The sequence below is a fragment of the Coccinella septempunctata genome, chromosome 1 (assembly GCF_907165205.1).
Source record: "Coccinella septempunctata chromosome 1, icCocSept1.1, whole genome shotgun sequence".
NCBI classification, from domain to species: Eukaryota; Metazoa; Arthropoda; class Insecta; order Coleoptera; family Coccinellidae; genus Coccinella; species Coccinella septempunctata.
The window spans coordinates 50,550,531-50,694,709 of NC_058189.1; the positions used below are offsets into that span (position 1 = coordinate 50,550,531).

The 144,179-nt window shown below is 35.3% G+C and overlaps 3 protein-coding genes across 4 annotated transcripts in view; 2 read left to right on the forward strand and 1 right to left on the reverse strand.

Moving 5' to 3' along the window:
- LOC123323010 (glutamate receptor ionotropic, kainate 2) overlaps positions 1 to 21,853 on the forward strand; it is a 540,373-nt gene extending 518,520 nt beyond the window's left edge. The window contains exons 15-16 of the mRNA XM_044911184.1: positions 9,468 to 9,721; positions 21,175 to 21,853. Coding sequence (XP_044767119.1) covers positions 9,468 to 9,721; positions 21,175 to 21,240 — 320 coding nt within the window. The 3' untranslated portion in view covers positions 21,241 to 21,853. The remainder of the gene's footprint in view (positions 1 to 9,467; positions 9,722 to 21,174) is intronic.
- On the forward strand, positions 4,269 to 6,363 carry LOC123323008 (angiotensin-converting enzyme-like). The gene has a single exon (XM_044911182.1). It carries the CDS (start codon positions 4,362 to 4,364, stop codon positions 6,213 to 6,215), a length of 1,854 nt encoding a protein of 617 aa, XP_044767117.1. The 5' UTR covers positions 4,269 to 4,361; the 3' UTR covers positions 6,216 to 6,363.
- A 9,762-nt stretch (positions 21,854 to 31,615) lies between the features above and the next one.
- Positions 31,616 to 116,142, reverse strand: LOC123314445 (CCN family member 1). 2 transcript variants are annotated; one of them, XM_044899746.1, is made up of 6 exons: positions 115,899 to 116,142; positions 90,633 to 90,801; positions 73,703 to 73,794; positions 72,609 to 72,738; positions 49,268 to 49,461; positions 31,616 to 32,200 (listed from the first exon to the last, which is right to left on the reverse strand). In XM_044899746.1, exons 1-6 carry the CDS (start codon positions 116,016 to 116,018, stop codon positions 31,802 to 31,804), a joined length of 1,104 nt encoding a protein of 367 aa, XP_044755681.1. In that variant the 5' UTR covers positions 116,019 to 116,142; the 3' UTR covers positions 31,616 to 31,801. The 2 variants fall into 2 exon arrangements, with proteins under 2 accessions (XP_044755681.1, XP_044755676.1); XM_044899741.1 differs by having other exon boundaries at positions 49,268 to 49,464; positions 115,899 to 116,140.
- Between the last annotated feature and the right edge of the window lie 28,037 nt (positions 116,143 to 144,179).

Here is a 144,179-nt window from a genome sequence, read left to right on the forward strand (position 1 = left end):
TAGCATTGAAGTTTGTAGGTGACAGGCGGTCGGATCTCGAGATATCGACCTAAAATAATGTCGTTGCCTTTCTTCGCCATCGTGCTAATCGGTTTTTATACATTCGTATAAATTCTTCTATTCATGAGAGATTAAAATTTGATGTAGGATGCTTTTATCTCTCTTTAGTCAGATTTTCATGACTTTTTTCTGAAAAATATAAAATATAACCTATATTGGTCAATTAAATACGTATACACTACTAAACCAAGTGTGCAAAATATATCTAGGACAGACATTGGACGCTGCACGGGCATGCCAACATTTTTTCGGTTCTGGAATTTATTTCCTTTTATCACTTCCCATACAAAATTCAATGCTCTTCATTCAGCTTCTGAGGAGCTGGAATTCCTAAGTTAAATGAAAGAAGAGAAGAATCAATAATGAATCGGAAGAAGGGGAGCTAAATAATAATTCAGCGTTGGAAATAACTTGGAATTGAACAAGAACATGGACTTGGATTAAAACACGTATGAGTAGGGCAAGACAATACTCATGGTTTAGATGGAAGCAAAAGCAGCAAAAGATGCTACATTCGAAATAGTTCGTAATTTCCTATAAGGACGTAATGGAATATGGAGGAAATTCTTGTTTAATTAGAAACGTTTGGCTACAAACGAAATACTCGAACATTTACGAATTCCGAAGCGCATTCTAGCAGAAACAAAAACAGTTGGACAGACACGTATTAAACAAAAAACACATATTTATGGAATTGGTCTATGATTTGTGGAGATAATTAATCGTCAAGCAAGCTATGGACTTTTGTAGGTTGATGTTATGTGTCCAAAAGTGGATCTTAGCTTGTACCACCATAGTTCGCAAAGTAAAGATATCTGAACATGTCCCTAACATTGTTCTCTAGCGTAATTTCCGATATAAATGAGCTATGGAAAAATACAATCAGATTCTCTCGAAATCAGAAATGCCAACTTGATATATATTTTATTTGTTTCTCATTTGTAAACGTCAGTTTCCAAAAACACAATATTAATCAAAAAAGTTTATTTTATCAAGTCACTAACTTGTAAAACTGACAGTTAACTTGCAAAATTTTTACATGTTAGTAGTATTATTTACATTAGAAAATTTTGTTTTATCGTCATATATGTTGAAAATCATGGTACAATTGTTATTTCCAGTAACACAGATTTTTGATGATGAAAGAGTTGATACTGATGATGATGAACCATCTGTTGACTCAGAAACTGCTGAACTCGAGGACTGCAGAACATTTGTACTCTCCTTACTATCAAATAATTTGCTATACTTCATTCGAATTTATTTTAGCAGTCGGTTGGCCATGGAATAATTTTCTGATGTTTTCGTAACTAGAACGGAGTAAGGTTGGCACTCATGAAATGTCGTTAATGTCATAACGCCGTTGCCACAACTAATATCAATTTTTATTACGAAAATGCCGAAAGTGATTGAAAAAAGAGAAGACAGGGTTTCAGGAAGTGCTGTTTAGAATTCAGGTCCGCTCCTTCAAATAGCTATACCCTGATATTCTGAAATCCACAATACATCAGGCGGTAGCGAACATATTCAATGTAAGAGAATTTATATAATGTTTCATCTGAATCTAAACGACTCATATTTCAGCTGATTATTTCCACAATCAGAAAAATTGTGAATGAAGGGGATGACAAAGAATTTCCTTCTATTTGGAGACCCAAAAAAGTGGTGGCATTTGAGAATTTTATGTTTGAGTGAATTAATGCGAAAAGTTTACTACAGGATTTTGGATGAATGTCATCGGAGAATGAATAAGTTCCCTAAAATGGATTTTTCTATTTTCATTTGGCTTGTCCTATACAATTTAAATGTCTTAAGGTATACTAATAAATACCTAACTATTATTATTACATCAATGTATTAAGATGAATAGCCACAAATACGCGCAAGTTGCCCTGTTACTTGTTTATTCATGTGAAATTTTTGTTCAAAGGTGAAGTTCATCTTAACTTGAAATTTCCTTCAATTCCTTTCACTTATATTGATGCAAGATGATTTTTGTTGAAGAATTTAACATTCTTGTAATTATCTGTTTATTCCTTCGGGACATACCCATTCCCAACTACTGCATCATATGCATTTCATCTTCAGGTTAATCTTTTTGAAATCTACAAATGATGTAAGCCAAAGAAGATAACGAACATTAACTCTCCTCAAGCTAGTGCATATTATGATATTATACTGATCTCTTGTATTTTCCATGCTAATAACTGGATTTGGTATGCCTTCAATCAGTTTGTATGAACTTCAATTATGTTCGTCATATTTTCCGAAGAGATTCGACATTGTGATAAAATACGTAATAACAGAAACTTTTACGTAGAACGGGCAACATAGCGTTGATTTAAAACCCAAAAATGTTTTGACAAGCTTCATAACCCCACATTTTCGTACTATACAGAGTGAAATGTGTCAAATTTCCATGGCCAACCGACTTCTAAAATAAAAGTGAATGAAGTATAGACATTTCGATTTTTTTGTTGACCGAATCATCGACATAACTCATCGCAATTTCGGTGCTCTTCCACCCTCCTGCACGCTTTAGTGCTAAAATATCTCCACCCGAATCCGCAACCATAGTGGCTCCAGGTCTGCGAAAAGAGTGGCCGGTGTATAAATCTGGGTCTTTTAAACCTAAATATTTCGCTATTTGCTTTGGGACACCATCAATAGTGTGCTGGCCAGCATTAAGGGAAATGCACTTTCCATGTCGGTATGTCAAAAAAAATCTTAGGCTTTCTGTTCCAGGAGGCCGAAGATTTACATATTTTCTGTATAACGGGGCTTGAAGCTGCAGCCATCATCGGTTATGGTGAATCTTCTTGTTTTTAAATTTTTTGTTTGCCGCAATGTCACAATAACGTATTTTCCCATATCTTCTACATCATTTATGTTTAAGGAGAGAATTTCGTCACATCGACAACATCCAAAAATCCCAAATATTGTTACAATTTTCGCCAGCAACCACTGGTCATCAGGAGCATGTAAAAGAAATTGTTCAGCCTGTTCTTTACTCAATACCTTGGCCTTTTTTGGCGTATAACGCTCATTTTTTCGTTTCAGAAACGCTATTACCTATTGAAATCTGCAAATGACAACTAAACGTCATATTTTTCAATAAATTTTTTAAGGAAAACAAACCTGCGAACAGGGGCATTTTCTTTCATTTCCAAGCAGCTTTTCAGCATACACCATTTTGCCCAAAAGTATTAGGGCTGAATCTAGCTGATAGTTGATTCAAGTAGACCAACAAAACATCTTCAGTTACCCCAATCACACTATTTTTGTTTTGCCACTTTTTGAAGTCGTCGTATTCTCGCTCGTACCTTGAAGCTGATTTTGCAGGTAATAAACTTGAAGCTACACTTCTGGCTGCCTCAATAATTTCTTGTAGTATATTCATTTTCGCTTTCGCCAAAACAAATGTAAAGAAAAATAAACAGACATGTTCATGGCAACACTTCCATAGCTTACGAGATTTGCGACAAATTATTGAGATTTTTTTGGAATTTATCTTACCTTTTTACAAATGAGAAACAAATAAAATATAAAACAATACACGCGAGGTAACGGGTTTTACTGGCTCAGGGAGGTATCCTCCATTCGCCAGTAAAAACCCTCTTATCATGCTAGTAATGTTATATACTATATCAAATGTGACAAAAATAATCAGAAGGTAGAAGCAGATTGCATAGAAATACCAAAAGAAAAGATTGGCACTACGATCCTTGAAACATCGTTGCCGACAAACCTGGAAATGTCACACCCTCAAACTCTATGAAAAAGAAGGTTTGGAGTTGGTCATTTCATCTTCGAAAAAACTTTCGTATGGCCTCTGCATCTTTTGGGAGATATCTAAAATTATTCATTTCTCCCAATATATACAATTCTTTCATGAAATGAAAAAGCTCTGAGGGATTGCAAAATTCATTGTTTAATGTATGAATTGCTGCGCTTAAACCGAGGCGTAAACAGTACCGTTGATAAATGGGAATTTTTATATTTATCGATAGGTATATTATGTAATTGTTGACATTTGAAATGAGAGCTTTCCTATCCCGATTGTTCATATGAATTGCTTTTTCATACCATATATGCGGGTAAAATTGATTCATTTTATGAAATGAATCGAATTTCAATGGAGCATTCTATGGAATATTCCATATTTCCATTGAAATTTGGGAATATCGATTTTTTCTCTGTGACTTTTATCGACTTCTCAAATTTCTTGTCATTTCTTGAAAAGTATTTTGTCATTTTTTCCCAAACCTTTTTTACCTGCATATATTTATATTATCACGTGGATGTGGAAAATCCCATGTCTTTTAGTTCTCGCATCAATTTTACAACAAACAGAAGTTTCCCGAAGGAGATTTTCAAAATACAATGCCTATTACTTATTCGAAGAAAGGAAAGGAAGAAGATTCATAGAGATAATAAACGAAGCGTCGGCCAAAGATGAAAACAAACTACAAATAGCCGAATGGAATTACGCGTCGAATCTGACCGACGAAAACTTGAAGAAAAAATTATGTGTTATTGCCGAGGTTGCGGATAGAACCAAAAGGAGATGGACGAAATTGATGAGGATCAGATGGAAGACCTTCTGGGACATAGATCTGAAAAGGCAATTCAAGTTATATTCAGTGCTTGGCGCTTTCGCTCTACCGAAACCTTGTCTATCCAAATACAACGAAATCGTAGGAAAAATGGAAAAGATTTATTCCACCAACACCATCTGCGACTACCAGGACCCATCGCACTGCAATCTGACTCTGGAGAACGAAATAGTCGAGATCTTGAGGACGTCTAGGAACGAGCCAGAACTACGACACGTGTGGGTGAGCTGGAGGAATGGCATAGGACCGAAAGTGAAGAACTTATACGCGCAGTATGTACGTTTGGCGAACAAAGCAGCCCATTTGAATAATTTCGATAACAATGCGGAGATGTGGTTAGATAGATATGAGGATAGGAACATCAAAGGGAAATTTCAGATGTTGTGGAACGTTATTAAGCCGCTATACCTACAAATTCACGCCTACACTCGGTTCCATCTGAAGCGAATTTACGGCGAGGCAGTGGACGAGAAGGGGGCAATACCTGCGCATTTGCTCGGCAACATGTGGGCCCAGTCCTGGGAGAATATCGCCAGAGATATCCTGCCATATCCGGAAAAACCGGTCGAAGATATTACGGAGAAATTACTCGAACAAGATTACACACCCCTTCGAATGTTCAAGACTGCAGAGAACTTTTTCATCTCGATTAATATGTCCGCAATGCCCGATCTTTTCTGGAAGAATTCCATAATAGAGAAACCTCCGGATCGCGATATAATATGCCACGGCTCGGCTTGGGATTTCGCGAACGGCAAAGATTTCCGAATAAAGATGTGGGCCAGGGTAACGGAGGAGAATTTCATAGTTGTGCATCACGAGATGGGACACGTGGAATACTACATCCAATATAGGAATCAACCGTTTCCATTTAGATCGGGAGCGAATCCTGGATTTCACGAGGCAATAGGAGACCTGATAGCTTTATCCGTCAAGTCCCCCACGCATCTGCATAAATTAAATCTTTCGCGCGTGGACTTGGACGATTCGGAAGACATTTTGAACAATTTGTTTCTGATGGGAATGGCGAAAATTGTGCTGCTACCGTTCGCCTACATCGTGGACCAATGGAGATGGGACGTTTTCGCCGGTAGAGTCACGCCAGATTGTTACAACAAGAGATGGTGGGAGCTTCGCAGGGAGATTCAGGGTGTCTCTCCGCCGGTCCATCGGTCCGAATGCGATTTTGATCCCGCTGCCAAGTATCACGTGATGGCAGATACGCCATACATAAGGTATTTCGTCAGTTTTGTCATCCAGTTCCAATTTCATAAAGCCCTTTGCGAAGCTGCTGGTGAGTACAGACCGGGAGACCCCTTGAAACCTTTGCATATGTGCGACATATATCAAAAACCGGCGGCTGGAAATCTTCTGAAAAGAATGTTGCAGATGGGCGCCTCTAGGCCATGGCCGGAAGCGATGGAGATTCTCACGGGACAGAAAGATATGGATGCGAGCGCGCTGTTGGAGTATTTCAGACCTCTTTATATATGGTTGGAAAGACACAATATAGATAATTGTGCTTTTGTTGGGTGGTGAAGAAGAAATTCCAACAGGGAAGTAGAAATTCATTTCCATCAGCTCCCAATAGCATGGGACTGTAGATTTTTATTCTTAATTCTAAGCCTCATTTATTGCACCTGTTTGTTCAATACTGATTATGAATTAATAAAGAATTTATGTATAATATTCTTTGTGTATAATTACACAATCTGAATCGACCATCATAATACTAGTTTTATGGGGGTACCCAGCAAGAAGGAATACATATGCTTAACTTTAACAAAAAATCCAAAACTGTGAAAAATTGAGCGATTATTCTGAAACAATAACGAAAATTGTCAATATATTTGTGTTATTCGTTTTGCATTAAGTTTCGTCTTCAAAGAAAGTCAATATCAAGAAGAAAGTTTTTCTGTGATGAATTTAAATAACCTAAAATTGGCATACAGACAATTATCTTGATTGCCGCTCAAGTTCTTCACCACTGAGCTACCACAGGACAGGTTACATTTGCCTAAGAGAACGATGCACTTCCCACATAATTCAGCGTTAGTATATTAACACCTATGAACAGCGGCGTTCATTGATTGTTTTTTAAGCCCGTTTGCAACAGCCGAGAATTCTCTGGAGAATTCTCTACAAAATTTTCGCAAGAAAACGGCAGAGATTATTTTGTATGCAACTGAACAGAGAATTCTACCGAAAGTGCGTATGCAACGGTAAATAATTCACGGCGCATGATATTTTCGAGTAAATTCTCTAGAGAATTCTCGGCTGTTGCAAACGGGCTTTAGACTGGAGAGGAAAAACATTCTTTCTAAAACGAAATCACTGAAACCTTTTCATTTCTGAATATTTTAAAGCAGAATCAATTGAAAATCATTGAATGGAAGGATGAACATCATAATTTGATGTGATAATGATATCCTGAATTCTCATGAGTGAATTATCGATTGAAAACAAATTGACGTCTATTCGTCAATCGAGCGTTGATTCCCTGATCAAGCTTTATGAAACCCGAGGTTAGAGTCCAAGAGGAGGTTTTATAAAGCTTGATCGGGGAATCAACTCTTGATTGACGAATAGACGTCAATTTGTTTTCAATCGATAATCCAGTTATGATCATTCAGAATATCATTCTCGCGTCAAATTATGATGTTCATACGTCCATTCAATTATTCTCAATTGCTATTTCCTCAGTATATTCAGAAATGAAAAGGTTTCAGTTATTTCGTTTTAGAAATCGAAATACTGTCAAATCGTTAATAAGACAATCAAAGTTTTATGAAACCCGCTCTATATCCGTTTCACCTACCTATAGTTGGGGAGCCGACGATACTAAATCCGGATTTACTCGAGCGTCGTGGAGTCCTAGTGGATTTTGAAGATTAGATGGTAGAAATAAAAAAAGGTTCTATGATGTATGCACTTTCAGAGGTAGGGAAAGTGTCTACAGGTTTTCAAAGATGTAAAAAAAATTGTGAGGTGTACATACTCGAGCGTGCCCGATTAAAATACTGTATATGCCCTGCGTGTCTCTGATAAAAAATTCATGTTAATCTGACAGTTGGCGTGGTGGGGCTGGCAGTACGGAAGAATTGAAAATGGTAAAAAAAATGGTGTCAGATTTTAGAGGATATGTTAATTGGACCCAAAGGAACCTACTTTCCAAGGGACTGACAATTTGGACGTGACGCAAGGTCACAGCAGTCCTTTGAGAATGCAAAACAAAATCGTTACTTGTACATACCTACTCGAGGGTGTCAGATTTTCATGGAGATGGTTGATTTCGGTGTTGCTGACGTATTGACTCATTAATCTGACACTAATCAAGGGGGTTTTCCAAATCTAACAGTTTGAAGATGATAACAAGGCTTTTTCTTAATATCTCCCTTCCTATTCCTCTAATCGTTTTTGTATTCATCAAGAAAGTTGTAGGTAGTAAAATTCTATACAACTTTTGTCTGAAGCAATTTTTCATACCCCTAACCGTTTTCGAGCTGGAGGGTGATAAGGGCGAGGAGCTTAGCCACAGATGCGAAAGGCCAAGGCCAATGTAGAAACCCAGTCTATGGTACACGCATCGCCATATACCTCGAAAACGGTCAGACGTAGAAAAAATTGCTTCGAACAAAATTTGTAGAAAATGATATGCTCTACAACTTTTATAATAAATGCGAAAACAATTTGAAGCCTAGGACGGGAGATAATTCAAAAAAACTGATTTTGTGACCTTAATTGCCAATTTTTATTGTTTCGGCTTGCTAAAACTGTCAGATTATATTATTTCCGTTATAATTGAATTATTTGCTTGAAATTAAAACCACCGCGCTCGAGAATTTACACGTGTCATTTTTTTTGCAAGTTTGGTGCCCTCCCACACATTTTCGTCATGCTCAAATTGTCAGATTAAGAGAAGGTACACATATGTATATCTTGATCTAAAACGCTCGAGTATGTACAAGATCGTTTTTCTTTACTTTTCTGACAGGCTGTCTCAGACAATTTTTCCCCTATATATTGGTCTAATTTTGGGTAGAGGAACTCTACAGGGTCCAGAAGCTATCTACAGTTATTTTTATCTGACACGCTCGAGTAAATCCCGAATTTCCCTCTCGGGCTCCCTAACTACTACTACCGTAGTAGTTAGTCAAAATCTCCTGTTTGCCCGGATATCTCTAGAATTAATCGACATATTTGAACTTTCGAAAGGTTATTAATGGGATTGAAAACAACTTTACTTTCAGTTCACCCGACCCTGTATCCTCAGTTTGGACACACTGTGACGGCGAAACCTTCAGCGAATCATTATTTTTCAAAACCATAAATTCAAAATGGAGTTTCAATACCTCAACCAATATAGCAAATATTTTGATAAATAACAATGAAATTATCTAAAAAATAATGTTGATTGATGAAGACTGCTTATAATAGCTTTGGGTTTTCAACACCATCCATCATATGCCTTTTGAATACCGCAATAAATTACAGAAAGTGAACAAATCCGTGGTTTTCCAGCCAAAGACTCCTACTCCTACTAGACCTAGAGCCTCATACCCGTATTTTCTTTGATTTTTCTGACACACATTCTTCATACAAAAACACTAGACCTCTAGATATTACCTGCTAGACTAGTAGGAAAATGTTTAGTTAAATCTCAATACATTACAAAATCAATTGTGCGATTGGGAAATAAAATAATCAAAAAATGTTTTGTTGAATTACCTTCGGGATCAGAAAGATATGTAGGTTTGCTTGCAAGTGATAATAAAAAAAATGTGTTTATAGGTGGAGTTTTCGTTGTTCTCCTCTGCGGATTAGCTTTAGCAATCTTCGTAGCCGTTCTGGAATTTTGTTGGAACAGTAGGAAGAACGCTCAAAATGATAGACAATCTTTATGTTCGGAAATGGCCGAGGAGTTAAGATTTGCATTGCGATGTCATGGATCGAGGCAGAGGCCTGCTTTGAGGAGATCCTGTGCGAGGTGCAGTCCTGCGAGTACCTACGTACCAGCAGCTTTAGATTTGCCCCATCTGAACGGGGTGAGTAAAAATTCTTGTTAAATTTGAGGTAAAAATATACTTTTTGAGCGTGTGTTTTCCAGACTGAACCTATACCAATTACGAAAATAATTGTATAACAAAATCATAAAACTTGTTCTTCATCTTGGAGCAGCTATCTTGAATTCATGGGATTTCGAGTGTTGTGTTGCTCGGTAATAATACTTTCAATAGGTACTTTCCCACACTCTCAATTTGTAATCCTGACTTTTTTCTACCTCGTTCATAAACGTATTGAAAACACCCACTATACAGGCAATAGCTCTATGAAAGCACCTCTGAAAAAATATCAATTCATTGTTTTTTCAACAAAAGTCAGTACGAACAAAATATTCTTATATGGGTGTGAGTTTGTAAGCAGACGTATGTTTTTCTGAAATAAAAAATATAAGTATAATAGATTTTATCTAACTTTTTATGTTTTTTTTTAATTATTATTCATACTATCCAGATTCTCTATGGGTACCGAAGTACCCCTCAGAATGTGTTCTCGAAATATCTTGTTCTTTGAAGAAGAATTGAGTTTTTTGAACAAACACACCCGAAAAACAAAAGGAAGTTGATTACCATCGTCTGTTTCAATATATCATGGAATATCTTTTTTCTAGACAGGGGAAAATCTGTATGAATACAATTCACGCAATGAAGATTCATTTTGCCTCACATTGTACAATGAATATTTCTTATTTCAGAACTCCAGCTTGAATAGTTTCAGAACTTCATCGTTGACGGTAATAACCTAAAATCAATCAAGTTTCAATATTCAACTGACATCAATTAAACTCAATATAATTCGAACTTGCTTGCAGCAAGAACACTTCGGAACAAAATACTAATTATTGCTTGTAGTTGGAGATTTGAACGTAGCAATGCAGAACCAGTATTCCAACAATGTCCCACAACCTCAATTAGATTATTGTATCGCATTGATCTATCATCCATATAATAAATTTTGAGCAGATCGGTATCATTTCAAATTCGAATAAGGTCGTGATACATTTAGTTAGTATTTGGAGGCACAGGACATACGCCAATGAAATTTAGTAATCCTAAACAGGTCGCCTTGGAAAAAATGAACAAATAAAAAAAATGGTTTACTAACTAAAAATCTTAGTAAATTGCAAAATTCGGCACATTAGCTGGAAGTTGAGGATTTCCGGGGTTTTCTGATGTTTTAACAGAAAGGTTGGACCTTGTTTCTGCACCTGGAGATGAGGTGTTGATTGACCGAGTGCACTGAATGTGTAGTCACTACTCGTGACACTTTACACCGTGAAACTCATCGAGGTTTGAGCCGGAAGTGTAGTCAGAGAGTACTGGCAGCTGACTACTCAAAAAGAGGGTGGCTTGAGAGTGCCAGGCCGAACTGTAGGTCGATTACAAATCCCCGAATATTTGACCAGGGTGAGAAAACAGGGTTGGTAACAATCCGCAAAGGAAGCAAGTTGATAATAGAAAAAATAACAAGTGCGTGAATTTCTTATCAATTCAATGTCAAACAGTATTAATCCTAATAAAAAAAGAGAAATTTCCTCTTTTGTTGTTTTCAATAATAAAACCTTCAATTAGAGCTAGTATCACTACAATTATAATTACAGTTACAAACAAACTTTTCGTTGATTAAATTGAAAGGAAAGAAATATTTCGTTAAAATTATGATTACATCTGTAAATAGTCCTTCATAATTCTATGCAAAAATAGCTTATATCAATATCAATGTAGCTGGAACATATACATAGAGACATGGACTGTGGCTTCCCATTCTATCTGTGCATGAAATACGGTCAAAAAAGTGACAGAGAGAAACTGAACATCGGGCCTGCTGGTTGTCTTTTTCTAGAATTTTGATTGGTCTGCACTCACCTCTATGTCAACAGAAAAAAGACAGGTAATGGCCCGACGATCATTTGTCTCTTTCTACAAACTAGAAAATTTCATGCTAGTATTGCTCAGTACATGTCTCTAGGTTTATGAGCTGGAACAAAAATATAGCCTACTACACTACTACTATGAACATATGTCAACAATGTCGAGGAAAGCGTCAGTTTTCTATTCATTCAGGCCGTTTTTCTTCAAGAAAATTGGGTTGAGAGCATTTGACAGTATCTTTTGTTTTTAGCAGCACTCCAAGGTTTCAGATAATAAAATTTTTAGCTACGAATTGATATCTTGTGAGGAGTTAGGATGGCGAATTTTATAAAATAGAGATAATCGGGAATAACTCAAAAATTACTAATGATATGAAACTCACTCCAAAAAAATGAATTGGGTCCTAATTAATGGCCTGAAAAAAGTTTGAAATTTCAAACGTTTCCACGTTAGCTTCATCAAGCTTCATCAAATACTTGTCTAAGCAATTCTACGAAGGCGTAAAAGCGTCACATATGATATTTCAAAAACACATAATCATCAATTTATCCTGAATATGCGAACACCCGGTTTTATATGAATATGAATGTAAAAACCAACCTATATTTCAGGAAATAGTTCATGCCGTCATCTAACGTCCTGCGAAAGTTAGGAACTAAATGAAATTCGGAATCAGGCGAAAAATATTTTTGAAATATTATGTGGCCCTCTCCTAGGCCTTCGGAGAATTCATATTTCCATTCGTGAAAAATTTTTTTTTCTATACATACTCGTGAAATCGTGAAACAATAAATCTTATTTCCAACAGTTTTTCAGAAAAGTGCTTGAAGCACTTTTTTCAGAGCTCGGCACAGCTCTGTCCCTCTACGTTTTACAGTTTGCAATAAACCTATCTATCCATCGTTTCACTTACTGACAATTGGAAAACATTCTAAAATATATCTACATATATACCTTTTCAAGTTCAAATTGGCGCTAATCAGAATCAAAATGACATTAGTCAAAATCAAATTGGCCACATCAATTTCAAACTGGCATGAATCAAAAGCAAATTGAAAAAAATTGAAAATCACTCTGCTAGGCTAGAACTTCCTATACTCCATTCACATTTATTTTAGCAGTCGCTTGGCCATGAAATAATTTTCTCAAGTTTTTGTAACTAGAACGAAGTTAGGTTGGCAGTCATGAAATGTCGTTATGTCACTACGCCGTTGCCACAACTAATATGAATTTTTATTACGAAAATGTTGAAAGTGATTGAAAAAGGAGACAGGGTTTCAGGAAGTGCTATTTAGAATTCAGGTCCGCTCATTCAAATAGTTATATCCTGATGTTCGAAAATCCACAATACGTCAGACGGTAGCGAACATATTCAATGTAAGGGAATTTATATAATGTTTCATCTGAATCTAAACGACTTATATTTCAGCTGAATATTTCCACAATCAGAAAGATTGTGAATGAAGAGGATGACAAAGAATTTTCTTCTATTGGAAGACCCAAAAAAGTGGTGGCATTTGATAATTTTATGTTTAAGTGAATTAATGCGAAAAGTTTACTACAGGATTTTCGATGAATGTCATCGTAGAATAAGTTCCCGAAAATTGATTTTTCTATTTTTCATTTGACTTGTCCTATACATTGTAAATGTCTAAAGGTAGCAATAAATACCTAATTATTATTATATTATATAAATGAGATGAATAGCCACACATACGCACAAGTTGTCCTGTTAATTGGGGGGTTCAGAACTGAAGTGAACCAAGTCCATTCAGCCTAAATTTGAAATGAATGGCTTAGAAGTTGTTTATCACCTATTAATTCAAAAGTGACTTCTTTATTTATTATTATTCTTATGTAAGCATATGCTTACATTCTAACCTTTTAAAATCTAAAGAAGTGACTTTTGAATTAATGGCTGATAAACAACTTCTAAGCCATTCATCTCAAACCTAGGCTGAATGGACTTGGTTCACTTCAGCTCTGAACCCCTCAATTGTTTATTCATGCGAAATGTTTGTTCGAAGGTGAAGTTCATCTTGACTGGAAACTTCCTTCAATTCCTTTCACTCATATTGATGCAAGATGATTTTTGTTGAAAAATTTAACATTCTTGTAATTATCTGTTAATTCCTTCGGGAGATACCCATTCCCAATCCCTGCATTATATGCATTTAATCTTCGGGTTAATATTTTTGAAATCTACAACTGATGTAACGTATTCAAACGTTAGCCAAAGAAGATAACGAACATTAACTCTCCTCAAGTTAGTGCATATTATGATATTAGACTGATATATTGTATTTTCCATGGAAATATCTGCCTTCAATCAGTTTGTATAAACTTCAATTATGTTCGTCACATATTTTCCGCAGAGATGTTCGACATTGTGATAAAATACGTAATAACAGAAACTTTTACGTAGAACGGGCAACTTAGCGTTGATTTAAAACCCAAAAATGTTTCGACAATACACACATTTTCGTACTATACAGAGTGAAATATGTCGAGTTTCCATGGCCAACCGAGTGCTAAAATAAAAGTGAATGGAGTATAGATAGGTTTATCGAAAACGGCCTTATGTTATTCTCATCATTCCGAAGAAAGATTAGGGAACAACAATCGCGAAACATGTCTACAGTCTCGATTAACAATTTCGCGTATTTTGGATTGGCCTAAATTGAAACATGACTAGTTTGCTGGTGGGCACGATAATTCTTCCCTTCACCCGCCGTCCAGACATTTCCGTCAAAACAGTAGGTAAGTGATAAATCAATACATTCGCCCATTCGATTATGATTTTCCTAGCTTGAGGATAAATGAGCCAATTCTGAAGTTTGAAACTTATACATAAACAAAATGAACGTTCATTAACCAGTCGGACAATATAGATATCCACCTTATGTCGCCATGGGGTCCCCATAATAGGGAATCATTTTCACGGCCAAGTAATCCTATTCACGTAATCGCTTCCCTACAATTGACCATTCAGCCAATAACTCGGCCAATATGCCTCCATTAATGAGACCACGAAAACGAGATTATAACCCAATCTCTCCCACTCAAAGCAACGACCGGAAACAATCGTTTAATTCGATTGCGGCAGCTTTTTTGGGTCAGCAGAAAACCCACTTATAATTTCCTATAACTTAGCTTTCGAATCGGTCGTTTTCTTTGATGATGGATGCTCCAACTCACTGAGGGCAATGGAACATTTCGAGTACATATTGAGTTTTCTCAATGTTCTCATGTTTCTTACATGCCCGTTTCAAAAGCGGGGATAGCATTTTCTTTCAACTTAAATTTTTGCTATTTGCGTCAATCCCAGAAATATCAGACCTCGACCCATTTTTCATCATTGCACGATCATATGAATGGAATCACTCGAACCTTGTTGTTATGGACCATATGGGTGAGGTTAGGCGGAAATTTTGAATCGGGATCCATCCGTAGATTTGTATTTATTGGCCTATAAATGTCTCGTATTTCTTGCCTGTTTGGATATTTCAGCAAATTTCTTAAGATTTATTTTTGTTGGAATGTGTTCTATATGAATCATTCTTAAGGGAAAGTACCTCAAGAATCTCCATTCAAAAACGGCATTCACTAGTTCTTATTTTAGGCAATTTTGTACGTAAAGCCTTAATTTTTTCTTAAATTTAAGTTAAAGGACGTCTTGATGTCATCCCCGCCTCTTTTTTTCCCAATTTAGTTGGTTTTGTATGAGAAAAGAAAGTTGAACTTTAGCGTCTATAAAACTTGCTTTCACAATCATTTTTCGGCGGTTTTTCCACACATTTCGATAAAAATAGCGACAGGGTGACATCGGCGATTCAATTCTTTATATATTGCAAAATTTTTTATTGTGATACATACCAAAATTACGCTGAAATTCAGGAATAACTGAAAACTATTCAGTATTCCTAATATTACCTGTCGCGTGGTTATTTGTATTTTTAACTGTATCAGTTGGTAATTCAGGCTATTGCTCAAAGATGTGGCACATTTCCGTATTCGGGATAGCATCCGTAAAGCAACCAATGCCGATTGTCTTGATCCCGAATCGTATGTACTACTTACCCTTAACAAGCTCAAAACAAAATTTCGTAATAAAATGGTATATTTCATATACTGGTATACATAATTCATTAATATAAAATTAGTCGGCAAGATCCATGGAAATTTGTCTTAGCTTCCTTCCGGTTCTAACCTCCAAAGCTGACTTACTACAATTACAAATGTGACAATCCGTCTGTTTGTTTCTTCATTGGTTTTTCTTTGTATGCTGATTCATTTTTGTTTGTTCATTTCTTTGTCTTGCCGTATTCTGTCTTTGTGTCTGTTCTTTTATTTGTTGTTCGTTATGTTTATTTTGGTTGTTTGTTTATCGTTTGTGCTCACATAACTCCCAAACGAGGTGACCGATTTCAATGGGATTTCACTAAAGTCTAGAGAAGGTCTTCGTGTGAACAAGTAAGGCGTCAACACTGTCAATAGCAATGGACAGAATGCAGCATCCATGTAAAATATTCATGGAATAGTTTATATGTTGTGGAAATGTAAGTAGTATTCGAATATCCAACAAACAGAATTCTACTTTCAATATTTATTTGATATAACTATATCAAAATCCTGGTTAGTCTGCCAGAAATCCTTCTGATAGATATCAGCCTGGAGGATGAAACTCTGGAACAGGTCGAGCAGTTCAAATACTTGAAAGCTTCATAACTACTAGGGCCATAGACATAGAGACATGGACTGTGCCTTCCCTTTCTATCTAAGAATGAAATACGGTCAAAAGAAGTGACAGAGAGAAACTGAACATCGGGTATGCTAGTTGTCTTTTTCTAGAATTTTGGTTGGTCCTCACTCACCTCTATGTGAACAGAAAAGAGACAGGTATCGGCCCGACGATCATTTCTCCCTTTCTATAAAATAGCCAATTTCATGCTGGCATTGCTCCAGTTCATGTCTCTATGCCCATGACTAGGGCTACCTGATTACGGAAATACACAACCGTATCAATTCGGCATCACGGGCATTCTGGAAGCTAAGGGACAGAGTGTTTCAAAATCACGACCTCAATCTGAAGACCAAGACAGCACTTTACAAAGCAGTGGTCCTCCCAACGCTTCTTTACGGAAGCGAAAGCTGGACGCCCTACAGGCGACACATTAAACAGATTGAACAAACGCAACAACGTCATCTAAGACAAATAATGCATATCAGATGGTTCCGCAAAGTTTCAAATGCAGAAGTCTTGCAACGCGCGAGTTGTATAACAATTGAGACTAAAGTAACGAGGGCCCGACTCAGATGGAGTGGCCACATTCTGAGGATGCAAGACATAAGCCTCCCCAAAATGGCTTTGTATGGCGAATTCATAGAGTGAGCTCCGAAACCAAGAGGCCAGTATAAGCGGTTCAAGGATATACTGCGGCGGCGGCCAGATCTGGTTGGTGGTATCCATGCCCAGAGTGTGGAAGGATCTTTAGGTCACGGTTGGGTCTCTTCAGTCACAGGAGGGCACGCAAGTCGCAAGTAGCCCTAGGAAATTAGGGTTTGATAGCACCTATTTTTTTAAATCTTTTTGTAGATTTATTCTCGGTAATGGGATACAGCGATGAATGAATGATATAACTAACGAGTTGATTTATATTTTCGTAGTAATTTGACGGACAAATGAAAAATTTTGCCCTCGTCTCGTCACCTAGCAACCCTTTAAACAGAGATTCTGAACGCTTTTTATTCAATAGAAGAAGGATTCTGATACAGGTATGATTAACTAATGCTTCAGAGTGGCACAAATTTGGGCTCCATACTTCAGGTAAATTCCACATGAGCATAATAATCATTTCAGGAAGCACTTCATTATTTTCATGATTACTATATAAGTGGATCTCATAACCTGTGCCGCAAACTGGTGTTTCTTCATAGACCCCAGCTAAGTGTATTCTAAACTAAGTTCGCAGCAGATGCTAATTTTCGCTTTGATCAATCTCAGGTGGTGATGAATATATTGTAGACCTCTTCGGATCCTAATTATTCAGCATTCCTAGATAATACATAAAAGCAACTAATATTAGTCACCCGCGAAATCTCGGAAGTTTCCCCTTCTGAAATTTACTATTTGAGACATCTGAACTATTCTACAGATTCATACTTAAATTATGAATTATTGTAGGCCAAGATTCCAAACACAACTGCCACTGGGCACCAACCACTGATAATTGGGATTATGATATTGTTCGAAATTCTCTAGTGAGCTAAAAATTTTTGAAGTCTAAACCTTCCGGTTATAGAAGGAATGAAAATTAATTTGTAAAAAAATTTTTTTTTCCATTTTTTCGTTTTCAATTCTGTTAAAACCATTGTATTGATTAAAATAGTTTTATAAATATTGGAAACAAACTGGAAAAAAAGGAGATATGATATTCAGTATTGCGTTTGTTATTACTATTCTAAATATCTTAACACAAACCGTTTTCACATTTTTGAAGTCGAAGAATTTGAAAATATCGAATATATCCTGAATTTTGAAAAACTTTCACAGCCTGTTCCAAATGTCGTGTCAAAAAGTGGGATCAAAATTTGCCCATAAATTTCATTTTTCAAATTAGAACCCTAATTTTTTACCATTGCGTTGGAGTCTGCGAAGACAAATAATGTTAGTGTTCTAATATATCAACGTTCTTAAAATGAATAATTCCTGAGATATTTAGGATTTTCTGAATTCATGTCGTACGTAGAATGCAACTGATGAAATCTGTTTCATATCAATAATCTATGTTCATAGAAGATAAATTTTCCCCTTGTGGACTAGTCCACAAGTGACAGACCTCTTTTCTGAATTCATTTATTTCATAGATATAGAGGCATGGACTATCGTTGTAACGATACTTGATTGTTCTATATAAAAATCAAGCCGAGTTTTAAATGTCCTGAATTTTCCAGTTGAAGCAATGCAACAACGTCTGATGGAGATTTCAGTTTTAATATAGATATTCCGTTTCATTTTTCAGAATCCTGATTAATAAATTCCGTAAAATTTAAATTTCCATCAGTAATCCGCCGTAATAATCCAAAACAAAGAAAAAGTGTCTTTCTGCATTCGGCGTTGTTTTTCCGTCCACAAAAACACACCGAATTCAGCATAAAACAACGTGGACTGCAGATAATGCAAGTTTCTTTTACCGATAAGGAGATAAACGCCACCGAGAATATTTCTTCTGGGGAGAATATTCGAGAATACCGAATTTTTGGATGCAATTTTGATCACATGACCGTCCTGGATAGTTGATAAATAGGGCCGCACCACCAGACGAACGTCATTCATGATTCATTATTCTTGATACATGATTGATTGTTCGACAGTTATTCATTCGTTATTTATTCGGCATTCGTCATTCATTTCCCTATTAACTATTAAGAAAGTTGCATTCTTTTATTTGCCTAATAACCCCCTGTTTAACGCAGACTTCTGTCGCCTGGCTCTCTAGTGAACCAAGATCAATCGACGGAAGTCTCGAAGTCGTTCCGCTGGTAATGCTTGGCGTGTACACCCAAGGTTGCACCGGCAAGACCACAGTAACCTATCCCATCCTACCCCTGTCGTGTTCCGTTTTCGTTTTCCTGTTTACCGCAGACTTGTGTCTGGTGAACCAAGACCAACCGACGGAAGTCTCGAAGTCGTTTCTCTGGTAATGCTTGGCGTGTACACCCAAGGTTGCCCCGGAAAGACCACAGTAGCCTATCCCGTCCTACCCCTGTCGTGTTCCGTTTTCGTTTTCCTGTTTACCGCAGACTTCTGTCGCATGGCTCTCTGGTGACCAATCGGCAGAGGTCTCGAAGTCTTTCTGCTGGTAATGCTTGGCGTGTACACCCAAGGTTGCACCGGCAAGACCACAGTAACCTATCCCATCCTACCCCTGTCGTGTTCCGTTTTCGTTTTCCTGTTTACCGCAGACTTGTGTCTGGTGAACCAAGACCAACCGACGGAAGTCTCGAAGTCGTTTCTCTGGTAATGCTTGGCGTGTACACCCAAGGTTGCCCCGGAAAGACCACAGTAGCCTATCCCGTCCTACCCCTGTCGTGTTCCGTTTTCGTTTTCCTGTTTACCGCAGACTTCTGTCGCATGGCTCTCTGGTGACCAATCGGCAGAGGTCTCGAAGTCTTTCTGCTGGTAATGCTTGGCGTGTACACCCAAGGTTGCACCGGCAAGACCACAGTAACCTATCCCATCCTACCCCTGTCGTGTTCCGTTTTCGTTTTCCTGTTTACCGCAGACTTGTGTCTGGTGAACCAAGACCAACCGACGGAAGTCTCGAAGTCGTTTCTCTGGTAATGCTTGGCGTGTACACCCAAGGTTGCCCCGGAAAGACCACAGTAGCCTATCCCGTCCTACCCCTGTTGTGTTCCGTTTAGATTTCCCGTTTACCGCAGACTTCTGTCGCATGGCTCTCTGGTGACCAATCGGCAGAGGTCCCGAAGTCTTTCTGCTGGTAATGGTAGGGACTTGGATCTTTCTGAGACAACCGGTTACTGTGAATTTTGTGTAAACCCCGTACATCCCTCATTGTCTCAGAAGGAATCAAATTGACCGCTATTGATTTCTTTCTTTCTTTAATACCTGTTATTTTGACTGAATATAATTAATTTCGATATTGTTTAATTCATTAATTTCACTGTGTTGAGTTTGAATTTCTGATCACCGTGACAGATAAATTGTTGCATTTCTGTTTTCCTCATTTTGAACTGGGTCATCAGCTGTATATATTTCTTGACTTGGAAATCATTGTATGGTTCACTGTAATTCAGATTATTGTAATAAATTCGGTTTTAAAGAACTTGTTATCGCTTAGATAACCCCGAACTCGGTCTCCGACTAGTAGGTACCTGGGTGGGGTTGCTATTTCTCCCTATTGAGAGAATAGCTGGCGCTCGAGATTAAACCCTTGAAAACTAAACTAGTTACTCGGTTTGTGCTCAAGATTTTAGAATAGGAGTAAAAAAATACGATACTGGATACGCAAATCTCTTTTTTTTTACAATATTCTGAAAACTATTTGAATGAATGAAAACAATGGTTTTAACAGAAAAGTATTCAGCATTGAATACTCAATCATATCAGAAACGAAAAAATAAAAAAAAATTATCTTCACTCTTTGTTTAACTTGTAAAGTGTTCAAGCTCCAGAAATATCTTAACTCAGTAGAGAATTTCGAACAATATAATAATCTCAATTTTCAGATTTCAAATGGGTCCAGTTCTCCAGAAAAGTCTAAAAGGCATTCGAACTTGAGACAGCCATTATATCATTTATATAATGAACTTTTGCGTTAAATTGCAGATTACAGATTGATCATCCCCAAATCCCATCATTAAAAAAATATGTCCAGTCATGAAAAAATATTTCAACGAAAAAGGCGCCAAAATTTTACTTTGTAACGAGGCCCTGTATACACTGAAGCCAGCCCTGTAATTGCAGATTGAAACAAAGATATTACATGTGTCATATCTTTGGTTTGAAATCAGACATGATAAATAATATTAAAAAATATTTCCAGGACGGCGTAGTGCTACCTATGAGCGAAATGAAGAAACCCCCGATAACCTACGATGACGACACCTAGCGCTTTCTGCCGGTGGGCGGAGGCACCACCACGTTCACCTCGAATCCCATCAGGAATTGCTGCGGCGGAGGTCCTTCGAATCTGCAGCAGCGTCCTGGGAACAAATCTGCCACCCTTAATTACAGAACAGTTCCCTCCTGTCCCAACTTGGCAAAATCGGCGTCGCTGGGCAGGGACAGTGTTTATTTCGAGAGCAGAGACATTCCAGAACACGACAGTGGATACCGGGAGGCTGTCGAAGGTAGGTGTCTGTACCTGAAAGTGGGCGCCTGCGACATCGTGAAAAGCGGGATGACTTGTAACGTCCCGGATAATATCCTGTGGAAGTTTGATGCCACGGACGAGAGTTCTAATAGCCCAGATGTAATAGCTAGGACATTGCCGGACGCTATAATGAGCACGACCACATTGTGATATATTTAGTTATTTCACTAGTGTTTATATATGATTTAGGTAGTTAATCTGATGTAAAACGAAATGAAAGACAAAGAACTGAAATTTATACAAGATCATTATTTGAATTATTTCGAATGTTCAGGGCATTCCGATTCGAAAATGTAAATTAAAATGAGTAATAAATCAATTAAAATCAAAATTTATGTCTTTGGAATAACTCATAGGAGGAATTGTAAATTGAGCCTTTTCAATTGAAAAAGAAAAATTTGGAACACAATTGTACCGAACCTGTAAAACAAGATTATGTAGTTTTTGCACCTCTGTATATGACGTATCAGCATAATTATTGTAGTTTCATCTCAGCAATTGCACTATATGAATTTCTTCTAGTATTTTGGGGCACCTTGCATTCATGTGTGTTCCACTTCCAGATCAACAATTTATTGTACCTACAAGAATTCATTGCAACATCTCATAAAATCGAAAAGTACTAGAAGTACTTTTGTGTGAAGTCATGTTCACCACTGTCATGACCTATTAGCTGGGGAGCCGACGATGCTAAATCGGGATGTACTCGAGCTTCGTGGAGACCTAGTGGATTTTGAAAATTAGATGGTAGAAAGAAAAAAAGGTTCTATTATGAATGCACTTTCAGCGATGGGGAAAGCGTCTGCAGATGTAAAAAAATCGCAAGGTATACATACTAGAGCGTGTCAGATATTAAGATACTGTATATGCACTACGTGTCTCTGATAATAAATCCATGTTAATCTGACAGTTTGCGTGGTGCGGCTGGCCGTACGGAAGAGTTGAATATGGTAAAAAAAAGTTGTGTCAGATTTTCAGAGGATATGTTAATTGGACCCAAAAGAAGCTACATTTCAAGAGACTGACAATTCGGACTTGACGCAAGGTCACAGTGGTCCTTTGAAAATTAAAAAAGAAATCGTTACTTGTACATACTCGAGCATGTCAGATTTTCATACAGATGGTCTCAGTGTTCCAGACGTGTTCACCCATTAATCTGACACTAATCAGGGGGCTTCTATTACAGCCGTTTTCAATAAACCTATCTATCCATCGTTTCACTTACTGACGAAACTATTCTAAAATATATCTGCAGATAGATCATAGAAACGAAATCGCATGGTTTTTCTATCTTGGATAACAATGGATAGATAGATAGATAGATAGATAGATTGAAAACGGCCGTTAATCTGACAGTTTGGAGATGATAACAAGGCATTTTTTTTAATATCTCTTTTCCTGTACCTCTAATCGTTTCTGAATCCATTATGAAAGTTGTGGATAATAAAATTCTATACAACTTTTGTCTCAAGCAATTCTATATACTCTCAACCATTTTCGACTTAGAGGGCGATAAGGGCGAGGAGCTTAGCCACACATGCGAAAGGCCAAGGTCAATTTAGAAACCCAGTCTAATGTAAATTCATCGTTGTATATCTCAAAAATTTTAAAACGTAGAAAAAATTGCTTCGGACAAAATTTGTAGAAAATGTTATGCTCTACAACTTTCATAATGAATTCGAAAACAATTTGAATCCCAGGAGAGGAGATATTCGAAAAAAGAAGGTTTTTGTGACCTTTATGACCAATTTTTATTGTTTCGGCTTACTGAAACTGTCGGATTATATTTTTTGAATCATTAGCTTCAAATAAGTAAAAAGGCACCGTGCTCGTTAATGCATGTACACGTAACGTTTTTTTTCTGCAAGTTTGGCGCCCTCTCACACATTTTCGTCAAGCTTAAATTGTCAGATTAAGATAATATATATTTTTCAACATGTAATTAACCGCATATTATATCATATCTTAATCTGACACGCTCTAGTATGTACAATGATCGTTTTTTTTACTATTCTGATAGGCTGTCCTAGACAATAGGGAATACTCCTTCTGACGAAAATGATGTATTTTTTATGAAATATCTTTCAAACGTCACATTTGGAAATAACCATTTCAACCGTTTCCGAACAAAAATTATTTCAAGTACTTAAGAATGAAAATGGGTATTTAAAATTTAAAGCATTTCGTTTCTATTGCACAAGTTGACAACATCGACTGAAATATGCCTTGATAATAAAGGACAGCAAATACACTATTTCGATGAGATAGACTAAGATGGCTGTCTATGAAGTCTGCGACGAACAAGGAAGGTCGTAAAATTTTATGGGATTTTTATGAGTACGCGCCTTATGATGGCTGTAAATCAACAACTTTATTTTATAATCAAGTCATTGTTTTTTTTATTTTCTAGTAGGCCCTGTTGCTAAATCGTTAACTAGAAACGAAGCGTGAGGTTTTAAAATTAAAACCTCATATTTGAAGAATGATTTTGAAGAGTTTCCGCGGTGCATTAGAAAAATTCATGAGTGAAACTCATAATTATTCATTTTAAACATGCATATGCACCCAAATTGAGGAGAATGCCCCATTCCCCCTATATACAGGTCTAATTTTTGGTAGAGGTACTCTACAGGGTCCTCTTAGGTATATTAATCTGACACGCTCGAGTAAAACTCGAATTTCTCTCTTAGGATCCCCAACTTTATGTAAGCCTTGTCGATTATTGACTGATTTTGGATATTATGATTACCCAATATATTTTTGCCACAAATGCCATCGTGATAATTAGTACCATAATGCGATCCTCTTTTCAGTATCCATAAATATTGCAATTCAAAACGAATTCTGAGCTAATCGCCAAGCAAGATGATGTGGTCATATTTTGCATAACTCTGCAAAGGGTTATGCGGTGAAAAGAAATAGGTAATGAATAGTAATTATAAATTCAAAAGCTAGAAAATTATTTGAAAGAATGTATCGGAGAAAGGATATCTAGAAAATGAATTCCAGTCGATAAGATGACGTCGAAAACTTCGACGATCTATCGACGAGTTCATTAACTCTTTATAAATGGTTTTCGAGTAAACTGTAAACTACATGCAGGCTGCTCGCATACCCTTATCCTCAACTTCCAACTATATTTTCACTCACCGTTCAAAAGACTTTTCATTGAACATCAAGCTTATGGAATGAAGAGTGCAGGCACTTCATTATTGGTCTTGACAAGAAGTGAATTCACTTTATTTATCACTTTATTTTATTATTTATTACTTACTAAACATATTGAATATACATAGGGGAGACTAGGGAGCATTGATACATGGGGAGGCTTGATACAGGCTTATATCCGCGGTCTGTAGCCGTTTTCAAAAGTATTACACTAGTGAACACTATTCTTTGGCAGAGGGCATTGCGTGACGTTAATATGTAAGGCTAACAGTAGTTTGTTTGTGGAATATTAAACAAAGAGTGTTTCGAGGTGAGAAATTGTAAGTTTTAACTCAAGTTACCTAAGGGTTTTATGATCATGCATTAATTCTTCGACATAAACAAACATTTCACTGGGAAATATGCATAAAACTACTCAATTTACAGTTTTATTCGGTTTTCAAAATATATGAGTATAAGATGATAACATAAATCACTTTAAAAATTGCTTTCAGGGAGGCTTGATACATGTATCATCTTCAAAAAATATTCCGTAGCTAGTTGGATAGGCCTACATGAAGGCGTTTTCACCATCCAACATATCAAGGGGATTTTTAACAACTGAAATTTATCCGTACAATCCCCATGTATTTAACGAGGCCGACTTTTCTTGTGCGGAAGTGACTAACCGACCATTTCCTGATTTTTCTACACCTATGGGTCCAAAGCAAGCCAGTATCATTGCTGACCTACCTACTGAGCTAAATATTCATCCAGCAGCATACATAGCCGAGGCAGAACAAGAACCAAGAAAATCAATCAAAAGAGGTATACGAAGGAAAGAGTATGTAGACCGGGGTATTTCGGACAATGAGGATGACACAGTTGAAGAATATGACTGAGTGGGCGAAGATGTAGCCTATATATATTGCAATGGTTCATTTTCATCCTCTAGATCAAACGAATTCTGGATCAGGTGTCAGGTGTGCTCGCAATGGCGCGCCGAAGAATTTGCCGGTGTTAGAAAAGGCACAAAAATGTTTATATGTGACATTTGCAAGTGATGCCAATGGAACTTATATTTTCAATTTGTGTCTCATACCTCCCAGTACATCGTATCAATCCTCCCATATGTGGGGAGGCTTGAGACAGTTTGCATGTTTTTGTGTTCAACGTTCTGTACAGAATGAGATGTTTATGTTTTGAGACTTCTATATTTATTTTGTTGAACGATTAATTGAAGAATTATATAATATAAGAAATTTCCTGTTACTTCATATAATTCAGTTTCCAAAATAAAAATTCCAAAAAACGTATCAACCCTCCCCAGTCTCCCCTAGTAATTTTTTCTGCTCATTCAGTTTTGCGGATTGAAACTGGCTAAAATATGAACGTATTCATTCAACCTACGAGTATTCGTTTCAACCAATTCGAGCTCAACTCTTCATCATTAAACACGTTTTATGTAAATGTAAGCCTAATTGAATGACCACATGCAGGTTATTGATTCAACGTTGTATAACTTTGAAAATGTATCCATGAATTCAGTTCTTATATACCTTCCATGAGTCTCATATCTACATTTAGGTACTTGAATTTTCCAGAAATCATAAAATATTATCGTACTCGTATGTGGTCATTGGAGAAATTTGTTGGATTTATATTTCGAAAATATCAGTATGTAAGAATAAAGCTCTTTGAATGTAACCATTATTTTTAGCAAATAATGGAGAACGGAATGCCCTCAAGAACGTTCTTGTTAATGTCTCATTAGCCTAGTATTAAGGTTGAAAATGTTGTAATTTAAATGAATGTTGGTGTAGTTGTACAGATGTATTACACTATTGTGGAGAATACTTCAAGATATACTAAACCACTTGTTGAATTTACTATATTTTTTTTCGGGAACAATGGGATAAATGAATATCCTATAATTATCCATAATCTGAGACAAATAATACGAACATTTTGGCGCCTCTATCACCATTCCTGATATTCTACGGCTCAAAAGGTAAGAATTGGTCAGTATTTTAATTTTGAATTCCAAAAATTTGAATTTGTGTGATACTTTTAATGAATCTTCTTATTTATATCGAGTTCAATTTGAATAATTCATTCAATATGATTTAACATATTCGTTATCCAAAGTTTCGAAGAGGGCCTAAAAACATTAAAAAAATTGAACTCGATTATTTTCGCCTTTCAAAATTTAACTTATGTAAAATTTATATATTTAAGTGTTATATTCTTCAGTAATTTGTTATTCATATGTAGGTTAACGAAATACTAACTTCTCAACTTGCTGGAATCAGTTTGTTAAGCGATTTGTTTATGATGAATAATGTTCATATAATTTTGTTGAGTTTGATTGATGATTATTGTTAAAATTGAAAAGTTGTAAATGATAATATATAATAAGTAATTTTCAAATTTTCTTCCTTCATTTTCCTATACCTTGTTTAAAAGATTTTTGATTTATTAAAAAAAATTGATATTTTTGAACCAAGGGTGAACAGTGTTGAGAATATATAAGTATATGGGTCATTAATAGAAGTAATTTTCAAATTTTCTTCCTTCATTTTTCCATACCTTGTTTACAAGATTTTTTATTTATTAAAAAAATTGATATTTTTGAACCAAGGGTGAACAGTGTTGAGAATATATAAGTATATGGGTCATTAATAGAAGTAATTTTCAAATTTTCTTCCTTCATTTTTCTATACCTTGTTTACAAGATTTTTTATTTATCAAAAAAATTGATATTTTTGAACCAAGGGTGAACAGTGTTGAGAATATATAAGTATATGGGTCATTAATAGAAGTAATTTTCAAATTTTCTTCCTTCATTTTTCTATACCTTGTTTACAAGATTTTTTATTTATTAAAAAAATTATCGAGTGTCGAGGAAATATAAGTAGATGGGTCGTTAATAGAAAATATATTCAAAATTAATAATAGGATTTTTCACAGTAGATGATGAGGAGTGGCATACTACTCAATAATATAATAAAATATAACAGTGCTCGATCGGTCGATAACTCTTAGAAATTTTGGAGAGTGATTTAAACTTTGGTGAAATCTGATATACTTATCGCAAAAGATAAACAATTTTTTATTTTATAAGGTGGTCAGAAAGTGGTGCACCCCGCTTTTCTTTCCTAATGAGAATACCCAATTTATATATCATATTCTGAATCTACACGAAATTCTTATTTCGAAATAATTCACTTATTGTTAAAATTTATCTGTGTGATTTTCTGACATATGCAACTTAATCTGACAAATTTCATGGTTATGATGAGATCATATCTGGAAAACCCTTCGAAAATGATACAGGATGTATCATATTTCAACAGTAACAGTAGATTCTTGAGGTCAAAAGAAACACTTTTGTACAATTTTTCCGAATCGGCTCGCAGTTTAAAAAATACTGGCTGTTGAAAAACCATAAAAAATTCTATTTTCAGGTCTATTTCACAAACGATTTTATCAAATGGAATTTTTGAATATAGATTTTCATTTATTGGATAAATCTTTTTCAAGTCAAAGACACACCCTGTATATACAGGGGAGTTTCGCAAGGTGTTTCTGAGCAAATTTCCCCTTCACATGAAGATAGTTGGTATTACACATTGAACTCTAAAAGAAGAAGAAGAAGAAAGATTCTTTAAGAGTTCAATGGTATTATATTGTCTGTGAGAGGTGACAGGGATGAAAAAAGATAGGAACATGTGCATATGTTATACGCAAAGATATTACATAATATCTTTGGTTTTACGTAAAACATCCCTAACAACTCAAGTACATTCTATGGACATCCAGGGACGTCTCTCACAAAATAGGAGCATGTACCATACGGCACCACGAGGATTTTGTTCGTGTTGAACATAATGAAAGGTGATTTAGTATGCCCAAACTTCGAAGCATCGAATAATCGTGTTCAAATAGTGGGCCACATAAAACGACGAGTGGCTTATTATGGACCATATCCAAAATTTTGTTTTTTTGGGATATAATTTCAAGGAATATTTTTTTCTTTATATTTCGATTATTAAAATTTCATTTGCTGTAAAATTATGTTTAGAGATAAGATAGAGTTGGCCATATATGCCTCCACTATCTTACTTAATTTGCATTCCGCTCAGTTTAAAATCTTCAGCATAATAAATTTTATAAATCAAATAAGCCGAGACCGAATATGAGAGTATCTGTCATCGATAACAACGTTTGTAATTCCGATTCGGTTTCATTGTTTTTATTTCATTGACTGTCACACGTCGGACTGTTTATTAATTTATTCTTAACTTCCCATGACCAATTTTAAAATATTAGTTGTATGATTAGGTATAATTTGTTTTGTGTATGATTAATAAATGTCTTCTTTTTCGCCTTGAGAAAGGAACAAAATATGTAGTTAGAAACGTTGGCGAATTCATAAGTGATTGTTTTTCAACCTGTCCAAATTCCTGCGATATTTTACTTATTTCAAACATGGTCGTGAATACTGCAGAATAAATTTTATCTTTTTAAGTGACTCAGTTCGTAATTCAGGTATTACTTCCCTTGAGCATTAAGGGTAAGCTGGGTTAGCACAAGTTAGCTGACAATTTTCAGAGTTTATCATTTAGTGACGGCCTTGTGGAATAGGAATTATGGAAAACAGGAAAATTGAAAAATTATTCCAATGCATAAAGATCTCTTAAATAGAAATTTTATTTCAAAAGGACAATCATTCTCTAAATTACACCAAATTCTTCACAATTCATCATATAGCTTCACAACCATTAGATGGCTAAATTAGAGATTACTCCTTTAGAAGGTGCACTTAGGGTGGTTTTGAATTTATTATCGATTATTAGAATTCATCGAACTCCGTGATGTTTCGTGTGAATATGAAGGAAAAATAGCTCCACTAATCACCTTCGGCGAGACTGAAGCTTCTGCCAGAGTAATTATCACCAATTTTTCGCAGTTTCATAATTATATCCTCTTGTCGAGGACCAGAAACAGTTTTACCTCCTCCTGGTATTTTTCTACATTTACCGAAAAATTCTGTAATAGAGAGAGGTACCTAAAAGTATGCGAAGAAAAATAAAACATAACTATTTGTGTCTTCTTGAATTTCGCGAAAGAAAAATCATATGGACCCTTTCAATTTTCAGTTTATTCTTCTCAATTTATAAAAATTGGTCCTCGGAATTGAAAAAAATATTATGATAAAGTGCCTTTATATGCAAATATCAGTTCTCGGTGACTACAAAATTTCCTCAAATTCGATGTTAAATCCATCATTCAGTCGATTATATAATTCAAGATATTTTTTCTAAATAAATTATTCAACAACTGTTTTGATTAATTTTAGGCAAATTCAAGCCAAAAAAAAGTATTTTTCCACACTATGCAGGGTGAGTCTTTGACTCGTACAAATATTTGAACAGTAGATTTTTGAGGTCAAATGAAACACTTTTTTCCTTTACCATTTTTTCTGAATCTGCATGGTTTGATAGATGCAGGCTGTTGAAAAGCCATAAAAACGGTTTTATCGAATGAAATGAATTTCGGGATGAAGTTTTTTATTTATTTGATTAATCCTTTTCGAACACAAAATATCACCCACGTGCTCCAGTTTTCTCATTATAACTACCATGAAAATACCTAAAATTCAAAGAACCCAACTCTAGAAACTAAGTTGGTCGCTAAATAATGAATATTTGAACGTTTTGTAAAATAAAAGTATTCCTCATATTTTCTCGTATAATGCGCCGTTTTCGAGTACTTTGATATTCAAAAAAGTATCTGTGAAATTTGAAAATTGGATGCTTTTACTGATTACTACTCAGATTAAGCTAGTTATTCTGATAGTAATTTTGTTTTTCCAGAGGTGGCATAGCTCTTTATGAAAACTTAAAATGGCTACAGCTTTTTATCAGGGCCGAATCGAGAAAATTGGTATTGAAAAAAAGTGTTTCTTTGGACCTCAACAATCTACTATATTTGTATGAGTCAAAGACTTACCCTGTTTCAGTTAACGAGCATAGAATCACATGAATATCCCACTAATAATAAATGTTTAGCTTATAGCTATTTCAATATCCGACAACCATTTGCGGAACACGATCAGCGATCTGCGTTATGAAATCAGGAGCATGAAATACAGTTATTTTCCTAACAAATGCGGAAAGTTATACTTTTTCGCACGAAACTGTTGCCAATGTTCGGGCAAGTCTCTATGCGACTTGAAATGACTGTAGGAAAAGGGTTGAACGCGTGCCTTTGTAGGAAAAACCTTGAATCACAAACAGTTAAAGAAAAATAGCCGTAAAATAATCTATTCCACCAACCAATATTACACAATTTTTAAATTGATTTTGTTACAGGTATTGGGAGTGAAAACCCTAAAAATTTCAGGATATAAAATTTATAATGAATTAATTATTATTATTAATAGTTTCGATTTCACGCGAAAAGATCATAAATTGTCTAATCTTTATCCGGTCAAAATATTAGTTGAGCCGAGCATTCGCTAGAAGAATAAATCATAATGTTAAACAACAACAGTAAACTGAGAATTATAAATACTTAAATAACTGCTAGGTCAAAATCAAAGCAACAGGTGAACGAGTTCATATAAGTATTCACTATTTATACTGATTAAAAAAGTTTCCGGCTAGCGGGATAGCTTTCCAATATAAACGAGAAACCAGAGATTGGTTTTTCGCTTTAGAGAATTCAATATCGTATGTCACTTCATCGATCGGAGTAGGAATTCTCTTATTGTTACTTTTTATCTGCTAGGAACAAACAAAGTGTTCTCTGATTGAAATAAGAACTATGAAATATTTTAAATTTCTCTAATGATTATGCCTTATGAAGTTGACACTTCAACCATATTTTATTATAATTAGAATTCTGACTGATTTATTGAAAATTTCTCCTAAAATATGAAAAACAATACTGAAGAGATTTTCACCTATACAAAATATACCAATACTATAATAAATTCTTTTCAGAACCAGAATAATTCATATTTGGATATGAAGGCACAATATTCACACAAAAAAAAATGTCAATCAACCCTAGTTTCAGAATCGATCGCTTGAACATCTCAGATTCTACATTTCATCATTCTGATATGAATATTCTTCGATATTTAAGGCGCGGCTGTCCTGTGCACCCTGTGTAAGATAACTTCTCCAGTGGTCAAAGTTGGAATTAGGGTCTCGGTCTCGCAACTACATTTCAACACCCACTGAAATAAAACAGTCAACTTCTTCAGCTCATTTGTTCCAGCGAACCCATCTTCTGACCATAGATCTTCTTCAGCTTCCAGATACTCAGGCAGATATTCACTGATGTCTTCAGATGGGGGAATACCATCGCACATGAATTCTACCTTAACTGTGGTGCTCAGGCTGGGTTTACACGTGGTGTTTGGGGTGGGGCAGCTGCCACAGAATTTCGGACGAAACTTCTTCTTGCTTCTGCATGGGCCGAATCGGATGAAAACTGATGTACTCAACCGGTGTGTTGCTTTGCATTCATGTCCCCTCTGAAACAATGAATTGTTATTCTATTCAAATAAATATCGTTATTGAACAATACAAGAAATGAGCCATTCATTCATTAACGACCATATGCATATATGGATATATCAATATCCAAAACACTTAACAAGTGTTGAATACGAAATTTAGAGATTGATTTTCTTGGAATACTCCTTCTGACAAAAATGATATATCTTTGAAACATCACATTATTAAAAATGAAAAATAAAAATGGGTATTAAAAGTCTAAAGCGTTTTATGAGAATTGCACAAGTTGACAACATCGACTGAAATATGCCTTGATAATAAAGGACAACAAATGCATTCTCTTGATGAGATAGACAAGGATGGCTGTCTATGAAGTCTGTGACGATCGAGGAAGGTCGTAAAATTTTATGGGATTTTTATGGCCGGTTGCAGTTGAAGCTCGCAAGTAAGTACGCGCCTGTAGATCAACAGCTGTTATTTTATAAACAAGCTGATCGGACATTGTTCTTTTCATTGTCTTGTATGCGCTGTTGCCAAATCGTAAACTCCGCACAAAGCGATTTAAATTTTAAAACCCCATATTTGAAGGATGATTTTGAATAGTTTCCGCAGTGAATTTGAAAAAATCATGAATGAAACTAATAATTATTCAGTTTAAACTTGGATATGCAGTGATAACCCAAATTGAGGATAATTCCCCATTCACTAAAACTCTAACTTATTCAGGCATTGTCACTTGTACATTTATAGTGGTATTTCATTACGAATTCTTCTATTAAGAACCAATAAGATAGGTATATATCACACAACAATTATTAGATTGAAGAATTGATTTTTTTTCATTCACAACTCCATTTCGTAGAGAATTCTCTTGTGGATTTTTCATCTGTATTCTATTGCTATTATGCTATGCTTAGTTTGGTGAAAATAATATTGCACCTTTGTCTAAAATTTGCGACGTTCTTTATGATGAATAGTTTTGATCTTGTGGTACGTAAGTTTTGATATCTCGCTTTTCCATCGCTGTTCAAAATTGACCAAATTTTGAAATTTTTATATTTTTTTTTTAAATGGGTACCATCATATGGGATGATATTGAATTTCGAGTTTGAATTGAAGTAGAGGGGTGACCCAAATTCGATGCATCTCGAGACCTATAAGACTTAGAGAAAAAATCTTCGGCCGTTATCAATAAACCTATCTATCCATTGTTTCAGTCACTGAAGATAGAAAAATCATCTGATTTCGTTTCTATGATCTATCTGTAGATATATTTTAGAATGGTTTCCAATCGTCAGTAAGTGAAACGATGGATAGATAGGTTTATTGAAAACGGCTGATAGAAAGCAAATCATAGATATCTTGATTCGTTCTCGAGTTACAGGGCGTTTCTGAAAAATAACTGTTTCAAATATTTCCCTACATATTGGTTTATGTTCGTTTATGCTTATGTTATTCAGTAATTTGTATAATATATTATTATATTTTATGTGATACTCGTAACAGTCGTGATGGATCATAGAATTTAATTACCATTTCAGAGATATAGAGGAGATTCGGTGTTTCTTAATGATACACCATATATTTTTCAACTCGGGTTTTTAGTCGTAGATTTGTCGAAAAGCATCCCATTGACGGTTTTTCAAAAGTGTCATCTGTTTCAAAATTATTCAGTTTTCCGACTTCGGTCTTGACATGGGACTTACAAAGCTTTATCGGAGAATCAACGCTTGATTGAAGAATACACGTCAATTCGTATTCAATCGATAATTCAATCATGAACATTCAGAATATCATTCTCGCATCAAACTATGATCCATATAGGTACATCCATTCAAAGATTCAGCGACTTATTCAATCTACAGTGCGAACCTAAATCATGGAACAATAAATTCATTTTCTCAGACGAAAAATATTTGGCAACAAAATCCTGAAACAGGTCACTTTTTGGTTCACTTTGACTAAATTTGTATGCATTTTTGAAGGATTTTTGTTGCACTCTGTGCCATCCCCATCAACCGTCTAAATTTTTTGAATAGGGAAAGTGAGTCATGTGGCACTTTTTTGGCAATGTCTTTGTATCTTCTTTACAGGTCTGCAGAGATTTTCAAGAAAAAAAATTGTTAGTTCAAAGAGGTTTTCAGTATGTGCACTTTGTCATGGCTCATTTACTTTGAGACGATGGTTACTGATGGTACCGAATGGAAGTCGACCATTACAGTTTTGTTCATGCACAACTTTCAAACGCTTTCAACCCCCCCACGTGAAAAATTAGAATGTGTGAAGCACTGCGCTTCAGTTATGATCTTAAGTACCTAGGTATGTATTAGTACGTTTCTAATGAAGTTGAAACTTGAATTGAAACGATAAAATGTTTCAATTCAAAGAAAGATTTCTGGCAACGCAATTTCATCAATGTTATGCAGTGTTTCACACTGTACGTGTTATCGTCTGTTCTCACAAAGAAAGTGAGTACGCGGTATTTTTCTGAGATATGAGGTGTCCAATATAAAAACTTTTCTCACGTTTTCTTCGATAACATTGAAAGAGTTGGAGTCAGTGTTCAGAATAATGAAGGACTACAATCATTTCAATGAAATATCTCTGACAATTTTAACAACAAAAGCATGGGAAAACTTTCCATTTTTGACAAAGGAGTGGTGCATATTTGGCCTCATGTGTCTTCACGAAATATTTTTGGACAAGGAATCACCTTCTGCATTTTTGCCGCATCTTTAGCAAATACCCTTTGTTTAGTAGTGAAAATTTGTAAATATGTCAAACTGCTGAATGGAGTTTTATTCACAGCGATAAAATTACTCTTTTCTCTTTTATTTCTAATAGACAAGGATTAGAACGCAAGATATATGTGCATGGGTAGGTAAACCTTTTAGCTTTTAGTCGTATTCTTCTCAATATGAATATCAGGGAATTTAATTCTTGCGTTAATTTCATTGTAGTTTTCGGAGTCCCATCTCAAATTCCGCCTATTGAAATTTATTGATTTGTCTATGCGAGTAACCGGTCTCTTTTGAATAGTGATCGACAGGTTTGGCCGCCCCTCCTCAAAAAGTTGGAGGGTAGAGAATTCAATTGCCTGATTGATGCTGAAGGTCCTTCATTTCTGATATTGAATTTTCTACCCGAATAAGTTTCAGAAGCAGGCACGAACGCTACTAATTCTGTTAACTTTTGGGATTTGATCAGTTCGTACAGAACTTATTTGACCGAAGAATTATTCAAGAACCCAGCTTCACTTTTCGAATGAGATTCAAGAATGATTTATATCATTTATTTGTTGGAAGATACTTATATATTCGAGCTTTTCCAACCAACAATTTGGGGACCAATAAATTTTTTCGCAAAAAAAAATTCTCTACTGTCCAATAATTTTTCAGTCCAAAAATTATCGAAATATTTTATTACTCAATAACTCTCTTCTTAGTTAAAAACAATGCTTCTAGATCTTAACAAAGATTCATTTTCATCTTATTCTGCAAACCATAATTTAGCAACTCCTATCGTCACCTTCCACAGTTGGAAGAAAATTTACAAACTCTAACTTCTCTCCAGTTGAGAAAATATATGATAGTCAGGGCTCTGAAGACAAGGTGAATAATAAGGATTTTCTTTCGCATTAGAAATCCATTAATCGCCAAGGGCTACAATATTGTCATTGTCTCAATGAATCTGATGATGAACCAATACTAAAATTTTTATTTCAACAATATTTCCATCGACAGCATCTTTTTCAAAATAAATTGCGCAGTTCTGGTTTGACATCGAAAGGCAGATTACCATATTTTTTTGTTTAGAATAGGTAGTGGAAAGCCCTAAACATATCGAAAGATATAACGGAATATATCATGCCCTGTATGATCAACGATAAATCTTGCGGCCTTTTTCGAATAAGAGGTGTTTGCAACCCTTGTTGGTGCCATTTTGTGAATTTGTCTTTTTGTGAGGGACAATTTTATAAAATACAATAAACTATTCATATTTCATTTCAGACATAACATTCATAACAATGATGTATAATAGGACATGTCAAGAGGGTTGTGATATAAACATAAGAGAAAAAGAAAGAAATGCAATGAAATTGCAAAAACGAAATAAGATGAAAAGTGAATTTGAACCAAGTGAATACAGAGCGAGTATTTGACTCGTACAAATATTTTAATAGTAGATTCTTGAGGTCAAAAGAAACACTTTTTTCCCTTACCATTTTTTCCGATTCGGCCATGATAAAAAGATATAGCCATTTTAATTTTTCATAATGAGCTATGCCACCCCTATAGAAACAAATTTCCCTTCAGAATAACGAATCTATGACACTACACGTCTATGTAAAACAGCGTTGCATTAATCCAAAGTACACAATTTTCCAAATATCACAGATATTTTTTATTTTTGAACATCAAATTACTCGAAAATGGCGCATTATACGAGAAAATATAAGAAACGTTCAAATATGTATTAGATAGCGTCCAACTTAGTTTCAAGAGTTTGGTTATTTGAATTTTTGGTATTTTTATGGTTCGTAAGGGTCATAATGATGAAACTGGGAGACGTGGGTGATATATTGTGTTCGGAAAAGATTCATCAAATAAATGAAAGACTATATTCCGAAATTCATTTCATTCGATAAAACCATAGACTTATAATACATGGACTCACTGTCACGTGACTTTTCAGTAGATCGAGAGGTTGTGTGCATTAAAGAGAGAAGAGCTTATGCGTTCTAATCGAATAAGAAAGAGATGAACTGATTCCGTGTGGGCAATGTCAAAATCATATGATGGATATAAACGCAGACGTTGCCCACAAGGTGTTCATACGTTGAGTATTATTCACATTATATTTATTCTTGAATGAAACTCACATAATTTTTATATTTTCCATTTCGAAGGAATGTTAAGGAATTCCTGTTTGCCTTCTCGGAAGCTTGTTGAACATTTATTATGGAAAATTTTTACAATTTTCGCAGACTTTGCCCACAAGGTGTTGATACGTTGATTATTATTCTCATTACATCTATTTTTGACTAAAACTCACATATTTTTTGACATAATTGATTTCGAAGGAATGCTATGGAATTCCTGTGTGTCTTCTCGGAAGCTTGTTTAAAATTTATTGAAGAAAATTTTCGCATAAACTTGTGTTCTATAACCTTTTGACAGCTTGCCCACAAACTCTCCATCTTATTCAACCTAACGACTTCTCTCTCACAGGCGGAGTCCATGTTATTTTAAGTCTATGGATAAAACCGTTTGAGAGAACTAAAAATAACATTTTTCATGGTTTTTTAACAGCCTGTATCTTTTAAACCGAGCCGATTCAGAAAAAAAGGTATAGAAAAAAGTGTTTCTTTTGACCTCACGAAATTACTGTTAAAATATGTGTACGAGTCGAGAACTCACCCTGTATACCAACTTGGAGCTTGGATGGAATTCATTATTACTATAAAAACATTTCTGAATAAACAGAGTGTTTATTTCTCCTTTAAACTGTCTATCGTTTACTAATTTGTATCACAAAATAATTGTATAACATTATACCAGCCATTCTTGGTGACCTCATTTGTTCGGGTGCACAAACTTGATGTTCGGTATTATAATTTTGGGAACCTGAGCACTTCATAAAGTTATCCGGGATATTTCTTAGAAACAACGAACAATTTAACATATAAATACAAGGAAGCGTCAAGATACCGAACTTTCTGAATATTTCCCTACAAGATTCCCGAGGCTTCAAACCAAAAGCATAATCTTTTTCTGCGCGTTGAACACCCGACCACTCTCCGATAACGAGATTCAAGCAACGACGTTTCGAGAATATATTGAAAAATTCTTAGCCTACCCACTATAGAACCAAACAAAATTTCAAAGTCAAAATTTTTTACTCAACATATTCACCTCTTAATTGGATATATTTATTACAGCGAACCTGCAACTTCTGTAGACCTTTCAAAAAAAATGTTTCTTCTTGTTCTGTAAACCAGACCTCCACCTCTTTTATTACCTCCTCGTTGGAAGAAAATTTACGACCCTTTGAACTTTTTTTCAGTTGAGGAAAGAGATGATAGTCGGATGGAGCCAAATCTGGTGAATAAGGGGGTGTTCTAGTAATTCAAACCCTAAATCACGAATTTTATGACAACATGAGATTTGTGTGCAGGGGCGTTTTCCTGCGAAAACAAAACAACTTTGGATAGCTTTCCGCGTCTTTTCTCTTCAATTTTTTCCCGTAGAGTGGTCAGTAATGTCGAATAGTAATCTCCGGGTATTGTTCTACCCTTATCCAAAAAATCAATCATGATTACTCCATGGTAATCCCAAAAAACTGAAATAAGAACTTTTCCAGCAGATTTTTGGGCATGAAAATTCTTAGGTCTTGGAGAACCAGAGTGTCGCCATTCCATCGATTGTTGCTTTGTTTCTGGATCGTAGAAATGTACCCAAGTCTCATCCATAGTAACAATTCGGTTTAAGAAGTCTACATCGTTTTCAAATCGAGCACAGATCGAACGCGATGCTTCTATCCTTGCACGCTGTTGGTCAACATTCAAACATTTGGGGATCCATTTTGCAGCAATTTTTCTTATGACCAAATTGACGTGAACTATATGATGAACGCGTTCGTATGAAATATTCAGAGCTTCAGATATCCGTTTTTGCCCAATTCGACGGTCTGATAAAATCATGTCATGAACTGCATCGATATTTTCGGGGACTGACACAGAAACTGGCCTTACCGATCGGTCATCATCTGCAATGGAAAATTTACCTCTTGCTTGCAGTCCAATTTTTCACGGTCGCATACGAAGGACATTGATCATCAAGGGTATTAAGCATATCTTCGTTAACCTGCTTACCTCTTAACCCTTTTAAATACGGGCACTTGATGATGGCTCGATACTCCAATTTTTCGATTTTTACAATTTCGTTGGACATCTTCTTTCTTTTAATTTTTTGCGTAGTTCTGTTTTACTTTTTTGACCTCAAAATTCACACTGACACTTCTAATGAGTAATTGTTCGTTGCTATGGTAACGCAATTTTTTTTTTCATGCATGGAACTGGTCTAGGCCTTAGAACATATATACATGGAATGGAAAATAAACATTCCAAAGCCTGGAGTGAGATAGTTGCTTAGTGTCGCCAATCACATTTGAGACAGTTGATTTGGACATCAGAGTCACATCAATTTCCAGTACGAATAAATAGGAAATATGTGAATTTTTCAATTTAAAGCCACTGCCTTAGTGTCGCGCTAGACAGAGAAACATCGAATGTTTGTACTACGAAACATTCAATTGTAGCACTGAATGGCCATTCCATGTATCTATGTTCTAAGGTCTAGGCTAACCAGGTATCAATACATCCTCGTATAACAGAGATGACAGTAGGCAAGGCCATAGTAGATGTTGACCAATGCATCAAGGGGACGAGAGTCCTTCGATCTGTGCAAGGATCTGTAAATTGTATGCAATTTTTTGCATACATTGTCAATCTGACAGAGCCATCTCAAATTTTTGTCAATGCTTAGCACTCCCATTGATGACAAATCGGAAAGTCGAATTGAACATTGATATCGACGATCGGTGAATTAGTCTCACAGTGAATTTTCAACTCCTGGTGAACACCTTTTATAGCAGACTTAAAATAAATGAATTATTCCTATTCACTGATGCTTGGGGCAGTCGGCATGAGGGGGGAATTAAAGACCGGACTTGATATATTAAAAAACAATATAATGAAAATAAATTAAAATATCCCAACATGTAGATATAATATAACAGATGTTCCAGATAACTCAAAAAAGCCACTACTAAAGAGACAGTTATACGTAATCCTTCTCATCAAGAATCCGTTTAGAATTCCCTGGACGAAATCAGCAAAATGTTTTATATGGTTGATTCCAGGACTGCAACATGGGATTCTCTTAACGAACCATCTTTTGCGGTGGGCGTGTTTCTAGTTACTTCTTACTGCAGAGAGATGTTTGGAAGCGTACCAGAATGATTTATCGTCCAATTATTCATACGGTAGCCCGTTTTTTGCGACGATATCTAAGATACTGCTGAGTTCGTTCCCTCGTGCGAACCGAGACCATTAGCGAATTCATGCCGAGGCACAAGTTCGATCAGTTTTAATTATATTTATTCAATTATCATGCAGAATATAGCCACGTTTTCCCCTGTGCGACTATCAAGATTGTTCAGCGACTGTTGAACGATATTCAGGCGTGAAATTTTTGCTCGAATCCTCTTTGATGTTGAGGATTTTTCATCAAATGAAGGTAATTTACATTTTAATATAATTCATGATAAATTCACATCTTAGGCACCATTGCAAAGTTGACATACTTGAAATGAAACAATTAAAGTAATTTGTTGTTAATTCAACAGATCAATTAGGATAAATTCAGACCTGCTATCATAAATATAAAAAGTGCTAGAGTCTGAACAGATCTAGTCAATTTTGACATCGCTCGACTCCGTCAAGAAGCACGTCCCATCGAATAAGAGTAGATGCTGACCATGGTTTCGGTCTCATTTGACCTAGTCAGAGCAACACAACTCCTTTTCCGATGGAATCCCACAGATTTTCTGTTTCGTAATTGTTTTCACACAAATTTGTCAAGATAGCCTGAAATCGTTAAAAATGTTTCATGCTTGTCATTTAAATTGTTACAAGTTGGTAGGTATTACACAGCCTTCTTAATCTGAAGAATTTATTTGCTATGATGAGTAGTTTTGATCTTGTGGTACGTGAGTTTTGATATTTTTAATAATCACAGGTCACTTTTCCATCGATGTATATAATTGACCAAACATTGAAATTCACTTTTATTTAATGGATACCGTCAAACGGGGTGATATTGATAGCTTTTCCGAGTTTGAATACATCTAAACTATCTTTATTTTCGATGTTAAAAAAATACGCCCAATTCCAAATAATCCTCATGCATGAAGACGTTCATCGGGATAATCAGATTATTATAAAATGACTTTTACAAATATTTTTAAGGTGAAAACAAACGCTTTTTTTTACCAATTTTTCCGAATCGGCTCGGTTTAAAAGACACAGGCTTTTGAAAAACCATAAGAAAATGTTATTTGTAATTATTGTGACAAACGGTTTTATCGAATGAAATGAATTTCGGAATTTATTTTTTTATTTATTCGATGAATCTTTTTCGAACACAAGATATCACCCACGTCTTCCAGTGTTCCCATTATGACCATTACGTATCATAAAAATACCAAAAGTTCAGGGAACCCAATTCTTCAAACTAAGTTGGACGCTTGGATATTTGAATGTTTGGTAAAATAAAAGTACTCTTCATAGTTTCTCGTATAATGCGCCGTTTTCGAGTACCTAATTAAAAATTAAAAGTATCTGTGCAATTTGAAAAATTGGATACTTTGGCTGAATACAACTCTGTTTAAAAGATCCGCAGATGTGTAGTGTCACAGATTCAGCTAGTTATTCTGAAGGTAATTTTGTATTTCCGGGGGTGGCACAGCTCATTATGAAAACTCAAAATGGCTACCTATATCTTTTTACCAGGGCCGAATCGGAGAAAATGGTATAGGAAATAAGCCTATCTTTAGAACTTAAGAATCTACTGCTAAAATATTCGTACGAGTCAAAGACCCTGTATATTTCGTCATAAAAAATGAAAACCTTATTCTCGGAGTCATACTCAGATTGGGGTGACATTGATGAATGCCACTGTTTTGCATTTAATCAAGTGGTTTATATTTGAAATTCATCACAGTTAGCCAGACCATATTCTTCTCTGTTTCTTTTTTTTAGAATGTTGCATGTTGTTGAGAGTCTTCGACAATCCTTCACATTTTACATGGGTTCTCATAGTCACCCTTCAAAATCTAGATTAAAAATCAAATTTTGTTTCATTATTTTTGCCAAAGCGCGAAAGCATTGATTTATAACAAAAAAAACTATAAAAAAATAAATGGTGAAAGGTTACCTTTTCGACTAACTATGGCGAGGATGTCGACCGATTACAATTAAGGTAAATTCAAACTGATTCCACCTGCTTAACATCGGGTATCAAAGTCTCCCCATATAATCAATTTCACCCTTCTGACCAGTAGTTCGAAAAACGTTCCTTTACCACTTCGTCGAATTAAATGCTCAAAAACTTTTGTAGACTTCACTTTTATCATAAATAGGTTATTTTGAAGAATATTTTCAAAAAACTTGTGTTAGTACGTGTGGTGACAAATGTGTCAACTAAAATTCTGAAGTTTTTAAAAATTCGTCTGATATTAACTCCAGAAAATTACGAAGTTTTACCAAAAGGCTCCATTTTTCATTCACTGTCAGGCAACAATTTTTTCCATCTGATTTGCTCCTGACAAATTAGTGCTAGATTTTACGATTATTTCAATTTTTTAATTGATTTTATTTCAGAGACTGGAAGTGAAAACCCTGAAGAATTTCAGAAGCCGGATGTTTTTTTTTCTGAAACATTGGTCAAACTTTGAGGACCTGTAAGACGTAAAGGGCATGCTCTACAACTTTCATATCGACAGTTTTCAGTCCCACAGGAGATATGATCACAAAACCGAGGCACATTTTTGCCCCCTTCTCTCGTCGTGCGGAAAAACCTAGGATATTCATATTCGGACATACATACGTGACGCATTACCAGTAACAAATTACGATGATATATTGAAAAATTCTTGCCTACTATAGAACCAAACAAAATTTCAATGTCAAGATATTTATTACTCAACATATTCTCCTCTTAATTGGATACATTTATTACAGTGAACCTGCAACGCCTCTAGACCTTTAAAAAAAAATGTTTCTTCTTGCTCTGCAAACCAGACCTCCGCAGCTTTTATTACCTCGTTGGAAGAAAATTAACGACCTTCTAAACCTTTTTTCAGTTGAGGAAAGAGAGGATAGTCGGATGGAACCAAATCTGGTGAATAAGGGTGGTGTTCTAGTAATTCAAAACCTAAATCAGGAATTTTTTGCATGGCAACACGAGATTTGTGTCCAAAGGCGTTGTCCTGCAAAAACAAAACACCTTTGGATAGCTTTCCGCGCCTTTTCTCTTTAATTTTTTTCCGTAGAGTGGTCATTAATGTCAAATAGTAATCTCCGGTTATTTTTCTACCCTTCTCCAAAAATCAATCATAATTACTTCATGGCAATCCCAAAAAACTGAAGCAAGAACTTGTCCAGCAGATTTCTGGACACGAAACTTCTTGGGTCTTGGAGAACCAGAGTATCGCCATTACATCGATTGTTGCTTTGCTTCTGGATCATAGAGAGGTACCCAAGTCTCATTCATTGTAAAAATTCGGTTGAAGAAGTCTATATCGTTTTCAAATCGAGCACAGATCGAAAATGATGCTTCTACCCTTGCACGCTTTTGGTCAACATTCAACCATTTGATGATCCATTTTGCACCAATTTTTCTCATGTCCAAATTGACTTGAACTATGTATATGACGAACGCATTCGTATGAAATATTCAGTGCTTCAGATATCCGTTTTAGCCCAATTCGAGGGTCTGATAAAATCATCGTCGTGAACTGCATCGATATTTTCGAGGACTGACACAGAAACTGGCCTTCCCGATCGGTCATCATCTTCAATGGAAAATTTACCTCTTTTGAAGCTTGCAGAGTCCAATTTTGCACGGTCGTATTCGAAGGACATTGATCACCAAGGGTATTAAGCATATCTTCGTAAATCTGCTCACCACTTAACCCTTTTAAATACAGGTACTTGATGATGGCTCTATACTCCAAGTTTTCGTTTTTCACAATTTCGGTGGACATCTTCTTTCTTCTAATTTATTGCGTAATTCTGGTTTTCTTTTTGACCTCAAACTTCACACCGACACTTCTAAAGAGTTATTGTTCGTTGCTATGGTAACGCAATATTTTTTATGAAACTGGTCTAGGCTATCTAGATATCACTACATACTCGTATTGTAATTTTTTCATAATTGGTCGATTTTAGAGTCTAACGCTACTGGTCTATAGGTACAGAAATAAAAGCAGCTATCCGCAACGTATTGTACGAAGTTCAAATGAGTGTAACTAGGGAACACATCACCTGCAAACTTTTTGTGAAAATAGACGATAACACAAAAACCACTCTGTAAAAATGGTTGAAAAACTAATCGTTTCTCTTCCTGACTTAACTAATGTATTCCCAGACATTCTTTCTAATATTCTAATAAATTTATCAATTCTGGGTGTTCTATTTTCCATGTCACTTAGTATAGATAATAAAACTAAGGTTATTTAATTTTTCATTGAAGAGTTGAAATAGTCTCTATTTTTTATATGGGTTGGCTCATAGACCGAAGTGATTTTGGTCAATCAGCATATCTGAACATTCCCTGAATCATAAATCCACAAAAAACCAAATACCAAACTCTGATGATTTAAAATTAACGTTAGCTGTTCCAATTCTTCAAAGTTCCGAATATGAGATACGCTGAGAGTGAAAAAACATGAAGAATTATTATAGCCCCCGAATTAAATCGGAAATTTTAACGAACGCTGCGTGTGCAAATTTCGTGACGTTGATGAGAGATGCCCAGGGGAGGTGGAAAAAATCACTTCCGCGTCTCCCATCCAGCATCCAGATGCGGAGCGGACACTCATTATATTCTGCTTCTTGTGTGATAGATGAATCTGAATAATATTATGCAAATTTTGCTTACTCGAACATGAATAATGTGACGTGAAAATCTCTCTCCAAAACGCCCAGTTCATTATTCCGAAACAGAATGAATAATTCACGGATTCGAATCTCTCCTGGGTTTTTCACAGATGCGGTTCATATTAGAGAAGTATGAACGAAGCTTCTAGTCCTCAGACGTCGCATTCCTTCTGCTCTGGCGGGCAAACACAGCTTTCATTAAAATTATACACTGTGAGTCTGCGACTCGGAAAAATATTTTAATAGTGGATAGTGATTTCCTATACCATTTTTTTCGATTCGGCCTTTATAAGAAGATATAGCCATTTTGAGTTTTTATAATGGGCCTCTGTAGAGACAGAATTCCCTGCTATCTTGCTATATCTATGACACTACACATCTGTGAATCTTTTAAATAGTGTTCTATTCAGCCAAAATACCCAGTTTTCCGAATATCACAGATATTTTTTATTTTTGAACATCAAATTACTCGAAAACGGCGGATTACACGAGAAAATATGAAGAATACTTTTATTTTACAAAACGTTAAATAGTTACAATAGTTGGGATCTTCGAATTTTTGGTATTTTTATGGTACGTAATGGTCATAAAGAGAAAACTGTGTAAAGGAGAAATTACATTCCGAAATTAATTCCATTCGATAAAACCGTTTGTGAGACAATTTTTATGGTTTTTCAACAATCAGTATCTTTTAAACCGGGCCGATTTTTGAAAGATGGTAAAGGAAAAAAGTGTTTCTTTTGACATCAAAAATCTAGTATTGAAATATTTGTACAAGTAGAAGACTCACCCTGTATTGATAGTGATAAACAGGAAATGAGCTTTATTTTCTAATAGATCAGTTATAGTTGGGGAGCCGAAGAGGGAAATTCCGGATTTACTCAAGCGTGTCAGATTAATATAAATGAACATACCTTGGACCCTCTAGAGTACCTCTACCAAAAATTAGACCTGTATATAGGGGTAATTGTCTGAGACAGCCTGTCAGAATAGTAAAAAAAAAAGATCATTGTATATACTCGAGCGTGTCAGATTAACATATATGTGGTTAATTACATGTTGAAAAGTATATATTCTCTTAATCTGACATCTGCTTGTCGAAAATGTGTGGGAGGGCGCCAAAGGTACAAAAAAAAAACGTCACGTATACATTCTCGAGCGCGGTGGCGTTTTTTCTTATTTTGAAGCTAATGATTCAAGAATAACGGAAAAAATATAATCTAACAGTTTTAGCAAGCCAATAATTATTGGCCATAAAGGTCACAAAAATAAGTTTTTTTGAATTATCTCCTCCCCTGGGCATCAAATCTTATTCGCATTCAATATAAAAGTTTTAGAGCATAACATTTTCTACAAAAAACAACTTTTTCTACGTTCAAACGTTTTTGAGATATATGGCGATTAATGCGAGGTGTTCAGCGATACATCCTGAAGCTAAAATTCACTCTTTGGAAAATAGTACATTCTAATGTTCAGACAGAGACTGATTTCGAAATTGTCGTCATATTATAGAAATACCTTCTCCTTTTGACAATTGGATGAATGAAGTTTAGACTGGGATTCTACATTGACCTTGCCCTTTCGCATGTGTGGCTAAGCTCCTCGCCCTTATCGCCCTCTGACTCGAGAATGGTTAAGAGTATGTAAAATTGCTTCAGACAAAAGTTGCGTAGAATTTTATTATCTACAACTTTCATGATGAATACAAAAGCGATTAGAGGTACAGGCAGGAGAATATTCGAAAAAAAGCATTCATCATCTTCAAAGTGTCAGATTGAAAAAACCCCCCCTGATTAGTGTCAGATTAATGGTTCAACACGTCTACAACACCGAGATTAACCATCTGTATGAAAATCTGACACGCTCGAGTATGTACGGATAACGATAATAGAAATTGACCTGTTTCGGCATTTTCTCTGAAATCATCCTTGTCGTAGCATAATTGGACTGGCAAATTTTCAAATTGTCACCCTGTATACATGATGGCATTATACAGAGTATGCAGTAGTATAGGTATATGGCAATAAACAGTTAATTTTATTAAACCATTCAACGAGCAATGGTTGTTATTCATGTGGATGAATACAAAATGAGACGAAGTCAGTTTGGATAAGGTGTTCTGGTTGATGTTGCTTTTTAAGTCGCTATTTTAGTATTAAATTGATGTGGCCGATAGGTACTTCATTTAGAAAAGAACACATTTTTTTTCAAATCATCAGTCCAAAATTTTTTATGTAAAATTTCTTCATGAAATGTTTTTGTATTATACGTACCTAAATCTCACAAAAATAATATACTGTTATGGTTCGAGTTTTCCCAATATAATATTGTTTCGTTTAGTTTGTCCAATGAGTATTAGGAATTAAAAGAAATTTATTCATCATGGATGCTATACTGCATTCACATTTATTTTAGCAGTCGGTTGGCCATGAAATAATTTTCTCAAGTTTTTGTAACTAGAACGGAGTAAGGTTGGCACTCATGAAATGTGGTTAATGTCATAACGCCGTTGCCACAACTTATATAAATTGATATTACGAAAGTGCCGAAAGTGATTGAAAAAAGAGACAGGGTTTCAGGCAGTGCTATTTAGAATTCAGGTCCGCTCATTCAAATAGTTATACCCTGATATTCTAAAATCCACAATACGTCAGACGCTACCGAACATATTCAATGTAAGAGAATTTATATAATGTTTCATCTGAATGTAAACGACTTATATTTCAGCTGAATATTTCCACAATCAGAAAGATTGTGAATGAAGAGGATGACAAAGAATTTCCTTCTATTGGGAGATCCAAAAAAGTGGTGGCATTTAAGAATTTTATGTTTGAGTGAATTAATGCGAAAAGTTTACTACAGGATTTTTGATGAATGTCATCGTAGAATAAGTTCCCGAAAATTGATTTTTCTATTTTTCATTTGACTTGTCCTATACATTGTAAATGTCTTGAGTTACCAATAAATACCTAATTATTATTATTATATCAATGCATTAAGATGAACAGCCACAAATACGCACCAGTTGTCCTGCTAATTGTTTATTCATGTGAAATTTTTGTTCAAAGGTGAAGTTCATCTTGATTGAAACTTCCTTTTATTCCTTTTACTTATATTGATGCAAGATGATTTTTTTCGAAGAATTTAACATTATTGTAATTATTTGTTAATTCCTTCGGAAGATACCCATTCCCAACCACTGCATCATATGCATTTCATCTTCGGGTAAATATTTTTGAAATCTACAACTGATGTAACGTATTCAAACTTTAGCCAAAGAAGGTAACGACCATTAACTATCTCAAGCTAGTGCATATTATGATATTATACTGATCTCTTCTATTTTCCATGCAAATAACTGGATTTGGTATGCCTTCAATCAGTTTGTATAAACTTCAATTATATTCGTCACATATTTTCCGAAGAGATTCGACATTGTGATAAAATACGTAATAACAGAAACTTTTATGTAGAACGGGCAACATAGCGTTGATTTAAAACCCAAAAATGTTTTGACAAGCGTCATAACCCCACATTTTCGTACTCTACAGAGTGAAATGTGTCAAATTTCCATGGCCAACCGACTGCTAAAGTAAAAGTGAATGGAGTATATGTTAGGAAATTTTGGAATGGCATGGAAACATAAAAAAAATAGAGAATTGTCAGTCAGAATAAATTTGAAAAAAGTCACTTATTTTAGAATTGAATGAATTGTTTTCTGTTTCATAAGTTACGATTTCGTTGATTGTGATAACAAAATAATTTATAATATAAAATAAAAGTATAAAACGGATCGTAACAATACATATGTATGTTCTTCCTTTCTCATTATTTATGTTCAGTTCCGTAAGTATCACTGTATTTTTGGTATAAAACATACACTCACCGGCAAAACTTCATCAATTTATTGATGATTGATATATAGTGGATCGGTTATTTTGCCGGTGAGTATAATTTTGTTGCTCCTGAAGAGTTTTTGAGGCTGGACTCTGGCCCCTTTCAAAATTACACGTTCACTTAAAATAAGAATTAAATAACATGATCTTCACTTACATGCTTTAGCTATTTAGCCAAGACACGCGTTTTGCTTTCACAGGTGGGTGAAGGTAAAATGAATTATTTGGTACAGAACGAAAAAGCATTAATTCTATTTCTAATTATCTAGACGGGTCATGATAGTTTCTCGAATAATCAAAGCAATTACAGATTAGGTACGAATCGGGTGGAAAACTAAAGTTGTACCATTGCATATTGAAGAGATAAATGTTGATAGCATTAATTTCAAAAGGGGTCTTGAAGAAAATGCATGAAACATTGTGTTACCATTTTACCGTACTTGTGGATGTTCTTGATGACTTACTCTTAGATGATGTTGTCTTTTCTGCTTCAGTATCATTGGCGGATCTTGACATCTTCGCACTTGACACAGCCTTGTCTCCAGTTCGGGTGAGCATCTAGGGTTTATGTTAGACCTTCGAGTAGATAAACCTGCACCACAACTACTACTGCACTCACTCCATGACGTGAAGAACGGTCTACAGGAAGATGGCTGCTCTGCTGATAGAAATTCCAAGATATTATTGCAAATAGAGTGTCATTAAATGGGGTATAGGGTATAGTGTATTCTTCTTCAAAGTGAATTCCTCAAAAAATACCAAATTTCGTTATTTCTTCTTAAGCTAAACGAATCCTTCAATCAATTTTTGCCTTTTTGCACAGTTTCATAACGAAAAATCTGGTCATTTCTTCACATCTTTTATTAAATTAATGTTTCAAAAAATCCAGCTTCAGTACATATTAGAGGAAATTTCTTTTTTTTCAGGGTGGGGGAGATGATTTTTGTCGTGGTCGAAAGATGTTTTGTCGCGGCGTCTAAAATTATTTTTCTCGGAGTCGAAAACTAATTTTTGCGGAATCGAAAAAAAATATTGTTTTCAAGAATAACATATTTTTTTATGGTTTTTCAACAGGAAAAAGAAAAAAGTGATTCTTTTGACCTCAAGAATCTACTGTTAAAATATTTGTAAGAGTCAAAGACTCACCCTGAAGAGCCACATTTTCCATTAAGCAGTCCATTATAACGATTGTAAATATAAATTTGATCCAAAGGTTGATATACAGATAATTATGAATTTCAAAATGTTCAGAAAAATACAATATTTCATTCGGGGGAGAAGTGACTTTTCATGGCTCACCTTCAATTACCACAACAAATAGGCTCCGCCATGAAAATGTACACTTCTCCTCCTTATGGAATAAATATACTATTTTTTCAAGTTCGAAAAAAAAATTTTATTTTGGGAGAAAATAACCCAAGAAAAATATTTTTCGACCAGAAAAACATTATTTAGGTACCTTCGAAAGATCCTAGGAAAATATATATTTTCACGGGGTGTCATTCACCCGGAGTTCAAAATAATTGTTCATTTTTCCTAAGAATATTTATTTTAGGTCGAAACTCCATTTATGAGTGAGGAATGCAGAACAGAAAGATGATGACTTGTCAGCAGAAGAATTTCTGCTGTATTTCAGGCCATGAACCAACAAAAATGTCGATTGGGTAAAGGTGAATTTGCTGTGGATAAACGAAATATTTACCAACAATTTTGAAATTTCAGCGAAGAATTTCGAACAAAATTCAATTTTTATTCCCCTTTTGTGAATAGGCACCAAGCAAATGGACAAATATCAACCTTCGATAGACAAACGCTACTTTTTTGAAATTTGGGGTTGCTGCTCATAAAATGCACTAAAAAAACTCCTTTTTCCATATCTCCTGGACGTTGCCTGGACAAATGAAGAAATGCATTACTCCACCCATGGGTGGACAAACATGGACCTACGATGGACAAACAATCCTAATTTAGGGTGACAACTTCTCTCGACAAAATTTCTCACCACTTTTCGGATAGATGCTGGCCATAGGAACATAACTCCCACTCTGCTGCGATTTGAATTGGCTGACCCTAATTACATACTAGTAGAAGCTTCTGAGTATTATTGAGTACTCTAGCGTCATCAAGTTAGCAACGAGAACCAACTAAATTCAACCCAGATCAGAACCCAAACGAAGACAATGGCATATTCATTCCTATTATTGCATTCATGCCAGTGGCTGCCCGTCAGGGACGGCAGGGTCGGCAGTGCCGACCCAAAATTTCGCGAGCAGCAAAAATGTGAATTCTCACTTGTGTAAAATAATAATGTATTAGAAATTCTCCATTACATAGCTCTCAATAAATTTTATGAAAATATTAGGTATATGATATCTGATATCAATGGAATATGGAAATCTTTGAAATACGCTGTTTCAATTTAAATCCTACTCGCTCCGTAGACAAAATACGCTCATCTCCAATCGAGCTATGAAGACAGCGCCGCAGATGCCTTCTCTAGCGACCGAGTGACCGACCGTTCGTTCTGTTCATTCTAGTACGGCATGCCGGATTGTAAACATATCGAAGGAGCGCTAATATCAATGAGTCAAATTGCTTCAAACTTGAATAATTTTTGTTGGAATTTCATTCGGATAACAATTAAAATTAGATAAGCCTCTTATTTAATGTTTTTTCCGTCAATATCCGATAGTTTCAGTTTCACATTACAAATTACAAGAGATCGCTGTTATTTAAAACGAATTTTTAATGTATTTGTTAATTTTTATAAACGTGAGTGCTGAATATATAATACTAATGAAATTTCGACAATTTTTCAAGACCTTTTCAAAGAATAAAGACCAAAACTATGATGAAAGTTGATATTGTTGGCTCAATACTTCGAACGGTGTAGGACATATAGGTCCGGCAGGCAGCGACCCTGCCGACCCTAGAATGCCTCTCTTCGGTAACTCGAAGAATGATCGTTCGGGATATCTCGATTCTATCGTTTGCGCTCGAGGTGATGTTAATTTCTCGCAATTCTCAATTTCGTTAGAATGCACTTTTGTTTGTTTTTCCAATTTTATTTTATGGATAAGCATTTTTAGAGTATTTTTATTTGTTATACATATATATTTTCGGTTCTTATTTTCATATTTGTTCCGAAATTATGTTTATTTTTCAAGTGGTATGCAGGGCTAAAATAGTTATTTCTCAATCATTTTTTATTTTCCGGATAATCTCCAGAGATTATTGAAACAGAAACAAAAATTTTGGCGAAACTCCACTATGAAAAACTAACGCACCCAGTGCAGTACCCCATGGTGATGTGGAAACCTGCATAATACATAGGTATAGAAATATTTGAAAAAAAATATATATATATCTGCCGACCCAGGATAAATATGCTCGAGCCGCCACTGATTCATGCCTCAGTGCTATGGGCGTTAGCTCATTTTCATTATCTGTATAATTTCAAAATTTTATCTCGGGCAATAATGGAAGTTATGATAAATTCGAATTCATTGAAGATATTTTCATGTCCGTCCAAAGCAATTTTGATCAGAATGCAATAAAGAGTTCTCCTTCTCCACAGGAATCTCATCCTATAAAATGTGAAGTGGATGACGCAGTTCGAAAATAATATCCTCTGCTAATAGAACCGGATAAATCATTAAATATGCACAGAACACATTTTCCCTCTTATACCTCAACGAAACGAAGAGGAACTTTCAGTATGATTTCTCATTTTAAATGAGAGTAATTTTCCACCTTCCTGTCTATATAATGTTAAGATGAATTCCCTAGTATTACCAAAAGTCCTTTGTCATCTCTTAGAGGAAAATAATTGCAAAAAACTTCATTGGAATGGGAGGGTTTGAACAATATCTATTGAAGAGACTTACTTTGCCGATGAATGAAGATTAGAAAAATTCGTATTTTCTGTGAGGTTGCTTTCAATCCCAGCAAAAGGATGTGAATAACACTGCAATATCCTCCAGCTCCTACTTCGTTATTATGTACCCAGATAAATTTCTACCTAAATTAAATATAAAGCCAAACCTCAAGATATTATAAGAAATGAACGTTGAATTTTTCTCGTTCGCCTTTTTGGTCTTCATGGTGCAATTTATACAAGCGGATAAAATTGAGTTCAATTTCAACAATCCTCATATGTTTTTATTGGACGTTTTCGAGATGATTTCATTTCAGATTCCTTACAAGTTATCAACAATTTGTAAGAAAAGTAGAAAATATTTGCAAAGTAAGATCTTTTCTGTCATAATGTGAAAAATATCTATTTATTATGGAGTCCTTCAGGTAAAGACAAAAATTTGGGATCGTTCATAACATTCTGAAGATTAATGTTAAAAATTCAAGGACTGGGACATGAACGTTTAAGTGGAATACCGATATTTTGAAACCAAATACTCAATCTTCATCATCAAGAATTTCATGCTCACAGTTTTCAAAATACTTTCGCATACGTTTAGTGTTTTTGTAATACAGAGTTGACCAAAAAACTGTGGTCGCTCATAAAAGAACTTGATGATGACGTTTCCAGAAACTCCTGCGAGCCCTGTTATTTTTTATTTATATTCCTATAGTACACCTCCAAATAGTTCTAACCCTGTATAAGCTGCTAAAAAATGGTCTAGTTTAGACTAGCTATAAGGAGCTAAAAAATGCCGCAATTTTGACTAACTATAACTTGATTTTTCTATTTTTCATTTGACTTGTCCTATACATTGTAAATGTCTTAAGGTACCAATAAATATATTTTTATAATTATTACGTTGAAGTATTAAAAGTAAATAGCCATAAATACAAGCCAGTTGTACTGTCAATTGTTAATTCATGTGAAATTTTTGTTTAAACGTTAAGTTTCTCTTGCCTTGAAACTTCCTATAATTCTTTTGACGTCTATTGAATCAACATGATTTTTGTTTAAGAATTTAACATTCTTGTAATTATACGTTAATTCCTTGGAGAGTTACCCATTTCCAACCACTGCATCATATGCATTTCATCTTCGGGTTAATATTTTTGAAATCTAAAACGTATTCGAACTTTAGCCAGAGAAGATAACGAACATTAACTCTCCTCAAGCTAGTGCATATTATGATATTATACTGATCTCTTGTATTTTCCATGCGAATAACTGGATTTGGTATGCCTTCAATCAGTTTGTATAAACTTCAATTATGTTCGTCACATATTTCCCGAAGAGATTCGACATTGTGATAAAAACGTAATAACAGAAACTTTTACGTAGAACGGGCAACATAGCGTTGATTTAAAACCCAAAAATGTTTTGACAAGCTTCGTAACCCCACATTTTCGTACTATACAGAGTGAAATGTGTCAAATTTCCATGGCCAACCGACTGCTAAAATAAAAGTGAATGGAGTATAACTATAACTTCGATATCACTTCGTCGATTTTGAATTTTTGCCATTTTGCCGATTTATTGCGTTGCTATAGAAATATCACTGGATATTCATGGAAGTCTGGCTTTTTCTCGAAATTTCAGATAAAACTTTCATGTTTCTTCACCTTTTGGATTCTCTAGGGTTTTTCTTTATTTTGGGTGTATGATATACAAGGTGAGTCTTTGACTGGTACAAATATTTTAACAGTAGATTTTTGAGGTAAAAAGAAACACTTTTCTCCTATACCATTTTTTCCGATACGGCCCTGATGAAAATATATAGCCATTTTAAGTTTTTAGAATGAGCTGTGTCACCCCTAGAGAAACAAAATTCTCTTCAGAATAACAAGCTACATCGGTGACACTACACATTTGTGGCTCTTTTAAAAAGAGTTATATTCGGTCGAAGTACCCAATTTTTCGAATTTCACAGATACTTTCGAATTTTTGAACATCAAATCACTCGAAAACGGCGCATTATACGAGAAAATATGATGAATATTTCTATTTTACAGAACGTTCAAATATTCATTCTTCAAATTTTTTGTGTTTATATGGTACGTAATGGTAATAATGAGAAAACTGAAAGACGTGGGTGATACCTTGTGTTCGAAAAAGTTTCATCTAATAAATGGAAAATTATATTCCGAAATAAATCTGATTCGAAAAACCGTTTGAGATAGAACTGAAAATAATATTTTTTATGGTTTTCCAACAGCATGTATTTTTAAAACCGAGCCGAATCGGAAAAAATGGTGAAGGAAAAAAGTGTTTCTTTTGACTTCAAGAATCTACTGTTTGAATATTTGTACGAGTCAAAGACTACCCTTATAGTAGAAATGAATCCTCGATTTTTTTTTTAACAATTTGTTCAACGTAACGGGCGTTACAGCGGATTAGATATACAATAATTGTAATCATTATGGTTCTATTGAATTAAATGGAGTTCGAGTTGCATTTCAGTAAAAAATTTGAGTTTTTTTTTTATGTTACCATTCGAAAGATGCTTTATCTCTAATGTGTAATGAATTCAATTTTTACGGATTGCAGAAGCGCTAGTTGTACATACCTATCACTGTCTCATGATAGTGTCAGTGATGAAAGGTATCAATTTCAACTTCAAGCTAATAATGTTACAAAGAGGATGATAATGATTTTTGCAATTTTATTACTAGAAATAATAAAAATTAATGAAAAGAATGAGTTAGATGAGTGAGTTTGAAACACTCCCAAAATTTGTGAGCATCCTTAACTTTTGTAAAGCAGTATATTTGCCATGAAAAATTCCAACGAGAATTTCGATACACGACCGATAGAAAGCCATCGGAAAATTGAATTTTATAGGATATCTGCATTCAAGTTCAAAACGTACCGGGTACGGAGCGTTACGTAATAACCGAATGTAGCAGAAATTCCGCTATTATCAAACCCGCTGCATGCGGAGCAAGGAATGATTTGTGCAACTACGTTTAACGAGCTGGAATACGATGAGCTAGACTGAAAACGTTGGGAGATGTTATCTCGGAAGGTCGGGGACATATGCTACTTTTAATATATGGAAATTGAAATGAGGTACGAGACACCGATTATTTCTTGTTGCAGACTCCCCTTTTATATAATTGAAAAAAATGCAAGGTTTTTCATACCTTATTGGAATGCAAGTTTTTTCATATCTTGTTAGAATATTGAGGTCATATTTTCCAGTGTCTTCATTTTGACCATTACATCTAATATATAAAATTCTCGTGTCATAGTTTTCGTTACCATACTCCTCCGAAACGGCTTGACCGATTTTGATGAAATTTTTTGTGCTTATCCGGTATCTATGAGAATCGGCCAACATCTATTTTTCATCCCCCTAAATGTAAGGAGTAGTCCACCCCAAAATTTTTTTTTTTATTTTTTAGACAAAATTTTTAATTTCTATTTTTTTATGATACAACATACAAAAATACATACAATCCTCAATTTTCACCCTTCTACGATCAACCCTTATTTTTTAATAGCCTTTTTAGTAATTTAATCATTAGGAAATTATTTATATGGCAAAACAACGTTTGCCGGGTCAGCTATCTATGAGAATCGGCCAACATCTATTGTTCATCCCCCTAAATGTTAGGGGTAGTCCACCCCTAAATTTTTTTTTTGTATTTTTTAGACAAAATTTTTAATTTCTATTTTTTTATGATACAACATTCAAAAATACATACAATCCTCAATTTTCACCCTTCTACGATCAACCCTTATTTTTTAATAGCCATTTTAGTAATTTAATCATTAGGAAATTATTTATATGGCAAAACAACGTTTGCCGGGTCAGCTATCTATGAGAATCGGCCAACATCTATTTTTCATCCCCCTAAATGTTAGGGGTAGTCCACCCCTAAATTTTTTTTTATTTTTTAGACAAAATTTTTAATTTCTATTTTTTTATGATACAACATGGAAATTATTTATATGGCAAAACAACGTTTGCCGGGACAGCTAGTATCATATAATATAAATATGGGAAATTCGAAGATAACCAACGTTAAAAGTTGAATGATCACTAACGAGGTATTGAATTAAACACTGTCGTATTCGTTATTTTCAAATATATGTACAAGTTTTCGAGGGACTGGAATAAATTTTAAAAAACAGAAGTTAAGTCATTCCTTCAACACCATGCTTCTAGATATGTGACAAACGGCACCAGTTATACAGTACATCATAATTCGAATGTCGTTGGGCATCTTTATATCTTGTTCATCCACAATAAAATTTGAGTGTACCACACCTGAACTTGAAACTTCGGACTGTTTTGATTTGCTGCTCCCCATTTTCTCTTCAAAGTCAAAGCTCTACAAAGAACACACAATAAGGGAAAACAGTGCTGCTTTCGATCTCAAGAATCTACTGTCAAACTATACAGGCTGTTTTCAAGGTTGGAGCGTTTTCTTGACAGAAGTTAGAACTTCAAAACAAGTCGTTTAACCAAAAATTATCCACATAAAATATCCAAGATGGCTCAGATACAACCCCTAGGGCCTAGAAGGTCGACAAAATTTGATTGAATTTCAAGTACGGGACTGTGGAAGGTGATTTCGGCATTGCAAAAACGAAACAAAACATAAACATATGGCTGGACAATGAATGGTTCAGTACCAAGTTATTCGCGTTAGACGCATCAGGTCACTTTTGAGAGAATCATAAATGTTGTATCGTGCAATTGAGGGTGAAAAAAAATGTAGAGAATCGAGGCAGTTTCTTGAGAGTGTTTATGTCAGTTATGTTGAAAAAGTGCTATGATATTTCCCCATTTCATCCCATTTTTACGACGATTGTTGGAATGTTCGAATAGGACCATTGTGATGCCCATTGTGAAAAAATCCGTGAATAATTTAGACGAATTTTATTTGTGAGATTTTGAAGAATTATTCTATTTTTTACACCTATGTCCTAACTCTATTCTGTCAGTTGGAATCAAAATGAGTTATTTCATAAAATCGTGTTAGTTCCTAAAAAATAATGAGAACAATTCGGCAATCCTAAGTTTCCATTTTCATTACCACGTGAATATCGAACGAGCCAATATCCTAAACGAAACCACATGGTCGAATCAGGAGATGATTTTTTTCCCACTGCTTTGCCATAATGGGGAATTCTCCTCAATTTTGGTTATTACTGCATATGCAAGTTTGAGCTGAATAATTAGGAGTTTCATTCATGATTTTATCAAATCACCGCGAAAACTATTCAAAATCATCCTTCAAATATGGGGTTTTAAAATTTAAATCGCTTTGTGTGGATTTTACGATTTGGCAACAGCGCATACAAGACAATGAAAAGAACAATGTACGATCAGCTTGTTTATAAAATAACAGCTGTTGATCAACAGGCGCCTATTTACTGGCGAGCTTCAACTGCAACTGGCCATAAAAATCCCATAAAATTTTACGACCTTCCTCGTTCGTCGCAGACTTCATAGACAGCCATCTTTGTCTATCTCATCAAGATAATGTATTTGTTGTGATTTATTATCAAGGCATATTTCAGTCGATGTTATCAACTTGTGAAATCCATATGAAACGCTTTAAATTTTAAATACCCATTTTTATTTTTCATTTTCAAGTGCTTAAAATATTTTTTTTTGGGAAACGGTTGAAATGGTTGTTTCAAAATATGACGTTTCAAAGATATTTCATAAAAAATACATCATTCTCGTCAGAAGGAGTATTCCCTATTCAGCGAATAAACTGTCGTATGAGGATCTATTTCAGTAATCATTTTCAATTTTTTTTTCAACTTTGACATTTTGAAAGTTTTGTATAGGTGATTTTTGGTGAAATGCTTCATTTTGACCAGTTCTACCTTCTGTTGGAAATAAAGCATCACCTTCAAATACACCCTGTATAAATGAGCTTTCATCTCTAGGTAGAACTAAAAGCAATATAAGGGGGTTGTTGAAATTAATCCTATAATATTATAAGTCGGAGACATTACATTCGATTATGAATGTATTTTTATTGAATTTTTGCGCAGTTAATAGTTCAAGTAGTTAAAGTTATAGTTCGGCAGTCAAGTGTCAGAAGTGTTTTTGAATTTCTTTCGAGTTTTTTTCTATTCTATAATAAATATATCTATGGAAGATGATTCCCCAATATAAGGGCCCTGACATAACTATACCACTCAAGGGGGGACAGTTTGTTGTAATGAGGTTTTTTCCTAAGCTCTTGGTATCATACGCCGAATTGTATGGTACCCTAAATTCTTCTTAATCTAAAAATGTCAGCATGACATTCAAAAGAATATTAAGGTGGGTATTTGGTAAAAAATTCTTAGAAGAATCTCCAACCCGGAAAACTGCAGAAAATTGTTTTTCTTTTTTAATTTCCATGTATACTAAGCTAAAGACACGAATCTTGGTAAATATTTATCATAAAAACAATAATACCGATACCAGAATTGTGCACTGACATTTTTTGTCACACAGATTTTGTCTTTAGCTTGGAAAATGAAAAAGAAAAACATTTTTTTGTTGTTAATCTTCGGAGGGGTATAATTTCTGGGGTTGGTTTGTGATTTTCAAAAAATGTTATACCTTCTAAATACATATTACAATTTTTCTCCAAGAATCACCCCTTTTCATTTTTTCGGTATATATATATTCTTTTGAATGTCAGCAATACATTATTAGGTATCAAACAATATAGCATATGTCATGAGTTTTAGAAAAGGTTAGTGTAATGGGGTATCATACAATTTGGAGTATGATACAAAAGTTTAGGAAGAAACCTCAGTAAAAAAACCCTTTCTCCCCGTGAGTAGTGTAGTGATGACAAATTTCTTTACAGAATAAGCTTCTAATACTGAAGGGCTTCGTTTCCATTGACATAAAAATTTCTTTATTCTCTTTCCATTTCGAAATAATATCTGAAACAAAGAAACAGAGCAGAAAACGAAAAAAAAAAGTGAATAATAAGGATCCAAACTTATTTTAAGACTTGAGGATGACTGAAGAAAAAAATAAATAATCAAAGGTACATAACTTAATTTTCCATTGCACTGGGAGAAATATCATCTTTGCGTCAAAAAACTTATGCTGATCTTGGTGGAAGACCACCCTCGTCGTTAGAAATGCCTTCAGAACTCAAATTAATAATAGCCAAATCTTGCTTTTGACTGGGAGGATCTTTAGACCTGGTCCAATCTTCCAAGTGATGATTCTTCTATTCTTCAGTTCAAGGAACGCTACAGGACCCTTATATTTGGGAATCATCTACCATAGATATATCAGTGGTTATTCAGTAGAAAATTGAAAAAACGGGAAAGAAATTCAAAAAACTTCTGACACTTTATTGAAAATATATATTTTTTTTCGGTGTCATTCAGATCCAGCAGGTATAGTGGATAAATTTTTAAAATTTCGAACTATTCCTCAATACAACGCCGATTCCGCATAATGAAAAACTTTCGGTGTAAATTCCGTATGAATTTCTATTTATGTCGAGAATTTCAATCCTTTTACATTCCTAGCATTCATTGCATTCATCTGTCGAATTTGAGGTACTCGAAAATCCCCTGCAGGCCGATATCCTACGTGATAGGAGCAAATCGTTCAACAGATTCCATCTTTTCTGCTCGCCGGAGTACATTAAATCCAATTCTGAATACTCTCGAAGCTCCCATCCATCACGACAATTCGCGATTCAATATGGTCTTCTGGAATATCGTAGATACATCTTGTCACTCCCAGGTAAAGGCAAACTTCCCTAGGCACACACGGATGCAATTCGAGTTCATTAGGATTCAGGTCGTCTGGGAAATGCAGATCTGTTATTACATCACATTAGAGGTACCTTGTAATCTTAGTGAGAGCACTGGTACGTGAAAATTATTATAAATGCCCGCGTAAACGTATCCAGGCTGGTTTTAGAGCTATGTTCTCTGTAACCTTCGGTAAACAGACAGGGGCAACACGAATTTTGTGGCGGTGTTTGTAACAAGAAATTGCCTAGAGGAAGTTCGGCGCTAAGCGAGAAGTGGATTAAGTGGTTCAGTTTGCAGAATGTATGAAATGGGGGAATTATTTCTTTCGTCGTTAAGCCGTTCCGAACGTAAAACTTCGGATTCCCAACTCTTGCGATCTACACGAAATGCAGTCTTTTGACGTCAGGGACAAGAAGGCTCTAACAAGGAGTTACAAACTTCCAAGTAAACCGGGTGGGGCAATGTGCCTCCTCATATCATATCGATATAAAAAAACATGATTTTGAAACGAATGCTAGTAACGTAACGGTAAAGAAGAAAATTTCTTTATCGAGTAATGTTCACTAGTATTGTTGTAAAAAAAATATCATTAACAAAAGACACAGACATGATTTTCATTGATTGAGGGTTAGCCACCCTTAGAGTCATTCGGGGCAACTGTGCGCACTTTTGTATTTCAAGCCATACCCTGTTTCAAATGTTGAAGCTAGGAAAATTAAATCATATTCATAAGATAGAGAATTTTCTAATCTATAAAAAAACATCAAAAAGCCAACAAACAAAAACGTTTTCTTTCCGCAAAAAGAAATTTAATGGTGAAAGTGTGCGTTCACATGCCCCGCATTGCGGGTAAGTGTGCGCACCCTCACGGAGTAAGTGAACGCAGTGCTTAGTGAAACACCCAATCAAAACAAATTACAAAATAATGTCATCAAAATGTTACAATATTAGAGAAATGCTGTTTATTGTCAATACAGAAGCGCCTTTTTATAAGCACTGCATTATTGTTCGTGCCACAATTCCTGGTCAACAAAACACTTGATACATTAGGGGAATGTATGCCCCTGTTGGTGGCTCTTCATATTTTTCCGAACAAATAGGACAATATTGATCGAGTTCCAACCAAGAAAATCAACAATGTCATAATTTATTCCTCACTGAACTAATGCCCATATAATGAATCTATATGCGCACACTTACTCGCGCACACTTTTCCCAGTAAGCCAAAATTTGAATTGACGTTCTTATAGAGTTGAGCAGCTAAGAGAACCTAAAATTTTTTATTATATATTTAGATTAATATGCCCATGATCGAATAAAATATTGTTTAACACTGTCGGACTCGGAACTTGGACCTGGCAGAATTTGCAGAGATGCTAAAAATTAACAAGAAAACTAGTGAATTTGATTGATTGCAAATAAAAAGTTAACGAAACGTCGCACGGCGCACTCCTATGAAAAACTAATTTGGGGATTCTGCGCCCTTGCTTCACCCAAATGAACCCCCCTTTCATACATTACATAGTCGAGATATACGCACTGCGCACACTTACCCACTGCGCTCAGTTACCCCGAATGACTCTATTGATAATGGAACGGATCATTCAGAAAATTTATGTGCTAATATTATTCAGGAATTTTCAATGAATTTTCTAAAGAATAATTTTCTCATAATCGGATCAAAAGTAGATTCGTGACGTCTTGTTAATAAAAATAAGATTTGGCATCGTTGTACAGGGTGATTCATAACTATTGGGACATAGGCTAAGGGCAGATTGTTTGGACCAAAATATACCCAAATAAAATATTGCTGTGGAAAAAAAGATAGAGGGCGTTAAAGTTGAATTTTTATAAGGGGCCATTGAGTTATGACTCATGTATAAGATTCATATAATTCCACATTTTATAGTTCCGATGACCACTTTCCATCAAAACTTTGCATTCAAATATTGCAAATATGGGAAGCAGTTGCTTCAACGTGGAATTTTTTAGATGAGTCGACAGAATCGACTATAGGCTCAAGTCTTCTCCCTTTTCAAGGACATTATATATTTCACAATAATCAAAAATTGGCTCTACTTCAATAAATTAATAATAAATGAGGAAAAAACTGCAGAATTAATTTTCAGTACTGATAAATCGCGCCGAGATCTGAATGCTCGGAAAAAAGTATACTATTAGAAAATTCAACAAAGTTTTCGGGTCTATATATTGATATATTTTTGAGATGGTACCACCACAATGAGTACTTATCAATTAATGTAAGTAAAATCCGTTTTGGCATAAGAAAATTGTCAAAGTATACTGTCACTGGAAAAGAATTGAGGATAATTTATTTCGCGAATGCTGAGTCAATTATGAGGTATGGTATAATTTGCTGGGGAAGTAGTTCAGCGGTAGATGTAATTTTCAGAGTTCAAAAGAAATAGTACGAATTATGTATCATATGTCATTTAGAGAGTCTTATAGAGGAGTGTTCAAGTAAAATAGAATTTTAACTCTTTATATACAGGGTGAATCTTTCACTCGTACAAATATTTTAACAGTAGATTCTTGAGGTCGAAAGAAACACTTTTTTTCTGATTCGGCAGTGATAAAATGATATAGCCATTTCAAGTTTTCATAATAGCTGTGCCAATCCAGGAAAAAGAAAATTACCTTCAGAATAACCAGCTAAATCTTTGACACTACACATCTGTGGATCTTTCATATAGATTTGCATTCAGCCAAAGTACCCAATTTTCCGAATATCACAGATATTTTTTTATTTTTGAACAACAGATTACTCGAAAACGGCGCATTTTACGAGAAAATAATGAAGAATACTTTTAGTTTAAAAAACGTTCAAATATTCATTAGATAAGCATCCAACTCAGTTTCAAGAGTTGGGTTCTTTGAATTTTTGGTTTTTTTATGGTATATAGTCGAAATGAGAAATTTATATTTATATTTATAAACTGGAAGACGTGGGTGATATCTTGTGTTTGAAATAAGATGATTTTTCGTTACTCCCAATGATTTTTATAAAACCTTTCAATTAGAATAATTCAATTGATGAGATACGTTTCAAAACAGATTTTGTGACAAACTATCAACAAAACAATAAGAACTAAACAGGGTGAGCCTTTGACTTGTACAGGGTGGGCAAATTTCGATGTTTTAACACTACAGCTTTTAAACCAGTGGAGATAAACAAAATCTGATACCCCATTCTCGGTCTCTTTTTCTGAGAAACTAATAAGAGTAGTAGTCATTTTTGGCCACCTTCTTTTGTTTTCGAGTTATAAGCGAGAATTGGAAAAATAGCGATTTCGAAATAAATTTATCAGTATTATCTCCGCTAATACTGATGATGGAGCTATGAAATTGAAACATTATACAGGCACTTTTTTAAGTAGAATCCAGTGGCGTGCTTGCCTTTTTAGCATGTTTTTAGGATGTTTAATTACGGAGCTATGACCCAAAGTTATGTTTTTTTAAATGGGAACACTAGATTTTTGTGCAATTTTTTGAATGCTTAATTTTTACTGATTTCAAATATGTATAACATCATATGGTTAGTATTAATATAAATAATAAAAAATGGTCCAAAACATTTTTTTCTCAATATTTCTATGGTTTCAACTTTTGATGAGAATAGAAAAATGTAGCATCTTATCATTACCACAGTCTCCTTCTATTGGTCCTTTCATTTCTATGCTTCTTACTCAATTTCTCCAAGATTCAAATTTTGTGAAAAGTGGTAAAAAGTATAGGAAGAATGACATTGCCGGAAGGAGACTGCTCTTGTTATAGGAAGCTCTATTTTTCTGTGCTCGTCAAAAGTTGAAACCATAGAAATATTGAGAAAAAAGGTTTTTGACCATTTTTTATTGTTTATATTGATACAAATTATATGATGTTATAAATTTTTGAAATCAGTAAGAATTAAGCTTTCAGAAAATTGCACAGAAATCTGGTGTTCCCATTTAAAAAAACATAACTTTGGGTCATAGCTTCGTAATTAAAAATCCTGCTAAAAAGGCAAGCACGCCACTGGATTCTACTTAAAAAAGTGCCTCTATAATGTTTCAATTCCAGAGCTCTATCATCAGTATTAGCGGAGATATAAATTTATTTCGAAATCGCCATTTTTCCAATTTTCGCTTATAACTCGAAATCAAAAGATGGTGGACAAAAATGACTACTACTCTTGTTAGTTGCTCAGAAAAAGAGACCGAGAATGGGGTATCAGATTTTGTCTATCTCCACTGGTTTAAAAGCTGTAGTGCTAAAACATCGAAATTTGCCCACCCTGTACATACATTTATTTTAACAGAAGATTCGGAAGTCGGAAGAAACAGTCTGTTCAAAAGATTCCCAGATTTTTCTCCTTCCAGGGGTGGCATATTGCTCTTTATGAATAATGCAATGGTAAAGGAAAGAAATGTTTCTTTCGACCTCAAAAATCTACTAATGTAGTCGTCAAGACACAAGAAACGAAGCCACTCTACAGATAATCGTCTGGCATGAAAATTAAGCGGTTACTCGGGAGTGAAAGCGAGTCGTCTCAATTGTCAAAGAACTGGAATGAATAGAACTACCCTGTAGAGGGAATCAGCAAAGGCAGGAAACGCAAGAATTATATGAAACAACTGAAGGAAGATCGGAAATATGGTGATATGATAAAGATGAATTTGAAATTTATATCTTTGTAACGAATAATATCGTTTATTTTTGGAACTGAAACGAAGATCAGTTCCTATGATATCGTATAACGGTCGTTTTCAATCATCCTATCTATCCATTGTGTCAGTTACTGAAGATAGAAAATGCATGTGAATTCGGTTCTATGATCTATCTGTAGATATATTTTAGAATGGTTACCAGTTACCAATGGTTACTAATCGATGGATAGATAGATTCATTGAAAACGGCCGTAATACAATGTCATTGTCGCAGCTTATTGACGTGCAACGAATTGGCGAATGCACTGGTTCAATTTGAACTATATATGGTAAAGAATTTCGCAGTGTTTTTCGATTTTTGGGAATATCTGAATGACGGGTACATATATGGTAAAAGTAGATTTTTGAGGTCGAATGAAATACTTCTTTCCTTTACCATTGCATTACCCATAATGAGCAAAGCCACCCCTGGCAACAGAAAAATTTGGGAATCTTTTGAACAGACTGTTTCTTCCGACTTCCGAATCTTCTGTTAAAATAAATGTATGTACTCGTCAAAGATTCACCCTGTATTCAGATATTCCCAAAGAATCGAAAAAAACTGCGAAATTCTTTACCATATAGTTGAAATTGAACCAGTGCATTCGCCAATTTGTTGCACGTCAATAAGCTGCTACAATGACATTGTATACTCCATTCACATTTATTTCAGCAGTCGGTTGGCCATAGAAATAATTTTCTCAAGTTTTTGAACGGAATAAGGTTGGCACTCATGAACTGTCGCCAATGTCATAACGCCGTTGCCACAACTAAGATGTCTAAAACACTGGTGTGTGCACTTGTCACTTTTTGCAAGCATCAACATTTCAGAAAATCGGGGATATGGGATCAGTTTCGTGACGGCGCCACCATGTCATTTGCTTCGTTCTATCCTTGTTCTACCAAAGGAAGTCCAATGATACTCTCTCGTTTTATTTTGTTTCGAATGTTGATCAACGTCCAACGAGTTCAAAATATGAACTTGAACTGGTGCATTTTGTTAGCTGTTAAGGAATATTTGTGCTTTACAGTTCAATTTTCGTTATAAAAACAAATCTGTCAATATTTCAACACTATCGAATAAGAGTTCGAATGAGGATTTACTGTTCTTCAAGATAATTTCCGTTTGACAACTTGAATTCGTGAGGGGAGTAATTCAATATGATTTTAATAAAACACAGTTAATTGGTCAAATATCCAATATATTCAGTTGACGGAAACGAAATTTTCACTATATCTACTCAGGAAGAATATTTGAAGTAACAGACTGGAATATATTTATGTATTTCTGATTCTCAATACATGCTCACAATTCACATTACATATTTCCAATACAGTTTCTTTGAAATATTGCTGGAGTTTCCATAAAACTTAGCTATATCGGTCCCGAATGTTCGTTCATCTGATTTGGTTTTGCTTCAAATTCCAACAACACCGAATTCTCAGCTGTAGCTCTTGATTGTCCATATGGAAAACTGAACTTACTGAACGACATGTTGAATAAATGAATATTCTACACCACTTTCTCGAAACTAATACATTTTCACACACCAATAATCGCTTATAAATACAACATATTCGTACGTCGTAGGAAATTATTTTAAAATATCAAATGACAATGCTCTGTCAAATTCTAAACAGCGCTACCTACAGTGGAAAAAACGAAACTGATCCCATATCCCCACGAAATTAAAACCAAAATCGAATCAGTGAATACACCAGAGTTTTAGATATCTTAGCCACAACTAATATCAATTTTTTAGTAAGAAACTGCCGAAAGTGATTGAAAGAAAGAAAAGACAGGTTTTCAGGAAATGCTATTTAGAATTCTGGTCCACTCATTCAAATCGAATAGTTACCCTGATATTTTGAAATCCACAATTCGTCAGATGGCAGCGAACATATTCGATGTAAGAGAATTTATATGTTTCATCTGAATCTAAACGACTTATATTTCAGCTGAATATTTCCACAATCAGAAAGATTGTGAATGAGGAGGATGACAAAGAATTTCTTTCTATTGGGAGACCCAAAAAAGTGGTGGCATTTGAGAATTTTATGTTTGAGTGAATTAATGCGAATAGTTTACTACAGGATTTTCGATGAATGTCATCGTAGAATAAGTTCCCGAAAATTGATTTTTCTATTTTTCATTTGACTTGTCCTATACATTGTAAATGTCTTAAGGTACCAATAAATACCTAATTATTATTATTATATCAATGTATTAAGATGAATAGCCAGTTAGGACAGTTAGTCCTGTTAATTATTTATTCATGTGAAATTTTTGTTGATGAAGTTCATCTTGACTTGAAACTTCCTTTAATTCCTTTTGCTTATATTGATGAAAGATGACTTTTGTTGAAGAATTTAACATTCTTGTAATTATCTGTTAATTCCTTCGGTAGATACCCATTCCCACCCACTGCATCATATGCATTTCATCCCCGGGTTAATATTTTTCAAATCTACAACTGATGTAACGTATTCAAACTTTAGCCAAGGAGGATAACGAACATCAACTCTCCTCAAGCTAGTGCATATTATGATATTATACTGATCTCTTGTATTTTCCATGCAGATTACTGGATTTGGTATGCCTTCAGTAAGTTTGTGAACACTTCAATTATATTCGTCACATATTTTCCGAACAGATTCGACATTGTGATAAAATACGTAATAACAGAAACTTTCACATAGAACGAGCAATATAGCGTTGATTTAAAACCCATAAATGTTTTGACAAGCGTCATAACCCCACATTTTCGTACTATACAGAGTGAAATGTGTCAAATTTCCATGGCCAACCGACTGCTAAAATAAAAGTGAATGGAGTATATTATACGATATCATAGGAACTGATTTTCGTTTCAGTTCCAAAAATAAACGATATCATTCGTTACAAAGATATGAATTTCAAATTCACCTTCATCATATCACCATATTTCCGATCTTCTTTCAGTGGTTTCATATAATTCTTGCATTCCCTGCCTTTGCTGATTCCCTCTACAAGGTAGTTCTATTTATTCCAGTCTTGACAATTGAGACAACTCGTTTTCACTCCCGAGTAACCGCTTAATTTTCATGCCAGACGATTATCTGTATATTGGCTTCGTTTCCTGTTTCGTAACGACTACAGTAGTAGATTTTTGAGGTCGAAAGAAACACTTCTTTCCTATACCATTGCATTATTTATAATGAGCAATGCCACCCCTAGAAACAGAAAAATCTGGGAATCTTTTGAACAGACTGTTTCTTCCGACTTCCGAATCTTCTATTAAAATAAATGTATGTACTCGTCAAAGATTCACCCTGTATTCAGATATTCCCAAAAAATCGAAAAATACTGCGAAATTCTTTACCATATGTTTCAAATTGAACCAGTGCATTCGCCAATTTGTTGCACGTCAATAAGCTGCGACAATGACATTGTATTATACGATATCATAGGAACTGATTTTCGTTTCAGTTCCAAAAATAAACGATATTATTCGTTACAAAGATATGAATTTCAAATTCATCTTTATCATATCACCATATTTCCGATCTTCTTACAGTTGTTTCATATAATTCTTGAGTTTCCTGCCTTTGCTGATTCCCTCTACAGGGTAGTTCTATTCATTCCAGTTCTTTGACAATTGAGACGACTCGTTTTCACTCCCGAGTAACCGCTTAATTTTCATGCCAGACGATTATCTGTAGATTGGCTTCGTTTCCTGTTTCGTAACGACTACAGTTCGAAAGGAAAAGAGATTATGAGGTGTCACCTTTCTTTCATTATTCCCACGACCCGCTTGATCTCTTTGACCCCGGCGCCAGGACAGAAGGGAGAAAATGAGGATAACATGTTTGCTTCAAAGGAATGAAATAATTATTCCTTCGCTTTGCCTGATTCAAATTGAGTCCTTCCGGCTTAATGAGGTGCTGTGGAGTGTCGTAGACCTCCAACCTGCAGCAATTGAGATGCCGAGAATGCAATTCGTTCCGAATGTTGGGATTGTTTCGCCGCTTGCAAAGGACGGAGAATGTTGCCTGGTGTACAGGATGTTTTATTCCTTTCAGTGCTCGGGGGAAAAGATGTATGAGGGGATTTTTCCTTTCTTTCAGCGATTTCAAAAGGAAGAGTCGCTTTTACGAGATTTGGACTGGCTTGAGATAAAATAACGATCTTGCTATGAAAACAGCATCGTATACAGGGTGTCCTTCCCTCAATGTATTTTTAAGATAGTTTTCACACTTCAAATGGAATACTTCTTTGAGTTGTTATTTCAATTCGAAATTGAAAATATATAAAATTTCTTAATTTTTCAGTTCTTCTCATAATAAATTAATTCACTTCCTTCCCTGCTCGTCCTAATGAAATGGTATATTATCTCGAAACGAGGTGAGAATGCTGAGATGAGCATGATCATGCATCATTGAATAGCGTATGTGAATGTGGTAGTCTATATCTCCTTGAGCTTGCTTGAGATCAATTCACGTGGTAATTACGAGGATATATTGAAAAATTCTTAGCCTACTATAGAACCCAAGAAAACTTCAATGTTAAAATATTTTATAACTCAACATACTCTCCTCTTATTTGGATATATTTATTACAGCGAACCTGCAACGTCTCTAGACCTTTTAAAAAAAATGTTTCTTCTTGCTCTGCAAACCAGACCTCCACACCTATTATTACTTCCTCGTTGGAACAAAATTTGCAACCTTTTAAACTTTTTTCAGTTGAGGACAGAGATGATAGTCGAAAGGAACCAAATCTGGTGAATATGGGTGGTGTTGTAGTAATTCAAACCCTAAATCACCAATGTTTTGCATGGCAACATGAGATTTGTGTGCAGGGGCGTTGTCCTGCAAAATCAAAACACCTTTGGATAGCTTTCCGCGTCTTTTCTCTTTAATTTTTTTCCGTAGAGTGGTCAGGAATGTCGAATAGTAATATCCGGTTATTGTTCTATAGTTATCCACGAAATCAATCATGATTACTCCATGGTAATCCCAAAAAATTGGAGCAAGAACTTCTCCACCAGATTTTTGGACACGAAATTTTTTAGGTCTTGAAGAACCAAAGTGTCGTCATTCCATCGAATGATTTCTGGAATTTCTGGATCGTAGAAATGTAGCCAAGTCTCATCCATAGTAAAAATTCGGTTTAAGACGTCTACATCGTTTTCAAATCGAGCACAGATCGAACGCAATGCTTCTACCCTTGCACGCTTTTGGTCAACATTCAAACATTTGGGGATCCATTTTGCAGCAATTTTTCTGATGTCCAAATTGAAGCGAACGCGTTCGTATGATTCAGATATCCGTTTCAGCCCAATTCGAGGGTCTGATAAAATCATCGTCGTGAACTGCATCGATATTTTCGGGGACTGACACAGAAACTGGCCTTTCCGATCGGTCATCATCTTCAATGGAAAATTTACCTCTTTTTAAGCTTGCAGTCCAATTTTTCACGGTCGCATACGAAGGACATTGATCACCAAGGGTATCAAGCATATCTTCGTAAATCTGCTCACTTCTTAAATCCACTTACATACATACAGGTCCTTGATGATGGCTCGATTCTGCAATTTTTCGATTTTCACAATTTCTGTGGACATCTTCTTTATTTTAATTTATTGCGTAACTCTGGTTCCCTTTTTTGACCTCAAACTTCACACTGACACTAAAAATGAGTTATTCTTCGTTGCTATGGTAACGCAATATTTTTTGTATGCATGGAACTGGTCTAGGCTAACTAGATATCAATTCATCCTCGTATACTTCGCGATACTCACTGTAAGGAAACAATATTTCTTCGAACAGAATGTAATTTTTGTCCTATTTTCCGGGTCCGGGTTCACTGGATGGTGGAGAATAAACAGAGATGAATGCTTTATTTTTTTGCCCAGCAGAAATTTCAGTTTTTTAGAGTACCAAATTACTCGAAAACGGAGCATCATACGAGAAAATATGAGAAATATATATATTTATTTTACAAATCGTTCAAATAGATATTCATCAGATAGCGTCCAACTCTGTTTCAAGAATTGGGTTCTTTGAATTTTTGGTATTTTTATGGTACGAAATGGTCATAATAGGTCCTTTCGTTTGCATAAAAGTGTAGCACTTTTCTTCACTCGATTTGATTTACACCAGTGTGGAGGAAGTGTAGTTTATATACACATAGTCAAAAGGAGATGTAGGTAAACTACACCTTCTCTACACTAGTGTAAATTCAATCAGCAAACGAATACTAAAATAGAGTGTAGAAATGTCCTACACTTTTTATGCAAACGAAAGGACCTAATGAGAAAACTGGAAGACGTTGGTGATATCTTATGTTCGAAAATAATTCATCAAATAAATGAAACACTATATTCCGAAATTCATTTCATTCGATAAAACCATTTTTCTACAAGCGTGCGCGTTCAACCTTTTTCCCGCACGCATTCCAAGTTGCAAAGAGTCACTTTCCCAAAGGGTGCGGGAAAAACGCCTGCTATTTCTTTCCCGTACGAGCAAATATTATAGATATATAATGATATATAATATCATGTTTCTATGCACAGAACGTCAACGATGAGAAACTCATAGAAACGACATGCAGAATTACGTCTGTCATTATGTATGAATCAATCAAATGAGATATAATCTGTTTCGTGAAATGGATACATTTATATATTTCAAGCACTTGTAGAAAAAATATTGTTTCTAACTCTTGCGGAAAGTGTCTTGCCCGCACTCAACTGCTTACCCGAACTCTGCTTCGCATCGTTCGGGCAACGGCAGTTTCGTGCGGGCAAGTATCACTATCCGCACTTGATAGGAAAATAACTATTTTGAGATAGAAAAAATAGAACATTTTTTTAAGGTTTTTCAACAGCCTCTATTTTTTACACCGAGCTGATTCGGAAAAAAATCGTAAAGGAAGAAAGCGTTTCTTTTGACCTCAAGAGTCTACTGATGAAACATTTGTACGAGTCGAAGACTCGGCCTGTATAATACTCAGGGATTGTATTGATGAGATGATAAAGGAGACCAGAATAGAGAAAACATCCACTACGATGCTAAGTATTAGAATTTCAACTTCGCTTGTGCAGCCTATTGGGTATCAATCTTCTCGTTTCCCAATTTATCTAGCACCGAAGGAAGAAATTTCGAGTGAAAATAAAGGAACAGGTCTTTAGAATCACCTAACGATCCTCCCAGTTCTAAAAGTTTTTCAATCGGAGTTAGCTACGAAGCTCACTTGAAGTGTGAAAACTTGTAACAGAAATTTTCTTGGATAGATGATTTTAATCACATTCATCTAGTAGGTATGAAATCATCTTGCATGAAGTAATATAAATGTTATGATGTCTTTTTTGATGTACAAATGTTGTCTTCGCGTTCTGAGACTATGAATTATGGAAGGCTAGGAAACTCGTTAATATTTTATTAGGTTCTCACCTTTCTGACTATCGCACATCCATTCCCTGCAGCACTGCCCTGGCAACTCGACAAGTCTAGGATGCTGGCAAGAACCTTTAGGGGAAATATGCTCCTGTGGGCAAAGGGACGAGCACCCGTACGTGCCATTCTGAAACATGAAGAAACACTTAGGAAGTGACAAAGGTGAGAGAATCAAGTTCGTTCTTCTTCCTTTTCTTTCTGGAATGATGATTTTAAATTTACCATCGATGAAAAAGACGATACGAATTTCATGAATAAACAAACTATTTTTTTTTCCACTTCATGAATTGCCGATAACTAAATTTGATTTATTCAGTAAATATTCTCAATTTTGTTTACGGGGTCAGTCTTAAGCTTATTGTATATTTATTGAAAAAATGTTTCCTTTCTCATTCCTTGGGAAAACCTTCGTTATAAAGATACAGGCAGTTGCTATAAAAAAATATTTTTTCTTCATATCTCTGGAAAAATTGTCTTTTGATGAAGGTTTTCTCCATATTTTGCGAAGTCTAACAAGTCATACTCATACTGAAGGTTCCGCCTATTTAACCCAAAAATCGTAAATGTGTTGGCCGATTCAGAAAGATTTTGCATATCTAAATTCAGGTTGGTATAAAGAATAACACTGACCTATAGGTCTATCACACCTGTTCCGAAATAAGATATTTTGAAATAGGTTATATTTGTTTATGTTCTTGGTTTAATCGAAAAAATTGATGATCGTATCAATTTTGAAGGTCTATCTATTCGTTCTGAATTCGAGTATTCCTTCAGCAAAATGTTCTTTTACGTTATACTTATATATTTTATTTCTATGACTGAACCTACAGAAATTGTCAGTTAATTTTTGTAACCAGAAAATAGGCTATATCTAGTTTCAAGGCCTTCTTCGATGTCAATAATAGGTACTTCATCCGACTATAGATATATTCCCTTTGAATAAGTTTTAAATTGAATATTTCAAAATTAGGTGCTTCGATACATCTGTGTGGTTACAGAATATCGATGCAATGCAAGGGTGGTTAGTTAAGTTATCTGTACATGCAAAGAACTATTTATAGCCACAAAAATGTTTTTCGGAAAACTTTTACCTGGCAAACACATCTGGTCCTACAATCTAGGTCGAATGTTTCTCCGTGGTCGTATGTTTTGTTGTAAACGACACATGGAACTCCAGTCGTCTCTGAAACAAAGAAAATAATAATCAAAGAGTCATTGGGAACTCCTAGAGATTGTAATCCTACTATCAATATGATTCTTCCAGTAATTGAAACCACTATCACTATTTTGGACTAATGGAAATTATAAAAACTATATATACTCCATTCAAATTTATTTTAGCAGTCGGTTGGCCATGAAATAATTTTCTCAAGTTTTTGTAACTAGAACGGAGTAAGGTTGGCACTCATGAAATGTCATAACGCCGTTGCCACAACAATTTTTATTACGAAAATGCCGAACTGATTGAAGAAAAGAGACAGGTTTCAGGAAGTGCTATTTAGAATTCAGGTCCGCTCATTCAAATAGTTATACCCTGATATTCTAAAATCCACAACACGTCAGACGGTAGCGAACATATTCAATGTAAGAGAATTCATATAATGTTTCATCTGAATCTAAACAACTTATATTTCAGCTGAATATTTCTACAATCAGAAAGATTGTGAATGAAGAGGATGACAAAGAATTTCCTTCTATTGGGAGACCCAAAAAAGTGGTGGCATTTGAGAATTTCAATTTTGGGTGAATTAATGCGAAAAGTTACTACAGGATTTTCGATGAATGACGTCGTAGAATAAGTTTCCAAAAATTGATTTTTCTATTTTTCATTTGACTTGTCCTATACATTGTAAATGTCTTAAGGTACCAATAAATTCCTAATTATTATTATTATATCAATGTATTAAGATGAACAGCCACAAATACGCGCCAGTTGTCCTGCTAATTGTTTATTCATGTGAAATTTCTGTACTTTCAGTCACAGAACTGGAATATATTAATATAACCTAGAAAAGTATATGAAAATGAGAAATATTCAAATTTGCAGCATATTTATCAGCATTCAAAATTGACCCAACTATGTTTCCAATTCGTACGATTGAATTAAGAACATAAACGGCTGTACAAAATTCAAATAACCGTCGGTAAGTGCATAGATTCACATATAATAAGTCTATAGATCAATGTTAATTCACAATACCAACCTGAATTCCGCAACACAAAATCTGAACATATGGATATTACCAACTTAAATTCGATTTTCCACAGCCACCCGAGATGTCAATCATTCTTGAATGGACTATATATCAATGCATTAAGATGAACAGCCACAAATACGCGCCAGTTGTCCTGCTAATTGTTTATACAAATGTGAAATTTTTGTTCAAAGGTGGAGTTCATCTTGATTGAAACTTCCTTTAATTCTTTTTACTTATATTGATGCAAGATATGAGTTTTGTTGAAGAATTTAACATTCTTGTAATTATCTGTTAATTCCTTCGGGAGATACAAATTCCCAACCACTGCAACATATGCATTTCATCTTCGGGTTAATATTTTTGAAATCTACAACTGATGTAACGTATTCAAACTTTAGTCAAAGAAGATAACGAACATTAACTCTCCTCAAGCTAGTGCATATTATGATATTATACTGATCTCTTGTATTTTCCATGCAAATAACTGGATTTGGTATGCCTTCAATCAGTTTGTATAAACTTCAATTATGTTCGTCACATATTTTCCGAAGAGATTCGACATTGTGATAAAATACGTAATAACAGAAACTTTTACGTAGAACGGGCAACATAGCGTTGATTTAAAACCCAAAAATGTTTTGAACAAGCGTCATAACCCCACATTATCGTACTATACAGAGTCAAATGTGTCAAATTTCCATGGCCAACCGAGTGCTAAAATAAAAGTGAATGGAGTATATCTAATATTTGATAGCTCAGATTAGATTAGGGAATAGACCTTTTCACTCCAACGAATTCGTTCTCTCAATCTTCCCGCTGCTAAATGTTCAAAGCCTTGTTTCGTTGTAATTGGCAGTTTGCCGTCATCATCCGCAGCTGCAACTGAGATATTGCATTATCCTCCTAATGTGGAGAAATCAACCGTTTCCACTTATCTGATCGAATCCATTCCAGAACTCAATAATCAATCGGATGCTTCTAGTTCTTCGACGTAGGCACAATTTGGCCTACGGACTCCAGTCGAACGGAAAACACGAGGTATCAGAGAACGAGGTGAAATGAATGAAATTTGCGTCTGTGCTGTGTCCCCAGGGGATTCCCTTCCACGCTGTTTCTATTCAGTGCTCCATGCTTAAAATTTAATCGGGCTGCGAATGCAAGGAAGTAGGGCCTCGTTGTAAGAAACACATTGAAATGAGATTTCGATTGGGCGATATTGGATTTTCTAAACCACCTGCTACCGAAACAAGAGGAATTTTCCGAGCTACAGGAGTACACTCTTCAGTTTTAATTTGGATCACAGAGCATCCGGGTTATTGATGAGGGAGGTGCTATTGAAATAAGCTGTTATACCAATAAGTTATCAACCATCTAGTTAGAGAGGAAGTTTCTGTTTTGAGTACCGTTTTCATCGGGCAATAAGAAACGGAAATCAAATTTGCCCTATTCATTATTGAAGGCCAGCTTTCTAGTATCGAAACTTTTCAAAATTCTTCAGAAAAAGAGGTGGGGAAAATGGATCGGGCATTTGATCGAATGTTGTTTCCAAGCAGTATTATAATGGGTTCACCTCAATCAAAGGGTACAATTTGTATGGAAAATGGCTTCCGGTCAAATTTTCTAAATTCTCAACATGTAGATTTCGACCATCCGGTTCAGAATTTTTGCTATTTAGAGAATTGAAAAAACATATCGCTGAATAAGTACAACTCCTGGAATGATTTAAAAAATTTCACCTTGATATTTTATCAATTATACCTTTTCGTTTTGTTCTCAATAACAGATAGTTGGGGCGCCGCCGATGCTATATCGGAATTAACTCGAGCGTCGTGGAGACCTAGTGGATTTTGAAGATTAGATGGTAGAAAGAAAAAAATGTTCCATGATGTATGCACTTTCAGCGGTGGGGAAAGCGTCTGCAGAGTCTCAAAGATGTAAAAAAAAATCGTCAGGTGTACATACTCGAGCGTGTCAGATTAAGATACTGTATATGCCCTACGTGTCTCTGATAATGAATTCATGCTTATCTGACAGTTTGCGCGGTGGGACTGGCCGTACGGAAGAGTTGAAAATGGTAAAAACAAAATTTCCCAGCGTGTCAGATTTTTGGAGGATATGTTAATTGGACCCAAAGGAAGCTACTTTTCAAGGGACTGTTAATTTGGACGTGACGCAAGGTCACAGCAGTCCTTTGAAAATGTAAAATAAATCGTTACTTCTATATACTCGAGCGTGTCAGATTTTCATACAGATGGTTAATCTGGGTGTTGTAGACGTGTTGACCCATTAATCTTACACTAATCAGGGGGGCTTTTCATAATCTGACACTTTGAAGATGATAAAAATCCCTTTTTTTCGAATATTTTCCTCCCTGAACCTCTAATCGTTTTTGTATTCATAATGAAAGTTGTAAATAATAAAATTCTACACAACTTTTTTCTGAGGCAATTTTACATACTCTTAACCGTTCTCGAGTTAGAGGGCGATAAGGGCGAGAAGCTTAGCCACACATGCAAAAGGGCAAGGTCAATGTAGAATCCCAGTCTAATCTACAATTGTCAAAATGACAAGATATTTCTATGATGACAATTTCGAAATTAGTCACGAAAATTTTAGTGTTGTCTGTGACTGAACCTTAGAATGTACTATTTTCCAACGAGTGAATTTTCGCTTCAGCATGTATCGCTAAACACCTCGCATTAATCTCCATATATCTCAAAAACTTTTGAACGTAGAAAAAATTGCTTGGGGCAAAATTTGTAGAAAATGTTATGCTTTACAACTTTCATAATGAATGCGAAAAAGATTTGAAGCCCAGGGAAGGAGATAATTCAAAAAAAACTGATTTTTGTGACCTTTATTGCCAATTTTTATTGTTTTGGCTTGCTAAAACTGTCAGATTATATTTTTTCCGTTATTCTTGAATCATTAGCTTCAAAATAAGAGAAAACGCCACCGCGCTCGAGAATGTACACGTGACGTTTTTTTTTTTTGCAACTTTGCCGCCCTCTCACACATTTTCGACACGCTTAAATTGTCAGATTAAGAAAATATATATTCTTCAACATGTAATTAACCACATATATCTTAATCTGACAAGCTCGAGTATGTACCCCAAGTGACCAGTAACATATCTGTTATGTTTTCTTGGGAGATCGAATGGGGAACTTTGTTATGTGTTATTTTTCTGTAACCATTACGTGTCTGATGCGATATTCGAGATGTACCTGTGCTGTATCGAAATTATATCCACATTTTGTAAATTTTATGTTCCCGCTCCCTGATATCCACGTAACATATTTGTAACATTGTTCTTTATTTGCCATGTATCATTTTGAGATCATGAACATAGCATGACACCATAAGCGTTTTAACTACCGTCGAGGGCGCTGTAAAACGTAAACAAATATGGAGGATTGTGAGAAATGCTATTGACACTGCTGTCGTTTCGATATGTATTTATTATCATTTAGACGTTTTGTCAGTTGAATAGTGGATTACTCAAAGTTAATAAGTGCAGATATTGAACGTTTGATAAGTTATTTGTGTGTCATAGTGATTTTCCAGTGAAATGGTGAATTACTGAAAAGAATTAAAGTGCTATGGATATCGAACTGTAGGTCAATAAATCATTTCTCGTATTTTCATAGCAGTCCTATAACACATAATAGGCTATGTTTTTATTATATCCAGCATATAAAAATTATATTTGAATAAATAATGTCCTGTTTGGTGTAAATTTCGATATAAGTTATTTCCTCACGTGTTGCATGTACCTCATATATAGAAATAAATGAATAAATCATCTACTTATATTAAAAATTTTCTTCAGAAAGATATGAAATATGCATATAGTATTCTTTTCAAGCATGAAAAATTATGGAAATTAATATAAACTATTGCAATATTGAACTCGTATTTTGATTTTTCAAATAGTGTGTATTTATCGATCATTTTTGAAAATAAAATTGATGATTGTTCTCCAAGAAAAATTAGGGCATGTCTTTCTGGTCTTTGCACTTTCCTGCATTAATGAAGTGTTGATTTTTTTTTTATGGAATGCAGGAAAGTGCAAAGACCAGAAAGACATGCCCTAATTTTTCTTGGAGAACAATCATCAATTTTATTTTCAAAAATGATCGATAAATACACACTATTTGAAAAATCAAAATACGAGTTCAATATTGCAATAGTTTATATTAATTTCCATAATTTTTCATGCTTTTTTTGAAAGTATTTTCAATAACAAATGAAACATAATAAACATAGCACATGAACGTAATATATATAGATCTCCCATGAAACAAATATTTGCATGATCCATGTTTGAACTATTTATGCTCCTTTCAGAAAGGAGATGTGTTCCTTGTTTGAGGCGGACATAGGAGCATAGCTGCTACATAAGCGCTCTGTATTTGTACTCTTAGTGTGATATATCTGTTGTAAAACAAGGAGCGTGGGATATATTTCTGCTTCATAACTGTTATGAGATATGGTCACCTGGGACAATGATCGTTATTTTTACTATTCTGACAGGCTCTCCTAGACAATTCCCCCTATATACAGGTCTAATTTTTGGTAGAGGTACTCTACAGGGTTCAATGTATGTCCCCTTATATGAATCTGACACGCTCGAGTAAATCCCGAATTTCCCTCTTCGGCTCCCCAACTAATAATGATGAACGAAGAAAATTTAAAATGGATTAATTTTAATATAAGCCATTTGTTCTCAGATAGTAACTGAGGATTCAATTCGTCATTCGTCCTGTATGGAGTTTTCCAATCTTGATCGAAATTGTGTTTTCTTAAGCCCGTTTGCAACAGCCGGGAATTCTCTAGAGAATTTACTCGAGAATTAATGCGCCGTGAATTATTTCCGTTACATACGCACTTTCCGTAGAATTCACTGTTCAGTTGCATAAAGAATAATCCCTGCCGTTTTCTTACCAAAATTTGGTAGAGAATTCTCAGCTGTCACAAACGGGCTTTAGAGGGAAGTTCGAAAATAGGGATAAGTTTACCCCTTTTTTTGTGTTCTGATAAAGGGAAAACATGTTAAATGTATATCAAACATTCATTGATCTTGAGAACTACACAGAGCATAATCTTAAGATAAGCCGCCTAGACTAGGTTTATATTCGAGGACCGCCGACACTCGAAAGTTCGATGATATATTTATGCGCTTCAAGAATTTCACGTTTAGCCGATTATGTGCACATTACTCGAAACGAAACTGCTTAGAAAATTTTCCCCACCATTCAACAATTGGCTGTATGGAAAAATATTCTAGGAAATAGAATAGATAGTTCCTAGTAACGTTACTTGTCAATAATTCTTGTACGGAGAATTATTAATAGAGTAAGATCCCAGAGAGACCAGACATAACTTATTTTCACACAGATGAAACTTTAGGATCTCAGTATTAGAGTCTCATGTGCTTTGAATACCTGCGAAATTGTGGTACTTGCCTAGTGACACTTGGGCAGATACCAGATGGCAAAGTTAATCAAAAAAGAAGAGTTACTTAACTTATTTTCACACGGCTGATTTTTATGAATTTTTGAAGAATATTATTCTGAAGTTATATTATAAGTGACAGACACTTTCCATGGACCAAAACTCTTGCCAGACGCTTTCAAGCTGCACAAAAAATAAATGAACTTTACTTATTTTCACATGTCTGATATTGAAATATGTCATTGAAATAACAATAAAAAGTTATATTTCATCATTCAGACAAAGTATAGTGACCAAACATCCCCTAAACCATAAAAATTATTTAGCCGGGAGTGTGAGCGTGAGAGCACTATGAATGCGTTTCAGAGTGAGTGAGACTATGGTAACTCGGTTCCCTTTCACAATCTGTTTGGAGTCCCTTTACTGTATACTATCATTGAGTGGGTTTAATACTCAATGATACTATACATCGCTCGAACATGGCACATACACATACCTAAGAGTATCAACTCTTGCACATACACAGCACATACTAACATAATAAAGTAACTGACTGCATTCATAGTCCCTTGTTAATTCAGATACAATGGGGTAGTATTTTCTCTCGAATTCTTAAATAGTTAATGGACAGGCATGTCTCTTATTGAAAGAATAATTCTTTTATATTTTCATAGATGATGCCAGGTTATGCAGTAATCGATTGCAGTACAGTACAGTACAGTACAGTCTCGATTATCCGAAATAATGTGGACCAAAGAGATTTCGGATAATCAAAATTTTGCTTAATCCAAATTTTTTTGGAATATAGGAGTTTAGAATTCCTGTATCATAAAATCTATAAGAAAATAAGTAAGGTTCAACAACTTTTGCGCTGCTTCAAAGCGTCTGGCAAGAGTTTTGGTTACTTCAGAATAATATTTTTTCAAACATATATAAGAATCAATCATGTGAAAATAAGTTAAATAACACTTAACTTATTTGTTTTTGTTTAACTCCACCTGAGATCCTAGAGTTTCATCTGGGTAAAAATAAGTTATGTCTGGTCGCTCTGGAATCTTGGACTATTAGGAAAATCCTGGCACCTGTCGATTTTCAAATTAAAAAGCAATTTATCGTATGCTCTTTTGAATTTGATATTTCTCACCCCTTAAACCCCGCACCCCTTTACCTTATTTCTCAAATGGGAATATATGGTTTGTGATTTCCTATTCAGCGATGTGGCTAACGGTAGAATTGATTGTGCCATTTTTTATAAAAAAAAAATAAGGAAATAATTTGCAGAGTACTGCAATCAGACCATTATTCTTTTACTAACTACATATTATTAAGGCAACTTCACGAATCAATGGATTTTTATTTCGAAAGCAGGTCTCCCTATGCTTTTTTGAATTTGAAATCTCTCACCCTGTACGCTCCACACCCCCGTTTTTTTTTAAATCATACAATATATTGTATGAACTGATCTTGTATGTTTGGACAGTTTTAAGGGATGGCAAGCACTTTGATTTTATCATTTTTGGAAGTTTACCAACTCTTAAGATTAACTTGTCACAAGAAGAAGAGTAATTGTGACAAGTCAATCTTTGGAAATTTATTGAGATTGTCCTAAAAGGCCAAAATATTATTTCCTTCCAGCTTTGGTTTCAGACAGAGTGTATTAGAGGAAATAGAAATTTTTTGCCACGTTGACAACACTTAAATGAATAATTTCCTATCAACGTTTCGTACTGAACTAACTCTACAGTTTTTGGCTCGAAGGAAAAAATGGATATATTATTCGAAAAGATTTAACCGTAATTCTATTGCAGTTTACTGATCACAGTTTGAGCGAACGTAGGTAGCTATTGAAAGAGTTTCAATTTTATTTGAAAAGCTGATCGGAGATACTTTTTCAGGTATTCTTTTCCTACGTTTTAGAAGATTGAAGTGAAACAAAATGGGCTTCACATGAGAGCGACGTTTTTTCGACTTCGAAAAAGTGCAGTCTCTTCTCTCTACCACGAGTCCGCAATTTTTTTCCCTTACAAATTGAAATGCAGAACATTAGGAGAGATTTCTTTTGATTTATCAATTTCAAACCTTTTCTTATTTTACTATGAGGATATCTTCGATGAGTACCTATAATGATATTGAATAATCATCCAAATTATACGAAGCAACAAAATGAAAAAATATAACTATGTTTCTGAGAGGAATGTATGATGTTTTCTTTTTTCATCAGTTACTCCTTGCACATCCACATATCAAATCTACATTCGTTAACAAAAAATGGATAACTTCCATTCGCATCCGAACTTTTTACAGAAAAGTAATCATACGAAACCAAACAACTTCGAAATTAATGAAGGAAACTCCTCTGCTTCCGAAGTCCAAACCATATTCGGTTGTTCACATCTCCGACATCTCTCTGCGATGATGAAATACGGTAATTTGTCAGAATCGGAAATGGAAAAAGAGTAGGTAACTCAGCTGTTTACGTTTCAGGAATGTATACGGAAAGATCATGGGTTAACTTCGTATATTGGATCCTGGATTTTATCACAGTTGAAATGTTTCAGACCCAGCAGGAATTACTGAACCTTTTTGTATAGATAGATAATTGAGTAATATTGAGATTCGGCGACTCATTGCATTGTTTACAGTTCAGTTACATCAAGGGACGATTCGATAATGAAATTAAACAGTTCTTGAATTTTAAAGGACCCTTTAAGTTGTTGATCGATTTCACAATGTCAAATCGACGAAACTTTCAAATGGATTTTCAGTTAAATACCCAAATTTCCCATTTAGCGCCGCTTGTCACTATGCTAAATTTAGTGCTGAAATTTAATTTTACTTGCGCGCACATGGGATTTGTGAGTACTCCAACTTTCTGTGTAGAGTTTGACATAGTGGCTATCAGGTGATTCAGAAATAAGGGCGTTATTCCGAGAAATAAGGTTTGACTTCTTAGCGGAATCACAGCCTTCTCAAACTATCTTCTCTATAGACAACTGTGGCAGATTCAGAGCCTTCTAAAACACGGCTGCGACTGTGGTTGCGGATGAATTCATATTGTTTTATACCTCGATTCTATTTTTGTTCGAAAAATGTGGGTCTTTATTGAGAACCTTCTGTGAAAAATATTCATTATTTATTGTAATGATCTTTTTTCTGTCGAAAATATCATCTGAATTATAACTGACACGCTCACGAATAGCAGATATTGTTTAACCGCACTTTATCCATAAAAAAAATTGTTAGACCACGAATAAAATAGAGTCATGAGGCATAGACCAATATATGAATCCTGGTGAGAATTCAAACTGCCAAAGGCGCCCTTTTCACATTTATCTATCTATAAAAATAATCAGTAATTACTACTACTGGGTCTGGAACATTTCATCTACAATAAAGTCCCAGGAAAATATAAGGTTACCCATGATCTTTTTGTGCATTCCAGTAACGAAAGTTAGTCTTTTCCATTCACGATTCTGACAAATTATCGCATTCCATCATCGCAGAGAGCTTACGAAAATGGGAGCAACCGAATATATTCTGAATTCCAGAAGCAGAAGAGTTTCCTCGGTTAATATAGAAGTTGTTTGGTTTCGTATGATTACTTTTCTGCAAAAAGTTTCGATGCCAATGGAAGTTATTCTTTTTGGTTAGGAGTTATATTTACGAATGTATAGATTCGATATGAAAGTAGAAAACAAACTAGTGAGCCTAGCGATATATGTACATTTTTGGTGGTTCCATCTTTTACCACTAAATCAATAAAAAAAATCGCGAAAAAAAATCAATCAACGCAATATACAGGGTGTTTCATGAGTCGTTGGCCATAGCCTGATGGTGAATGCAGGTCATCCATGCCTTTCAGAAAACTTGCTTGTTTTGTATCCTAAGGCTATTAGTTTCGGAGATACGGGGTGATTCATGAATATTGGCCTAAATTTGCGATAGCCATAACTCTGGACTGCAAGGTCCGATTTCGATTAAATTTTATGGGTTTGTTCACTTCAGAATGCTATTTCAAACGACTCATGAAATATCAATATTTTCAAGGCACTACTCAGAATATCATGATTTTCCATTCAAGCTCCAAAATCTATATTTTTCACATCCCTTTCAGAAATTTCGTTATTGCCACGAAAAACTACATAATTTATTCTAAGGAATTCAGTTTTCACTTTGCATGGCACACTTGTTACAAGGGAATAGGAACCGGACGAATTCATATTTTATATCATTTTTGCGAAATGCGGTCCTGTGTTTATTCTTCGGTGATAATATTGATTCTCCTTTGCCGATATTCTGAATTATTTTTAATTTTGTTCAATTCTTCTTCATTTTAAACACTCAGCACATACTGAGTGATCGTGAAAAAGTGTTGAAAAGTATGCAAAGTCGAACTGTGAATTCTTTCGAAATTACATATTCGAAATGGAGTTCCTCCATCTCGACACATTTCCTAGCGCTCAAAATCAGATTATTTATTGCCCTTCTTATCATATCGAGATTTTGCTTGACTCTGCACAGGCTTCTTCTATCCTCTGCCGCAAATGCTCCAGTGAAGTCATGAAGTGTCTGTCACTTTTTCAGGCACACTCAGTGAGAACTGAGGGTTTAAAGTGAAAAAGTGTTGAACAGAATTAAAAAAAAAAAAATTAAAATCTCGACCGAAGAAAATGAACAATATCAACAAAGGAATAAAAACAGGACCCCATTTCGAATAAATGACATAAAAAAGGAATTCGTCCGGTTCCTTCATGTTGTTTTATGGAAGGAAATAAAAAGGATAAGGTTTTTCGGAAGAAAACATTTTAATAGTTACGTGTGTTATGAAGCAAATACACTTACGGAGTACATTTTCCAAGAGGATTTACATCATTTATATCTAAATTCAATATGTAATTTCAGAAGAATTCACAGCTCAACTTTGCATATTTTAAACACTTTTTACGAACACTCAGTACGTGCTGAGGGTTTAAAATGAAGAAGAATTGAACAAAATTTGAAATAATTCAGAATCTCGGCGAAGGACAATAAATATTATCATCGAAGGAATAAAAACAGGACCGCATTTCGAAAAAGTGACATGAGATATGAATTCGTCCGGTTCCTATTCCCTTGTAACAAGTGTGCCATGCAAAGTGAAAACTGAATTCCTTAGAATAAATTATGTAGTTTTTCATTGCAATAACGAAATTTCTGAAAGGGATGTAAAAAATATAGATTTTGGAGCTTGAAAGAACAATCATGATATTCTGAGTACTGCCCTGAAAATATTGATATTTCATGAACCGTTCGGAAGTGAACAAACCCATAATATTTGATCGAAATCGGACCTTGAATTCCATTATGGCTATCGCAAATTTAGGTCGATATTCACCCCGTATCTCCGAAACTAATAGCCTTAGGATACAAAACAAGCAAGTTTTCTGAAAGGCCTGGATGACCTGCATTCACCATTGGGCTATGGCCAACGACTCATGGAACACCCTGTATACATATACAACGTAGTGATTTTTACTTCCGGACGTCCAGTCATTGTATAAAGATAGGTCTTCATGCAATGGTCCAGTACTACCTACTATTCCACCAAGGTCAATACCGTATGTCCGATATCAATGCTGCAGTATGTTAATTTTTCTCTTATTTAGGATAGGATGCCGAAGCGAAAAATAAGCTATATGCAAGGAGGGATCGAGTGACTTCTCACCAAAGATTATAGATAATGGTTCATAATCTATAATTTCATACAACGTTTTTTTTTTCTATTCAGAATATTCAACGGATTTCTACTCTGGAAGAAATAACAGTTCAAAATAGACGGTTAGAGAAATTGATGGATAGAGTAAATAGAGGAATGAATAAAATATCCTGACATAATTAGTTTTCATACCGAGAGCCCTAGAGACTCAGCTCCAATGATTAAAATGAACCACCTCTATTCTGTCACTAACTAAAAAAGAATGGTATTCTGTCTACGAACGAGAGCACGTTCTTCTCTTGTCTTTTGAAAATTTGGAATGCCCAAGAAAATAAATGGCAATTTCAAATTTTTGGGGAAAAAGAAGAAGATGCTCTGCATCGTAAACAGAATATTGGTTAATTTTGATTGTTGGAGGTGGGGTTCTAGGGTTGTCAACAAAATTTTTTGAGAACCTTCATCTGATATAATTTGAAAAACAATAATATTAATTCTAGGAGGATCATACGTTATATTAAAACAAATATTGTTCCTTCAGGACAATAGTTTTATAACTCACATGGTAAAGCATGGGTTTGAGAAGTCTTGAATCAAAATGAATTAGAAAAAAAAATAAAATATTGAATACTGAAATTCTTTCCTTTAAAATTATTATTGAAGGTCTTTTCTTGATCAAATGTATTTGATCGAAACACATTTCAGGAAGCTCATAATGAAAAAACTGGGTTATTCATTCGATTGAAATATCACAGTACCTTCCCCATTAGGATCGAAAGAGTTTCCATAAGGGAGAAGCAACAACTAATTGGCTTCATGACAACTTACATTTCATAAAACGTTTATTCGCATTCAATAAAAAAAATACATTTATTATAGGTAATATATCATTAAATTCATACATTCCCTGAATCGTCGGCTGACGATTGACGTCGATATCTGAGACACCCTGTTTGAGAAATTTTTCAAGAATTATATCACTGTAGACTGTAGAACACAAATGTTCCTGCACACTCATTTGCGTTGTATAGTCACGTGGTACTTTCAAGAAACATCGAATAGCACAATTGAACATAATTAACTCGAAATAACTTTCATTTTTACGCTTGGATTTATCACTAGTTTCACCCCCATTCTTTGTTCTTGTTAATAAAAAAGGAATACTTCGCTAAGATGAGTCATTCCTTCGTATAGAATTGTTGAATATGGCATCAGATGCGTTATGCTTCAAGTTTTACAAATATCGCCCTTTTCGTTTATGAAGATATTTACTTGGTTTCATCCTTCATTTCAAGCCTGTTATAAGGTATTATTATGTAACAAGCGAACTAGTAACAGGCGAAGGCAATACATAGTTGTTTCGTCTACACTGCAGCGAGTTCATGAATATCGGAATTCATCTGAATCGAACATCAAAGAAAACTGTAAGGGGATCCCAGCGAATGTGCAATCCCAACAAGTTTATATTTCGCCTTATTGATATAATATACGAAATATCTTCATGTTATGTCGCGTTCCTCGCATCTTTGCGGAAAACGAGAAGTTGAATGAGGCTTCTAATCGGACGAATTCCTCACGTTTCCAGGATAATCCGATGAGACTGACTGGAACAGAGGAAAATGAGAAATTGATAATCAGATGCTCGAGGAAATATAGCGAATTCGCGTGTTTACTTCAAGGCAGCTTTGTGTTAGAGAAGATGAAAAGGATAGGCACGATTCCTTTCATCAACATTCGAGATACCCAGTGAGCGATTTCTGAGTGAACGGAACCGTTAAGTTCAATCTCTTAAGGAGAAAGAAGACGAATACCCATTTAGTCAGGGTTCATAATCAAAGGATCTGTCGTCTAAAAAATGCAAATGGAAGAAATAATTACTGAAATGACTGTGTTCTGGTTGCATCGTTTTGGAGCTTGATTCGTGACCTACAGGAGATAAAAATACTGAAAAAAAAAACATTTTTAAACGACGTTCTTGATAGTTTAGGATTATTCTCACTTTTTACTTTTACTATTGTGAATCAGGTTTTAAGCTGACGGATCTGTAGTAACTGCTACTGCTACTGTATACAGTACAACGACAACCATTGCTGAATCCCGTTACCGAGAATACATCTACAAAAAGACTCAAAAACAAAACTATCGGTGCTATCGAACTTATAATTTCTTAGAGCTATTTGCGAATGTGTGCCCACCTGTGAATAAAGAGACCCAACCGTGACCTACAAATCCATCCACACTCCGAGCATTGATAGTAACCAACCAGAGATGGCTGCCGCTGTATCCTTCTCGAGTCTCCATTATAACTGTGAACCATAGACCTCCACTGTGACCTATCTAACTCTTGTTGTTCCTAGTTATGATTGGCATAAACTGATTTTAGGGATTGATGCAGTATATCCTTAAACCGCTTATACTAACCTCCTGGTTTCCGAGCTCCCTCTGTGAATTCGCCATACAGAGCTATTTTGCGGAGTCTTGTGTCTTGCATCCTCAGAATGTGGCCACTCCATCTGAGTCGGGCCCTCGTTACTTGAGTCTCAATTGTTATACAACTCGCGCGTTGCAAGACTGCATTCGAAACTTTGTGGAACCATCTGATGTGCATTATTTGTCTTAGATGACGTTGTTGCGTTTGCTCAAGCTGTTTAATGTGTCGCCTGTAGGGCGTCCAGCTTACGCTTCCATAAAGAAGCGTTGGAAGGACCACTGCTTTGTAAACAGCTGTCTTCTTGTTCAGATTGAGGTCGATTTTGAAACACTCTGTCCTTTAGCTTCCAGAATATCCGTGAAGCCGAATTGATACGGTTCGCCAAAACTGCCAAACGAAAGACGAATAACCGGAGTATAAGCAGGTACTACTCTCGACCCGGGTAACAGATCGAAAATAAGAAAGAAAAGCTTTAGAAATTCGAGATTTTGCAAAGCGAATGTAAACGCATCCAGCTTCACTTGGGTCCTGTTGTCGTTTTTTATAGTTTCGAGAGGTATTTTATAGTTCCTGAGAACCTACCTACTTTTTTACACGAAACCAACCTGAAAACGACAACTAATAGCAAGAAAAATATCGCGATGAATTGTGAATTTTTAAAAATTCGAGATCCCTTAGTTTGTTTACTCAAGTCGATAAGGTCTGTTTTCGCAAAACGACCCAGCGGGATCAGCACATCAGCTGACATTGACATTGACGTAACCTAGGTACCTTACATCAGTCAGCAGCTTCACTTTAATATTTCAGTTAGACCTGAAACTGTAATAATATCAACTTCGAATCTTTCTTAGTTTCATTGTCCAACATTTCTCCCCTTGCCAGTTATATACAGTATATTCAAAATTAGGATCTTTCAAAAATGACTACATTTCAGAGGTTATGTTTCGTAAACAAGATTGAATTGATCAAGTTTGTGAAGGATGATATAAAAACGAAACATCTTTAGTAAGTGAAGAGGCTATGCAATCTCAGGTGGGAGTTTAAGGTATATATCTAAGGAAAATGAATGTGATGATATATTCTTTATCCTGAAATTTTTAACATTTGTCTTTAAACTTTATCTATAGAGTTAATTTATTATATTTCCCAACTGAAATCTTCAGGGAATGTATGAATTTAATGATCTATTACCTATAATAAATATGCAAAAAATAGCATGGCGTTTTTACGCACTTAAACAGAAAGAATTGATATTTCTATTTGAAGATGATATGTGTGATATTTATTAAAAATAGATCCACATTTTGCCAGGTGCCTTTGTTTCAAGTTGACTTATCAAATTGTTTTTTGGAATTTTTTCTGTATTTTTTGATGTCATGATATCTAATAACATAATGAATTTGTATAACAGATGCTTCAAAAGAAATGTTGGAAATTGAGTGGAAAATCGAAATAAGTGGTCTTATGGTTGGTGTTTCATTCAGAAAAATATAATTATCATTCTCCAAAACTTTGTAGTCCACCCTGTATATTTCAATATATCATAGATATTTTATATATGAAATTTTTATAACAACAGAACGCCTGTATACTTTGAAATAATCTACCATTCTTATAATTTTTCCTTGCCCTATATGAAGATAGTATGCACAATCTTCAAATCAATACGAGGACAAGATGTGGTAGCAAGGCGGAAGACTATATTTCCAATATCCTTACCGTTTCCTTTCCGTTCAAAATACGTTGGCTAGAAGCTAGAATATTGCATAGATATGGAAAGTAGACGGAAGGTAGAAGGAATAATGTATAGTGTGCATACTCCCAATCATTCACAGCAAACAATATTTTATGTAGACGGAAGGGAGAGGTTACGGAAAGGATATGGAAGGTCTAGTGGGAATTGACGGTTAGACAAAATATGCTATGTATATGGAAGACATATGGAGGGTATAGTGTGCACACTTCCATTTATTTGCATTGCAGAATATTTAAGGTAGAAGGAAAAGAGAGGATTTGTAAAGTGAGAATCAACCTGTATGCAACTTTATTATGAATTACTCTGGTGTTTTTGAACTGTTTCTTTTTCCTTATTGTCTATTGCTCATTCAATCTCTTGATTTTTATGTATTTTTATAATATTATTCATGGGTACTTGTTAACTAATGAAAATATATCCAGAATTACCAAATTGTATCGAAAAAATTTAAATAACCATTTTAATAAAAGAATTCACTTGAACTCACCTCTACATATCCCATCGGAATCTCCATGGAGATATTTACAAACTAAAGATTTTCTTGCATCGCATGGTTCATCTTCGCTGCAAGGCTCTCCAGCTTGTCTAGGACATTCCCCACAATCTGTACAATCTCTGTCTGTCACCGGACAGGAACATGGGAAGGGGCATTTCTCCTGTAACATACACACTTTCTAAAGGAGCTGTGTAGTAAAGTAACATTTTGAGTTGGTATAATATTGCATTAATAACTGATGAACTCTAAACGCACAAAGATATTCAGAACAGTTTATGGTCTCCACAACTGTTTTTGTATGGGGTGGCATTTGTTCGAACACTCGCACAGAGTTATTTCTTTTGTGCAACGCTAGTATGACCAGCCAATGATATCAGGAAAAGATAATTGAATCAAGAATCGTTCCCCTGTGGCAGGTATCGATGAAAATTTCATTTTAATTGTCGAAAATATCTTCCTCATCGTAGTCGCCAGACTAATGAAATGCTGGCCAGCTCTTTCTCCAGACATGAATTGCATCGAGCATGTCTGAGCAAAGATGTCTACACAACATTCCTTCCTACAACAACCTATTCACAATCTGGAGCACCTTTCTATCGCTTTGATGGATATTATTTGGACCAATTTGTCCTTAAATTTCATAAATTGTCTCATCAATAAGTAGAATAATAAGGATAAATTCAGATGCATACTACCCGATGATATGAATATCAACGAGTGTTACGATCTGAATTGAACTAGCCAATTTGCCATCGTCAGGGCCTCAAATGGAGTACGCTCCACTGAAGAAAAGCAGATGCTGACCATGGTTTCGGCCTCATTTGGCCTCATCAGAGCAACATAGCATTTTTCTACGGTGGAGAACGTTTGGAATTGATGGAATTTTATTCAATATTGGCATGTTCTACTGGGTACTATACATTTACCCAGAGCGCCACCCAATATGAAACGGTGTCCGATTCAATCCCCTCCAGATAGAAACCAAGACGAAGACAATAGCATATGTCCCATATTTTCCCTAATTCAGTACGACGATTCGCTTTGCGAACAACGGACGTATGACAAATTGAGAAGTCTGGGAACGCGTTCAGATCACGGCAGAAATGATTCCAGCGGTACAATAATACAGAATGATCACGCCTAAAGGCAATGAATATAATAATAAGGATAAATTCAGATGCATACCACCCGATGATATGAATATCAACAAGTGTTACGATCTGAACTGAACTATCCAATTTGCCATCGTCAAGGCCCCAAATGGAGTACGCTTTTCTTCGGTGGGACATATGCTATTGTCTTCGTCTTGGTTTCTATCTGGAGGGGATTGAATCGGACACCGTTTCATATTGGGTGGCGCTCTGGGTAAATGTATAGTACCCAGTAGCACGTGCCAATATTGAATAAAGTTCCATCAATTCCAAACGTTCTCCATCGTAGAAAAAATGCTATGTTGTTCTGATGAGGCCGAAACCATGGTCATCATCTGCTTTTCTTCGGTGGAGCGTACTCCATTTGGGGCCTTGACGATGGCAAATTGGCTAGTTCAATTCAGATCGTAACACTTGTTGATATTCATATCATCGGGTGGTATGCATCTGAATTTATCCTTATTATTGTATTCATTGCCTTTAGGCGTGATCATTCTGTATAATAAGTAGAATGTTTGAGGCAAACTCGTGGGGGACCAACTCTACCGAAATTCTGTTTTTTTGTTCTCTGTTGTTCGAATCGAGAATTTAACATATTTTCGATTGAAAAATATTTTCTTTGCGGGGCCTTATGAAAAGCACCAGGTAACTTCATTTAAGTGAGACAGAAGCACTTTTTGGAGTTGGAGATTATATTGTAACAGTATATTAGAATATCCTTATACAAGTGTTTGCAAGATTTCACCCACCTTATGAAATCTTTAGTCCGGTAGAATAGACAGAGGTTGTTTCAAGGTCTGTATGTCCTAGAACCGATCTTCTAATGTAAGACGTCATTCTACCAAATAAGGCTACAGGAATCAGAAAGTTTTTATGTGTTCGACTATCTTAACAACATTTGCATTCCTCAAGAACCATTCTTGATCCGTTCATTTTTCTGCAATGTCTTCATTGCAGACTTTAATCGCGGCCACAACAGAAATTCGGAAGCCTCAATTCATAGCTATTGGCGAATCCAAAAATCTAGACGCCCTCTGCCGACTGAAATACGAAACTACTTTGTCAGTACTGCAAAGTCAAAACAAGTTTAGTTCCTTATGTTTTTTCTTATCTCACGTTGTCCAACAAAGTATTATAATTATTATTTGGAGAAGTTATATTGGGATTATTGTCTGGGTTTCTGAATAGAAATATTGATTCCGAAAAAATATTGAAAAAGGTATTTATACCAGTCCTTTCAACTGGCAGGAGTTAGGTTAAACGATTTTTCTTTCCGAGAGTTTTCTGCTAAAAGTGCTAAATTCAATTGATGATTTAGAAATACAATTTCATAATTTTCATACTTCCAAATGATAATCTCCTGTAGAACTTGTTTCATGAGCTGAATCATATTTATGCCTTTTGAGATTTCAGTATGAGAAATACCTATATCATAACATGGAATTAAAATACTTCAAGTAGAAACTTCACAAACTCAGAATATGCTGCCTCAACATTATTAGCTAGGTTTAATTCAAGAGAGAATCTGTGAAATAATAGGATTTTCTAGGTACAGTGGATCACCAATATCATCGCTCGATTTTATTCCACAATTCATCCTTTTCAAATGAAATATTTCCACAGAATGTTGATCTTTCTTTACGAAACTAAATCAATCAATTCGCTTCCGATAATTCCGATAAATATCTTGATTTTCTAGAAAAACTCTGTTAGTCCGTACAAATCTCGAAAAGAGTACTGACAAACGTCAAAGTTTGTTTTCATTTTGGCAGCGCCCTCAACGGTAATTGGATTCGCGAATAGGTAGAGTAGTGCTTTCTTATTGATGAATGATACTATTTAATCGTTAAAGGGTCACTGTACATACCAGCTCAGCATATATAGCATGGCAATATGTGCTTCTAAGCCGCCATGTTATTGAAAAATTCCACAAATGTCGCCAATGTCCTGTTAGAGTCACTATACTGCATTCACAATTATTTTAGCCGTCGTTTGGCCATGAACTAATTTTCTGAAGTTTTTGTAACTAGAACGGAGTAAGGTTGGCACTCATGAAATGTCGCTAATGCCATAACGCCACAACTTATCAATTAATATTACGAAAACGCCGAAAGTGATTGAAAAAAGAGACAAGGTTTCAGAAAATTCTATTTAGAATTCAGGTCCGCTCATTCAAATAGTTATGCCCTGATATTCTTAAATCCACAATACGTCAGACGGTAGCGAACATATTCAATGTAAGAGAATTCATATAATGTTTCATCTGAATCTAAACGACTTATATTTCAGCTGAATATTTCCACAATCAAAGATGGTAAATGAAGAGGATGACAAAGAATTTCCTTCCATTGGGAGACCCAAAAAAGTGGTGGCATTTGAGAATTTTATGTTTGAGTGAATTAATGCGAAAAGTTTACTACAGGATTTTCGATAAATGTCATCGTAGAATAAGTTCCCGAAAATTGATTTTTCTATTTTTCATTTGACTTGTCCTATACATTGTAAATGTCTTAAGGTACCAATAAATACCTTATTATTATTATTATAGTCCAATCAAGAATGATTGGCATCTCAGTTGGTCTTGAAAGTCCAGACGCAGCTTAATATTTGGTCACAAAAGATTTCTAAAAATTTCTGTACTTTCAGTCACAGAAAGGAATATATTAATATAACCTAGAAAAGTATATGAAAATGAGAAATATTCAAATTTGCAGCATATTTATCAGCATTCAAAATTGACACAACTATGTTTCCAATTCGTACGATTGAATTAAGAACATAAACGGCTGTACAAAATTCAAATAACCGTCGGTAAGTGCATAGATTCACATATAATAAGTCTATAGATCAATGTTCATTCACAATACCAACCTGAATTCCGGAACACAAAATCTGAACTTATGGATATTACCAACTTAAATTCGATTTTCCACAGCCACCCGAGATGTCAGTCATTCTTGAATGGACTATATATCAATGCATTAAGATGAACAGCCACAAATACGCGCCAGTTGCCCTGCTAATTATTTATACAAATGTGAAATTTTTGTTCAAAGGTGAAGTTCATCTTGAATGAAACTTCCTTTAATTCTTTTTACTTATATTTATGCAAGATATGATTTTTGTTGAAGAATTTAACATTCTTGTAATTATCTGTCAATTCCTTCGGGAGCCATTCCCAACCACTGCATCATATGCATTTCATCTGCGGGTTAATATTTTTGAAATCTACAACACTGATGTAACGTATTCAAACTTTAGCCAAAGAAGATAACGAACATTAACTCTCCTCAAGATGGTGCATATTATGATATTATACTGATCTCTTGTATTTTCCATGCAAATAACTGGATTTGGTATGCCTTCAATCAGTTTGTATGAACGTCAATTATGTTCGTCACATATTTTCCGAAGATAATCGATATTGTGTTAAAATACGTGATAACAGAAATATTTACGTATAGAACGGGCAACAAAGCGTTGATTTAAAACCCAAAAATGTTTTGACAAGCGTCATAACCCCACATTTTCGTACTATACAGAGTGAAATGAGTCAAATTTCCATGACCAACCGACTGCTAAAATAAAAGTGAATGGAGTATAGTCACTGTAATTAGTTCTTCCAAGCCTTCTACAGCAAAAGAAAGTCTGCCGATTATGTAAGTATGATTCTCTATTGAGATCAAATAAGAGCGAAATGAAAGAGGTTGTACAGTAGTAGATTGAAATATTTTTTGCCAGAAGAGAACTTTATGAAAATATCATTCAATTGTTGATTCAAATGAAAGCTTGTTACTACACAAGGTCACAGAAAGTAATATCCAATATCCAGTCGTTCTTAACGGAATTTTTCTCAATTCTTTGCACATAATTTAGGTACCTGAGGCTTTCCTTCAATCGAAATGAGTTACATTGCATATAAACGCTCGCCTTTCAAACATTTTTTCAGCTTTATATATAAGACCGTAGACGTGGGCTGGGCAATCTTCGTCTGAATAAACCGCACGCGCTGTATTCCCATTCCAGAAATTTACGACTTCAGGGGAAATGTCTGAAACTTGCACGTGCTTCACTTACTGTTGAGAATGCAGTAAAATAAGCTTAAGGAAAATTCGACATGAGGAGAAATTCGTGGAAACATGGCAGTTCATTCGTACCAGTCCGAAAAAAGCACATATACGTACATCAGGCTATTTATAAGATTACGTTGAGATGTGTTGAATAATATTGTGGTTCCTGGGCCCTAGACTCTAATAGGCTCCTTTATGGTTCAGCTTTCCTCGTTATCCTTCAAGAGAATCGGAATAGTTGAAGTTTTTGCAGAGTTTTTTGCAGACATGACAAACTTCGAGAATGTAGATATATCACATTGTCTTGTAGTTAGTTTCATTGAATTAAATGACCGTAAATACGATGGTACACTTATGGAGTGGAGAACAAAGAGTAGGTTCTTCCCGGAACAGCTCAAGCTAATGCTTGTTCAAAATTCATCCCGGGAATTGGACAATTCCCCCCCAAAGATACCAACAATTCAAATTTTTTTCTAGTACAAACATTTAACGATCGATCGGTGTAAAGCCCTCCCCCCCCCCAAACAAAATCTTGGCTGCGCCACTTAATGAAGTAATATGAATGTACTCTATACTCTAGTCAGTCTCCATAAGGTAGAGATTCAATTCTCTCTTCTTTGGCTTCCTGAGTAAAGATGTGCCAGCCACGTGTAATTTGCTTCAGGTGGATTTTGCAAATTATTTGGTGCCTTTTCACAAGAGCTATATCCTCTGCATGCGGATATACTAAAAGGGTATGTTTGCGACATGGGCCTATACGCAACATGGTCAAACATGACTAAATCATTGTTGATCGACTTCACCCCTCACTTTTGAGTGATGTAACAAATATTTTTTTTCCTAAAGAACTGTGGGGGTACATTTGATTTCAAAATGGGGAATAACATTCTAACTAGTTTATACGTTACTCGTGAAAGTTTAGGTGGGAATAACTATCGTAGTTATTGCCAAATATATAATTGAAATTGAACAATTGAAAAACTGTTTATTCTAGAGAGTACGAAACTTTTTTTTTGTGAGAAAACTAACCATTCTGAATCGTATTCAAGGCAGTAGTTCGCAATTTTAGGAACTAACAGTAGGCATAGAGTTTTTTTCGCGGCAATTTAGGGTCTTGTCTATGAGTTACGCGATAAAATAAGCGGGAAAACACGGTTGATCCACTTCACCCCGTTTGACGGTACTAATCTAAAAATCCGGAGAACCAAAAATACCGAAAATAAGGTCCTCAATTTTATTTCAATTTTTGTTCGAGTAACTCTGAAAAACGAATGTGTCATCACTTCTTGAAATTTCTGACATCAAATTTATGAATTCAAAAATGTGAACATAATTTTTTATACGATCAATCTTTAAGTAGAACAAGCTAGGAAGCTAGGAATATACATTTTTTACACTGCGCAAAAAAATTAACGCAGATTATGGAAATCTCAAATTTATCCTACAACTGAAGGTGTTCTCAATGATAATTATTTTTATCAGAATTATGCATGCATATGTTATCCACTTTCAACGGTTTTCTTCAATACAGATGTTTTTTCCCAGCAGGAGTAAAAAAGATGAAATTATCAGATTTTGAATGTATTGGCTCCATTCTAAAATCAGTTGTTCTCGATCAATTCTAGTGATCAATAGTTTTTCTTTCGTTTGGTTTTCTACACTCGATCGCTATGCAACGCGAAACACGCAATTTGACCCAAGAAGGTTGGACATACACAAGAATTGCAGAAAGGTTTGGAGTTTCTCATACAAGTGTGTCCAGAATGTTGCAGCGACTCAGGGAGACAGGTATGAATGTCCGAAGACCAGGACAGGGTAGACCACGGGTAACAACTGCCATTCAAGAACGTTACTTGAGAGTTTCTTCGTTGAGACAACGGTTTGCAACCCCTCGCCTCCTTCAAATTCAGCTTGAGCAAACTCATGAGGTGCAAATTAGCACTCAGACAATAAGAAATCGCCTCAGAGAATATGATTTAAGGCCTCGTGTCGCGGCAAGAGGCCCAGCTCTTACCCCAGCCCATCGAAGGGCGCGTTTGGATTTTGCGAGACAGCATATCCATTGGGAAGAGGCCGATTGACTGCTCGCACAGACCTAGTGGTCGTTGATAATGGAGCTATGAATGCTGATAAGTATATAAGGAACATTCTTGAAGAGCATGTAGTGCCATTTGCCCCATACATTGGTGAAAATTTCATTTTTATGGACGATAATGCCAGACCCCATCGTGCGCGCATCGTTCAGGATTACCTTGAAGAGGTTGAAGTCTCTCGAATGGAATGGCCAGCAAGAAGTCCAGATCTCAATCCGATTGAGCAGGTTTGGGATAACCTCAATAGAAGGCTGAGAAGTTCAGAAAATCATCCAGCTACTCTTAATGACTTAGGAATCCAGCTCGGAGAAATCTGGGAAGGATTAGATCAGAACATTTTAAGATCACTCATTTTGAGTATGAACCGTCGTTGCCGAGCTGTAATTAACGCAAGGGGTGGAAATACCAAGGATTAAATCGCTTACCAGCATATCAGTATTTTGAAAATTGTTCATTTTCTCTTCTTTCACATAAGATTCGGTGAAATCCTGAATTTTTCTTCCATTTAATGTGTCTTTTTTCGTTCAAAACCTTCCCGAGAGAACATAAAAAATAAGTTATAAAGTCAATGTAGAGTTAACTTTCATTAAAATTGAGATTTTCAGAATGTGCGTTAATTTTTTTGCGCAGTGTATTTGCGATGTCGGAAGTGGAACCGTCCTTTAATATCACCCATAGAATCAAGAAGCCGGAAATTGGCGAAGAGCAGAAACGCAATAACCGAAAAAAACTGGAAAGACAGAGTTATTAAATGGAAGTAGCCACTCAAAGCATCTCCTCCTTAGACCGATTACTCCATCAGCATTCATATCAGGCCGAAGTAATTATCACTTCAAGAATGGCACGTAAACACTGTGAAAGGTCCGGGATTTTCTTTTCAAGCCTTCATATCATTAATCCCGGAAGTAGCAAGCCAGGAAAGTTAATCGCGCTGGTCAAATTATAGAGGGATCGAAGACCATTAGCGCCTTCTATGCCGGCACGAATATAAGCGAATATAACGAGTCGATTGCTTTTCGGGGCTTTCCAGATCCTCCCAGCCACCCTCGAAAACCGGAACTACGGGTTAGGATTTCCTGCTTTTAGGCGTTCTGGTTAAGGTTGCATTGTGTCAAGTGGAGTTTAGCGTGGTTATTACAGAGATTTATTGTTCGATAGCACAGGAAAATGCGGAGATTTCTGCACCAATTTATGGATTGTATGGAAAAATGGGAAGATGGATGGGGCGGAAGGGTTGAAAGCTGTAAAGGATTCTTACGAGGATAGAATGGCCTGCTGCTATCTGAAAACGAGTAAATCACAGAACTCTGAAACAGATGCTTTTTGTTATCGGATAAAGGTCCAGCTAAACAACGTTGTTTGTCACAACTCGAAATTAGCGGAACACAAAGAATATTAATGTGTTTCAATGGCCTACTCCATGTGACGAACTACAGTTAATGAAATCGCTATTTGATGATCATTAAAGTCGTTTCTGTTAATGATCTGTATCTCAGCTATTGTGGAATGAACAGGCTGGGGATAAACTATGGAACCAAGTATTTAAATAAATAAGCATTCAACTTTAAACAAGCAAACAATTTTATTTCATTATAAAGAAAAATAGTTCCGATTAAACGTGAAATACAACATCTAGGGGTCGACAAAGCAAGAATTCTTGTCTTCATAACAAACTTCTTGTCTTGTTTTGAGAAAAAGTCAAGAAAGTTTAATAATCTTCTCTTGAGGTTTTCTTGACATACATTGCGCAAAAAAATTAACGCACATTCTGAAAATCTCAATTTTAATGAAAGTTAACTCTACATTGACTTCATAAGTTATTTTTTGTTCTCTCGGGAAGGTTTTGAACGAAACAAGACACATTAAATGGAAGAAAAATTCAGGATTTCATCGAATCTTATGTGAAAGAAGAGAAATGAACAATTTTCAAAATACTGAAATGCTGATAAGTGATTTAATACTTGGTATTTCCACCCCTTGCGTTGATTACAGCTCGGTAACGACGGTTCATACTCAAAATGAGTGATCTTAAAATGTTCTGATCTAATCCTTCCCAGATTTCTCCGAGTTGGATTCCTAAGTCAATAAGAGTATCTGGATGATTTTCTGAACTTCTCAGCCTTCTATTGAGGTTGTCCCAAACCTGCTCAATCAGATTGAGATCTGGACTTCTTGCTGGGCATTCCATTCGAGAGACTTCAACCTCTTCAAGGAAGTCCCGAACGATGCGCGCACGAATAAAAATAAAATTTTCACCAATGTATGGGGCAAATGGCACAACATGCTCTTCAAGAATGTTCCTTATATACTTATCAGCATTCATAGCTCCATTATCAACGACCATTAGGTCTGTGCGAGCAGTCAAAGATATTCCACCCCATACCAATCGATCCTCCCCCGAAACCAGTAGTATTCAGGAAATTGCACTGAGCATATCTTTCATGTGGACGTCTGTATACAAGGGAACGTCGATCACAATGGTAGAGGCAGAATCTAGACTCATCTGTGAAGAGAAGTCTCTCCCAATCGGCCTCTCTTCCCAATGGATATGCTCTCTCGCAAAATCCAAACGCGCCCTTCGATGGGCTGGGGTAAGAGCTGGGCCTCTTGCCGCGACACGAGGCCGAATCATATACTCTGAGGCGATTTCTTATTGTCTGAGTGCTAATTTGTACCTCATGAGTTTGCTCAAGCTGAATTTGAAGGAGGCGAGCGGTTGCAAACTGTTTTCTCAACGAAGAAACTCTCAAGTAACGTTCTTGAATGGCAGTTGTTACCCGTGGTCTACCCTGTCCTGGTATTCGGACATTCATACCTGTCTCCCTGAATCGCTGCAACATTCTGGACATCCTTGTATGGGAAACTCCAAACCTTTCTGCAATTCTTGTGTATGTCCAACCTTCTTGGGTCAAATTGCGTGTTTCGCGTTGCATAGCGATCGAGTGTAGAAAATCAAACGAAAGAAAAACTATTGATCACTAGAATTGATCGAGAACAACTGATTTTAGAATGGAGCCAATACATTCAAAATCAGATAATATCATCTTCTTTTATTCCTGCTGAGAAAAAACATCTGTATTGAAGAAAACCGTTGAAAGTGGATAACATATGCATGCATAATTCTGATAAAAATAATTATTATTGAGAACACCTTCAGTTGTAGAATAAATTTGAGATTTCCATAATGTGCGTTAATTTTGTTGCGCAGTGTATTAAATCTTCTATTGATTCAAGAAATTTCAAGATCTTGAGATCAGTATTAACCAGTGACACCGTGAATAGTGATTGCCCGGCGAACTTTTCATTGCCTTTCGTGCTAACAGGACTGGTGGTATTCCAAAAATTTTTTTTACAGTGATTTTTTCCTGTTTTTTTTGAGTAATCTGTTGTTAATGTTGTTAATGTTGTTATTTTGTAATTATTGCAATTTAAATCAATAAGCTATGGAAGTTTCTAGTGATTTCAGTTAATTTCATTGCAATTATTAAGATTTTTTATTGTTTTTTGTTTACATTTGGACAATGACATACATATACAGGGCGGGCAAAATTCGATGAGATCGAATGACAGCTCTGTTACCGTAAGAGCTAGGAAAAAGTGGATGGCACGTTTCCGACCTCGATTTTCCAAAGATTGTTAATGGCCAAAACCGCATTCTGCTATCTTCTTTTGTTTTCAAGTTATAAGTGAAAACTTATTTTTCGGCTCTTCGTACTGGTGCCTCTATTTCGTAAAGTATCAGTGATATCGAAAAAAGTGTTACATTTCATAGACACTTTTTCATGTAGAATGCAGTGGCGTAGTCAAAGATTTTTTCCAGTCCGACACATAATGACATAGTGGTAACTTTAATTTTTTTTTAAACATAATCCCTACGATATTTTCACATATTCCAGTCCCATATTTTTCAACATACGTCGTGTATGGATCCTCCAATAAAAAAATCTCAAAAACTAGTTCGGTCAAGTTGGCAGGTCATTTTCATTGATAATATGAAGATGAACTTCATGCTTCTATGTTGTGTCAGGTTATGAGAGATCACTTTCATTCCGGATATTCGAGAAGATGCTCGGGAAATCAGGAAATTATGAGAACTTCCATGACTACTTGATATTTACCAATTAACCTATCTAGTACTGACACAGCCTTATTTGTGAAGGTGTTCGAAAATGCTGTGGTACTAGTATTTAGATTACCTATTAGTTGAAGTTTCATAACATATTCAGTTGAATCCAGATTCATAAAATTTTCTGAAAGTGATTCATTTTAGGAAAATTTTTCATCCTTTCAATTATCCGGAATGAAAGTGATCTTCACAGTCTATCATATTAGTAATAATAATGAGGTTTATTCTTTGAAATCTACAAGGTTTTTACAATTTCAATATCTGAATAATAATCCACTAAAGGCAAAGCCTATGTCATTTGAACCCTCTCCAGCCCGATGATGCCATATGGCATCGTTGGGTTTACAGTGTCCATTTCAATCAAAAGCTATTCCACAGAGCTCTGTATGATTTGGATCTATCGTTCATTGGTGGATGACATTACCAAAATTTAAGTCAGTTACAGATGTTTGATTCATTTATGTTCAGTCGCCAATACAGTTCGCCACAAGCGACATGCGTAAGTGATTATTATTAATTTTTTTACTTTTATTATCACCCAAAATTCGAGCATATCTGAGTAAACAATAAGTTAATGTAATAGTTTATGTATATTCTTTTGAAGTTTTCAATTTTGTTACCTGATGACCAAAACTTCCATGTGATTCCATATGGAGTCAGTGGGCATTTACGGTCAACAAATTTTTTGTTGTTGAACTTTTCGAAATAGATCCTTATTCTTATTGTGGTATTTTGTTATCGAGTTTATGAATCAATGATATAGTTTATTATATAATTTTCAGATGTCAAGGGTAGGACTATCGGAGGAAGAAGAAAAACATCTCTTCTGATGTCTGATCTGATTTAGATATTGAACCATCAGATAGAGAAGATGATGAAGATATCATTGAAATATCAAATGAGAATCATACAGTTGATGTGGTAGCACAAACCTTGAATTGGGGTGAATGGAGGTGATTATGATTCTGATGATGGCCTAACCCAACAACAATCATCCGTAAATGTTCGTAAAACGACTAGAAAGGAATACAGCTGGCGTATGTAAGATTTGGATGAAGATCTGTCAGTGTGTGCCATAAAATTTTCAGATCCACCAGAACAAACAAGAAGAGATGTATGTTTTGTATATATGCATATTCAAGAATTAGGTGTCAGAAATGTAAAGTTGCCCTATGTCTAACAAGAGATAAAAGTTTCACCTCATTTCATGTAAATTAATAATTTCACTCTTTGATTCTACTAATTTTATTTATTATTCATTCCAAAGTGCCTGATACATATGCCCACTGACTCCATATGGAATCAAGTCAATATTTTACTATAGACTTCAAAAAAAAAATTTTTCTAACCAATGTGTATACTTCTTATATTCTTTCGGGCTGGAAAGGACTGATGCAACCTGACAAAATTGGGGAGCATAAAGTTCATTATCATATTATCAATGAAATGACATGACAACTTGATCTTTCATATTTAAAAAAATAAAAGTTATCACTACATCACTGAGGTAACGGACAGAAAAAAATGTTTGAGTACGTCACTGCATTCTACATGGGAAAGTGTCTCTACAATGTAAAATTTATTTTTCGATATGACTGATACTTAACGAAATAGGGGGACCAGTGAGATGAGCTGAAAAATGAGTTTTCACTTATAACTGCGAACCCAAAAACATAGAGGGATGAGGTTTGGGCCATTTACATTTCATTTGAAAATCGAGGTCAGAAACGTGCCATCCATTTTTCCCTAGCTCTTACGGATACTGAGCTTCCATCGAATTTTGCCTATCCTGTACAATAGACAAAATGACATTATGTCATTTTGTTGATATTTATTTTAGCCGGTGGTATATGTTTGAAATAATTTCGATTATTCCTCATATTGATCGCTTGTCATCAGTATTAAGTTCTAAGAACATCATTTAGATATTCTTAGAAACTGAATGATATCTACGTGAGCATTTATCATAACAATGAACTGCGGAGGATTGACTCGAGGGAATGTAAACATATCATTTTCTCTCCAAATACAAATTCATAAACTTTCCACTGACTCCAACTCGCTGATGTTTATTCCAATAAATTTTCCACGAGAACGCAATGATGTACCTACAATAAAAATAGGAAAGGAATAGGAAATGGAACTGATATCCTTGAGTGGTTTAATACTCAAGGCTTAAAAAATGATTTGTTCCGTGCTCTATTGCGAAGTTTCAGTGTTGCTTGATTTCTTCGTAAGTAACCGTGGATTTTTTCCTTTATTTTCCAATATGTTGGTGAATTTGGAACGGAATGTTTCTCATTATTCTACATTGACTTATATTCTACACCCTCATTTCACCAATTACCGGGAGAGAAGAGAAGCTGTAAATAATGGAGCACCCACTTGACCTCTCTAATACAATAATCTCTTTTTGGGCAATTCGCTAAAAGATCTTTTCCCAAGGGACGCATAATTATAGGAACAGAAGATACAGATAATGGATTGAAGGTTTCTTTGACCGATTAGAGTTGGTCATTAGTGAAAGTTAAATAACACGCGATCTTGCTTGGCTATAAAACAGAATCAACCTGTAATAAATCCATTCAGTAAATAATTCTTTTGATCCAGTGTTTTCTACTAATGGAACTATTGACTTTTTCAATCTTCTCCGCATCGGTTTATCTACTGACAAAAACCTCTCGTTCATATTTATACCTAGATTTTAAATAAATTCAAATAACGGATCTACTAGAAATTGCTTCAATTCTACCGAAACACGAATTTAGAAAGTGATTATTCGGCATTGCAAAGTTTAAAATGTGCAGGTACATTGGCTCATGATTTCTATTTAGTGATAAAACAAATAGTTTCTTACAGTGTAACTTAATGAATTCAAAAACATATACTGCATTCACATTTATTTTAGCAGTCGGTTGGCCATGAAATAATTTTCTCAAGTTTTTGTAACTAGAACGGAGTAAGGTTGGCACTCATGAAATGTCGTTAATGTCATAACGCCGTTGCCACAACTAATATCAATTTTTATAACGAAAATGCCGAAAGTGATTGGAAAAAGAGACAGGGTTTCAGAAAGTGCTATTTAGAATTCAGGTCCGCTCATTCAAATAGTTATACCCTGATATTCTGAAATCCACAATATGTCAGACGGAAGCGAACATATTCAATGTAAGAGAATAGAGAATTTATTTAATGTTTCATCTGAATCTAAACGACTTATATTTCATAGTGAATAGAAAAAAAGAGAGCCTTATTTTTGGTGAAAACTTTATTTGGAGACTGCAAAAGCAACGTCCGCTCGACCGGTTTCGGTGAATCAAATCACCATCCTCAGGAGTCAAGTAACAGGACGACTGCAACGAGAGAAGATATATTCAAGATTCAGAGATTTTTAACACAGACAACCCTTATATAAAGAATATACTTTTCTGGTACAGATACGTCGATGACGTGATAGTTTGCTGGACAGGTGACCGCAGTGAATTGGACAACTTCCTACACTTGATCAATAGCTTACATCGGAGGATAAACTTCACTATGGAGATGGAAGTAGATTCTGAGATTCCATTCCTCGATCTTAAACTGAAGCGTATGAATAACCGAATATCGTTCAACATTTATCGGAAGCCAACACAGACTGACCATATTATAAACTTCTGTTCTTCCCACCATTTAAGTCAACGCCTCTCAGGTCTCAGGTTCTTGATACATCGACTGTTCACCATACCACTTTCAAGTGAGGACTTCCAATCTGAGCTGAACATTATCAGGCATGTAGCAATCCGTAATGGGTACGATCTCAGCTGGGTGGACTCCATGATGAGGAAGGAGGAGCTGAAACGTCTGAACAGTGAAGCTTCGGCTCTTCAACAACATAAGATTGACACTAAGTACATGAAACTGTCTTACATTGGATCTCTGTCTTCCCGAGTGGGCAATTTGTTCCACAACTACGATGTCAGAGTGGCCTATAAATCTACTAACACCCTATATAACCTCCTGGTACATAATAAAGATAGCATACCACCGCTAAAGCAAAGCGGAGTCTACAAATTGACATGTGGAGACCCAAACTGTAACGTTGTTTACATTGGAAGAACTGGTAGACCTCTTCAACAGAGAATTAACGAACACCTTCGAAGCCAAAAAAGAAGCAACTGCGATAAGTCAATATTCGGCAGACACCTGAGATTCAACGGTCACCCTTTCGATCCGGAGAAGGATGCTAAAATCATTCATCCATCCAGCTTTGGTTTGAGGCAGTGTGTGTTGGAGGAGATGGAGATTTTCTGCCACATCGAAGACAAGTCTCTGCTCGCTCTAAATTCTCTGTCCACGCACGATTTCCCACGCCTTTTCGATATGCTTAAGATGGAACCGGTTGTGGAGGAGACAACCCCGGTAGTGAGCGACTAACGACCTCAGGACCCCGCACATTTTTTACCCTTTCGTGCCCCCGCCTATGTGTTGACTGACGGTCGAGTGTCGACTCCCGTATGTCGTTCGTCGATCCGTCTTCAATAGTCGCGGTCCATCCCTGCGCGCTGTGCTCTTTACATTCTTTCGTGTTTGTGTTGTTTATGTTTTATGTAACCTAGATATTTTAACGAATTTCGAATTTGAGCTGAGTGTTTTTAATATTTCATAGGATTTTATATGTCGACAACAGTGAGGACCGATCGATTTTTCTGCTCACTTGAAAAGTCATAACAGGGCTGCTGCACCGTGAGTTTTTCACTTCCTATTTTCTTAAAAATCTTTGAATCTTGAATATATCTTCTCTCGTTGCAGTCGTCCTGTTACTTGACTCCTGAGGATGGTGATTTGATTCACCGAAACCGGTCGAGCGGACGTTGCTTTTGCAGTCTCCAAATAAAGTTTTCACCAAAAATAAGGCTCTCTTTTTTTCTATTCACTATCAATATGGTGAACGCCAAAGGGTTCAAAGAAGTCATGACTTATATTTCAGCTGAATATTTCCACAATCAGAAAGATTGTGAACGAAGAGGATGACCAAGAATTTCCTTTTATTGGGAGACCCAAAAAAGTGGTGGCATTTGAGAATTTCATGTTTGAGTGAATTAATGTGACAAGTTTACTACAGGATTTTCGATGAATGTCATCGTAGAATAAGTTCCCGAAAATTGATTTTTCTATTTTTTATTTGACTTGCCCTATAGGTACATTGTAAATGTCTTAAGGTACCAATAAATACCTAATTATTATTATTATATCAATGCATCAAGATGAACAGCCACAAATACGCGCAAGTTGTCCTGCTAATTGTTTATTCATGTGAAATTTTTGTTCAAAGGTGAAGTTCATCTTGACTTGAAACTTCCTTTAATTCCTTTTACTTACCTTGATGCAAGATGATTTTTGTTGAAAAATTTAAAATTCTCGTAATAATCTGTTAATTACTTCGGGAGATACCCATTCCCAACCACTGCATCATATGCATTTCATTTTCGGGCTAATATTTTTGAAATCTACAACTGATGTAATGTATTCAAACTTTAGTCAAAGAAGATAACGAACATTAACTCTCCTCAATCTAGTGCATATTGTGATATAATACTGATCTCTTGCATTTTCCATGCAAATAACTGGATTTGGTATGCCTTTAATCAGTTTGTACAAACTTCAATTATGTTCGTCACATATTTTCCGAAGAGATTCGACATTGTGATGAAATACGTAATAACAGAAACTTTTACGTAGAACGGACAACATAGCGCTGATTTAAAACCCAAAAATGTTTTGACAAGCGTCATAACCTCACATTTTCGTACTATACAGAGTGAAATGTGTGAAATTTCCATGGCCAACCGAGTGCTAAAATAAAAATGAATGGAGTATACTCTTTATTACTGTAACTGTCAATATTTTATTTGAAACGAATGAATCATTACATCAACATAAGAAATATAATTATCAACAATCACAAAATTATTATGAGGTTGCATTTTTAATCTAATGTTCTAGTTCCATTCGTGGTTAACTAAACACTCAAATTAAAAAAAAACACCGACTAAGTTAATATATTATTCATAAAGAAAATTAACAGTCAAATAAATTGAGCAGATACAAATTGTGTGAATAATTTTGAAATGAAAGATGCTATAAATTTGCTATTATTTCCGCTTTGGGTACGATCGTTGAGTTATGAAGTGAACTGACATTATTTTTTGCTCTGATATTCTCCAACTCTGCGCATTTCAATTACGGGAATGAAGAAAAGAAATGCTTTCCAAGGAAATACTTCAAAGGAAAATGAATTCTCTGTATCTGCTCATGGATAGGTCCCGAAATAATCATTACAAGGCTCTGTTTAAATTTTCATCAATTTGGATCAGGAATTGACATGCTGAACTGCATGAACAAGACGTTTTAATAAAAATCTCTCCGATAAAACTACGGAAAACTACGTTTTATCCAACAATCATCTTGGAAATCCATCAATTTCATCATCAAGAGATACACATTCAAATGATCTGTACCTATTATGGATAATCTGAACGTCACATAGAAATTGAGGCAGTGCGGAAGCATTATTAGGCTTCAGTCGTCTTTATGAGTGCACTAGAAAGATAAACAGGATTTTCAATAAGAGTTGCACAAAAAATAATAAAAAATCATTGGAATTGCTCAGCTATAAAAAGCTGAAAATAAATACAATTTTGTGTATTGAATTGTGGCCGATACTTGTTAAAAATCTATGATAGAATTAAACACTTACACGATTTTCACTATATGGGTTGTTAAATCACGAAGGATACCTTCACCCACCTGAAAATGCTATTATGATAGCGAAACACGTATCGTAGTTCAACTGCTGTATATAGGGAGAATAGTCCAGGACAGCCTGTCAGAATAGTACAAAAAAACGATCATTGTATTTGTATTTTTCATTCACTTTTAATTTAGCACTCGGTTGGTCATGGAAATTTGACACATTTCACTCTGTATAGTACGAAAATGTGGGGTTATGACGCTTGTCAAAACATTTTTGGGGTTTAAATCAGCGCTATGTTGTAGGTTCTTACGTATTTTGTCACAATGTCGAATCTCTTCGGAAAATATGTGACGAACATAATTGAAGTTTATACAAACTGATTGAAGGCATACCAAATCCAGTTATATGCATGGAAAATACAAGAGATCAGTATAATATCGAAATATGCTCTCCACTATATGAGGAGAGCGAGGAGGAGAGTTAATGTTGGTTATCTTCTTTGGCTAAAGTTTGAATACGTTACAACAGTTGTAGATTTCAAAAATATTAGCCCGAAGATGAAATGCATATGATGCAGTGGCTGGGAATCTCCCGAAGGAATTAACAGATAATTACAAGAATTTTAAATTCTTCAACAACATCATCTTGCATCAAGGTAAGTAAAAGGAATTAAAGGAAGTTTCAAGTCAAGATGAACTTCACCTTTGAACAAAAATTTCACATGAATATACAATTAACAGGACAACTGGCACGTACTTGAGGCTGTTCATATTAATAAATTGATATATAATAATAATAATTAGGTATTTATTGGTACCTTAAGACATTTACAATGTAGAGGACAAATCAAATGAAAAATAGAAAAATCAATTTTCGTGAACTTATTCTACGATGACATTCATCCTGTAAATCCTGTAAAAAAATGTATAGGACAAGTCAAATGAAAAATAGAAAAATCAATTTTAGGGAATTTATTCTACGATGACATTAATCGAAAATCCTGTAGTAAACTTTTCGCATTAATTTACTCAAACATAGAATTCTCAAATGCCACCACTTTTTTGGGTCTCCCAATAGAAGGAAATTCTTTGTTATCCTCTTCATTCACAATCTTTCTGATTGTGGAAATATTCATCTGAAATATATGTCGTTTAGATTCAGATGAAACATTATATAAATTCTCTTACATTGAATATGTTCGCTACGGTCTGACGTATTGTGGATTTTAGAATATCAGGGTATAACTATTTGAACGAGCGGACCTGAATTTTAAATAGCACTTCCTGAAACCCTGTCTCTTTTTTCAATCACTTTCGGAATTTTCGAAATAAAATTTGATATTAGTTGTGGCAACGGCGTTATGACACTAACGACATTTCATGAGTGCCAACATCACTCCGTTCTGGTTACAAAAACTTGAGAGAATTATTTCATGGCCAACCGAGTGCTAAAATAAATGTGAATGGAATATAGGTAAAAATCATATATTAAGCCTGCTTGCAACAGCCGAGAATTCTCTAGAAAATTTATTCGAGATTTCATGCGCCGTGAATTCTTTACCGTTACATACGCACTTTAGGTAGAATTCTCTGTTCAGTTGCATACAAAATAATCTCCGCCGTTTTCTTACCAAAATTTGGTAGAGAATTCTCCAGGGAATTCTCGGCTGTTACAAACGGGCTTTATATGCAATTATATTTTTGGTTCAGTTTTTGAGATTAATATCTATTCGAACTTCTTGTCCTTACTGTTTTTAGTGAAATCAGACTTTCATTAAAAGAATATTTTTTCATATTAATTCCGATGTTCGTCATTGAATTGTTCAGGGTATTCTAGTTATTATTATAGTATTTTAGTTTCGTAGATTTTCTATCAAGAGGAAAGGATGCTTTTTTTGGGGGGCTAAAAATATGCACTTATACGTCGCAGAAGTTAATTTTCGTCATTTTTTGTGATAGGTGCTTTTCTGTTATTTGGATTTTCTATGGAGATTTAAACAAAAAAAACTTAAAAGGGCCAAATAATGGATAAGCACCTGACAATTGCAGAGAATATTTCTGCGACGTATGTTTCAGTAAACTCATTTACATTAAGGACCACAAAACAAATTGTCTGTTGGAAGGAGATGCTGCATGACAGTTAAAAAGTGGAATTTTGTAAACTGTGTCCAAATTCGGGGTCTTCTAATATTAAAGCAGGCACCAAAAAATACTCGCTCGAATAAATCCCGAATTTCCCTCTTCGGCTCCCCAACTATTATGGTGCTATGGCTTTCACGAAAGCCGAACCGTTCATCAATAAGTTGCTCATTGTCTTCTAAGTGCTTTCGTAGATGAACCTGAAATACTTCTTCTGAAATTTTTGATAGTGAAGGTAATAAGCTAATTGGACGGTAATTAATTGCAAATTTAAATTTTTTTTTGCTTTTTGGAAAGGCAGAACGATTGCAGACAACTATTGAAAATATTCGTCAATTGGACAATTCCTTCTCGCGGAAGGTTTTCAAGGTTGTTGTTAATGCCCAATTGGGGCTTTTCTGTTTTTGAGAGATTTGATTTAATATTTTTAATTTAATATTTTTAATTTCCGAAGAAGATGTCAGATTTTCAACACGGATATTTATTGGAGTTTCGAAAAAGTGCTCTGAAACTAGAATGAATTGCCGGATCCTTTTATTCGATGTCATCTGACACAGAAACTGGGACAATTGTCCCCAATTCAATTTCCTAACTGTCAGAGCGAAGATAGTAGTATGCATCCACATGCTTAAATTCCCAGATTGAAAATATATTAGGATAATTAAGGAAGGGAAAAAGCGTGGAAAGGTTCGAATTCATGGCATTAACCAATCTACGTGCACCCCGTACATAGAAATAATGAATGGATCACGCCTCCAAGAGTAAAGCAGGTGAATAACGAACGAAATTAATTCAGATTAGTCTCATTCGATGCCAAATTCCGTGCTTCAGAAGAAAGTAGTTGCTCAATCGATAAAGAGATTTCCTAGCGAAAAACGAAAAACCAAAAAAACATCCCCTCGTGAGGCCATATTTTTGTTCAGTTGAGCGTTACTTTACAACTGATTTTTGGGTTTCGATTGAATAGGATCGATATTTTCTCAAATAGTGAAAAAAATGTGCCGATAGGAAACTCCCAAATAGTGGAGAGGATTTTGAACCGAACTTAACCTACCCCTCCCTACGGATGTTAGAATTGATTTACCACGAATTCTGGATTAATGAGTCTAACCCAATTACAGACATTTGGGCAAAATGATGACGCTCTCATTTCTATTAACAAGCGCGCAGAAACAGTCGCCTGAGGAATAGCTAATTGATATCAAAGCTTTGAAACCGAAATATGAATTAAATACAGGGTGTCTGCAAACAAATGCGAAGGACTTAGGGAGATGATTCCTCGATTAAAATAAGCAGGGGTAGTTCCTTTAAATATTTTTCGAAATCCACCTCCCTTTCAAGATACAGCTTTTGGAAGGCGATGACGAGTTGACAGTTTTTGATTTTTTTTACGGGTTCTAAAAAACACTGAGTCATAAAACTATACATAGTATGAAACACTGAGTAGATGTTATTCACGCAATTTTTTTAGATTTCATAACTTTATTATTAAGGGTTGAAAATAACAACCTCTCATGATTTTTCTTCAAAAATTGTTTTCGTTGGATAGATTTTTGAAAAATAAAATGCTCTTATGGTTTCCCATTAAATTCTAGAGATAAAAAGTCTCGTGCAAAATTTCGATACAGTCGATACTTTTCTCGGAATAAATAAAAACTTACAAGTAGTTCTGATCACTGTTCATTCCGTTTCATCGTTTATGTTCCATCGCAATGACCTTCCGCTAAAATACCATCAACTCTGCCTCATAGACCTGCGCACCAAATTATGATGTTCATACGTCCATTCAATTATTCTCAATAGCTACTTCTTCAATATATTCAGAAATGAAAAGGTTTCGGTAAAATCGTTTTATAAATCGAATGACTGTCAAATCTATGGAGAGTAGAGAGAAGGAGACCACAGATTTTTTGTCCCCTAAAATATGTACCAATAGGGTAGTTCATGCTTTTGCCAACAGGCGCGCTGGCCATCACGAGAGTGCGAAATTTTGATTTACACAAATCAAATTGTAGTTGGCTCGTTGGCTGAGTGAACTGTTTCCCTGGTGACAGATGATAGGAATATTATTATTTTCGATTTTTGATAAGAGAACAACATATGACCATGGTGAAATGTTGAAGCGTGCGCTAGTATAAGAGTGTTTTGGCATCGGAAAGAAAAGGAGAAGAGATAAAATTTCCGAGAGCATTTTTGAGAGAAAATTGGAAAAAACCTTATCTCAAGAATCAACTCCGAATCAATTTGTGTGTCAAGAGCACTTTTGCGATGAAGATATCAAAAAGATGATGGATTCATTATAAACGAAATCGAAATTGTCATCCCTCGTGAGAAGTTGACTCTTCTGAATAAGAATATCTAACCAATAAAACTACATGGTTCAGAAGTGAATATTCTTGAAGAATTTTGTTGGCATAACATAATATATGGTTTATATCGGTTCTCAGCTGAGTATTGGCAAAAGAATCTACTCTAATACCTAAGTGATAAATCTGAGACTGCTACCTTTTGTTGTCTTGATGTGTACTACTCCTCTATGATCCTACTGAGCCTCTATGATTGGAATCAAGAAATGAATAAAAAAATGTACGGAACAAGAATACAAAATTATGAACAATTTAAAAACAGAATGAAAAACGCCCTGAGAGAAGTCACCAGTATTCACATCGCCAACGCCATAAGTAGTGTTAGTTTGGCATGCTTATCTAATGATGGTTCACAATTCGAACACTATACCGTTGATAGATTTACCTATTTTTCATCATCTTAATTTCTGTAAAAACTATAATAATAGTTTATTATCGTATTTTTTTATCTTAACGACTCTTTGCGTTTCTTTCATAAATAAAAAACCCTATAATTGAATGAATTTTTTTTTACAATCGGAAGTCTTTTACTCTCTTAAGGATATCGATCTCGATATCAATATAACGTGCGTTCAAAAAAATTCGTCGTCAAGTAGGCTATGGAATTTTGAACGTCGATATTTCGTGTCTAAACGTAATTCTTAGCTTGTGCTATACTATTTTCCAGGTGAACTGTCAATTCAGCATTTTGGATTGTTGTTGAACTAAAATTTTCAGCAAATTATAAAGATGGTTTTACGGACGTGTGAAAAGCTTTTACTATTGAATCCTACTTCAAAATTGGGGAGAAAATAGAAGGTGAATGGATATATTCTGTTCCAGCGACTTCATAGAAGTATTCCAATGTTGCTGTAGAATATTATCAATTTTCCATAGTACTGTTTTGCGATGTGTTGACGTTGGTATGTTCAAACAAAAAAGGAAGTGGTCGACCAAAGAAGAAAACTCCAGAGTTCAGCAATAATGAAAACATGATGACAGAAGCTCGACAAACCTCTGTTCAGGTTTTATCTCAAGAGGCTGGAGTATCCATTGGCATGTGCCACCCGATTTTGAAAAAAAGATATCCATTTTTTTTCCATAAAGATTGACATGTTATCAGAAAACTGAAAAGGTTGTGATTACCTAACCTTGTAGCATCCAAGAAAAATTGTAGTTCAGTATGCATCAGTCAAAGACAAAATGTGGACCTACTTTCTTTTATGGAACTTTAATAGCAGAACGTTATGAAGGAGAAAGCATCATGCCTTTTTATAGCTGAATTGAATTTCAATAAATTGTCCAATAGCTATTTTAATGTAATTCAGTTCTTTTAGTTTAGTCATGGATTTTCAGTAATGACTGAATCAATTCATAATATTAATAGATAATTAATAAACATATTACTGAGATTCTTACTGTGATTTATTCATATGACTGAAGTAGCTAGAACCTTACAAAAAAAACATAATGCCACGATCAATTCAAGAGTCATGTCTCTTACGTATGAAAATAGTGGACGGTTAAAATTTTTACCAAGAATTTTTCTAACCGCCTCCGATTGTTTGGAGTCTTGTCATCTTACTCAATGAGAGAAATGCCTTTCGAACGTTGGGTGAAATTTACAGGTATTTTTTTCTAAAAAGTGCCTTTCCGAACAAAATTACGATGTATATAGGTTAATGTCATCATTGTTTACATTTTGGGAAGATGAAGTAATTCAAGGAAAGACATACGTTCAGCCACCGAACATCAGCCTTCAAAATTTCATAGCCTACTTGACGACGAATTTTTTTGAACGCACGTTATAAAAGAAATAATTATTCGACTGTCGGTGATTCCTATCACAGAAGGTTGACTTCTCATAGAATTATGTGCAGTTCACGAACCATAATGCATTTTCAACGGTTGCTTCGGTTACTGAAAATTCAACGGTGAATAGAAAAGCACGAAAAATATTCAATTTTTCCTCAAAAAAAGTGCCTGTAGAAGGTAACAACAAATACGAATCAAATATTCGAATTCAAATGAGCGAGTTATTTAGCTTCATTGAAAATAACAATTTCTCAATTTTCGTTCATAATTCAAAATCTATGAACGTTAGGCTTGATCTGTTTTCAGTTTCAGAAAAAAGATCTCGAGAATGTGTTATCAGTTTTCTTCTAGCTGCTATAGTTCTCGAGATCCCTTCAGTAGACACAGAATTTTGCCCACCCTGTATAGTTTTATGACTCAGTACTCAGTGTTTCTTAGAACCCGTAAAAAAAATTGAAATCTGTCAACTCGTCATTGCCTTCCAAAGGCTGTATCTTGGAAGGGAGGTCGATTTCGAAAAAAATTTATAGGAACGCCACTGCTTATTTTCATCGAGGAATTATCTCCCTTCCTTCGCATTTGGTTACAGACACCCTGTATAACAAAAATTTTTTTTATGAAAATTTTCAAATCAGATTCAATGAGAATTATTAAATTCCAAATCATCTCTGTTTTCCAGATACGACACAATATAGGTGTCATCCATTGAATCATTCGAAAACGCGTTGGTAAATATCAATTTCCTGTGCGAGTGCTTTCACGGGGTGTAAAACTGCCACTCACCCCAACAGAGAACGTCGTTATTTCCCTGCTCTTTCTTTCGCGTCTCCTGCTCCTTCCCATGCCGGCGGCATCTGGGAGTAGACTCACGAAATTGACGATGAGGACTACCTTCCATAGCATTGTTTCGTTCTGCAACAAAATAATACGTAAGGGTGGGAAACAATACCAATAAGGAAGGCGAAAAGAACACTTTCGGCTTCGCACCAAATATTTCTGATCCTTTCTGCGAACCTTTATACTGCGAATGGGGGAAAGGTTAAAATAGAAGACTTTACAACGTGATTTATGCGCTGTTCGCATGTTGGCTCCACCAGCCTCGTCGTTGGGAAGATTAAAGTCTATTTTGAACGGGATTGCTGCAGTCTTACAGTTCTGAATAAAATATTTCTTAGTCAAAAGTACATTACACATAATATAAAAGGTGCTCCGAAATCATTCTGCCGAAATCTCTAGGAAGCACAATATGGGGAGTCCGATAGAGTTGAACCCCTTTTGACTCTGAAGCCACTTAATTTGTATCTGTAAATGGTAGCAACTCATTTTTTTGCGTAAAGATATCCTGTCCAAATAGGTAACCATATACACTGCGCAAAAAAATTAACGCACATTCTGAAAATCTCAATTTTAATGAAAGTTGACTCTACATTGACTTTATAACTTATTTTTTATGTTCTCTCGGGAAGGTTTTGAACGAAACAAGACACATTAAATGGAAGAAAAATTCAGGATTTCACCGAATCTTATGTGAAAGAAGAGAAATGAACAATTTTCAAAATACTGAAATGCTGATAAGTGATTTAATACTTGGTATTTCCACCCCTTGCGTTAATTACAGCTCGGTAACGACGGTTCATACTCAAAATGAGTGATCTTAAAATGTTCTGATCTAATCCTTCCCAGATTTCTCCGAGTTGGATTCCTAAGTCATTGAGAGTAGCTGGATCATTTTCTGAACTTCTCAGCCTTCTATTGAGGTTGTCCCAAACCTGCTCAATCTGATTGAGATCTGGACTTCAACCTCTTCAAGTTACTCCTGAACGATGCGCGCACGATGGGGTCTGGCATTATCGTCCATAAAAATGAAATTTTCACCAATGTATGGGGCAAATGGCACTACATGCTCTTCAAGAATGTTCCTTATATACTTATCAGCATTCATAGCTCCATTATCAACGGTCACTAGGTCTGTGCGAGCAGTCAAAGATATTCCACCCCATACCATAATCGATCCTGTCCCGAAACCAGTAGTATTCAGGAAATTGCACTGAGCATATCTTTCATGTGGACGTCTGTATACAGGAAAACGTCGATCACAATGGTAGAGGCAGAATCTAGACTCATCTGTGAAGAGAACTCTTTCCCAATCGTCCTCTTCCCAATGGATATGCTCTCTCGCAAAATCCAAACGCGCCCTTCGGTGGACTGGGGTAAGAGCTGGGCCTCTTGCCGCGACACGAGGCCTTAAATCATATTCTCTGAGGCGATTTCTTATTGTCTAAGTGCTAATTTGCACCTCATGAGTTTCCTCAAGCTGAATTTGAAGGAGGCGGGCGGTTGCAAACCGTTGTCTCAACGAAGAAACTCTCAAGTAACGTTCTTGAATGGCAGTTGTTACCCGTGGTCTACCCTGTCCTGGTCTTCGGACATTCATACCTGTCTCCCTGAATCGCTGCAACATTCTGGACACACTTGTATGGGAAACTCCAAACCTTTCTGCAATTCTTGTGTATGTCCACCCTCCTTCTCGCAAAACTACTGCTTGGGCACATTCCTCTTGAGTCAAATTGCGTGTTTCGCGTTGCATAGCGATCGAGTGTAGAAAATCAAACGAAAGAAATACTATTGATCACTAGAATTGATCGAGTACAACTGATTTTAGAATGGTGCCAATACATTCAAAATCTGATAATATCATCTTTTCTTATTCCTGCTGGAAAAAAACATCTGTATTGAAGAAAACCGTTGAAAGTGGATAACATATGCATGCATAATTCTGATAAAAATAATTATCATTGAGAACACCTTCAGTTGTAGAATAAATTTGAGATTTCCTTTATGTGCGTTAATTTTTTTGCGCAGTGTAGATCTCATAGTTCTCGAGATGCCCTCAGTGGACAACGAATTTTGCTCACCCTGTACATGTATTTTACTAATTTGTGCCGTTCGAATTTTCGCGATAGTACCTCTTATTTCACAGCACTTTTTTTTTAATCTCGAAAATGAGTTGAAAAATTTCTGCTACATTTATGCCATAAATTTTTTGAAAAAAGGAGCCAAAAACTTCCGTTTTTTCTCAATGAAAACGTATATGCAAAAAAATTGGGATACACACACCCTAATTTTCCTAAAATTAAAATTTTGAAAGAAGATTTCAAACCTGTTTTAGGACCTATAAAATAGGTGTTCGCAAATAATCATCAAGAACAAATATTCCTACTGCAAGAGTGAATGGATTTTTAGAATGGATAAACCTAATGCAAATAATGAAAACTCCAATTGAATCATATCAAGGTAGGTACATATTCCCTTGCATGAACGTTCCTTTGAGGACTTTGAGGTCAAGGACAAAGTTTAAATATTTTCCAACATTTGGATTTGACGTAATATAAATACACCAATTTACTGGTATCCGACTTGAACACAAACAAAATGAGTTTTCGAGGATTGAAGAAATGAAATTAACACGGTCTAGGAATCAAAGGTCAAAAAAATCAATAGGTACCTGTAATTAAGAGCTCAATTCAAAGGAAGGGATTTATCTGAACGCGGAACGTTCTGAGTGCCATCAAAATTCATTCATTTTCTGTTGATTTCTATAGTCTATAGAGATATGTTATTCTATTCTATGTTATTCGAATAACCGTCCTGTTATGAAGATTCATATCCAGAAGATTATCAAAATGATTTCGGATAAATTATTCAAAAACGCTCAAAAACACGAAGAAGTCCAAAAAAAATATTTTAACAGTAATCCTTTAGAAGTGAAATGAATTAGTTTATTGGCAACTTTTGAAATAGCACAAAAAGGATTATTTAACAATTTTCATATCGATTAATATTCAATCTGACAGGACTCTGCATCTTCTGAAACTCTTTAGGGTTTTCACTCCCAAGCTCTGAAACAAATTCAATAAAAGAATTGAAATCCTTGACTTGCTCCTGCGTAAATTCTTGTACAAATTTTTCAGGGGAAAATCAAATAGAAAAAATTGTTGCCTGACAATGTACGAAAAATGGAACTTTCGGAGTCTATATCAGACTCCTTCATCAGACGAATTCTTAACAAATCTTCTGAATTGTAGTTTCTCAATTGACCTTTGGTAATACACGGATTCATTTAATCTTGAAATTACAGGATGTCAGTTCTTTCCTTAATGAATTAATCCAAATATTCCTACTGAACAATTGGCCAAAATACATGTGGACACACATCGATTCCACTCGAAAATATTCCATTGAGATAAGTTCAAAATTATCCTCTCTCGTCAAGTCATATTTCAGTCCTAATATAAATACATAATATCAAATTGTCTAGAACAATAATGATGTGACCTACTTTCTAGATGTATAGCTATACATTCGTTAAAGGAAATCAGGGCTGTAAGTTTACAACCCCTTAATTTTCCTGGCTATTTTCTATCCCGCTGTTATAATTCGATGACGGATAAGAATCCATCCACTTCAGGAGAAGGACCAACTCTCTCGAAATTGATAATTGTAGGAAACACAATACAAGCGGTTAGATATGATTCCTAAAAGCAATTCGTTTTTTCTTCATTCCGAAACAGGATATTACGAAAATAACCAGCTCCCCTTTGTTAACTCAACAAACGTTCGACAAAGCTCCTTCTGTAGCAACTTCATTTTCAGCAGAAAGGGGCCATGTTTCTCATTTCGGTTTATTCGCTGTCGAATGAAACGAAGAATAACACAGTTTGACATGCAGAATGATCCGAAGAGGAAAATCCTAATTTGGGTTGTTCTATTCGAAATGATAAAACTATATATACTTCATTCACATTTATTTAAGCAGTCAGTTGGCCATGAAATAATTTTCTCAAGTTTTTGAAACTAGAACAGAGTAAGGTTGGCAATCATGAAATGTCGTTAATGTCATAACGCCGTTGCCACAACTAATATCAATTTTTATTACGAAAATGTCGAAAGTGATTGAAAAAAGAGACAGGGTTTCAGGAAGTGCTATTCAGAATTCAGGTCCTCTCATTCAAATAGTTATACCCTGATATTCTAAAATCCACAATACGTCAGACGGTAGCGAACATATTCAATGTAAGAGAATTTATATAATGTTTCATCTGAATCTGAACGACTTATATTTCAGCTGAATATTTCCACAATCAGAAAAATTGTCAATGAAGAGGATGACAAAAAATGTCCTTCTATTGGGAGACCCAAACAAGTGGGGGCATTTCAGAATTTTATGTTTGAGTGAAGTCATGCGAAAAGTTTACTACAGGATTTTCGATGAATGTCAACGTAGAATAAGTTCCCGAAAATTGATTTTTCTATTTTTCATTTGACTTGTCCTATACATTGTAAATGTCTTAAGGGATCAATAAATATATATTTATAATTATAACGTTAAAGTATTAAAAGTAAACAGCCATAAATACAAGCCAGTTGTCCTGTTAATTGAATTCATGTGAAATTTTTGTTTAAAGGTCAAGTTTCTCTTGCCTTAAAACTTCCTATAATTCTTTTGACGTCTATTGATTCAATATAATTTTTGTTTAAGAATTTAACATTCTTGTAATTATACGTTAATTCCTTCGAGAGTTACCCATTTTCATATGCATTTCATCTTCGGCTTAATATTTTTGAAATCTACAACGTATTCAAACTTTAGTCAAAGAAGATAACGAACATTAACTCTCCTCAAGCTAGTGCATATTATGAGTGGATTTGGTATGCCCTCAATCAGTTTGTATAAACTTCAATTATGTTCGTCACATATTTTCCGAAGAGATTCGACATTGTGACAAAATACGTAATAACAGAAACTTTTACGAAGAACGGGCAACATTGCGTTGATTTAAAACCCAAAAATGTTTTGATAAGCGTCATAACCCCACATTTTCGTACTATACAGAGTGAAATGTGTCAAATTTCCATGGCCAACCGAGTGCTAAAATAAAAGTGAATGGAGTATAGGCTGTAGAGTGCTTTAAATCTTAGAACATAGGTACATGGAATGGACATTCAGTGTTACAAATGAATATTTTGTAGTACACATTCGTGTACGATGTGCTATAAATGAATATTTTGTAGTAGGTACACATATGTGTACGATGTTTCTCTGTCTAGCGCGACACTAGGACAGTGGCGTTATATTGAAAAATTTACATACTTCCTATCTATTCGAACTGAAAATTGATGTGACAATGATGTCCGAGTCAACTTTCTCAATTGTGATTGGCGACACTAATCAACTATCTCACTCCAGTCTTTGGAATGTTTATTTTCCATTCCATGTATCTATGTTCTAAGCTTACTCCCTAGGGCAAGAAATATCGAATTATCATCATCAGGATCAATGAGTGGAATAAATGCTCATAACTTCGGAAACTTCAAGTCTTTCAGCGACTAAGATTTTTTTCGTTAGTCTTTCGGATCCTTTGGATCTAAAATAGAGAATCCAGTTTCAGCATGCAGATGGCGGCAATCCGAAATAGGAAGAATTATAACCTGGGTTTGATGAAAATAGGGTCGAATTTGCCTCAAAGATTTTTTCCTTGAAAACCCTGATAATAGCCCTGATGGTGGGAATATCTATTCCACAATCTTGCACTTTCAGGATAAATGGATGACCAGCAGGAATTGGTTCAATAAATCTGGTAAGTGTTCCTGAATTTAACTATACGGTAACTCTCCTAGACACCTTAATTTTATGGGAAATTAATTCTCCGAAAATTGTTATAGCAAGAATGCCAATAACAGATTTCCTGCAAACATGGTTCCTTATTCTCCTTACTTGTGTCCGAGACACTAAGTATTGAATACGGAAAAATGATGTTTTTTGAAATGATTTTAAAATGGCTGAAGAGGTTTCGTTGGAACTCAAAACAGCACTGATAATTGAATTCCCATTTTAATATTCTTATATACTTCAAACATCTTCAGTGGCGTAGATAAAAGATAATTTTTTATGAGAACGCCAATGACAATTTTGTAATTTTGATGTATAGGGTTGAAATTCTTGAAGCTTAGTCTTCAAAATTGGAACTTTTAGCCCAAAGCTTCAATGTTCACAATGTAGATTCAAGATAATTAAACGTTTAAAGACTTCATTTTTCATGAAAGAAAGAATTTGATCAATTACGACATCCGGAAAGAAAGACCTCCATTAAATATTTCGAAATTCGTTATATGAACTTCTTTTATAAAAATTGGAAGGTTTACAGAATTTTCATAGAAAAATCAAGGGAGTTGAAACAAAAATCAATTAAATGTAGATGTTCATTCGACCTCCATTGTTTTCGATACAAATTTTCATAATTTTGAAACCCAAAATGTCTCGGAAGTGAAAAGAACATATTTTCTTATATTCATCAGTACAAACTAGCCTTTCAGTTGGAAACAACTACTGTGAGACATCCTACATAAAAGAACAAAAATATTGTATGAGCTTTCATATTTTTTTTAACTGACCCTGCTATAGATACAGCCTCCTAAAGTTGGCACCTGAAAAGCAATTTTTAGTTTTCTTCTTAGAAACCAGATAATTAAAAAAATTGAGTAGACCTTCAAAGGGAGCAAGAAAGCAATAAAAACATTTGTAGGTGTTACCCTATAACTGCGAAGGTAGAAAAAGTCATCCCTAATATTTTTTCGCAAGAAACTTTCTCCTTATACATATTCTTCGAACGGCAGTCCTAGCTTTGGTTTTTTCGGCTGCTGAGTATAAATTTCAATCGATATCTGAGTATTGTTGCCCCGTTTGGATTAATAGTGCTCATGTGCAAAAAATTGATGCACAGCTGAATCATTCCATGAGAACTATAACTGGAACTATTAGATCTTCACCTATTCAGTGGTTACCAGTTGTTTAAAACATTGCACCGCCTCATATTCGTAGACAGATTGCGGTTATGAATTCTTGGAATAAATTTCAATCCTTTCCTGACTCGTTTTAAATTCTATCCTACAATCCAGAAAATACGATTCTTCGGAATATCGTGAATGTATATGTTGTACAGAAGTGGCCCAAGTACTGACCCTTGGGGTACTCCAGCCTCTATATCTCTTGTTGTGGAGCATTCTCCACTTACACTTTCACGTGAAATCTTCTGTTTTCGAGATAATTCCGGATTAACTTGCATGTTGATCGAAAAACCAGCACATCTTATATATTAATCTTTTTTGCATTCTCCATGCAGAATGATCATTTGTATTCAGTTCTTGAACCCTTTTGTTCCATCTGCCTGTTCTTAGATCTTTCAGGACATTTTTCAGAATTTGGCTATGGCGGTTGAGGTTCCTTCTATTCAGATCATTTTTATTTATCCGGTATATTCTTCTGAGTCTTCGATTTTCTCGTATAAGATCTTTTACTTCTTTAGGCGTATCGCCATGCGGATGACTTGGTTCTGGTCTCTTCACTCTTCTCGTGCTTTTTTCGTAAGCTTTCAATATAAACTCTTCCAGTTTATCAACTGCACATTCCAGTTCCTCTGGAGTGCTTATTGTTGGGATTTCCGATTGTATTAAATGGCTATATTTAGCCATTTATTTCCATCAGTTTTTCTCTTGGATCTCCTCCAATTGTCAATTCCACGGGATTGTGGTTTGAGGTTCCACCTTCCAAAGTTTCAATAGAGAATTCTTGAGTTATATTCTTCAATATCGCGATATCTATTACATCTAGTATTCCTATACCAAAAGCAAGATATGTCGGTAACTCTAGTCCAATCACTATGGCATTTTGTTTTCTGGCGAAATCCTTGATTTTTTTGCCATTTCTATTCACTGTTCTGCTGTTCCATAATGGGGATTTACAGTTGAAATCTCCGATGCAGATTTTCGGGTTTGTTCCTTCCAACATGTTGTTCATCTCTTCTTCCAATAAATTGTTTTGTACCACAAAAGTATGAGCGAACAACAAATTTGTAGGCAGGGTAATTACCCCTATTAACCCCCCCCCCCTGGAACCGCAGCTGCTTGTGCCCATATGCCGGCCTGTGCATCGGCTTTGCCGAGCACAGAACAATACCTTTTTTGTTGAATACGAATGGCGCATGGCGTTACGAAAATTGCTTACAAAGCAAACCCCAATAATAATTGACTGAAAAATATTTCAGTCTTCTACCTATTCTACAGACGGGGTCACCTGTTTTTGGAATACCCTGTATACAGCTGTCTCATCTCCCACTTTTCGACGAATTCAACGTTTCGTCATGCAGTGGAGCAAGTGTCAATCGAAGTAACAGTAATGGTCTCTCGAACGACCTTTTCTCGACTTCGGAATTTTCAATTTACCATTCGATAAATCAATTCGTTGTGATAACTCAGTTTGCTAGAAAGGATAAGTGGAATCCTTCAGTAATTGAATTTCAAGTTTTTCATCGTGCGTAGCAAATCTAACTTTTTGTACGAAATAAGTATACTTTATTCAACTTTATTTTAGCAGTCGGTTGGCCATGGAAATTTGACACATTTCACTCTGTAAAGTACGAAAATGTGGGGTTATGAAGCTTGTCAAAACATTTTTGGGTTTTAAATCAACGCTATGTTGCCCGTTCTACGTGAAAGTTTCTGTTATTACTTATTTTATCACAATGTCGAATCTCTTCGGAAAATATCTGACGAACATAATTGAAGTTTATACAAACTGATTGAAGGCATACCAAATCCAGTTATTTGCATGGAAAATACAAGAGATCAGTATAATATCATAATATGCACTAGCTTGAGGAGAGTTAATGTTCGTTATCTTCTTTGGCTTACATCATTTGTAGATTTCAAAAATATTAACCCGAAGATGAAATGCATATGATGCAGTGGTTGGCAATGGGTATCTCCCGAAGGAATTAACAGATAATCACAAGAATGTTAAATTTTTCAATAAAAATCATCTTGCATCAATATAAGTAAAAGGAGTTGAAGGAAGTTTCAAGTTAAGATGCAACTTCACCGTTGAACAAAAATTTCACATGAATAAACAGTAACAGGGCAACTTGCGCGTATTTGTGGCTATTCATCTTAATACATTGATGTAATTATAATATTTAGGTATTTATTAGTACCTTAAGACATTTACATTGTATAGGACAAGTCAAATGAAAAACAGAAAAATCCATTTTAGGAAACTCATTCTCCGATGACATTTATCGAAAATCCTGTAGTTAACTTTTCGCATTAATTCACTCAAACATAAAATTCTGAAATGCCACCACTTTTTTGGGTCTCCCAATAGAAGGAAATTCTTTGTCATACTCTTCATTCACAATCTTTCTGATTGTGGAAATATTCAGCTGAAATATAAGTCGTTTAGATTCAGATGAAACATTATATAAATTCTCTTACCTTGAATATGTTCGCTACCGTCTGACGTATTGTGGATTTTAGAATATAACTATTTGAATGAGCGGACCTGAATTCTAAATAGCACTTCCTGAAACCCTGTCTCTTTTTTCAATCACTTTCGGCATTTTCGAATTTTTGTAATAAAAATTGATATTAGTTGTGGCAACGGCGTTATGACATTAACGACATTTCATGAGTGCCAACCTAACTTCGTTCTAGTTACAAAAACTTGAGAAAATTATTTCATGGCCAACCGACTGCTAAAATAAATTTGAATGAAGTATAGACAGAAATCGTCCATCAATAACTACCTATGTTTTGTTGACTCCAAATCACTGATAGGAAACTGAAAAACTGAAGTAATTCCGAAGCTTCTTGAATATTTGTTACAAAAAATAGTGAAACAACATCGACTGTAGTAGGAGAAGGAGAGTAGGTTCATGACGATTTAAACTGACATCGAAGAAATAAGATATAGGTACACAGTAGATCTATTGGGCGATCTGAACGAATTGAAAAAATATTTTTTCCTTGTAGATATTTAATTCTTCTTGCAAAATAACGATTACCTACTGCAACACTAGTTTGGTTCTCCTACATTCTAATTGCAACAATCTCGTATTTATATAAAGATTCATTGTACGATTTGTAGATCTTTATAAAAATGTATTGTCAAGTTGTTAGCCACTTAGGCTTTCATGCATTTCATCCATCAGGTGGATATTTCAAAATTCGGTCTCCGTAATTTTTTTAATGAATGCAGAAACGATTTGAAGCCCATGAAAGGAGATTCACTGATATTTGTGACCTTAATTGACAATTTTTGCTGACACTGTCATATTATATTTGTTCTGTTACTCTACACTGCCCTCCAGTATGTAGACTTGCCTTTTTGCACATGCCCACACATTTTCGTCAGGTATACTTTTCAATATGTTGTCAACCAAATATATCTTTGACACGTCCGAGTATGTATACTCCATTCTAATTTATTTTAGCAGTCGGTTGGCCATGAAATAATTTTCTCAAGTTTTTGTAACTAGAACGGAGTAAGGTTGGCACTCATGAAATGTCGTTGATGTCATAACGCCGTTGCCACAACTAATATCAATTTTTATTACGAAAATGCCGAAAGTGATTGAAAAAAGAGACAGGGTTTCAGGAAGTGCTATTTAGAATTCAGGTCCGCTCATTCAAATAGTTATACCCTGATATTCTATAATCCACAATACGTCAGACGGTAGCGTACATGTTCAATGTAAGAGAATTTATATAATGTTTCATCTTGATCTAAACGACTTATATTTCAGCTGAATATTTCCACAATCAGGAAGATTGTCAATGAAGAGGATGACAAAGAATTTCCTTCTATTGGGAGACCCAAAAAAGTGGTGGCATTTGAGAATTTTATGTTTAAGTGAATTAATGCGAAAAGTTTACTACAGGATTTTCGATTCGATTAATGTCATCGTAGAATAAGTTCCCGAAAATTGATTCTTCTATTTTTCATTTCACTTGTCCTATACATTGTAAATGTCTTAAGGTACCAATAAATACCTAATTATCATTATTATATAAATATATTATGATCAACAGCCACAAATACGCGCCAGTTGTCCTGCTAATTGTTTATTCATGTGAAATTTTTGTTCAAAGGTGAAGTTCATCTTGACTTGAAACTTCCTTTAATTCCTTTTACTTATATTGATGCAACATGATTTTTGTTAAAGAATTTAACATTCTCGTAATCATCTGTTAATTCCTTCGGGAGATATCCATTCCCAACCATTGCATCACATGCATTTCATCTTCAGGTTGATATTTTTGAAATCTACAACTGATGTAACGTATTCAAACTTCAACAAAAGAAGATAACAAACATTAACTCTCCTCAAGCTAGTGCATATTATGATATTTTACTGATCTCTTGTATTTTCCATGCAAATAACCGGATTTGGTATGCCTTCAATCAGTTTGTATAAACTTCAATTATGTTCGTCACATATTTTTCGAAGAGATTCGACATCGTGATAAAATACGTAATAACAGAAACTGTTACGTAAAACGGGCAACATAGCGGTGATTTAAAACCCAAAAATGTTTTGACAAGCGTCATAACCCCACATTTTCGTACTATACAGAGTAATATGTGTCAAACTTCCATGGCCAACCGACTGCTAAAATAAAAGTGAATGGAAAATACAAATACAATGATCGTATTTTTGTACTATTCTGACAGGCTGTCCTGGACTATTCTCCCTATATACAGTTCTAATTTTTGGTAGAGGTCCTCTACAGCGTCCAAGGTATCATTTCCCGTTATATTAATTCAAGACGCACGAGTAAATCCCGAATTTCCCTCTTATACGCCCCAACTACTGAGAAGAGAACAAATATAATTGACAGATAGTGATCACGATGTTATTGATTAAATAATTCAAAGTGAAAAACATTGATCGTTAACGTTATTAAAAAAAAAACTAATAGAAATATTTCGAATATTCTAATTCAAACGCCCGAATATTTCCATGACCCATAAGTCAGCTTATCTTTCAACACGATTTCTCCGCATCCCTACCAGATTCGGATCGGCCTACTAGCTCCTGGTGCCAGGAAACGGCTGTAAGCTAGGAACGTGCTTGAATTGTTTGCGTTCACGCCGCCCATATGCAAATAAAATAAACTCGCGTGCATTTAATCTCCACAACCCCTAGCCCGCCACCATCCCCCCCTCGTTGCTGACCAAATTAAATTCGGAGGCTTTTTACCTCGCCGATTACGCCGAAGTGCCTGATTACGGTCGAAGCAAATGCTGTTGGGAGGAAATTAATGGTCAGATTTGGTGTTTGAGCAAGGATGTAATTAAAAACAATTGTGATGTTAAATGTACAGATACGAGATAATCCAATGATTCGAGGTTGGGCGAAACGATTACCGGAAAAGGATAGTTGGAATTTATACGTTTGGCTATACCCTCGGATTCGGCGGATGTGGGTGGTTCAAGTGAATCCGATGTGATCTCTGATTAAATCTCATCCGAGTTCATCTGGACATTCGGATTTCTGTTCTTTTTTTCCATAAAGAATGCAATCGGGCACGAGAAAAATTGTAGATATCCCTGACAGCCCTAGAACGCCACCTCCAACGATCAAATAAACCGATTGTTTTTCTATTCAGAATGTTTTGAGGATTCCTTCTGTGAAAGATAAGACAGTTCAAAATGACCGGCAGAGGAATTTGATTGCTAAAGTACATAGAGGGATGCCCAAAATATCCTAACCTAATTTTTTGTTCATACTAGAGCTCCGAGGATTCTTTTTACGATGGAGCGCATGTTCCTCATTTTGAATTTTCAAAAGAAAAAACAAAAACATACTCTCGATCGTAGACAGAATACCAGTGCGTTTTGGTCTTTGAAGTTAGAGCTCTAGGGCTGCCAGGAAAAAATAGAAATTTTTCTGAGTAAATCTGATACATTTCTCTATCAATTTTATTTGCCAGCCGATTTACACATTCGAAAAAATATGAAAAAACATGCTCTCCATCTACATCCGTCTACAGAATAGTGGTGGTTCATTTTAATCGTTAGAGCTGGAGCTCTATGGCTTTCCGTATAAAAAAAATCATGTTAGGATATTTATTCATTCCTCTATTAAGTCTATCCATCAATTTCTCCGGTCTATTTCGGAGTAGAAATCCGTAAAATATTCTGAATAGAAAAAAAAACATATGAAATTATAGATTATAAACCCTAATCTATAATCCTCGGTAAGAAGTCACCCCATCCCTCCTTGCATAAAGCTTATTTTTCGCTTCGGCATTCTATTCTAAGATTCTAAGCAAGGGAAAAAACAGACTCAGCATTGTTATCAGACATACGGTATTGACCTTGGTGGAATAGTCGTTCTTGAAACTGGAAGGTCGGGGGTAAACATCACTACAGGGCATAAATCGGGTTGATTCGATTGATTGATTTTATTTTAGCTTATGACTTTTTTTAATGATGTGGTGGTAAAAGATAGATCCTCCGAAAAAACAGATCGCTGGGCTTACTACTCATTCTATACTCCATTCACTTTTATTTTAGCAGTCCGGTGGCCATGCAAATTTGACACATTTCACTCTGTATAGTACGAAAGTGTGGGGTTATGACGCTTGTCAGAACATTTTTGGGTTTCAAATCAACGCTATGTTGCCCATTCTACATAAAAGTTTCTGATATTACGTATTTTATCACAATGTCAAATCTCTTCGGAAAATATGTGACGAACATAATTGAAGTTTATACGAACTGATTGAAGGCATACCAAATCCAGTTATTTGCATGGAAAATACAAGAGATCAGTGTAATATCATAATATGCACTAGCTTGAGGAGAGTTAATGTTCTTCATCTTCTTTGGCTAAAGTTTGAATACGTTATATTAGTTGTAGATTTCAAAAATATTAACCCTAAGATGAAATGCATACGGTTGTGCAGTGGTTGGAAATGGGTATATCCCGAAGGAATTAACAGATAATTACAAGAATGTTAAATTCTTCAACAAAAATCTTCTCGCATCAATATGAGTAAAAAGAACTAAAGGAAGTTTCAAGTCAAGATGAACTTCACCTTTGAACAAAAATTTCACATGAATAAACAATTAACAGGACAACTGACGCGTATTTGTGGCTGTTCATCTTAATACATTGATATAATAATAATAATTAAGTATTTATTGGCACCTTAAGACATTTACAATGTATAGGACAAGTCGAATGAAAAATAGAAAAATAAATTTTCGGGAACATATTCTACGATGACATTCATCAAAAATCCTGTAGTAAACTTTTCGCATTAATTCACTCAAACATAAAATTCTCAAATTCCACCACTTTTTTGGGTCTCCCAATAGAAGGAAATTCTTTGTCATCCTCTTCATTCACAATCTTTCTGATTGTGGAAATATTCATCTGAAATATAAGTCGTTTAGACTCAGATGAAGCATTATATAAATTCTCTTACTTTGAATATGTTCGCTTCCGTCTGACGTATTGTGGATTTAAGAATATCAGGGTATAACTATTTGAATGAGCGGACCTGAATTCTAAATAGCACTTCCTGAAACCCTGTCTCTTTTTTCAATCACTCTCGGCATTTTCGTAATAAAAATTGATATTAGTTGTGGCCAAAGATTATAGAGTAGAAAGATAGGAAACGCCCTCATATCGCTAGTACTAAAAACCGACTACATTTTGGCCAGTGAAAACACGCGTGACAATGAGATGGCGCTAAAAACGCACTGTCAATACAGAAAAACTTTTTGATAACAGTTTTCTGTTTTTTGATTGAGGGGCGCGAAATTCGAATCCTCTTTCTCGTATTGCATTCCAATATTGACTTTGTTTCTATCAGAAAACAAACATCCTGAGCGACAAAACAAAAGTATGGTATTGCTTTGTGATCAGGATGTTAGTTTTCATCTAAACATTGTTTGGAATCAATTGATATCAACGAAAAACGCTGTAAGATGTGCTATATGTTTATTTGCAATTCATAAAAAATTTACAAAAATTGAAATAGTGGGCAATAAATGAAGCTTTAACTAGGACACTAAAGTATATGGTGATCTGCTATACGTTGAAGGTGTTGTTTCTATACAATAGGTTGTTCTGAATTCATGAACTTAGTTGAATTTGTAAAATATACATACATATATCAGAAATTAATATGAACCAATATTCAATATACCATCATAGCATACTTCCAGTTACTTACATATGTAGGTATTATTTAAAGAATTTTCAGAACCACACTTAAAAAAAAAAAAACTTACAGACATATGCAAGACCTGTATGTCAGTATAGTTTCTTGGTGGTTTTTTTATGATTTCCTTATGATATGGTCTCTTCATGACACAATATACAAATTGATTAATGAATGAACAAAACACTCACAGCAGGTTTCATAAAACTTTGACTTTCCAAACAAAAATTTGACAGTCACTCGGTTCCCAAATGGAAATCAATAAGGCGGTGAACACATATGAGCGGCCGCGGCCACGATCACGATCGAGAAGCGTCCCATGCATTTCTGAATATATTGAAAGAGTAGCAATTGAGAATCATTGAATGGACCTATAAAGATCATAATTTCCCCTTAATAGGCCGTTCATGCAAGGGATGCTTTCTGCATACAACAATTTACGTCAATGAACAGTTCTCAATTGACCTGCAGTAAAATGTTCATTGCACATGGTGTAGTTAGTAGTGTTTGCTGAAGTAATTGTCTTCAAGCCCTGAGAATATTATCCACTTCGGAGCACTGAAAATTAAAATCAATGAATGACCGATTCACATGTTACGACTTTTAATACCTACGCTTCCATTTTCCTTAGTTGAGTGAAAAACTTAATCAGGTAAAATACATTTTATTATTTGATTCACCGTTCTTCACCATTCAATAATTTTCGAACAATATTTTGATGTTTTCACCAAGAAATGTGACAAAAAACTTCAAAAATCAGCAACTAGAACGAGCCAGATAAACAAAAAGCGGAATGAGAATCAAAACATTCAAAACCTCTTTGATCAAAATTGACATCTGAAATTTAAAAAAAAATGTCATATATTTCTGCAAATGGCACTCAAATTAATATTTTAACCAGTCTTAGCGTCTTAAAAACACGCGTGACACACAGATGGCGCTCAAATCGCTTTAGTCGCCTCGTTTCCCATCTTTCTACTCTATAATCTTTGAGTTGTGGCAACGGCGTTATAACATTAACGACATTTCATGAGTGCCAACCTTACTCCGTTCTAGTTACAAAAACTTGAGAAAATTATTTCATGGCCAACCGACTCCTAAAATAAATGTGCAACTTTGTATTCGTTACTTCCTAATGAATTTTACGACGATAATAAATCACATAAAATAAAAAATTCGTTTTATTGAATAAGAAATTTTTTAAATTCGACACTTATCAAATTCTTCAACTCAGGACCTTTTATTTCATTCCAACCTCGAAAATCTCAAGTATCCGAATCCTCCCTAAAGACCACAAAACCCGAATAAACATCAGAACTTGAACTCAAATAGTTCAAAGTTTCGGATATCGCCCTCTCAACTCCAATATGAAAAATTTCTTCTGACCCCGAAACAAACGACGGCACTTCCACAGACACCTTCAGAAAAACATTTTCGCGTTATAATGTTTTTCGACGCCTATACGCCCATTTCGTCTCTGAAACTTCCGAATGGAAGTTTCATTGAGAAGGAATACATTTATTTGGAGGCCGCTCCCAGGGTGAAGTTGAAATTGAATTCGAAGTTTGGGCCTGTTTTCTGCCTGACAGTTCGAGGGAAGAGAGATTCCGTTAGTTTTCCTGCTATTTTACCCCTATTTGCCTGTCTTTGTTAACGGCTTTTTGTCTAGTGGGAGAGAAGTTTCCGTTGAAGAGAAATGATGGAACTTCTGGCATAACGAAGAGGTGGAGAAATGGACCAGAATTTCTTCAGGTGTCTCTCAAAGAGGATTAATGGGAATGTTTTCATTCCGAGTCAATCGCTTGACAGGAGAAGACGTGCTACAGTGCTCCTAGTGCTATAAAAGAGAAAGCGGACGAGAAAGTCACAGTGCCGTAAAAGTGAAAGCGGAGGTGAAAGTGCCCACTAACCAAGCTACGGAATATTTGATTCCGTCTGTGAAGTTGTGTAGGTTCTATATTTGTTATCGGAATTTTAATTCGTTAAAATTTTCAAAGTTGGTGTTCATCCTAAGTGTCCAGAGAATTTTCTCGTTGGTACTGCAGAAAACATCAGGTGAGCTTATTTTTCGTATCTTTCTTTCTGATTTTTCTCATAGCGTAGAGAATTTTTGATGAGCCGTTTTGTTTTTATGCATGAGATACATTTTTCTTTTGTCTTGAAAAATTTTATTTCCAATTTCTTCGAGTAGCGAAGTAATTATTAATTAGATTCTAAAATGTCTGACCATTCGGACTGCGAGTCCGTAATGGAAGAAGACGCGCCAGAAATCGCTAATGTCGTGTCCGAACACGATATTTTGAGAGAGGAGAACGCAAGTTTGAAAGCGAGGGTGAATGAGTTAGATAGATGCGTATCTAGCTTAGTTGCTGAGATTAAAAATCTCAGGGAGAGGCTCGAGTTGCAGGAGGGAAATAAGGAAAGTCCTTACTCCAAAGCACTCAAGAAGAACATTATTTTGAAAAATGTCCAAGAAGTGAACTTACCGGTTCAAAAACAGAAGATGGAGGTGGTCAAAACCCCTCAAACCAAAATTTCCCCACCCGCCAAAAGAGTGAGAAAGGATAGCTCCTCGTCAAATGAAGAGGCAAACAAGAAAAGAGTCTTGGAAACCCCAGCCCAAGAGAAAACCACTCCAGTGGAGAGAAAAGAAAAAATCCCCCCAGTTACCCTGAGGGGTACGTCCGAATGGACGTCAATTTCCAACGCGTTAATGCGAAACGGAATAAATTACAGCAGAGCGACTACTGTGAAGGACGGAATTAGGGTCGTTCCACAAACCGCGGAAGACCACAGAAGAATGACGGACTTCCTTCATAAAATAAATAGGGAGTTTTACACTCTTCAACGGGAGGAAGAAAAGAAAATCTATGCGGTAGTGAGATATCTACCGCTGGATGCAGATATCCCGACGATCCTTGACGACCTCAAGGATCAAGGGATCGTCGATGCTGAGGTCATAAGAATGACCTCAAATATAACTAAGAGGCCGATGCCCTTATTGCTGGTTAAAACCCAGAATAAGGGTATCTTCGAGGTGAGAAGGCTCTACAACATGAACTGTGTTGTTGAACCTAAGAGAAGGACGACCGGGCCTGGACAATGTTACCGCTGTCAGCGATATGGACATGCCCAAAGTAAGTGCACTTTTCCATGGAGGTGCGTGAAATGCTCCGGTAATCACAGCTCCAAGGAGTGTACGCTCACCAGGGAGAACGAGGAGCGAAATGCCTCTTGTGTTCTCTGTGGAGAGCAAGGACATCCAGCCAGCTACAAGGGATGTAGCGAATGGAAATTGGTCACTAAAAAGACCAAGAGATCGCCAAGATCGAACCAGACCAGCTCGAGGCCAACACAAAATACACCGAGGCCATCCCCAAACTCTTCGGAAGTGAAGAAACCCCAGGAAACTGCAACCGTAGCAGTCAAAGAGACGAAGAAACCAGAGAAAAAGACGGAAAAGGCAAAAACCGTCAAAAAAGCCGAAACCAGAAAAGGAATTTCTGGAATCACTGAGGAACTGGATAAGTTCACGAAAAACCTCCTCAGCACGATGATGCAGAATCTGGAGAAAGAGATTGAGAAGAAGATGCAGCAAATTATTAAGAATATTTAATGGCTGACACGACGATAAAGAACAATCTCATAATCGTCTCTTGGAACGTCGAAGGATTGAGAGCCCGCAGATCAGAATTCGAAGAACTGATTGAAGAGAAGAGACCGGATGTCATAGCTCTTCAAGAAACGAGACTTAACCCCAACGTTCGGATAGCATTTCCCAATTACGATATTTACAGAAATGATAGACCTAACAGCACAGGTGGCGTTGCTATACTGGCTAGAAGGAATATGGATCACCATTTCGACCAAATATTCAATGGACAAGAAGTAGAAGCAATATCGATTATTGTGAATACTAATCGAGGGCAAGTGAAGATTATTTCAACTTATAAATCACCGGATAAGGACATGCTGGAAGAGGATCTAAAAATGCTACTAGAAGGAAGACACCCGAAAATCATAATTGGTGATCTTAACTGCAAATCGCAGGAATGGAACAGTAGGGTGGAAAATACAAACGGGAGAAGACTGAAGATTTATGCTGAAAAACTTAATGCAGTTGTGATAGGACCTGATATACCGACCTACATACCAAGAGTAAATGGACTACCCGATGTACTGGACATTGTCGTAATGAAAGACATCACTGAAGAAATCAGCATTGATACAATAGAAGACGGAACTTCAGACCACAATCCCATAGAATTCATAGTGGGACATGGCCCAAGAAACGAAGAAGAGACACAAACCAAGGAACGCACAGACTGGGAGAAATATAAGAATTTACTTCAGGAGAAAATCAGGGAAATTCCCCAAATAAACACCCAGGATGAATTAGATGAAGCAGTTGAAAAATTGGAAAATCATATAAAAGAAGCCTATGAAGAAAGCACCAAGAGAATAAGGAAACCAATTCCGAAACATTCACATGGAGATACGCCAAGGGATATAAAGGAACTTATAAAAAAGAACAGAAGACTCAGGAAAATCTACAGAACAACAAAAAGAGAAGAAGACAAGAAGAAACTGAATAAGCATAGTCAGATATTGAAAAATGCTTTAACAGAACTGCGTAATAACAGATGGCACCAGAGATTAAGGGAACTGAATACAATAGATCACTCGGCTTGGAAAATGCAAAAACGCTTACGACGAGAACAGACAGTTATACCTCCACTGCATGGAGCAAACGGAATGGTATATACGAGACTTGAAAAAGCCGAAGCACTTGCCGACACAATTGAGAGAGAAGCCAGAATAAATTACAGAAATGATGATGACAATGAAGATCTAGAAGAAGAAGTGGAGGCAAACGAAGAACTGATGATGGAACCACCGGAAACCGAAATCATTCCAAAACCGGCTTCACCAACAGAAATCAAAGAGATCATAATGAAACTGAAAAACCGGAAAGCACCGGGAGAAGATAGGATAACGAATTATATGTTGAAGAAATTGCCTAGAAAAGGAATAGCAGCCTTGACGAATATAACAAACGGAGTGATGAGGACCGAATACTACCCAAAGAGATGGAAAACTGCAGAAATGATAGTTTTCAACAAGCCTGGAAAGGAACGGAAATTTCCTCAAAATTATAGACCAATCAGCCTACTATCAGCACTAGGAAAAGTCGTCGAGAGGGTTATCGCCAAAAGGCTGAATGAGGAAACAGAAATGTTGAAGATAATCCCACCCGAACAATTTGGATTTCGACGAGAACACTCGACTGAACTCCAATTACTACGGCTCATAGAATACGTCACCGAAGGAATGCAGACCAAACAGGCCACAGGATTAGTTCTGATGGATATCGAGAGAGCTTTTGATAGAGTATGGCACGAAGGCCTAATCTACAAGATGAAAAGAGCAGGATATTCGACCAAGCTATGCAAGATTATAAGGAATTATCTGAGGAATAGAAACTTTTATGTGAAGATAGATGGAGCAACCTCTCAAACCAGACAATTGGAAGCGGGAGTGCCTCAAGGATCGGTACTTGGACCTCTGCTTTACGTAATATACGTTTATGATATCCCGAAGAATGCTAGGAATATGCTCACCTTGTACGCAGATGACACAGGAATAGCGTTCAGACATCGACGCCCAGAGATCATACACCGGAGACTGCAGGAAGCCATAGATGAATTACTCAAATGGTGCATCAAATGGAAAATCCAAATCAATGGAAGAAAGACTCAAGCAATATTACTGCAAAAGAGAAGATTGAGGATGGAAGAAAACCTTGAAGTTGATGGACAAGAGGTTGAATGGAAAAATGAAGCAACATACCTAGGAGTGACGCTTGACAGAGGACTTACATGGAAAAACCACATCAAATGTGCTGTTGATAAAACAAAAGCCGCAGTGAGTAAACTTTATCCACTCATAGGCAGAAGAAGTCATATGAATAAGAACATCAAGTTGACGATGATTAAAACTATTGCGCGACCACAACTCACATATGGATCGGCGGCATGGGGCTTCGCAGCCAAGACCCACATCAAGAGAATACAGGCCACTGAGAATAAACTCCTTAGAATGGCGATGGACGTACCCTGGTTTGTTAGGAACAAACAAATCTACAAGGACTTGGAATGGGAACCAGTTACAGAATTTATGAAGAGAAAGGCGGAAAGGATATTCGACAAAGCCAAACAACATCCAAATGAGGAACTACGAAGATTAGTCGACTACGATCCAACAGAAGAAGCTAGAAGGTCAAGAACCTACCACCGAAGACCGAGAGATCAGTTAAGGATTTAAATGTAACCAAAGAAGAGCTTAACCTATAAAAGCTATAGGCAGCATACAACTATCAACACGACTATGATCGTGTGAGAGTCCAGAAACCATAAGAGTCAACTGGTTAATAGGCAAAATGCCCGGAACCTATGAAGAAGCAGTTAAGGGTTTTTAGTGGGTCTCGAGCTCAGAGAGTGAGAATCCCCACACTGTTCCCCCTCAGCAGAGGGTGTGTTCGTCTGTTTGCAGATTTTCCCCCTGCTACACCAAAAAAAAAAAAAAAAAGGAATGTTTTAGAAAAATTTTGCTCTTAACTCGTTGGCTTGGGACTCTGCTGGGAACATTGATTTTATACAGGGTGTCTCGTAAAGACCTCGTCAAACGAAAACGGAAAGTAGATCAGAATGTGCTCTACCTGATGTGAAAAATTCGTTCATATGAAAGTCTCACAGTTTTCGAGATATTTGATGTTTTATGAAAATGTTGAATTTTTTCACTTAAAATGCTTTCTCTCTTGCGGAAGCTACAATTAAATACTTTTCGAATCAGTTTTTTTTTCCGTAAATTTTTTGAATGATTACTTCAATTCATGCAATGAAAAATACCACAAAATATTATACAGGGATTCTGAAAAAAAAAATTAAAATTCATTTTCTAAAGGCAGTGTTTTTTGTGCTGAATTCTATCTGACTTGGTATAATAAAAAGACACTAGACCTTTTCTGCATATTACGTTGAAAAGTTGCCCATTTTATGAGGATTCCGAAAAGGTAAAATACAGGTGATAACCTTCTTCACGAAAAAAGATTTTTGAATGTTTATCGAAAATGGAGCATTTCTATGAAAAACTGATTTTGTCGCCTTTTCCACAAATTCTTTCATTTTGCAGATTCTGCTGTAACATATTGAATAATTCTCTTGAAAAATGTCAGTTAGTCCCTAAATTAAATTAATGAAATTATTCATTAATTGCAATGATATAATGTAATAACGCACAGGACCTTCAACATCAACAAATCTATTGTGGAGAAACTTTATAAAAATATCAATATTAAAAATTCAGGATTCTTATTAGTGCAAATGCTCGAAATGACCACCCCCTTCGCTAATACATGCCCTGCATCTATTGAGAAATGACCTTTTCAAACCATACAAACTTCTCCCCGCTCTTTTGGCTGCTGAAATACGAATGCGGTACCTAAGTTGTGCTTCATCTCTTATAGGATTCGAATAAATTTCATTTATCAAAAAACCCCAGTAAAAAAATCCAGAGGATTTAAGTCTGGTGAGTCATTGAATCGCATCACATCATATCGATTTTCGAGAGTTCTTTAGGCAAAGAAAAAGAAATAAAAAAACTCAGTCAGTGAATTAGCATCTTAATAACATTTTATTGATTTGTTGATTGATTATTTTCATCAGGAAGTGCAAAATGAAAGTATTTATGGAAAAGGTGAAAAAATCAGGTTTTCACAGAAATGCTCCATTTTCGATAAACATTCAAATATCATTTTTCGTGAAGAAGGTTATCACCTGTATTTTACCTTTTCGGAATCCTCACAAAATAGGCAACTTTTCAACGTAATATGCAGAAAAGGTCTAGTGTCTTTTTTTTATACCACGTCAAATAGAATTCAGCACAAAAAAACACTTCCTTCAGAACATGAATTTCAATTTTTTTTTTCAGAATCCCTGTATAATATTTTGTGGTATTTTTCATTGCATGAATTGAGGTAATCATTCAACAAAATTAACGGAAACAAATTGATTCGAAAAGTATTTAATTGTAGCATCCGCAAGAGAGAAAGCATTTGAAGTGAAAAAATTCAACATTTTCATAAAACAACAAATATCTCGAAAACTGTGAGACTTTCATATGAACGATTTTTTCACATCACGTAGAGCACATTCTGATTTACTTTCTGTTTTCGTTTGACGTGGTCTTTACGGTACACCCTGTATATGTTACGGCTGAAGATAGGTGTGAGCATAAACTTAAGATTAGCCGGCTAACCTTAGGTTTAGCTTCGGGTATTTGCTAATGTTAGTTTCTTCTATCTTTAGCCGGCTAAACTTAAGTGTAACCACAGCCCATCGGCTAAAAATGTAGAAGCTATTAGAAAAAAAGAAAAGTATTGGCAAGGCGTGAGAGGCGCAAATTTTCGGCAATTAAAAAAAAGGCAAGAAATAGTAATATTATCAAACTATTAATGCAATGCATTTTTTGTATGAATTTCACATATTTTTAATAGCAGAAGAGCATTCTGTTCAGAAGTTGAGAATGAACATATATTTGTCTGTTTCTGTGTCTAAACGCATTAGCGACTCTAAAAATCTAAACGCCTGATGACAAAATTCGGGACGAACATCTTTCATTTTGCTATTATTCAGAATTTGCACCCTTGATTCATCAAGGGTGGCGACAGGCCCGCAAGCCGTATTTTGGAAATCATGTATTCAACTTGGGAAGAAATTTATGACAAAATCGGCTAGAAAAAGTGTTTTCAACTATTTTCATCTACATAGTTTGTTTTAGTTCGTTTTTGCAAAACTTGGAATAGGTTGGAAAAAAATTTCAACATTAGAATCTATCGTAGAAAATTTTTCCATAAACCGAATTATTGTATGGTAGGAAAAATACACTTTTGTGCACAGATAAAATTCTCTATATCTAATGTCTAATATTCCATTTCCTTGTGAGGTCATATTCTGTTTTTTCACAGGACAATTGACCATCCACGTTCCTATTGCCATGTGGAAAACTGTATTTCTAACTTCTGTATGTGAATTGATTTTAAAAAACGTAGCCGCGTGCGTTCGTCTTCTCCCATCCGACTATTCAAAAGACATCACCTCTCCGTGCGTCCATCGATTACATTTTTTAGCCGTTCCGTTTTGGGTAATGTGCACATTAGCCGGCTAAAGATGAAATTCTCTGATGCAGGCGAATATTTTATCGAACTTTGGCCGGTCCTCGAATATAAACCTAAGTTTAGCCGGCTAATGTTAAGTTTATGCTCCCAACTATCTTTAGCCGTAACATATGTACTGATGTATTGAGTTATTAGGTGTCTTCATATGGTATGGTAATCTGCTTCAGAGCGACATATATGTATAGTGGAGAAATAAACGAAATACTGCCGATGGCTGTCGCGAACGGAACAATAAAAGGTTCTAAATCTACAGCAAGCTGTCGAGCGGCCAAAAAGATCTGTGCGTCCCAAACGCACACTGAGCCACAACCGGAAAGAGTTGTTGGCGTCATGAAATGTTCATTATACCATTGACCCCGTTCTCGCCACACCAACATTCGCAGACACTGCAGACGACATTTGGACTAATCCGCGAGCAGATCTGCATCTATGCGTGTTTCAGTTCTCATGTTCTTATAACGGTTTAACAATTTTCAAAAAATTCGAATACGAACCTAATGTGGTCCCGTAAAAAAGTATTAAGTGGGTCCAGATTTCAAAACTAATAATTTTGGCGACGATTGAACTAGTGACGTCACACAGATTATATTTTGCGAATATTTTTGAACGCAGTTCAACGCCAAAATGCAGCTGGATTTGATTAGATCCCTTATATGGAAAATCACACCCCTACCAACATCATCGATTCGATCCTCCCACTTAATTTTGAAATTGGGGAGGTACAAACTGTAATCATTTATATTTCAGTTTGTTTACGGTTCAAACAACGTCAATTGAATATGCGTCACATCAACGACCAGTTGATTCAATTTCAAACATATAAAATACATATCAACGAGAGTAATTTTCGAAAATGTTTTAATTTTCACATTATATGATGGAGTTCGCCTTCATTTACCCGAAAACTGGGAAATTCTACAAATATTTTAACAGTAGATTCTCGAGATCAAAAGAAATGTTTTTTTTACACCATTCAGCCCTGATAAATATAGCCATTTTAAGTTTTCATAACGAGCTGTGACACCCCTGAAAAAACCAAATTACCTTCAGAATAACTAGCTAAATCTGTGACACTACACATCTGTAGATCTTTTAAACAGAGTTGTATTCAGCTAAAGTAACCAATTTTTCAAATTTCACACATCCTTTTTAATTTTTGAACATCAAATTAGGTACTCGAAAACGGCGCATCATACGAGAAAGTATAAAGAATACTTTTATTTTACAAAACGTTCAAATATTCATTAGATAGTGTCCAACTTTCTTGCAAGAGTTGGGTTCTTTGAATTTTTGGTAATTTTATGGTCGTAATGGTCATAATGGGAAAACTAGAAGACGTAGGTGGTATCTTGAGTTCGAAAAAGATTCATTAAATAAATGAAAAATTATATTCGGATATTCATTTCATTCGATGAAACTAAAAATATCATTTTTCTATGGTTTTTCAACAGCCTGTATGGTTTAAACCGCCGATTTGAAAAAAATGGTAAAGAAAAAAGTGTTTCTTTTGACCTCAAGAATCTACTCTTAAAATATTTGTACGAGTCAAAGACTCACCCTACATGCTGTAGATTACGACAATATACAAGTCTTAGATCACGAACAAGAATACCAAAAAAGAACTTTTTTAGAAATGTGTTATATAAATGAAAATAAAAATTCAACGATGAATAAGAAAACGGATACGAATAATCTTAGTAACATCTATAGTTTCTTACTGACCTGTGATAAAAATAGGTATTCTCCTAATTTCTCCTAATTTGTAACCTTACTAGCAGGTACTTATAAATAAGAGACATTTTTAATCCAAATTGTATAAAATAAGAAAAGATTTTATCAATTTTTTTTGCCTTTCTGTGAACATCATGGCACATTTGTTTGTCCATGCCAATTTATAGAATTTTCTGAAATCTGTCATTTGTAAAAAACCAATTTTTCCTGAATAATTCAACTGAAATTGACGTACTTTTTTGATTACCCTCTACATGGTCTTGTTTTTCTGAAGCTACCATATTTATTGTCATGGTATTGTAAGTTTTAGCCTAAGAGAATTTGAACTTTTGTTATGAGATCTTTGTATTTTCCAGTTGCTCCTGAAGAAGTCAACGATAGTTGACGTAGTATATAGAGCTTTAATACAATTTGATTCTCATTGGAATTTTGCCCTGAAAAATAGTCGAAACACCCTTAATTTAAATCACTAATGAATATATATATAATATATATATATTTTTATTGATTTATTTTACTAGTATAGACTAGTATAGACTCACTATAATCAGTTTAAAAATAAGTTCCTCTAAGGATATAAAGCACTATTTTCTTCAATCTTCTTTGGCAGAGTGTCTTTTCACCGAGTATTCGTGTGAACGGTTCATTAAAATATTAATTCATGAGAGAAATTCATTTTGGAATTTTTTTTTGGGTTTTATGAAATATGGGAAGTGAAATAAGAAGCTCAAGTTGATAGATTAAGAAGATGTACCTTCTCTTTTTGTCAGAAGCAGTTTTTAAAATACTGTTGCTCAAAAAATAACATCGAATATTGATATGAAAAATGAAATCACTGAATATAAAGTTTCGAAGCCTAGACTCGATTAGTTTATTGACAAATAAATTGAAAATCTTCCGTAATATGAAAATTCTTCAATAAGAATCTCAAAATTTGAGAAATAATCTCTGGAGGTTGTCTGATGACTTGAAGTAGTCGAATCTAAGTTTCAACTAGTCAGGGGCTGATATAGATGGGGGGGAACAGGGGCTCGTGAATATTATTAACAGAGCTACTAGGCGCAAAATTATACTTTGAATCTCAATCCCAATTGAAAAATTTTATCTAACCTGATTCGATGGGATGAGCGTCTCTATTTCAGTCGAATCAATTTAGAAATTGATTTGAGAAATTAAAAAAAAAACCTGTACAACGAAAACGGAGTACCTATGGCACTCATAAGGGGTGTTTTTGAACTCATCTCAATGTCCTCTATTCACAGTTTTCATTTGTCCGTTTACTCATGAAACAACATGTATTATACAGTATCCATTAGTCTGTTTCATATGGCATAACAAAAACAATTCAGTAATAAAGCAGTAATTACCGGGTTATTTTTCAAAAATCTCGTCAATGAATTCGAACATGTTGGGCACTCAATCTGATCGCAAATTGGCGAATGCAGTGGATAAATGGAATAGATACCTATATTCATGCAATTAGTGTAACAAATAGATCCTCTTCACGAATTGAATATCCCTGGCATGAGCCTCTGACGAATACATCAATTTATTCATTAAAAAAACCTCACACACATTATTTAATCCGAGATTTAATCATTTGTCTAGATATAACAAAAACATTTCCTGCTAATTGTATGTCGAGAATAAACTTCATTCCCAAATTCTGTGTTTTCAATACTTAATGAATGCAGTATCGGGGCATTGTTATATTTTCAATTACGATATATTATCTCACAAAGAGGATAACAAAAATTTAGTTCAAATACGGATCGAAAATAGTAATTAAGATTAAAAGTTATGAAAAGATAAGAATCTCCGTGTAACTATTATGAAAAAATTGTAGTGTTTATTTCTCAGAAATTAAACAAATATTATTTAAACTCGTTGGAAATTAGTCACATTCTGTGCTATCTAAACAATAAAATATAGCTGTTGATATAATGAGAATATTGAACTACCTATAAAAGCAAAGTAAATCAAACTTGAAAACATACATGCCATACTAGTCAGTGTAACTTCACTTT

Excerpts from the sequence above, each read along its gene's own strand:
- LOC123314445 (XM_044899741.1), bottom strand. The coding sequence starts at position 116,018 with ATGCTATGGAAGGTAGTCCTCATCGTCAATTTCGTGAGTCTACTCCCA. Across the intron at positions 90,802-115,898 it reads TAACGACGTTCTCTGTTGGG|GAGAAATGCCCCTTCCCATG; the intron begins GTGAGTGGCAGT and ends TGTATGTTACAG. Across the intron at positions 73,795-90,632 it reads TTCCGATGGGATATGTAGAG|AGACGACTGGAGTTCCATGT; the intron begins GTGAGTTCAAGT and ends TCTTTGTTTCAG.
- LOC123323008 (XM_044911182.1), top strand. The coding sequence starts at position 4,362 with ATGTGGAAAATCCCATGTCTTTTAGTTCTCGCATCAATTTTACAACAA.